This window comes from Malaya genurostris, chromosome 2 (genome assembly GCF_030247185.1).
Source record: "Malaya genurostris strain Urasoe2022 chromosome 2, Malgen_1.1, whole genome shotgun sequence".
In the NCBI taxonomy this organism is placed as follows: Eukaryota; Metazoa; Arthropoda; class Insecta; order Diptera; family Culicidae; genus Malaya; species Malaya genurostris.
The window spans coordinates 234,173,304-234,293,912 of NC_080571.1; the positions used below are offsets into that span (position 1 = coordinate 234,173,304).

The 120,609-nt window shown below is 38.0% G+C and overlaps 1 protein-coding gene across 3 annotated transcripts; it reads right to left on the reverse strand.

The window, feature by feature from the left end:
- Positions 1–17,527: 17,527 nt before the first annotated feature.
- On the reverse strand, positions 17,528–114,597 carry LOC131428179 (solute carrier family 66 member 2). 3 transcript variants are annotated; one of them, XM_058591899.1, is made up of 7 exons: positions 113,910–114,597; positions 113,258–113,825; positions 73,255–73,391; positions 63,978–64,259; positions 42,408–42,572; positions 42,182–42,336; positions 17,528–20,388 (listed from the first exon to the last, which is right to left on the reverse strand). In XM_058591899.1, exons 2-7 carry the CDS (start codon positions 113,458–113,460, stop codon positions 20,308–20,310), a joined length of 1,023 nt encoding a protein of 340 aa, XP_058447882.1. In that variant the 5' UTR covers positions 113,461–113,825; positions 113,910–114,597; the 3' UTR covers positions 17,528–20,307. The 3 variants fall into 3 exon arrangements, with proteins under 3 accessions (XP_058447882.1, XP_058447880.1, XP_058447883.1); XM_058591897.1 differs by having other exon boundaries at positions 113,258–114,597; XM_058591900.1 differs by lacking the exon at positions 63,978–64,259 and having other exon boundaries at positions 113,258–114,597.
- Positions 114,598–120,609: the final 6,012 nt, after the last annotated feature.

The window sequence follows — 120,609 nt, forward strand, 5'->3', positions numbered from 1 at the left end:
GCATGTCATCCTGCCGATTTTCGATCAAAATATGTCTCGTGCGAAGCGAACGGCGCATAAAACAAATCCATAAACAGTCCAGTCGCTGATGTGCGTAACACAGTGCTCAACAAGTCCCAAGACTGACCCAAATGTCAAACTTACCTCATATTTCGAAAGAACCAACCTTCAGATGTCAAATTGTCACCTTGATCTCACCGTGGCGTTACTTGTTCACTTATGAAAAAACGGAAATAACGAGTTCTGTACGCTGATAAAGCAACGGCTTGAGTGGTGTTACTCGCACTCGGATCCATTGAAAATAAAGATTTGTTTGTATTCTGATTTCAAACGGGACCAAATGATGCAATCGTCAGAAAATTCAAGCAAGTTTTAATAATCGCGATGAATGAACGCAAAATTGAAGTTCGTAAAATAAAATATGCTGAAATGGTTAGGACATTAACTGGAAGCGCATTTATGATTTTACGCGAAAATCTGGGCATATAAAAGATTGTTTTTTTCAATCGAACAAAAGCAACAACGCATTAACGATCCAGAGAGCTGTTTGGCACTGTTAAGTCGCAATAAAAAGGATTTCTTTCGTTTGTATGAAACAGTGAACGAAACTTGGATCCACCATTTTTATCCGGAGTTACATTAGCATTCATACGGAGAAAGTCGTCCGAAAATGTAACAGGTAGCTGGAACAATCATGGCGTCAGTTTTCAGACACTCGAGGTATAATAAACATTGACTATATTGAAAAAGAAAGCACCATCTAAAGTGATTATTACATTGAATTATTGATGCGTTTGTAATGCGACATCGAAAAAACCATTTTTAACCAAGACAATGCTCCGTGCCTCAAGTCAATGAAAATAATGGCCAAATTGAACGGATTGGTCTTCGTTCTGTTTCCTCACTCACTATATTCTCAATAACCTAGCCCCAGCGACTACTTGTCCTACGAAGGCCCGGCGGGTGTCCCGCATGCTGGTCATCGACTGGAGCGGTCTTCCGTGGGCAATGATGGTGATGTTACGGAAGAGGAACGCACTCATTGAAGAGCAGATATCATATGAAAACCAGGAAATCCTGATAAAATATTTTGGGAAACAAGAAAAATTAGACATGGTTCGTTACATAGTTTGAATCACCAAATCACCCTCTTTTTTTATCCGTCTTCCACCATCTTTTCGACTACTAATTAGATCTACATGCCGAACCTAACCCCGTTTCGTTCGCCAACTCTCATTCACCACTCCCTCCTTCTACCTCCCATTTTAAAGCATATTTCTTTTTTTCTTTAGTTTTAATGCAAAATCACCAACGTTTACCCGATGGGTTTAGTGTCGGAGTTAGTTAGCTAGGATTAGTTTTAATTGATAGTATTAAGTACATACATGTATCTGTTGGATTGTTGTAATCTGTTGATATAAACGATGAGGAGGTTTTATGCCTGCTGGAGTGAGAGATTATTATTTCAGCTCCAGTGGGCTTTTTCCTGCTCCAAATAAATAAATAAATAAATAAATCTAAAATATATAAATTTATCTACTCGAATCGTTGCGTAAAAATATATCCAAGCAGTATGTGAAATGATATCGAAAATCAGTTGAAAAATAGTTGAGATGTAAATGTTCAAACCACTGTTTGCACAGTTTTATTTCCTGTATTTTGAACTTGCACCTCGGTATACAGGGTCCGTCACTCGAAGTGTAACCAATTAAAAAGGCCATAAATTCAGTTTGGAAAATTACTTTTACTTAATTCAAAGTGCAAAATGTGTAAAATTAATACAAAATTCAGAATCAATTCACTTTTGCTCGATATGACCACCTTTCGCCTTGACTTGATGACTTTAGAGAGCGAAGGAGTTGCTTCATTTGGCCGAATGTGACTTGCAGGTATTTTGGCCCACTCGCGGACAATAACTTTTTTCAGCGCCTCGAGACTGGTGTATCTTTTAGTTCGGACTTTGCTTTCCAAAATGGCCCAAAGAGAATAATCCATTGGATTCGCATCTGATGAATTCGAGAGCCATTGTGTGGACGTGATGAAGTTCGGAACGTTGTTTTTCAGCCATTCTTGGTTCACTCGAGCTTTGTGAGACGGTGCCGAGTCCTGCTGAAACGTCCATGGTCTGCCACCGAAATGTTTGTCTGCCCACGGCTTCAAAGCAACCTACAGAATACTTTTCCGATAATATGTCGCATTTACCTTGACGGCAGGCTCGATGAAAACGATTGGAGAGCGCCCATCTGCGGTTACAGTGGCCCAAACCATTATCTGTTGCGGGTGCTGCCTCCTGGTGGCCAATCGATGACTCAAATTCTCGTATGAACGGTCGGTCAAGTAAACCCTATCGTTTTTAGAGTTTACGAATTGCTCAATTGGAAAAATTTTCTCGTCAGAAAATACAATGTTCGGAAATTGACCGCTTTCGGCCAAACGAAGCTACTCCTTCGCTCTCTCAAGTCATCAAGTCAAGGCAAAAGATGGTCATATTGAGCAAAAATGAAATGATTCTGAATTTTGTATTATTTTTACACATTTTGTACTTTGAATTAAGTAAAAGTAATTTTCCAAACTGAATTTATGGCCTTTTTAATTGGTTACACTTCGAGTGCCGGACCCTGTAGCAAAGGAGGACGTAGCCCTACGTTAAAAGTTTTTGAGTAAATTTATTTTTGACCGGTACTTTCCAATACACGAGAGATTCATTGATCAGATGCTTAAGCTCGTCTCCTCTGTTTGGAAAAAAGTAAAAGTTAAGTTACTAAAAGATTTCTGCTCACTCAAATGATCCTTGTCACATCTTACCTTTCTTATTCCGAGTTACATTAAAAATATTCTTATTGTTATAAATAATACTTATTCTTAAACCTTCGATATTCATGAATAATACTTGTATTACCATTGTTTTTCGTTAGAAATTTCAGGTGGTTAATTACCTACCTTTGGAATTTTCAGGTGGGTAGTATTACCCACCGTATCCACCTCTTTCACCGGCGCTGCTCGATTCTAGTGCAAATATAGTGAGATTTCTATAAAAATTATTCTGTTCAAGCACATTTTTTCTATTTCTTCGCGTTTCGCCTTCGGATAATCAGTGCTAAGCTAGCGGTTTATATTCAACTGCTAGGTGCGAGATGGCAGCTCAATTTGAACTGCTTTAAGCACTGATGAGTCGAAGGCGGAACGCAAAGAAATAGAAACAATTTCTGAAGCTATTACGATGGGACCGGGACGGACGGAACGGCAGCACCAGGCTCGCGCGTGTATTGGTATGATGTGGACTACCCGTCGTTGATATTCGTTCTCGACAATCTCGCGTCGTCCCACAGGCGCACTGAGAGAAAGTGCTACGAGTGTGAAAAATGATATTATTGAATCGTCTGAGAGTACGGCCTTAATGTGCGTAATTTGTTGATACTTTGCTCTCATTGAACTCTGGTTCAGTGCATTAGTGGTATATGTGGTATCGACTATACCTTTCACACAGGTATAGTCGATACTTTTCACGCAGTCCACCTGAGTTCGATTCCCAACCCTGTACACAGGCTTATGAAATTTTTCTGATTTATACCTCTATAATTGAAACAAACAAAAAATATTCTCTCTTAATGGGAATTGAATTTAATCTGTTGCGGTACTGTAAGTATCGAGACCAAAAGTATCGATACTAACAGTGTCGCTCTGATGTGATATCGATACCAAAAATACCCGATTCTTGATAGAAAGATACCTTAAAGTATCGACTCGGTATCGGACATATCTAGACTAGAGTTCTGTTCAGCAGACTGCGTCCATTGGCAGAATACTTTATCGGCGAATACCAATGCTGTTTTCGAGAAGGACGTTCAACGACGGACCAGATAAATTTCGGGATGTACTCATCTGTTTGTAGATTTCAAAGGGGGATTCATCACCTGTTTGTAGATTTTAAAGGAGCGTACGACTCAGTGAAACGTAACGAATTGTGGCAGATCATGTTAGAACATGGCTTTCCTACAAAGCTAATCAATTTACGAGAATTTAATTTACTCGACTTTTTTTACGTGTTTTATTTGAAATTCTTTATTTAATTTACTTGATGATCGCGTAAAAAAAAGGTATTTGCATAATGTAGGAAATCTCAATTTATTTTTTTTCCATAAATACGTTCATTTCTTAAGGCAGTTTACATACGTTTTTCTTCGCCGTAGCATCACTTTTACATAAAGTTCTTATCCTAATATAATTCTTAATTAGTCACAACGATTTAAATTTATTAAAACATATTCCTCTTATTACTTAAATATCATCTTCGGTAATTCGCCATTAATTATGAAATCTACTCGGAAATATTATTTGAACCAAACGATTAACTTCTATAAATATTTCATAAAGTATTTCGAGTTTGTTTGTATCATTACATAATTTCTATTCTAATTTAGCTATTGGTTGAACTCATGGTCGCAGCTGGAATCAGAACTACGTCTTAAAAGGGTCCTTTATTAAATTGAAACTCCAATTATCTTAAATAAAGAGATGGCTTTTTGGTCAATTGGTTTTTCGTCAAAACATTTATTTTTCGTTAAAGGCCAACGTTTCGAAGGTTACGACATGCACATGCTCAATCGAAGTCGATGTGCGTGGGAAGTGCTTGTTGTAGAGTAGCCGTTTTTCAACCAACTATTATAAATGTTACACCATACTTGACGAAAAATATTTGCAGTCGTTTTGCCCTGAAGATGAAGGTATAACCTTCGAAACGTTGGCCTTTAACGAAAAATAAATGTTTTGACGAGAAACCAATTGACCAAAAAGCCATCTCTTTATTTAAAACAACATTAACTGGTCGCACCCGCATCAAATAAACTCCAATTATCTTTATGAAATGATAAAGAAGTTTCATGTATGGAAGGTTACGACAAGCAAGAATGTCTCGAACTGGGACATTGGATAGTCTACCTTGAATACACGAAGAATTTATTAGTTGAGATCTGACATCACGATACTCCACGCGTGTCCAAACGACATGATCAATATCCCGATAACCTTCGCCACAAGCACAATGATTAGTCTCGGAGAGCCCAATTCGAAGGAGATGTGCGTCTAACGTGTAGTGATTGGACATGAGTCTGGACATTATACGAATGAAATCCCTACTCACATCCAGTCCCCTGAACCATACTTTTGCCGATATTTTAGGAATAATTGAGTGCATCCACCGACCCAGATCATCTTTATCCCAAGAAGATTGCCAGCTGGCAAGTGTTCTTTGGCGAGTCGCGCTATAGAATTCGTTGAAAGCAATCGGTCGCTCATAAATTTCTCCCTCAATAGCACCACGTTTGGCTAAACTATCGGCTTTTTCATTGCCTGGAATGGAGCAATGAGCCGGGACCCAGACTATAGTGATTAGATAATTATTGTTCAAGGGAATGGCTTTGATTGCACTCAGACTCAGACTTTGTTGAGGGAATGGCTTCAATTGCACTCAGACTATCTGTAAAGAGGGAATAATGGTTTGGAGATAGTGTGACGATTACACTCAAACTATAATGAACTGCTGCTAACTCTGCTATACAAACAGATGCAGGTTCTTGAAGCCTAAATGAGGCCGAAACATTATTGCTGAACATACCAAACCCTGTCGCTTCTTCAATTTGCGATCCGTCCGTGTAAAACATTTTCTCAGAGTCAATATGCCTGAACTTACTTGAAAATATTTTTGGGATTTCCACCGAGCGTAGATGATCCGGGATTCCACGCACTTCGCGCTGCATGGATGTATCGAAAAACAAAGTTAAGTCAGAGGCACTTAGGATGCTGACACGGATAGGAATATATCTTGATGGGTTGATTTCCTGTGACATGTGATTAAAATAGACTGTCATGAATTTTGTTTGAGATCGAAGCTCGACTAGTCGTTCGAAATTATTAATTACCATGGGATTCAGCACCTCACATCTTATTAGCAGGCGTGATGAAAGCTCCCAAAAACGATCTTTTAATGGAAGAACTCCCGCCAGAACTTCAAGACTCATTGTATGTGTCGAATGCATGCAGCCTAAGGCAATTCGCAAACAACGGTATTGAATTCGCTCAAGTTTGATAATATGAGAGTTTGCAGCGGAACGAAAACAAACGCATCCATATTCCATCACTGAAAGTATCGTTGTCTGATACAATTTTATTAGATCTTACGGATGAGCACTCCACTAAGACCCTGTTATTGTTCGAAGAAAATTTACTCTTTGTTGGCATTTTGTTATCAGAAACCTAATGTGTCCTCCCCACGTGCATTCGGAATCAAATCACACCCCATGATATTTGAAAGTCAAAACCTGTTGGATCATTCTTCCCATCATATGAAGCTGAAGCTGCGCGGGATCATGCTTTCTTGAAAAGACGACCAGCTCTGCTTTCTCCGCAGAAAATTCGATACCCAGATGAACAGTCCAGTAACTGAAACCACGTCATCATCTGCCAATTGACTTAGTGTGCATGGAGATACTAGACAGCTGTCAATGTCATTCACGTAAAAATTATGGAGAAGCGGACTGAGGCATGAGCCTTGCGGGAGACCCATGTCGCTAATTCTGAATGTTGCCAAATCGTCATGGGAAAAATACATGCTTTTCTCTGACAAAAAGTTGTGCAAATTATTATTTTATTTTATGGAAGTCCATGTTGGTGGAGCATGTCTGAAAGAACATAAATGGAAACTAAAGCAAATGCTTCTCTAATGTCTAAAAATACAGATGCCATTTGTTGCTTTTGAGCGAAGGCAATTTGGATGTCATACGAAAGTAATCCAAGGCAATCATTCGTCCCTTTATTTCTACGGAAGCCAAACTGAGTATCTGACAACAAACCGTTCGTCTCGACCCAAGTGTCGAGACGTCGTAGAATAATTTTTTCGAACAATTTTCTGATGCAGGACAACATCGCAATGGGTCTATATGAGTTGTGATTGGAAGCTGGTTTCCCCGGTTTTTGAATGGCGATAACTTTCACTTGTCTCCAGTCAGGTGGAACAATATTTTGCTCAAGAAACTTGTTGAACAATTCCAACAAATGTCTTTTTGCGAGGTCGGACAGATTCTTCACCAAGTTGAATTTAATTCTGTCCAACCCAGGAGCGTGATTGTTACAAGACAAAAGTGCTATAGAAAATTCCATAATTGAAAAGGGGCTATCAATAAAACCAGTATTTGGAGGAGATTCCCGAGTAATGCTCTGCGTAGGAACAGAATCTGGCAACTTTCCTAACAAAGTCAAATATTCATCGGTTCAAGTATTCTTCACTCTCATTGCTCACGTTACGATTCCTCATTCGTCTGGCCGTGCTCCAAAGAGTGCTCATTGATGTTTCTCTTGACAAACCTTCGACAAAATGTCTCCAATAGCTACATTTTTTGGCTCGAAGTATGCTCTTGTACTTGGTATCTAACACCATAAGTTTTTGAAAATTCTGAGGAGTTCCTCCTCCCCGTTTTAGAAACGTATAGCAAGCATTTTGTTTTGCGAGTTTAGCCTCTGAGCACTCTTTGTCCCACCAGGGGTTTGGAGGCCTTCTGTTAGTCGTTGGCCCAGGAAAACGTTTAGTTTGGGATTGTTCTGCTGCCTCCAGAATCGAACAAACGAGGAAGTCATATTCTTCAAGTGGAGGGAGCTCTTTCATTGAATTCAAAATACTAGAGATACTACTTTGGTATTTAATCCAGTCGATATTTTTGTCAAATCATAAGGAATACTAACTGAGGTAGCAATGCAATCGCTACTGCTAATTGAGATGATGATTGGTAAATGATCGCTACCGTGTAAATTAGGAAATACTTTCCAGGTGCAATCTAGTCGAATTGGTGTTGAGCAAAGAGATAAATCTAATGCACTTGGACGTGCAGGAGGTCTTGGAAAATCTCAATTTATATACATATACAAAACAACATCTAACATGCTTCAGGGAATTGAAAATTGTGAAATGTACATTAATGAATTTTTTAATTTCAAAGAATCTAAATAAGATCGTGGGCATCCAAGAATTAACTGAAAAACAAATTTTGTATACAATCCCTGATCACATGACTATTGAGTGCGGTATGCACTCGTAGTACTATTTACAGAAAATTGATATACTGTGATAAGATTGTAGAAGAATTTGCTGATCCAAAACCTCCACGGAAAAAGTCTTAAGGTCTGAGGACAGAGGGTCTCGTATATGAGCAAACTGTACCGGGTTGGACGGTTTTATTATTTTGATGAGTTTTATTACTCGTGATGCCACAGGCGATCAATATGACAGTTCTGATTGCTCTAGGCCATCCAAAAACTACCTGGAGTTGTAGCACTACGACTATGAGCAGCATTGAAAAACTATACATAGACTGCTGAATGCTCGAGTAGATCTTAAAACCTGTTTTCACCGAAGTTCTTGAACGACTGGGAACCTACCTGGAACAGCTTTAAATACACAAGTAAGCAATGTGTAGCTCCAAGAGTATGAGCCACAAACTAAAAAAGTATTACCCGTGGTAGTTCTTGGATCTTGGAACATCTCTTCAGCATTTTCATAGTCTCAGAACATACTTAGAGGGTCCTCAGGTGCTAAAGCATTGGTCGTGGTAGGATTGTTCACGTTTAAAAAACCTTTTTTTACGCGAAAAGTTAGAAATATCACGATGTTTTATGTAATTCACGAGAAATTTAATTTACGCACCAGTGTATATGGTATTTAGAAAAAGTACTCTTACTGACGTGACATTTTTTCCGTAGCTTTAATAAATTACGTAAACTGGTCATATCAGCATTAGATGGAAAAATTACCTCTTCCAAGATTATCGACTCAGCTTTCGAACGGCATTTGAAGCCAACTAACGATTTCTAATTTATTCGTAATCGATCTCCAGTTTCATTTTCTGAAACCCGAAATACAAACAGCCTTCGCTAGTGCCGAGCACTGATTTGTTACTTATTTCAACAAATACCAACTTTCCCAGCAAATTTCGATGAACTCGTGTCGTGAGTAACCTGCAAACGAGGCAGCGAAGTGAGTGCAGCCAAAGAATGTCAAAACTTCAAATAAAAAACCATGGTCCCACAGTTTTAGAAAAACCGACACGAACGGCGTGCTGCAACTCACTTTTGATCATACGGTGTGTGTCAGTTGTTGATATTTGCTCAAGTTAATTTCTCCGAATATTTGCATTTTCGAGTTGAAAATTTCACACGATCACCCACCGATCCATTAATCGAATGGATCGCTGTGCTTCGAGATGAGCACCCCAAAGCAATTGAAAGACTAACATTTGCATATCGCGCATACATTGAGCGCCTTTTGCACTGCTGGGGAAATCGTCAACTTGGGTCTGATAAGCACTATTAGCTCCGTGAAGTTGCTAAGAGCTGATGCCGATAGGAAAATGGTTCGCACTGCTTTTTGTTGTAAGTGAATCACATCATGCGCCATTTGCTTACAAATACTCAGTCTGGTAAAGACAGCTTCAGTTCCATTCACCGACTGGGCGTAGTTAATCGTTTAGCAATCTGCTTTTTCATATCTTTCTAAAGACTTTCCCCATTTCAAGTGGTCCCCTCCTCAGTCTAAAAGTCATAGAAAGCTTATTTCAGCATCCATTAATTCTGTCGTGGATGGATGATGCACTTGTTAACTCGCACTTCTTCAACGGTCCTAAAGTGTATCATCGGGGATCGGTGCTCGTTGGGCTGACGGGAAAAAGGCTTCCATACATGCGAGCTAAGATGAATTGGCTGTTTAACAATGGTTACCGGTGCTCACATATTTTTTTCACTGTTTTCAATTAACTGTGAACAATTTCTTGCGAAAACGTTTGACACGATTTTTCCTCTCAGCTTGGTTGCAACGGCAGAAGCTTCGCCCACGAGGTGCATCGACCAGCGAGGTGAGATATCGGGAGAAATCTATGGAGCGCGTTGGGCTCGAACCGAACGGCGACCGACAGCAGTGTGAAAAAAAAACAACGTGGAAAGGAAATGTAAATGCCATTAGTGTTCTGCAAAACGGCAACGATCCAAAAGCCTATATTAGTTTTCGCTTTTTTTGATCAGTCTAAATGGTAAAATTGGTCATAAATATTTGGCGAGAAACGAGTGTGAGCTTGATACGCGGGTGTCATTCACAAGAGGGCGCTATTTGAGTCCCGGGTTGGCAGCTTAATTCACAGGGCACTAGTCTTACTTACACACCAGTTGTCGTATGTTCGAGTCCCATCCTGGAAGGATTCTTTTTAGCATCAGTAGGATCGTAGTACTAGCCATGCAAGGAATCGGCTGCGAAGTCTGTTGAAACAAAAAAGGCCAAATTGCTCAAAAAGAATGTAATATTTTTGGTGGGAACAAGCCTCTAGATGGCTCAATACCAAATTTCATGACAATCTATCCACTAGTAGTTGAAGAACAGCTGATCGTGTCAGACGAGTTCTAGTTTTCATCAAGCTATGGAAAAGACGCATCAGTGCAGTCATGCATTAAACCAACATTGACTTATTTTCGGTGCGGATTGGTTCAACATCCCCCGCATTCTCCAGACCTGGTCCCCAAAGATTATTACTTATTTCCAAAACTACGGGGAAAGAATTTTTTTTGTCGAATGCTGAGATCATTGCCGAAACAGAAGCCAATTTTGGAGACCTTGACAAATCTTCTTTTTTTTAAAGGGCATCAAAACGTTGGAAGACCGATGGGTCAAGTGTGTCGCTCTAGATGGAACTGAAGAATGAAAATGTTAGACCCTACGGGCTCCCTGGAGTAATTAATTGTTTCCACTGATTTTATAGACGAAAACTTTTAAACGCGTTTTCCTCGAAAGCAGGTTTTGAAAGTCCGTGTCCATCGTCATTCAAAAACTACTGAACCATTTTTTTCAAATTTTGCACACACTTTATACATAGAAAAAACCAGACCCCAACGTTTTCCTTTTCGTTGTTTGTTACTTTGGGGAGGTTTTACAGCTACAAAATGGTGGATTTTTTTCGTGAAAAATAGTAATTTTCACTTTGAACAGCCACCAAAAATTAAAAAAAAATATTTAAAAAAATCATACAGAAACGTTGGGGTCTAGAAAAACTTCTACTCCAACTATGCAGTTTTGATTAGTTCACTTCTGATTAGTCTGCGCTGAGATACAGTGGACACCGCAAATCATGATTTTTTAGAAGCGTCGTCAAAAATACCTCTTCACCGACTTATTTCTCAATATTTTTCCACGAAAAAATTACAAAATGTTGTTCGAATGGTGCTTTTTATCATGCAAAACATTTGAATTTATTTTGCTGAACGATAATTCTGGAAAAAAATGATGATTTTTTCCTCGTTTAGACCCTACACTACCCCTCCCCCCCCCCTTCCAAACGCTCTATCGGGAATACATTTTCACTGTGTTTTCCCGAGTAAATTCATAGAACAGTATCTCTAAAAATACTCACAGTACGACTTTGAAACTTTGAAATTTTGTTCTCTGACAACGTATTTATCGATTAAAACAATAAATGAAAAATCGATTTTTCATAGAGTGTCCCCCTTAACACACCAGCTTGCTTTGAAAAGACAAAAGCATGTTTTTCTAAAAATAATTTCCTGAAACGTAGTTGACGGCTAGGTATATAAAAATTTAATTGCGATAATAATGGAGCTGATTGAATGCGTTGAGAAATAATGTCGTTGATAAAATAAAGAATTGCAAAGTCGCGGCGTTCTTTAAGCGTTTGTATGTTGATGATCATCCAGCGTGCTTCATATGATGGTAGAGGAAATGCTGTCCAGTTTATTTTACGAAGTGCATATAAAAGAAATTATTTCTGTATCGATTCAATGCGTTCTTCGTGAATAATGTTATATGGATTCCATACTAGGCTGCAAAATGGGTCTGACATATGTACTATATAGAAATTTTATAGTATATGGGTCTTGGAAATTATGACTGAAGCGTTTGATAAAGTCCAGCATACTGTTTGCTTTATTATTGTGTTATAATGTTCCACAAATATTAGTTTGGAGTCCAAGATTACACCTAAATCTCGTACAATTTTACTTTTTTCTACTATTTGATTTCCTAAAAATATGTCTACAGAATGAATTTCGTTTTTCCTACTGAAAGTTATTGAGTTGCATTTTTTTACATTGAGTTGAAGTAGACTTTTGCATCACCAAATGTGGAATAGATTGATTTCGTTCTGAAATATTACAGCGTCGTTGATATTTTTAATTTCCATGAAGAGTTTCATGTCGTCTGCATATAAGCACTTTCAGATTTTTGAGTATGAAGGAAATGTCGTTTATATTTAAAATGAAAAGAAGAGGCCCTAGGTGAGAGCCCTGATGTTACTTACATTAATTGGTCCAGAGTTTATGTTTAGAAGGCGAACTACTTGTACATGATTCGTGTTATACGCCTTATTTTTGTAGTTTGTATAGAAGTAATGGTGTGTCAGTACGGTCGAAAGCTTTACTAAAGGCGGTCTGAAGAGTTTCTACGTGGTTGCTAGCATCCATTGCGTTCAAAGTGAATGTCACAAATTCAAGGAGATTTGTTTTAGTTGAGCGAACTTTGAAAAAGCCATGCTGTAAGTTATTACGTTATTACGTTCTTCAGTGGTTGAAAAAGTTTTTCGTTTACAATTATTTCAAATAATTTTGGAATGCAAGAGATAATAGCTATTCCACGGTAGTTCCGAATGTTAGATTTTGAGCCAGATTTAAATATTGGTACAAGAAAAGAGGATTTCCATGCTTTAGGCAAAGTACATTTATTAAGTGATAAATTAAAAAGTAGTTGTAGTGGTAGTGTGAGTTCTTCAGCAAGATTTTTTAATAATATTCGTGGTATACTGTCAGGTCCAGGCCAGGCCTTTCGAGGCGTCTAAGTTTTTCAGTGCTGTCGAAATGTCATGTTGTGATAGATAGTTTACAGAGATGGAGTTGGAAAATGCAGGTATGAAAGAAAAGTATTCACGGTCACGATCAGTTTCTGAATACGATGTATATACTTCCTGGAAAAAGTTTGCAAAACGTTTGCAGATTTCTGTACTATTTTTTCCTACATGTCCGTCGAGATGCATTTGAGATGGAAAATTGTTGCTTTTTAGTTTAGTTTTCGGGTAGTTAAAAAAAATCTTAGGATAAGTCTCAATTTCGTTTCAATATATTTATTTATTTATATTATTCATGTGCTGCATTTATGGCTATTTTGAGTTGATTGCAGAGGTCTATGTATTTTGAAGATGAGTGTCACTTTTTTCTTGTTTGTAAATTTGGGGTGCTTTTGATCTCTCTATTTTTTAGATGTTTCAGTTGTGAATTGAACCATACAGGTAATTTGCTATTATAATTTTTTCTTCTTCTTTTCGTCGGTGAAGTTTCTGCTAATATATTGTTTATAATTTGATAAAATTTGTCTACTTCGTAGTCGACATTTCCTTCTATATTCAATACATTTCGCCATTTAATTATACTTAGTCTACGCTTGACTTCTTTAAAGTCAATTCTATTGTATTCCGGCACTTCCTCATATTCCAAGTCGTAGGGAAGGGATGCATTGTGTGTAAATAATGAATATTCAATTGCGGTGTGAAATGCTTCATTTTTCCATAATGAAAGGTTTGATGCATTTACACAAAAGTCTTCTGTGCAATTTGTGAAAAGAAGATCTAAATATGCATTTCGTCGATTTTTTACGGAGTTTACTTGATGCAGGCTAAAATTAGATATTTTGTCGAAAAAGTAATGCAATGTTGCGTTTTCTCCTACGACTGGAAGTAAGATGGATTCATTTTCAATGTCAGAAATGAAGTCGTCTTACAGGAAACTATTTGTGCACGATATGTTTTGTACGTGTGCATGGCATTCTTCCGAACGTTAGCGATAAGTATTCTAGAAGACTCATGACGTGATATGGTACAATCCTTTCGGTAGATTTGTTTATTGCGCATGCACTTCAAGAATCCTGTCCCTTTTCACGTGTTCTTCCGTCAAGACTCATGCCTCTCATGCAAATCACTGGTCACCTACGACAATCATCTTGCCAATGTCAGTATTGTATACCATTTGCTCACTTTGTTTTGTCTCGCGAGAAATCGGGTATTATTCTATGCCAGAAACAAGCAATTCGAGTACTTTTAGGACAGAAATAGAATAGAGCATCATCACCTGTAAGTGATGGACAACAAGAAAGGCTTACTAAAACTAAGAACTAACTATTTATTGATTTTTAGTTGATTTGACGTAAAGTCGCCATAACTAAGTTCAGTTTTGCATTGGCTGAGTGGAAACATATATTGAAGAAGTCAAATGAATGAGAAACTCACAGAAAAGATGATTTTTTAGGAAAAAGATACGCTCATAGACAGGACTCGAACCTGCGTTCTTATGTAATCGGTGCATATGCGTTTTACCATTTCCGCCACTTTGAGCTGTGGTGGATAGCAGAGCTAATAAAAGTCATTTTCATTGACTCAAAATAGACGAAAATGATGAGAAATTAATGTCGCTCTCAGCTTCGCTTGAAAACTATGAAAACGAAATCCATGTCCAGTCAATGACATAACCGGAAGAGTAGTTTAAAAATTGTGTTCTTTCATTTATTTGCCCTTTCAGTCATTTGCGGTTTTCCGTGAAAATCCCATACATGGCAGTGTCGGTATACAACCGAAGCTTTGAGAATCGAAAATGACAGAAAAAGATTTCACAATGACTTTTACCTGTTGGTGCTCGAGTTTGTGGTAGGTTTGGTTTCCAAAGAGGTTCTGGGATGTAATTATTTATTTTATTTATTTGTTTATTTATTTATTTGTCGTCAATCAAAAGTAGACCATAAGGATAATTACAATAATCGTCTTAAATTAGTAAACTATTCTAAATAGATCACTAAATAATGTATAATTTTTTGTGAGTTAAATAATAATAATTGGCTTACCGAATAGAACTGAAATATTGCTTTAGTTTGTTTTTTGACATAGTGAAATCGACTGCTTCTGAATGCTTGTTGTATACAGCCATCAATTGATTTATTGGCCCATTTTTTGCATAGTTTGTTCGCTGGTGGTTTGTAATAAAAATATTTCGATTTCTTAAACGCCGAGCTGGTATGTAAAAATTTAGTTTGGACAGGAGTTGACTGGAATCTATGCGATTTGAGACAATGTCATTTACAAATGAGACCTTTGATAATTTTCTGCGTTCTTTTAATGTTTGAATACTTATCAGCATACAGCGGGCTTTATATGACGGAAGAGGAAGTCTTGTCCAATCTAACTTACGAAGTGCAATTAACAAAAATTGTTTTTGAACTGATTCAATTCGATCTTCCCATGTGATTAAGTAAGGTGACCAAACTAAGCTACAATATTCTAGTACTGACCGAACATAGGCAATGTATAATGTTTTAATTGTATACGGATCGTGAAAACAGTAACAAAATCGTTTTATGAATCCTAGCATTACTTCACTCTTTATAGCCAAGCGTCACAGATTTTCAATACATCGATGAAAAAATGAGAATTGAAATTCTGCTGATGCTCCCTGCAGACGTTAGTTTGGTTTCGTCTTGTCATAGAGGAAAGAGTGACGTTGGTAATAATACTTTTTCTTTTTTCAATGAGAAACGAAAATACGTGCTCGTGTCGGTCATTTACGAATGAGACAGTAAAATATTGAAAATGAGGTTGTTGGATTGGTTTCTTTGATTGAGAATGCATGACAATTTTAAGCTCTGGTGGATACATGTCTACAACAGCACCGAGTTTGTAAGCGTACTTCGAGCAATAGTCCAAATCATAGCCGCCTCACGACCAGTACCATATATTCCAACATCTTTCCTGTTCATCAGATAATATACAATAGTCTTCTCGCTCTATTTTTTTGGCATCTTCTATTTATGTCATTACAAAACTACAAATTACAGCTGGATGAAAATGAGACACAAATCATGCACACTATTCAAAAACATCGGGAAAAATTTCTTACCTATATCGCTCCATCTCAATCTACAAAAAAAAAATTATGTCGTTTTTCATTGAATAACAGTGGTGATTTGGATTGCTCTGATCTGATATTTTTCAATGCTGCCGATAATCCAGTTCCACCGACATCAGGGAACGAATTCATCCAGAAGCTTTTGAAGACGGACGCAGTCGTCAATAAAGCGTACCTCAAGGTATAGTTCCAAATCGTCGGCGTAAACTAATTTGCAGCTACCACTTAGTAGTGAAGAAGCGTCATTAAAAAACAGCGAGAACAGAAGTGGATCCATGTTGCTGCCTTGAGGTACACCTGATATGTTCGAGAACGAAGAGGACACACAGGAATTGAAAACACATTGAAAGAATTTGGTAATCGAAAGTAGTAAAAGAGAAAATTGTGCCCTTTTACGACATGGAAGCAGGAAATAGCTGGATCTATTTTTGATTATTTTTTCCGTCAGATTTCACACGGCCTCCAGGCTGGTCCTGTCTGGAGCAAGATAATAATTACTATCAATATCCTAGTGAAATCTCAGCCTCTCACAAAATGAATTATAGAATTTCTTATTATAACTATTTAGTTTTAACACTCCTTAATATTGTCTACTAGGTACTGTGTAGAGCTCAATTCAACGGACTGGGTCTTTCGGCAGAACCCTTTTTTCGGTGAAGGTATGTGAATAGCAATACCAGATGCAACGAATTCTTGAAAAGTTCCAGGAGTACAACTTGCGGAGTCTTTATCAGTTTGTAGATCTTAGAGCAGCGTTCGATTCAATCATACTAGAGTAATTCATATTAGAGTAATTCCGATGTGAACAGAATTGAATGTGCAAACGCCCAAAGTAAACATAAAGGGAACAGTCATCTAGACCAAGTCATAGAACTTCTTAAACGCGATCTCCATTTTCCATTGTGTTTTATATTCTAGTCAATGTACACAGCTTTCCTGTTAGCCTAGTGGTAATTTTCACATAACATTTCGTCGCATTCATCGTTTTTTTTTTTATTGTAATAAATTCCTCCCTAAAATATATTTGTTTAACTTTACTATAAGTCAGCTCTGTTGATTCTATAGTAACTCGCTTTGCTGAAGCTTGAAAGAATCAAACGAAAACAATTTAGTAAATAGATAATTTTAAAAAAATCGCACTATCTCATCATTCACGCGGGACAACTCAGTGTTTCACAATACAATCATCCTCCGATAGTTGGTGTGAAACTAGTGGTTTTTTTCGGTATACGGTAGCTAAACACGCAAATTATAAAGCAGCTAACTGGCGGCTTTCACAAAGCCCCCCTAACAGAATGGGACAGTCGAATCGATTAATAATATTCTCACCAGATGGCACTTTTGCAGATTGTTTTGTCTTTGCTCGTTTCAAACTTGCTGAGTATGTATGTTTTGTTTTGTTTTGTTCTGTTTACATGTGCTTGGGGGCACTACAATTCGCCCAAGGAAAATGCTTGTGCTCACACACTTGTTTTTGTTTTAGCTGATATAATTGTTTACTTGATTCATTTTCTACGATTCTATTAATTCTGTTTGCTTGATTTGCGTGTTTTTTGTTTTCTAGATATATGTTTTTTTGTTTGTTTGTTTTATTTTCGTGCAACGGTAGATCTAATAACTAACTTACTTTTCACCAGTGGTAATAAATAGTGCATTCGGAGTCTCATCGGGCTTGGAAGCTTTTTCAATTGCTAATTAGTACGTGCAGTCCGTGCTTAATTGAAAGTAACGGTGTTCGGTTGAAAGTAAGTTCGCCTAAAACGACGAAACCGAAGAAAAGGATTATTCGATGGAAGCAGTAGTAGTCAAATCGTCCAGAAGCACTTGCTATATTTTTTTTGTCTATTTCTTATTCCTAATTTTTTTTAGCTAAATTTCAAATTATCCAAACAAATGTTGTATAAATGCTTTTTGTTAGCCAAGGCTCTCGCATATATGACATGTAATACATGGAATTTTTAACAGCATTCTCAGCCCATTCAGTTGTAAAGTAGTGTTAGTATTTGGTCATTTTTTTTCATTTCTGAAACTCGGAACTATCAATCTACAGTTGAATATTCTTCTTTTTTTTCTCGTCAAAAATACACATAATTTGACAGTGAAACGTTTTTTCTCGGCATATATTGCATGTTAGATTTTGGTTTAAGAACTTAAGTTTGCTGAACTTATTACAGACTAGATTGAACAAAAAGAAACTCAGTTAAATGTAGTGGTTTCCCTGTCTTTAGTTTAATAGAAATTCATTTTCTCAGTTTAGCTAGTTAGTGTCGAAAAGCGTAGTTGAAGGCAAAAAGTCTTACTTAAATCAAAGTTGTTGGACTTTTCTCATTAACCTAGTCGATGAAAGTCGGGTTGATTGTTACAACCCCCCAAAATATTGCTAATGGCATCATTTTTTTTTGTTTCAATGGAACAGTTGATTGCTTAGTGTATAAAGGATTCACGAGGATGAGAAGATGATTGGGTGCATTTTGGGACTCATAAAGATGAAGCTAAAATTATCACGAAAGGGGAACAAACGTCATCGTTTTTTTGATTTTCTTGTACATCCAATTGGGTTGCCATTAAATAGATCTAATAGATTCTGTAAATGTTTGTTACTTTTTTGGTACAAAAATAGATCACTTCTGTCTGTGCCAGTACATCCGAATCACTGGCGGACTCTGGTTCACTACTGCAGGGAGAAAGGGTTCAAGGTTACTAACAATCATATTTCTCTTTCTACATTATCTACAAATAAATAACGATTTCAAAATGAAAAGAGAAATGCCACTGCTATAATATCACTTCCGGACTCTCCTGGATGAAGATGACCGAGTTCGAGCTAGCGGCATCTTCCAAAGTCCGTTTTCCCTCTCCTGCTGTCACACCCGTCACGACGACGGTTGGATGTCCAGCAGCTTTCAGATCCTCATCGATTGCCACGTGCAGTTCGTGTTCGCACAGATTCCGGCTGCTATCAGTGATTTGTTTCCCAACTGTGACCACAGAGCAGCGCTCATTTAAGAGCTCGAGTTTGTTGAAATTAAACAAATTGCTACAGTTAAGTCTTTTGATGTTTTTTAGCTTCGTGTCCTCCCCAAGAATATCTTCGTACTCATCGTCTTCGTCATCTTTGCCGTCCCGTTCATCTTGGCATCCAACATCGTCAGCTCCCGTGGTACCATGTTCTCCCAGCTCATCGTCGGTAACACTGACGGCGTCTTCGCTACTGGCTCCCTCGTCACCGCTGCATTCGAGCAGTTCGGTTTGCGTCTCCACTGAGCGCATCGTGCGAGATTCATTGTTTGATATGGTCGACGTTGCCGACTGTTGCTGTCGTTTCGATTGCTCACCCTGCAGCTCCACAATCTGTTCCTGTCCCAGCACTGGCCAAAGGACCAGTGCTGCGTGTCGTCATAAGATATCCTCCAGAGATTTAGAATTAGTTGCATAGTGGTGTGGTTCCGGTTCGACAGCTGCGGATTCATTGTCATCTGTTAGTTTGTTATGTGTTATAATGTAATCTCTGGTGTCACCACCTTCATTGGAGGGACCACTTTTGCGCCGTAACGACACCGGTATCAACATCGAATCATAGTGTTCCCGACTGTGTCGGTTAATGTTATTGTTATAGTTACTACCTAGAATGTACTGTTCCTTGTAACTATTGCTGTTCAAGGTACAATTGGAATCTCGACGATTGCTGAAAGCATTTCCGGTGATTGTAACGAACGAACAGTTGTCTGCAGCGCTGCTCAAATTGAACATATCCTCATTCAGTACATGCCCGCGGGTCTTTGGCCTAACGATCGCTGTACCGGTGCCGCCCTCATGCTTGGAATCGTTTCCGGAATTGGCACTCATCAAACTCAACTGTCTGCGTTTGGGCAATGGCAGCGATGCAGTTTTTTGACGGTCAAACTTTTCCGAATTGGCCCTTCGCTGGCAAGCGCCATCGATGATCCGCACCGGTGTGGTCTCTCGGGAACCGGATATCGAATGTGATTTAGAGTGTTGGAAGCGTGAAGTCAGCTGATGCCGGTGTGGCGTCACGGTCGATCGGAGGGATAGTGAACAGTCGGTTTGAACGGGACCGGCGCTAATGGCGGAACTGTAGAATGAGGAAGCAGCGGGAGACGACGAGTAGGCAACTTTTACTCGGGATCCACCGAGGATGGAGCCGGAACGATGGGTGTGCTGGTCGCAACGTGTAACCAAAGACGGTGGTACGGTTTGTGTGCAGCTGTTGGTTTTGATTATGTTAGTGCTGTTGAAATGATTGCCGGAGTTGTTGATAATGTTGTGGGTACCGTTGCCATTTTGAATATTTTGGGGGGCAAACTGCTAGTCACCGCGGTGGCTACTACGCGGTGGATTTTTCCGATAGATGTACACCTGCAGCAGGATGGCAAGATCGAGGCTGACCTGGAAGAGAAAATGATCGGTCAGTTTGTTGTCGATGCATAGTTTTGTATTTCGAATATTATTTCAACTATTTTCCATAGGAAGCGCTATCTGAATCGTATGAATGCAATGACAGCTTCAAGAATCGGAACAAATTGGCTCGAATGGCACTTTCCCCTTGATATTTGGAAATTTGTGCCATCAATTTGTTTTTAGCATCATTTTCCCGATATATAAGAGGGAGGGATTGAAGGGAAATGGTATGGTTTGGACTAGGATGAAGAAAATTGACGACACAAAAACACAAAAAAGCAGAAGTAAATTCTTCACTCCTACGGGACGCTGAACAGTCTGCTGGGGATCACATTTAGTGGAAGCAGAAGTAAATTCTGAACCTCTACGAGATTCCGAACAGTCTACTGTAAAACCTATTTAGGTTTGTTACTATGTGCGTTCTTTCTGATGAACGATGCACAGTTTATAAAACTTCCAACCCCCGAGAGGATTTAGAGATTTTACAAAAGCGACACCATTCTGCACTTCCGGAAGAATGCAGAACGAATCGCAGTATGTACGAGCAAAAGTTAATTCGGTACCCCCGAAAGGATGCCAAACAATCTGCTAAACCCTATTCAAGGTGAATACAGAAAAGATTAATTCACTCGTGGAAGAACGATGAACCCTTCTGACTATAGCTCCTTATCACATTGCACACTTAAAACCATTTTTTGAGCTCGGCATAATAAAATGCCGAAACTGATCAGCAACACCTAAATTTGCTGATTGCTCAGTAATCAATACGCATGTTTCTGAACTTCGTTAAATGCATTCACTGATATTTCGGTAAAATGCTTCACTTTGCCGAAATTTGGCATAATTGCTTGCTGAATTTATCAGTAAACAACAGATATGCCGACATCAGCAGAGACGTTTGCCGAGATTTCGTAATATGCGCTAGCTGTTGCCGAGATTCAGCACGACAGCTGTCATTTATTGCCACGTTACATTTTAGCTACGCATTGCGCGATTATTTTCTGATGAAATTCTCGAGTGAAAAAATGGATAATCTTCGAAGAAACGTAGAACCACTTGCAAGTAAAAATATTGAATAAATATAGTGACATGTTTCGCTTTATAAAAAGCGACTTTATCAGATCACATTATAAGGGAAAAACACCCAACACGGGGCTCAAAGAGTCCTCGAGACAAAACTTTGGGGGATATGCGAGAAAATAACCCAATGCATGGACAAATTCAATAGATCAAAGTAAGTTTATTTTTTGAACAATACCGTATATGCATCATTAAATATTGAAAATTTTTGTGTATTTATTTTTATTTTCATATTTCCAGCTCGACTCAAGGTGGCCGCATCCGGAAACTCCGCTTTTTATTATGCTACATGTTTTAAGGTAGAGGCTTTAAGCACTACTGGCAACAAATTTGTAAGCCTCCTTTAAGTGTTGATAAAATGAATTTTTGATCCTGAATGGTGTGTTTATAATGTTTAGAAGTTACAAACAAAATTAATTGACTAGATTTTTAATTACTGATGATTTGGTAATTTGTTTTTTTCATTTTTTCTTTTTTTTTTGGATTGCCGAATATTCAGCGAACGTTTCACTGAGCAAACAGTAAATCTTATGCTGGCGATTTCGGCAATATTTGACGTTTGTCAAATTTGAGGGTGCCGAGACACTCAGTTATTTTATTTTTGCCGAGATGATTGCTGATTACTCGGCTGTGCGAATCTCGGCATTTTTTTTGCCGAGACTCAGCTAAAAAATTTAAGTGTGTGGGTGATAAACGAGAGAATATCCTTTTGCTGGCATGTTTGTATGCAACCCAAGATCGAATCTTGTGCTTTATCCAACTGGTTGAAAGTGGTAAAGCTGGTTCCGGACCAATGAAATCATTCGTTGCACCAGCCAACTCATCAGCCCATTCATTTCCAGTAATACCAGAATGGTCGGGTACCCATAAGAAGTAAACAGTATTTGAGATGCTAAGTAGAGATGGTCGGGTATACAAATTCTTATACCCGAACCCGACCCGTACCCGAGAGATCAGCAAAAAAAATTTACCCGTACCCGACCCGTAACCGATTAAAAATTTAAAAAATTACCCGTACCCGACCCGTACCCGATCAATAATAAAAAAAAATTACCCGTACCTGACCCGTACCCGATTAAAAATTACCTGTACCCGTACCCGACCCGAGTGAGTAGTAAAAATTTTACCAAATTCAGGATGGAAAAAATAAGTGGTTTAGATAGCGAGCCGTATCAGGCTCTTGTTGGTAAGTAAAATACATTAAAATGCTTGTTTACATTTATACATATAAATACACTGTGAAGCATGAATAGATTTCCAATGTCTTTGGTACTTTATACTCCCTGGGCTTTGGATGATGAGCTACAGGGTGCGTACCCCCGCTTGGTGGATGGGGGTGGGAGTCAATTTACACTTCGCGTATTTACAAAGTCTGACCATACCGAGATCGATCGTTAGCTTATAAATTTAAAAGATGAAAATTATTGTGTTGTCTGAATCGATCACGGAGTGGACAGGACTAATAATGCTTGAAATTGACAATAGGTCATTAGGTGGTTTCGAGCATTCTTATGCCTGGAATTGGTCACCAATTTGAATTATTTTGATCCAGTTGGGATGAATATTAATATATCATATTCGTCCTGAGCTTGGTGAATTTAATTCTAAAAGGAGGACTATTGTTATCAGGAATAGGAGTAAATTGATATCCTATGAACCGTTTAAGAACTTTCAAACCTTTCCGATCCGGCTCGGTATCGGTAATGTTTACAAATTGCAATGATGACGAAACTGATTAATCAAGTGTGAATACACTCTCATATCGGGAAAGGTTTGAATGTACTTAGATTTCTCAAACTTGGACACAGATGTCACCTTCTAACTAAGAGTGTGAGATGTGTGTTTCTGGAAGAGAGCGGTTCACGTGGACCATTTCATCCAATCACACCTAGTATTTCTTCACGAAATACATGTAGTTCTTGTTTCCTGGATGCGTGCTCAACACTAGAAGGCCCAACACTTAGTTTAGACCTAGACTGCTCAAAGGCAGTCAGAATGATGGAAAGAGAGAAAGTCAATAATATAAACTGTGACAGAATAAATAAAAGCTAGTGCAGTATTCCTAAGTGCATATATCGGTAAATAAAGAATTAAAAAAGTTCACAGAATTTCACGCGGTCCTTCCAGTGTTTACATATTGTGACTTTCCTGGGCAATCTAGTGTTAAATGCGCATCCTTACATTATATAATTTAACAAGCTTACTAACACCTAATTTTCTTTTATTTTTATCACGAGAAAATATCAAAATAAAAGATTATAGACAAAAACGATATGGATATACTAGGATGCTACAGGAATACCAAAAGGAAATTGAAAACAAATCAAGAGCCCCAGTGAAACGACGAAACATTGGTATGTTATTGTAATAAATCTTTTGATGACATATTAACTTTTGGTAAGTCACAATATTTCTATTTTTATTATTACTTTTATTATTATCATTATTATTATTGTTGTTGTTATTGTAATATTATAAATATTTATTTCTTTATTCTTGATAAATTATCACATTGAGATATTAACAGGTTTCTCCGGCATAATAAAAAAGCGATGCAAAAGGAAATGTAACGTAACTTCGACAAAGATAGAATTAATCAGAGCAGATTAGAATGGATAGTGTTAGTAGACCAAACATATCTACATCTATTTAGGAACTTTAAAGTAATAATCGTTTGTACCGCTTCAGACATATAAGACTATTTAGGAAAGCAGGGACAAGACCGAAGCGGATACAATGCGAAATTTGCAAAGTTTCATCGACGAGGACATTTAAGACACAGAAGCAGCTGGTAGGATGACAAAATACGAATACGACAGAGACGCACGACTCAATGATTGACTGGTTACAGGGTGAAGCACACACTTCCTGCTCAAGTGACAAATTCTCTGGCGAACTTGCAATAGAAGATACTCGTATCTTTCGTTGCAAATTGATAGCCGCAAAGGAATCTGTCGCTTGGGTTACATGCTGGAGGATTTCCTCCTTCGTTACTAGTGTTCATTTGGGCACCATAGCCTAGTTCGTCTGGTATGGAAAGTGTGGATCGTTGTAACCACCCCCCTCGGCCAGAGCAGCCCATAAAGGGGAAAAAAAAAATGTCTTTGGTACTTTATACTCATTTACAAATGTCAACAACTCGCATGAAAAAGACTTTAGTGTACGTGTATTCCCGGTGTGAAAAATTTAATTTTGAAAATGGTAAACAGTGAGTCCTTCAAGTGTAAGTAGTTTGAGCATTCGTTAGAAATTTTTTTCGGTTAGAATTTTTTACTACAAAGCAAAATGGATTATGATTTTGATTTAAAATAATCTATCTAATATGCCCGTTTTGTAAGCCTCACAAACCCACACCCACGATGTTAACGGTAGCTGGTGGTTTTCGCAGCCATTGAACTTCTGTAATTTGTAGATCTTGATGGCAAATGTCAAAAAAATCTTACTTCAGTATACCGGTCCTCAGTTTACTGAAGTATTATGCTATTTAATCCCCGATTAAACGTTCTTGGTTTTATTCAAGGTTCAATGAAACGTTTTTTAAAGAACTCCTTGGAAATATTTATGATAATAAGAGTAATATGCGAAAGGCTAGGCCAATAGGGGGATTAATAAAGGTTTTTGTTACTTGTTATAGAAACCTACATCTATCTATCTATCTATATATATAAAAATGCAGAGATCATTCTTTGTAATCGCATCACGTAAGAACGGATGAACGGATTAAGATGATTTTTTTTTGTTTGATCAGTTTTTACCCCCACCGGGTTCGTACATCAAAAAAATTAGGAAAACTTACCGGAAAAGTGGGAAAAACCAATAAAGTTATTTTGTATGGACAATGGAATTTTCCACTGAAAAAGTCGCCAATGATTGCTAGATCATTGATAGGTGTTTGGCGCATAACGAGTTGCATAAGTGTTTGGCCGTCGAAGAAAGGAATACTAGATCGTTGAAAGAATCTTTTGGCGCGCAACGAGTTGATTTGTGTGAAGTGCATGCTTGATTCATGTGGTTCGTCATTCCGAGCCACGTGCTTAATTGGGTATCAACATTGTTGCCCATTGCCGTTTCAACCTTCCGAGCGAACGGACGTGATTTGGATTTACTGCGAAAGCATTGAAAACCAGTTGTGTGTGTGATAAAGTGGTCGGACGATATTGTGTGATAGACAATAGTGCTTTTTCCTCTGAGAGGTTTTTTTTTTCGCATTATATAATAGAACAGTGCCTTATTGCGAGCGGTCGATCGAAACGGTACCGTTAGCCGATTATTGTTTCGCCGATCAAGGCCAAGTGTGAGGATTATAAACAAGCGGCCATTGTGTGAGGATTATAAATAAGTGTGCCTTTTCCTCTCGGAGGTTTTTTGCACACCATCAAAGCGGCGATACGCCGATCGACGAAGTCCAGCTTGGTGTCCAGCGTTGGATCTTAGTTAAGTATCTTTACGTCGTTTATTTTTATTTCTTTATTTGACCATTATATTTCCCCCCGAATCATTTGTTTTTGCGCGGAAGTAGTTCCGCTATGCCTATTTTAAATCCTGCCCCCCCGCTCCCGATGTTCAAATGGAGACTTCCCTTGTCAGTAAAAAGTCCCGCATAAAGAGCTATCCTGATGGGCTCGCACTACCGGCCGGGCCTTACGCGGTCTATTTCCGGACCAAATCAAAGGAAAAAAAACTGAATATTTTAAAAATATCGCGGGACCTGAATTCGCGATATAATACCATAAAAAGTATAGATAGAATACGGCCAGACAAGCTCAGGGTCCTGTTTACCAGCTCAAAACAGGCTAAAGAGCTTGTTCAAAAGGATCCTTTTACGCTGGAGTACCGCGTCTACGTGCCAGCTCGTGAAGTCGAAATCGACGGTGTGGTCACCGATTCGAGTTTGACTTGCGAGGATATTCTTAAGTACGGGGCGGGTTGTTTTAAAGACCCCTCACTTAAGAATGTCAAGATACTGGATTGCAAGCGATTGCATTCAGTATCGATCGCCGGGGATGGAACAAAGTCTTATCCCCAATCAGACTCTTATCGTGTGACCTTCGCCGGCTCGGCATTGCCCAACTACATCCTCTTGGACCGGGTTCGTTTGCCTGTTCGTTTATTTGTACCCCGGATAATGAATTGTACCAATTGCAAACAACTGGGGCATACAGCTACTCATTGCAGCAATAAGCCACGTTGTGCTAACTGTGGGGAAGCTCATGCGGACGGCTCTTGCGGTAAGGATGCTGAAAAGTGCCTCTACTGTAAGGAGGGTCCGCATGACCTCACTGACTGTCCCGCTTACAAACTGCGAGGAGATCGGATGAAGCGTTCCCTGAAGGAACACTCCAAGCGTTCCTTTGCCGAGATGGTTAAGAGTGCCACCCCTCCTAAACAGGCAACGAATCCATATGCCTGCTTGTCAACTGACGAGAGCGATTCTGACGACCCTTTGGAAGGTCCATCTTCAGCGGTCCCTCATAGCTGTAGGAAAAGAATAAATAAATCTTCTCATAAGCTACCTAGTAAGGGTTCGAAGGTGTCTTCCGAAGGGCTTCGAAAAGTTACAGCTAACGGGAATCGGGAAAAATCACCGAAGCAAAAAGCTCCTGGTCTCGGAAAACTCAATTCCGAGATGGAATTCCCACCGCTTCCAGGGACTAAAAAATCCCCAAGCGTCCCTGAAAATCCACCAGAGAACCAACTAGGTGCTGGACTTATAAAGTTCTCTGATGTTGTGGACTGGATTTTTACAACTTTCAATATTTCAGACCCTCTTAGAAGCATTTTAATTGCTTTCATGCCAACAGTAAAAACATATTTGAAGCAGTTGACTGCAAATTGGCCCCTTCTTTCAGCGATTGTATCTCTCGATGGCTAAATCATCCACCGAGGTCACGGATCTAATCACTGTTTTACAGTGGAATTGCAGAAGTATTATCCCAAAAATAGATTCATTTAAATTTCTAGTAAACAATCTGAAATGTGACGCATTTGCATTGTGCGAAACTTGGCTAACTTCTGAAATACCCTTAAACTTTCACGATTTTAACATTATTCGTCTGGATCGAGATAATCCCTATGGAGGAGTACTTTTGGGGATCAAAAAGTGCTATTCTTTCTATCGCATTAACCTCCCTTCGATACCAGGTATTGAAGTTGTCGCATGTCATGTTACAATCAAAGGTAAGGACCTTTGCATTGCTTCCATCTACATTCCCCCAAGAGCCTCGGTTGGGCATCGGTGGCTCAGTGATATCGTAGAACTCCTTCCTGCACCGACGTTGGTTTTTGGAGACTTTAACTCACACGGTACGGGATGGGGCTGTCTTCACGATGATAACAGATCAACTATGATCCATTATATCTGCGACAACTTCAATATGACAATCTTGAATACGGGAGAAATGACACGGATTCCTGCACCACCAGCAAGACCAAGTGCGCTGGATTTATCCCTTTGCTCGACATCGCTACGGTTGGATTGCACGTGGGAGGTAATTCCTGATCCCCATGGTAGCGATCATCTACCGATCGTAATATCAATCACCAGCGGCTCAAAACCATCGAAGACAATCAATGTTTCGTATGACCTCACACGAAATATTGATTGGAATAGCTATGCGACCTCGATATCTGAGAAACTTGAAAGAACTCAACAACTTCCTCCGGAGGAAGAGTACACGTTTTTGGCTGGCTTGATTCTCGACACCGCGACTCACGCTCAGACGAAACGTGTACCCGGCGCGAAAACTAACATCCGTCCTCCCAACCCGTGGTGGGACAACGAGTGCACAAATTTAAACGCGGAGAGAGCCTCCGCGTATAAAATATTCAGAAAAAATGGAACACCTGATAATTACCGGAATTACGCGGCGTTAGACGTTAAAACTAAGAACTTGATTAGAGCCAAGAAACGCGGTTACTGGCGTCGGTTTATAGACGGCTTAACGAAAGAAACATCTATGAGCACTCTTTGGAACACAGCCCGACGAATGCGCAATCATAACACCACGAATGAAAGCGAGGAATATTCCAACCACTGGATATTCGATTTCGCTAAAAAAGTCTGCCCAGACTCTGTTCCGGAACAGAAGATCACCCGCGCCGCGACACCAAATACAAACGAAACACCGTTTTCGATGGTAGAGCTATCACTTGCACTCTTGTCATGTAACAATAAAGCCCCGGGATTAGACAGAATAAAATTCAACTTGTTGAAAAATCTGCCAGACCCCGCCAAAAGGCGCTTGTTGAGTTTATTCAATAAGTTCCTTGAGGACAACATTGTTCCACATGACTGGAGACAAGTGAAAGTGATCGCCATTCAAAAACCAGGAAAATCAGCCTCCGATCACAATTCGTATCGGCCGATTGCTATGCTTTCCTGTATCCGGAAATTGTTCGAGAAAATGATTCTCTTCCGTCTAGACAATTGGGTTGAAACTAATGGCTTACTTTCAGATACACAATTTGGTTTCCGCAGGGGTAAAGGAACGAACGATTGTCTTGCGTTGCTCTCAACAGAAATTCAAATGGCATTTGCTCGTAAAGAACAAATGGCGTCAGTTTTCCTTGACATTAAGGGGGCTTTTGACTCAGTTTCTATAAATATCCTATCTGAGAAGCTGCATCACCATGGTCTTTCGCCAGTTTTGAACAACTTTTTACATAATCTATTGTCTGAGAAACACATGTATTTCGCGCATGGTGATTTGTCGACAATACGATTCAGTTACATGGGTCTTCCTCAGGGCTCATGCTTAAGCCCCCTTCTATACAATTTTTACGTAAACGACATCGATAAATGTATCAATACATCTTGCACGCTAAGACAACTTGCCGACGACAGCGTTGTGTCTATTATAGGACCCAAAGCTGGCGATCTGCAAGGGCCGTTACAAGATACTCTTGCCAACTTATCCACATGGGCTCTTCAAATGGGTATCGAGTTCTCTACGGAGAAAACTGAGCTGGTTGTATTTTCAAGGAAGCGAGAACCAGCACAACTACAGCTTCAACTAGGGGGTGAAAACATAGCTCAGGTCTTCACATTTAAATATCTCGGGGTCTGGTTCGACTCCAAAGGCACCTGGGGATGTCACATTAGGTATCTGAAAAGAAAATGCCAACAAAGAATCAACTTTCTTCGTACAATAACCGGGTCGTGGTGGGGTGCCCATCCAGGAGACCTGATCAGGCTGTACCAAACAACGATATTGTCCGTGATGGAATACGGATGCTTTTGCTTCCGATCCGCGGCGAACACTCATTTCATCATGCTGGAAAGAATTCAGTATCGTTGTTTGCGTATTGCCTTGGGTTGCATGCAATCGACTCATACGATGAGCCTCGAAGTGCTGGCGGGTGTTCTCCCATTGAAAAACCGGTTCTGGGATCTCTCATATCGTTTGCTCATTCGATGCGACATTTTGAATCCTCTGGTGATTGAAAATTTCGAAAGGTTAGTTGAGCTTAATTCTCAAACCCGTTTTATGTCCTTGTATTTTGATTACATGGCTCAGAATATTAATCCTTCTTTGTTTGTTTCCAACCGTGCTCATTTCTTGGATACTTCTGATTCTACTGTGTTTTTCGACACATCCATGAGAGAAGAAATTCGTGGAATTCCGGCTCACGTGCGCCCTCAAGTGGCCCCAAATATTTTTTATAATAAATTTAGAACAGTCAACTGTGAAAAGGTGTTTTACACTGACGGATCAAACATCAACGAGTCCACAGGCTTCGGCATCTTCAATCAAAACATCACCGCTTCTTACAAACTCAGTGATCCGGCTTCAGTTTACGTCGCAGAATTAGCTGCTATTCAGTACACCCTCGAGATCATTGAAACGTTGCCCAAAGACCATTACTTCATTGTCACGGACAGTCTAAGCTCAATAGAAGCTCTCCGGGCAATGAAGCCAGGAAAGTATCCCCCATATTTCCTGGGGAAAATACGGGAACATTTGAGTACTTTATCTGAACGGTCTTATTTAATATCGTTAGTCTGGGTCCCTTCGCATTGTTCCATTCCGGGCAATGAAAAGGCAGACTCATTGGCTAAAGTGGGCGCATTAGAAGGTGATATTTATGAAAGACCAATCTGCTTCAATGAATTTTTCAGTATCTCTCGTCAGAAAACTCTCGAAAGTTGGCAAACTTCATGGAGCAATGACGAACTGGGACGATGGCTACACTCCATTATCCCTAAGGTATCGACGAAACCTTGGTTCAAGGGGATGAACGTGAGTCGTGATTTCATTCGCGTTATGTCACGACTCATGTCAAATCACTATACATTCAACGCACATCTCCGGCGTATCGGGATCGTGGAGAACGGGCTCTGCACCTGTGGCGACGGTTATCAGGACATCGAGCATGTCGTGTGGTCGTACGTAGAGTATCGCGACGCCAGGTCGAAGCTACTGGAATCCCTCAGGGCCCGAGGTAGACCGCCTGAGGTTCCGGTTCGGGATGTGTTGACGAGTCGGGATAGTTCATATATGCTTCTCATATACCAGTTTCTCAAACACATTAATATACAAGTGTAATCTGTTACATCTGGCTTAGAAAGTTCCTCCTATTTATCGACGTTGTTTCAACTGTGGCTAAGAATTATTTCTCAACTGCAGGTTCGACACTAACTTCCGCCGATTATCCCGATTCCTCATCTGTCCACCATCTTCATCGGAACTAACAAGATCTTTTTGCTGTCACTAACCTTCGCTTCCCCCCTCCCCGTCTCTTCACCATCTCGATGTCAACTAATTAGATCTCTGTCGTTTTAGTCATTTCATTCCCATATCCCCTTTTTACTCCGTTTTCCGCAATATTTACTTCGCTATATATTTTTTTTCATTTTCTTCTGTAACAACAGCATCATCGCCCACGGAAACTTATCAACAGCATGCGGGCCACCCGCCGGGTATTCGTAACCTGGGGGTGTTTCCCGCGGACCCACACGGACCGAAGAATGCGGCCAACATGAATATTCACCAACGCCATATGGAAGACTCATGAAATATTCAATTCACCGGCCGATCACATGAAGGCTGGATCTGCCAAAGTCAACCACTGCGACCCAAATATGACATTACTTAATGATACAACCCTAGTTTTAAGTTAGTCGTAAATTTTAAATTAGTAAAAGCCCTTGGCATCTTAGAGCTTAAGCAGTGTGCCTTAAACATTATATTCTTGAATAAAAAAAAAACATTGTTGCCTACTACATGACTGGTGGAATTCCAGAATGTGTGTAATGGAGTCAGATGAATACTATTGGTCATTGGGAATCAACAAAAAGTTTGTGCTCTAGAAGCGCTGAAATCAAACTAAGAGATTTTTCTTGCATTTTGCTTTCGAATGATTTAGATTACACAAAGCGCACATAATAAGTGGCAATTAGATATCAATATTCAAATGGATTGATACTATTTCTCTAAATTGTATACAACATCGTCAATCTGGTAGATGATGCTACAAGAACTCACTGCCTCTCAATGCATGAACCGTGAAAGATTTTTTCTCCATTTTTTCGCTCCATCTCATACGTTGAGTATTTCACGGCTAGATACAGTTTTGCAATAATCGGCGCTGTGTGGAATTTAATAAGGGATAATCGCAATTTGACAATTATCCCAGAAAATCGAACCGATGAATCAACTTGATCATTCTCATACTAGGTTACAATATTACGAAACCTTTGTGTTGAGCATTCACAGATATTTTCATAGACACATCTTATGCCGAAGTTATATGTACATAGTTAGAATAGGCGACAATAGTAAAATGATTCTATCACAATTATCCACTGCCCGTATAGAATCGGATCGCAAAACGAGAATTGCTTCAGAGCGAATTCCTACCCCAACGTGCTAACCCGTGATGTTCAGAAGGGTTGTCGAGAGAAAATCGTTTTCGCACTGGTGTCCATTCTGTGTTAAATGGACCATGTAGGTGTTTTGTTACTGAGATGATATTCGTCTCTCTTTGATGGCACTGATTGAATCGTGTGAAGAGTTGCTAGAGAGCGTTCTTTGATACGATAAAAGCCATTCTTGCTGAGAAGAATGCTTAAATTGGTAAGTTCAATATCAACTTAAAATGTAAGCGTCGTCTCTCCAAGGCACCAGAAATCCTTCGTATCTAAAAATATCCACTTTATTAGAACGTGTGCATTTACTTCAATGCAATAAGACGAATGATGTTGTTTACATCCAGTTTTATAAAGAGTTGGATGCAATTCAATTCGCAAAAGACAATAATAATGTGCATTATGTGGAACACGAGAACATTAACTACAACATTCCAGTATATATGGATGATAGTGCTATAGAAGTGCGTGTGCATGATCTTCACTCAAGCGTCACCGATTCTTATATTCGCAAAACTATGTCCCAATACGGAGAGATTCTCTCTATCGAAAAAGAAAAGTGGAAAATTTTTTCCCCGGTATTCTAAATGGTGTACGTTTATTACGCATACACTTGAAGAAGCCTATACCTTCTTATGTGATTTTCGGTCAAGATACAAGAATTCCGTGCAAATCACTTGTTACCTATGACAATCAGATGGCCACATGTCAATATTGCCAAAAAGCTGTTCACTACGGTAAGCCATGTAATAAACTGGACAAGGAGACAACTATTAGTTCGTGCTCGCATCTCACACGACGCAATCGAAAATCATTTACGGTCGCAAGTCATTTACGGTCGAAACAACAGAAGACAATACAGTACAGTGAACAATAGAGTGCACGAAAGGACAAATACGATTTAACAAAGCCTGAAACTTGGCCTACAAGACCAAATTCAATTTGTATAGATTTCAAGCGTTGCAAAGTTAGACCAGTAGCAAATGAAATTGAAATTTTACTTAAAGACCGAATGCATCTAGACGCTAATGATGTAACTGAGATTCAATTCAACAAAGCGTCTAACTGTGTGTACATTATGTTTAAACGTGAAAGCGATGCAATTGCATTCGCTTCGGTTAACAACGAGGTGCACAGTGTTGAGTGTGATAACATTAAATACAAAATCCCTGTGCACATGGTGGACAATGCCATAAAAGTACGCGTGCATGACCTCCCCCCGCAGGCCACCGATCAGTACGTTCGGGAGAATATGCCGCAGTACGGTGAAATCCTTTCCATCGAAAGGGAAGTATGGCGGAATTTTTTCCCCGGTATCCGGAATGGCGAGTGGTACGTATGCATCTACGTAAGGCAATTCCATCTTACATCATTTGTGGTCAAGGTGGGACACGTCCGTGTAAAACGCTATTTACCTATGAAAATCTGCTGGTTACATGCCAGTTGTGTGAACAACCTGCACACCACGGTAAACCTTGCACTGAAACTGCGAAAAGGACATCTTCAACCAAAGACAAGGTCAACCGTTCAACAATGGAAACTAGTGAGCGCAGTACTCCTGTTTCACCATCAAACCAACCAGCAACTGCAACCAATGTACAACAAGGCGCATTTACAGCAACTAGCAACGAGCTCAAGACTGCGAACATCAAGAAAAACGAAAAGAAGACGGAAATCAACAACAAAACCACCGATGCGGTAATGAATGACGAGACAAGTCACGAACAAAGTGCCCCTCAACCCTCGCAGGAGGGAAATGGAAGCTCCTCTCCTCCTAGAAAAAGAGTGACAACGAGATCCACTTCAAAAAATGCATTATTTAAAAAATCGGCTAATTCGGCCACGTAAAGCTTGTACGCAAATAGGCCTGAATAAAAATACATTTTAAATAAAAAACCTGTTTTAATCCACCTAGTGGTGTAATGATGCCTTTCTCATATCAATCAAACTATCATATATAATACTGTGGTATTCTTCAAAATTATTTTTCTTCGATTCTTAAAAGAATAATCGAAATAGATTTGTTTGACCATGTACTGATAAAAACTATCAATTGGAAAAGATTTGAGGTCGATTTAGAAAACTTTTTACGGTTTTTCGCTCTTTTCAGTAATGGTATAAATTTTTAACACACTTTACCCTATATTTCCGGATCCGGAAGTCGGATCCGGATGAAATTCAGGAATTACGTATGGGACCACAGGGCCTTTCATTTGAACCTAAGTTTGTGAAAATCGGTCGCGCCATCTATGAGAAAAGTTATAACACATATTTTCTTATTTTTGCACATTTTACCCCATAAAGTTAGTGCATAAAACGTTACATACACACATACGCACATACACACACACACACAAACACACACACAGACATTTTGCGTACTCGACGAACTGAGTCGAATGGTATATGACACTCGGCCCTCCGGGCCTCGGTTCAAACGTCGGTTTTTACAGTGATTGCATAACCTTTCTATATGAGAAAGGCAAAAAAAAAAATTCTTCGATTCTTAAAAGAATAACCGAAATCGGTTTGTTTGACCGTCTACTGATAAAAACCATCAAATTGGAAAAGATTTGAGGTCGATTTAGAAATTTTTTTAGGGTTTTTACCCATTTTCAGTGATGGTGTACAATTTTTAACACACTTTACCCTATATTTCCTGATCCGGAAGTCGGATCCGCATGAAATTCAGGAATAACGCATGGGACCACAGGACTTTTCATTTGAACCTAAGTTTGTGAAAATCGGTCGCGCCATCTATGAGAAAAGTTCAAACACATATTTTCTTTTTTTTGCACATTTTACCCCATAACTCTCGAATCGGAAGTCGGATCCAAATAATATTCAGGAATTTTGTATGGGACCTCAAGACCTTTCATTTGAATCTTAGTTTGTGAAAATCGATTCAGCCATCTCAGAGAAAAGTTAGTGCACTTATTTTCACAATTTTTTGCACATTTTACCCCATAATTCCGGAACCGGAAGTCGGATCCAAATAATATTCAGGAATTTTGTATGGGACCACAAGACCTTTCATTTGAATCTAAGTTTGTGAAAATCGGTTCAACCATCTCCGAGAAAAGTTAGTGCAAAAAAAACGTTACATACACACATACGCACATACACACACACACACACACATACACACACAGACATTTTGCGTACTCGACGAACTGAGTCGAATGGTATATGACACTCGGCCCTCCGGGCCTCGGTTCAAACGTCGGTTTTCACAGTGATTGCATAACCTTTCTATATGAGAAAGGCAAAAAGGCGAAAAAAAATTTTTTCTTCGATTCTTAAAAGAATAACCGAAATCGGTTTGTTTGACCGTCTACTGATAAAAACCATCAAATTGGAAAAGATTTGAGGTCGATTTAAAAAAATTTTTAAGGTTTTTCCCAATTTTCAGTGATGGTGTACAATTTTTAACACACTTTACCCTATATTTCCGGATCCGGAAGTCGGATCCGCATGAAATTCAGGAATAACGTATCGGACCACAGGACCTTTCATTTGAATCTAAGTTTGTGAAAATCGGTCGCGCCATCTATGAGAAAAGTTCAAACACATATTTTATTTTTTTTGCACATTTTACCCCATAACTCTCGAACCGGAAGTCGGATCCAAATAATATTCAGGAATTTTGTATGGGACCTCAAGACCTTTCATTTGAATCTAAGTTTGTGAAAATCGGTTCAGCCATCTCTGAAAAAAAGTTAGTGCACTTATTTTCACAATTTTTTGCACATTTTACCCCATAATTCCGGAACCGGAAGTCGGATCCAAATAATATTCAGGAATTTTGTATGGGACCTCAAGACCTTTCATTTGAATCTAAGTTTGTGAAAATCGGTTCAGCCATCTCTGAGAAAAATTAGTGCACTTATTTTCACAATTTTTTGCATATTTTACCCCATAATTCCGGAACCGGAAGTCGGATCCAAATAATATTCAGGAATTTTGTATGGGACCTCAAGACCTTTCATTTGAATCTAAGTTTGTGAAAATCGGTTCAGCCATCTCTGAGATAAATTAGTGCACTTATTTTCACAATTTTTTGCACATTTTACCCCATAATTCCGGAACCGGAAGTCGGATCCAAATAATATTCAGGAATTTTGTATGGGACCTCAAGACCTTTCATTTGAATTTAAGTTTGTGAAAATCGGTTCAGCCATCTCTGAGATAAGTTAGTGCACTTATTTTCACAATTTTTTGCACATTTTACCCCATAATTCCGGAACCGGAAGTCGGATCCAAATAATATTCAGGAATTTTGTATGGGACCACAAGACCTTTCATTTGAATCTAAGTTTGTGAAAATCGGTTCAGCCATCTCCGAGAAAAGTTAGTGCAAAAAAAACGTTACATACACACATACGCACATACACACACACACACACACACATACACACACAGACATTTTGCGTACTCGACGAACTGAGTCGAATGGTATATGACACTCGGCCCTCCGGGCCTCGGTTCAAACGTCGGTTTTTACAGTGATTGCATAACCTTTCTATATGAGAAAGGCAAAAAAAAAAATTCTTCGATTCTTAAAAGAATAACCGAAATCGGTTTGTTTGACCGTCTACTGATAAAAACCATCAAATTGGAAAAGATTTGAGGTCGATTTAGAAATTTTTTTAGGGTTTTTACCCATTTTCAGTGATGGTGTACAATTTTTAACACACTTTACCCTATATTTCCTGATCCGGAAGTCGGATCCGCATGAAATTCAGGAATAACGCATGGGACCACAGGACTTTTCATTTGAACCTAAGTTTGTGAAAATCGGTCGCGCCATCTATGAGAAAAGTTCAAACACATATTTTCTTTTTTTTGCACATTTTACCCCATAACTCTCGAATCGGAAGTCGGATCCAAATAATATTCAGGAATTTTGTATGGGACCTCAAGACCTTTCATTTGAATCTTAGTTTGTGAAAATCGATTCAGCCATCTCAGAGAAAAGTTAGTGCACTTATTTTCACAATTTTTTGCACATTTTACCCCATAATTCCGGAACCGGAAGTCGGATCCAAATAATATTCAGGAATTTTGTATGGGACCACAAGACCTTTCATTTGAATCTAAGTTTGTGAAAATCGGTTCAACCATCTCCGAGAAAAGTTAGTGCAAAAAAAACGTTACATACACACATACGCACATACACACACACACACACACATACACACACAGACATTTTGCGTACTCGACGAACTGAGTCGAATGGTATATGACACTCGGCCCTCCGGGCCTCGGTTCAAACGTCGGTTTTCACAGTGATTGCATAACCTTTCTATATGAGAAAGGCAAAAAGGCGAAAAAAAATTTTTTCTTCGATTCTTAAAAGAATAACCGAAATCGGTTTGTTTGACCGTCTACTGATAAAAACCATCAAATTGGAAAAGATTTGAGGTCGATTTAAAAAAATTTTTAAGGTTTTTCCCAATTTTCAGTGATGGTGTACAATTTTTAACACACTTTACCCTATATTTCCGGATCCGGAAGTCGGATCCGCATGAAATTCAGGAATAACGTATCGGACCACAGGACCTTTCATTTGAATCTAAGTTTGTGAAAATCGGTCGCGCCATCTATGAGAAAAGTTAAAACACATATTTTATTTTTTTTGCACATTTTACCCCATAACTCTCGAACCGGAAGTCGGATCCAAATAATATTCAGGAATTTTGTATGGGACCTCAAGACCTTTCATTTGAATCTAAGTTTGTGAAAATCGGTTCAGCCATCTCTGAAAAAAAGTTAGTGCACTTATTTTCACAATTTTTTGCACATTTTACCCCATAATTCCGGAACCGGAAGTCGGATCCAAATAATATTCAGGAATTTTGTATGGGACCTCAAGACCTTTCATTTGAATCTAAGTTTGTGAAAATCGGTTCAGCCATCTCTGAGAAAAATTAGTGCACTTATTTTCACAATTTTTTGCATATTTTACCCCATAATTCCGGAACCGGAAGTCGGATCCAAATAATATTCAGGAATTTTGTATGGGACCTCAAGACCTTTCATTTGAATCTAAGTTTGTGAAAATCGGTTCAGCCATCTCTGAGATAAATTAGTGCACTTATTTTCACAATTTTTTGCACATTTTACCCCATAATTCCGGAACCGGAAGTCGGATCCAAATAATATTCAGGAATTTTGTATGGGACCTCAAGACCTTTCATTTGAATTTAAGTTTGTGAAAATCGGTTCAGCCATCTCTGAGATAAGTTAGTGCACTTATTTTCACAATTTTTTGCACATTTTACCCCATAATTCCGGAACCGGAAGTCGGATCCAAATAATATTCAGGAATTTTGTATGGGACCACAAGACCTTTCATTTGAATCTAAGTTTGTGAAAATCGGTTCAGCCATCTCCGAGAAAAGTTAGTGCAAAAAAACGTTACATACACACATACGCACATACACACACACATACACACACACACAGACATTTTGCGTACTCGACGAACTGAGTCGAATGGTATATGAAACTCGGCCCTCCGGGCCTCGGTTCAAAAGTCGGTTTTCACAGTGATTGCATAACCTTTCTATATGAGAAAGGCAAAAAAGGAGACAACTACACCAAAGGACAACGGTGCTTCCTTCACACCAACCCCAAGCAATCCAAGTACACCTGTGACAGCCACCAACAACAATGAAGCATCCCCTTCAACGAATCCATCATCATCCCCTATAGAACAAAGAACACCAGCCGCAGTTAACAACTTACCCTCCAACCAACCAGCAATTGCAACCAATTTACAACAAGGTGCATCTACAGCAACTAGCAACGAAAAGAAGACGGAAATCGACAACAATACCATCGATGCGGCAATGGATGACGAGACGAACCACTAACGAAGTGCCCCTCAATCCTCGCAGGAGGGTGACAACGAGATCCTACTCAAAAAAAAAATTATTTACAAAATCGGCTCAATCGGTCACGTAAAGCTTGTACGCAAATAGGACTGAATAAAAAATAGCTTTTAAATAAAAAAAACCCTAGCAATGTGGGTATTTTTGGAACGGGATTGATGAGTAGAAGTCGGAAACGGCGTTTGATTTTGATTCTGAATTTCAAGACTTCGGGTTTCTTGATATTCTTTGAAAACCCTTACAACATGAGTATTTCCGGAACGGGATTGATAAGTAGCGGAAAATGATGTTTAAGGTGGTTTTGAAATTCAAGATAACAATTTCCGGTTTCTTGATATTCCTTGAAATCCTTTACAATATGGGTATTTTCTAAAAGAATTGATGAAAAGGTGTCGGGAAACAATGTTCAGGGTCGTTCCAAAATCCAAGATGGTGACTTCCGTATCATCTATATTCCTTGAAATCCCTCACAGTATGGGTATTTTGAGAAAGGATTTAATGTGGTGCCATAAAAGCGATGTTTATGGTCGTTCTGAATCCAAAATGACCACTTCCGATCTATTGATGTTCCTTGAAAATACTCGCAATATGGATATTTTCAGAACAGATTTTGTGTGAAGGTGTCGGAAAAAAAGATATTTGTGGTTGTTTTGAAATCCAATTCTTTCCGAAAATCCCACATTGTAAGAGTTTTCAAAGAATATCAAGAAACCGGAAGTCGCCATCTTGAATTTCAGAACCACCTCGAACATCATTTTTCGGAATCTACTCTTTAAACCAGTTCCAAAAATACCCATATTGTAGTAGTTTCCATGGAATATATATGAGCCGGAAATCGCTTTCGATGTATGCCAAAACCTCTTTTTACGAAGTAGGATCGTGAAAAAAGTTTACGTTATTTGGGATTTGGTTCGTAAAAAGAGGTAACGTATACAAAGTGTTCGTAAACGGAGGTTTGGGTGTATAGCTAAAACAATTTAAAAGCGTATATCAAACATCAGGTTCTTGATAAACATCAAACACCAGAATATGGTTTTGTAAGTTCAAAGCAATTATTTTCCTCTCCTAGATGAGACTGTTCTTGAGATATTTAGTCAGAAAACTCCAATTTTCATTAAATTGTGCCATTTACACCAAATTGCAGTATAAAACTATAAACTCCGCAAAAATCTTGTCCAAAAACAAATTGTAGGAAATTAATAGCACATTGCAAGAAAAATATGCACGGAGATAAAAAGTTCAATGTTTTTTCCAGCATTTGATCAAAATTTGATCAGTGCCTTCTTCGTTTTCAAAAAGACACTAAAGACTGTCCCAGAAAGTATGGACGCACTTTGATTTCGCTGTAAATAATTCACAAATTTTATTCGATATACTGATAATATTAGACCACAACAACAGAATATTATTCTCAACATTTGCTACTTAGCCATTGTAGACAAGCTGGCACACCTTCTTGCGAACGTTCCTCATTAAATTCCGTACAGACTTCTTGGCGACAAGTTTTGACACTTTTTTCCAATCTTTTTCGAACTCTTGAATGGTTTCGGCTGCCGAGACATGTTTCCTAAGATGTGCCTTCGTTAATGCCCAAAATTCTTCAACTGGTCGAAGTTGTGGGCAATTTGGTGGATTCGTGTCTTTTGGGACGAAAGTGACATTTTTGGTAGTATACCATTCTACCGTTGATTTCGAGTAGTGGCAAGAAGCAAGATCTGGCCAGAAGACAACAGGATCCTTGTGGCTTCGAATCGTGGGTAGAAGTCGTTATTGTAAACATTCCTTGATGTATATTTCGCTGTTCATTGAAGCAGTGGTGATGAAGGGAATCTTACCGCAGCCACAAATTGCATGCCAGACCATAGCTTTCTTACCAAATTTTTCGACTTCAATCGATGTCTCGGACTGGTTTAACACTTGCCCTTCTCGCAACGTATAATATTGTGATCCCGGCAAGGATTTGTAATCGAGTTTCACGTAGGTTTCGTCGTTCATGATTATGCAGTTCAAATTTCCAGCAAGAATCGTATTGTACAGCTTTGGAACCCTCGGCCTGATCGATGCTTTTTGTTTCGGACTACGTTTAAGTTCTTTCTGCTTCTCATAGGTTCGTAGATTTAATCGTTCTTTAGCACGAAGAACATTTGAATTCGAGGTGCCCAATTTTTTTCTCCACATCCCGAACTGAAACTTCCTTCTTTTTCTCGAACGCCTTCAGTATACGTTTATCCAACTGAGGGTTAGCAGGACCTCCTCACCGAACTTCCTGATTCGCACGGCTTTTTCACTTACCCCTTCCATTATCTTTCTCAGTGACAGTCCGCGTTCTGTGCACCATTTGTACACAATTTTTCGACGTTGTTCTGCTGAAAGTCCAAGCATGTCGAAAAAAACAAATGAAAACAAATAAACAACTGCACAAGTGGTTAGAGAAGAGTGTAAACAACAGGACGCCGCCATACAAATTGACAGATTCTGAACCATTGCGAAACGGCAGCGGTTTTTGGTTGCGTCCATACTTTCTGGGACAGTCTTTAATCAAGTGTTGGTTCTTAAAATTACATTTTCTGCAACTACTTTTTCCACCCTTCTGAAAAGTCAGCCTTGACACCAAATTGGTCTGTTCGACCGTGCAAAACAAATGGTTTGCTATGCTGAAAACGTGTGCCAAATTCTATCCAAAGCGCAGTATATGATGTCTGATGACTTGTTGCCCATTTCGAGGATTGCTCTTAAACTTTATGAGGTCAATTTCAATTCGAGCACTTTTGGCAAGACTAACAAAAGAAATTAACCATACCCATTGATAACGTTTATCATTCGAAGCCTTCACTGTATATTCATGCAATCGCCTTAGTGCACGCTATTAACTTTATGATTCATTTTATGTGCGTAGAATAAAAATAGAATTTGAAGAACGTAAACTGTTTCAACTCACCTGTAGTGTACCGCAGATCCAGAACTGCGTCGGCGCGTGCCTAAAGATAAAGTAACCAGTCTTGAACATATCACCGGCAGTCCACATGATTACCATGCAGATGCTCATACCGTGCGTGGACTTATTTTTGTAGTTCCTGAGGAACTGGGGTGCACCTAAAAGCGAAGTAGTTTCAGTTAATGTTTCGTTAGCACCGATACTGCTCCGATTGATACTGTTTACTTACCCAGCATAGCCTCGGTGAAAACAGCGAAAAATCCGATGGTTTCCATGAACCAGGTCACGGACAGCATCAAATAGGTGATGGCCGCTCCGACTACCCACACCACTAGCATAAAGTCCAAGTATGACTGGAAGTCCGTCCAACTCCAGAAGTATCGTGAGTCGAAATCTGTGAAATGAAAGAATGAGCAATGAAATAATTAGAGCTGGCTGATGATTGTCAAGAGACATGCTAACAAGTCACCCTTGAATGAGTGAATGGTGATGGATAATTGACTGCATGAATAGAAAATGACCGAATCGCTCCATGGACATGACACCAGCATAGTGTAATTATTAGTAATGCGTTGAACATCGCAGAACAAATGGACGATCATGAGTGTGTTGAAACGGCACAACATCTGAATATCTTAGGTTAGGTAGAAAGGATGTGACGAAACTGATGGGTTATAATTCATTGCATGATGAAGCGAAACACCGATGAAACTTGTGACAGCACATTTTATCTAGCCCTAATACCGGCCCATATCCCGGAATTGTTATGGGAGTGGCCCCGAAGACATTAACAATGCCAGGATGAGGGGCTTTTTCCCATTCCGACTAAGGTAATTTAATATACACTAGTGAAAGAAATACTCCGTCATTGTGTTTACCAAGGCATTTCTGCTATGTTGATAGAATTTCGCTGTCAAATCCAACGACTGGTACTGGTTGCGTGTTTGGCTGGGAATAAAAAAAGTCCTTCCATCCATTCCTTGAAATCCACCAAGCTCGATATGGTAATTGATTAACCCGGAATGGGCAAGAAAAGATCTAGGCTGTTACACAAATCGCAAGGGACGCATGTTTAGGTTTATGAAAATGGATTAACAAAAACAAGGTTTACCCATGAGGGAAACAGGATTGCTACAGTAAAACTTGCAGACCGATAAGAATTCATGGACTGATCAACCTTGCACTTACTTCAACGGCGAAAAGGCAGCTGGGCTCTTACGAAACACGCGAGACTGCATTCATTACTTGGTCAAGTGCTTGGATTGAGTAAAAATTCGATAACTTTGATTAAATTTTCGATTATTGAACTATTTTTATTTTCCTGATTTACCCTGCCTTCCATCTATTCTCTATTGTTCAAAGCGAACTGAAAAATTCAGCGTTTAGAAGTTATTTTAAACTAAATCCATGAAATTGTCATGGTATCTTAACATATCTCAATATTGCGAATACAATTATTCGCATTAAGGGACATTTTTTCAAAACCATAGATTTCGGATTGTCATTCGACAATTCAGAATTTTATCGCCAATTTAAACGGGGTGACTTATAATTGACCCTATTTTATTCCTGAGAAATAAAATTTACTTAAAAATCAATTTTTAATATTTAACGAGCATTTAATAGGAACTTGCTTATAACTAATTTTGACAAATTTCGCGCTAAATCGTATTTGGAGTTGGCAACACCGTCTCAGATTTTGATGAAACTTTTTGGACATCTAACTAGACTTTGTAAAACTTTGCATACCTGGAATCTGATCTAGACTGTCTTTTAAAATGAGCAAAACTTTGTCTACGAACTATTTTCAAACGGTTATTGTCGAAAAATATCAAATCGAACAAAAAAGTTTTGTATTAGAGATTTTCCAAATATACTATACACTGAGCACGAATTTACGTACCGCATAACTCTGTAAATTCGCATAAAAAACCGCATAACTCTGAAACTTCGCATAAAAAACCGCATAGAAAAGACCGCATAAAAAAGACCCTATCAATATGGATCACTCTTGCGATTCACGAGGGACATCACAGTAAAGTGCGGTGGCAAAAAAGGTTACTAATACACAACATATTTCTTATGGGGACGGGTATAGCGTGATGGGTAAGTCGATGCCCTTTCACGCAGCCCACCTGGGTTCGATTCCCAACCCCGCACATAGGGTCAGAAAATTGTTCTGGCCCGAAGAGGCGAATGACCTTAAGGTTAAAACCTCTATAATCGAAACAAAAAAAAACATATTTCTTAATGCACATATGACAACTTTCCCAATCAGTACACTGAACCAAACAACTCCAAATATATGGAATATTTAGCGAAATACACTGCACGAAAAAATAAGCTGTGAATGAAATGAAAATCACTATTTATATAAATGTGTGTGAAGTGTGCACGCAGAACTAAACAAATTAATCTTAATGCTAATTCCAGAATTTTACCGGCATTTCCGAATTAAGTATTACAATTTCTTGATTTGAAAAACAATTCCATTTGTATTCATGTTTGCTGTGAAGTGATAAAAATATACAATATCTGGTTGTTTAATAAATAAATAAATGCTTCAAAACAAGATAATTTAGTATAAAATAACGTAACTTGTAATTCGCCTCAACGAGAGCTATCAATTTTAGTAAAAGTAATAATTATAACTTTTTCTAATGCTTGCTGTATTGCACTTATCATATTATTTAATAACATTTTTTCAGTACTAAGCAAACTTTCTATTTGTCGAATTTTGGAATGATTCGTCTATTGAATGAAATTTAACTACTTATTAGAAAATAAATATCAAAATTCAAATTTTAAACTATTCGCAAAAAAGTTCACAGCAATGGTCAGATCGCTTAGTATATGAAGTTTTAATTCATAGACAATATCGTCTTTTCAGCACTATTCATAACATTCACGAGCAAAGTTGACTACTGCTTTAACACTCTTGATAGTGAAGACGGTAGGTCTAAAAAAGCGTAATTCTACATAATTTATATAAAAATATAAAAATATAAACAAGTTCACACCTCTATGTGTGCATCATGCTCAATTATTTTTGACATTTCACTTCTAGGTGCACGCTAAACGCAAACTGCTTAACATGACAGAACTAATAGCCTGTTTCGTCACTAGATGGTGTTACTGTGATATCTTTTCCGATTTGTATTAGTTTCGTTAAAGTGATCCATATTGATATATCATATTTTGAATTTTCGCAAAATCAGTCAAACTTTCGGAAAAGTATTCAGAAAATTTTTATCGAGTAAAATACTGCAAAATTCGGTTTTAAAAAGTTTAGGTCGATTTACAAAAATAACACCTTTTGATGAATTTTGTCCCAAGATACGTGTTCCCTACCAATCGTTCATACATTTCAAGATGGGTATTTCTAAGGAAAAAAAATCTTTTCATGACCAAACTGGATTTTTCTCCATTGTCTTTTCATGACAAACTAAACTAATCTGCAAATCGTAATCATCCAAGAATCCTAATATTTGAGGAGAACACTTTTTCGCTAGTTGTCCGATATTGCTAAAACTATTAGTTAGAAAGAGAAGTTTTACTTGAAAGTGTTCATCTTTCAGTGTATGAGCGATTGTCAAAGAACATAATTATCTTGGGAAAAATCAAAAATGTTCTTGATTTTGTTTGGTAAATCAAGTTAAAAATTTTAGAATATTTTTTTTAGTGTATTTCTTTTTATTCTTAAAATTATTTTTTACGTTTATCATTGGAAAACCTTGTTTAATCCACCTTGTGGTGTAAGGATACCTTTCTTATATTACTTATATTTTCAAATACATAACTAGAAGTTTCTGCCAAGATTATTTTTTAAACTTCAATCAAATCGAAAACTTTCTTTGATATAAACTACCGTCAACTTTTTTAATTAGTAAACAGTTATGTCTAGTTATTATAGATTTAAATTGCACGCTATACCAAATTGAACAAAGCACGCTGTGTGCTAGGTGGTGGCGTTTTCTTCTTCTTTCGTATCAGCACGTAACGATGCGTGCCGATTTTGCATCATTTTGTATGACAGTTTGAAAGCTTTGACACTCATCGCCCTATAATTTCGGAATCAGAAGTCGTATCTGGCTGAAACTGTACAGTATTCTTTAAGAAAATGAGAGCTTTAATTTGAATTATGATTTGTGAAAATCGGTTTGACCGTTGCTGAGTAATCGAAGTGAATTCCAGTTTTGGAGCTTTTCTTCACTATCACCGATGCGTTCGGAAACGGAAACCGGGAGCAAGTAGTCCCAAAGTAGATTTAGAAACCCACCAACTGACAAGGTCTGTTATATATGAATTTACCAGTAAATTATTTAAAAATTTGCACTTCGTTCGCCATCACTTTTGAAAAAATGTTTATGAAATTGAAAATTTTTCACCAAGCGCGCTGTAATACCGGATATTTTCGAGGATTTTTGAAAGAATTTCAAAACATTGCATTTTATTTGCATTTTAATTTGTAAAAACCGGTTAAGAAATTTCCGCGAATAATGTGTGCGCATTTTCTCATAGATTTGCACATATTGCTTATAATTCCGGAGCCAGATGTCGGATCAGAATAAAATTCAGTAGCGATCTATGGAACCATGAGACCTTTAATTTGAATTTCAGTTTGTGAAAATCGATTCAGCCATCTCTGAGAAAATAATATTATTTCTCATTTATTTATTGCTGAATCTTCTTCCTTGGAGGGGAGGCGTTATCATTGCTATCCAGCAAATGAATGGGGAGCAGTGGTTCGCTATTCACACTCCCGTCCATGGGTTCGTTATCACTGTTGTTGGTGGAATCATCGATATTGCTTATACCTTATGATCAAAAAAGAAGCGGAATTTTCATTTTACAATTTCCGTGCTTGTCCAATCGGTAAACTTTTATTCTCTCAACGTTGGCAACACTTTTATACACATTCTGTCAAATTTTGACGCATTTAGAACAACGGTTCGCCTTCGAAGCGCCATTCGGTCGATTGTTGTGCGGTTTCGACGTCATATTCATAGATCAACACCTCATCACCAGTTATGATGCATTCGATGAATGTGAGGTCACTATCTGCGTTGGAAATCATCTCTTTGGCCACATCAACACAACGCTGTTTTTGAATGAAATTAAGCTTTTTTGGCACCAGCCGAGAAGCAACGCGTTTCAAACCCAAAACATCAGTTAAAATGTGTTCGGCTGATCCATAAGAGATGCCCAACAACACAGCAATCTCTCTAATCGGTACAGAATGATTTTGCAACACGATTTGCTTCGCCGATTCAATGTTTTTTTCAGTAACAGATGTTGTTGGACGGCCAGAGATCTCATAATGATCCAAGCTTGTACGACCACCTTTGAAGCGTTTATACCACCCTAGACACGATTCATCAAAGGCCTTTTCTAACATTTTCAACGTTTCGGAACACTTAAATCCATTTGCAAAACAAAATTTGATGCGCGCATGTTGTTCTAAATTTTCATCCATAATAAAAACCGCCACACGAAAATTTTTCAACTTCTTTGTATAGACGCCAAACAAAAACTAATCGTACGATATGCGTCAAAATTGGACAGAATGTGTATAAAAGTGTTGCCAACGTTGAGAGAATAAAAGTTTACCGATTGGACAAGCGCGGGAATTTTAAAATGAAAATTTTTATCATAAGGTATTTGTCTAGGCGTTCGATGGTTTACTCAAGAGTGTATTTATTCTTGTTCTACATGAGATATAACTGATGGTTTCGATGAGGAGAATGCTTCATTGTTGTTGATGGATGCTTACTGGGGTGCTTTGGGGTTGATGTGGAGGAAGTACCGTTATTCTTTGGTGTAGATGTCCAGTTTATCACATGGCTTAGCATAGTGAACAGTGGAAACATTGGCATGTACTTTTCTTTACATTTCGTCTTAGACTTGTCAGTGCAGAGCAGTTCAAATTGAACTGCCTAATTCAAAATTAAACAGTTCAACTTGAACCGATAAGCAGACGTAAAGTTAATGCTATTTGCAAGACACTTTACGTTTACTTAGCGGTTCAAGTTGAACTGTTTAAGTTAGCATTAAGCAGTTCAGTTTGAATTGCTCTGCACTGACGACTCTAAGATGAAACACAAAGAAAAGTAAAAACGATTATGTGCCCTAAGTACAAACTTAGGTTAACCCCTAAATGATTGGCCTGTAGCCATCTGATTGTCATAGGTAACAATCCTAATCCTAATCTAATCCTAAGAAAATAACACACATATTTATATCAGAAAACTTTTTCTCATTCTTTACGAACACTGGGAATCAAATTTTCTGATTCCTTTCTCATATATTTTATACAATCTAAAAGCTATATCATAGAATGAATACAAGGTTTTGTTCTACAATTTGTTTACTGTTTCAAAATAATTTGCTTTTATGTTAACGGGTTGTTAATGAACGGATACCATAAACCAACTTTACCAGATATTGTCGAATGTTAAGGAGTATGGTTTGGATGGTACGTGGAATAGGTTTGATGGTAGTTTTACATGGGGTAAAATTCAAAGATCATCCAAAATCGGTACAAAAAATAAAAAAAAATCCGATTTTTTCTTTCAAACCGCTGTATCTCGAGAGCGGTAGTATATACAAAAATTTTGATTTACATTGTTTTAATTGGAAATTTAGCGTTCTTTCACAAAATTTAGTAGAAAAATTAATGAATTTTTTTTCTTATATTCAAAATTTTCCATTATTTTGCAAATATTTGCCTTTCAAACATTATTTCGCCATTCTAAAAATTTGACAGTATTTTACTTTGAATTCAGCTACAACTTATAAAAAAATCAATAATACGTGGTTTGAGATATACTAAGGTCTTCTTATATGCGGTCTTTTTCATGCGAATTTTCAGAGTTATGCGGTTTTTTATGCGAAGGTTCATAGTTATGCGGTTTTTTATGTGATTTTCAGAGTTATGCGGTTTTTTATGTGAATTTTCAGAGTTATGCGGGGTATTTTATGCGGTACGTAAACTAGCATAAAAAAGACTTCAGTGTATTTGAATTTGAAGTGTTCTTTTTAAAATAAAAATCAAAAAAAATTCTTGAACAGTACTAAATTTTTTTACTTACAGGGTCCGGCACTCGAAGTGTAACCAATTAAAAAGGCCATAAATTCAGTTTGGAAAATTACTTTTACTTAATTCAAAGTATAAAATGTGTAAAAATAATACAAAATTCAGAATCAATTCACTTTTGCTCGATATGACCACCTTTTGCCTTGACTTGATGACTTGAGAGAGCGAAGGAGTTGCTTCGTTTGGCCGAAAGCGGTCAATTTCCGAACATTGTTTTTTCTGACGAGAAAATTTTTCCAATTGAGCAATTCGTAAACTCTCAAAACGATAGGGTTTACTTGACCGACCGTTCATACGAGAATTTGAGTCATCGATTGGCCACCAGGAGGCAGCACCCGCAACAGATAATGGTTTGGGCCGCTGTAACCGCAGATGGGCGCTCTCCAATCGTTTTCATCGAGGCTGGCGTCAAGGTAAATGCGACATATTATCGGGAAAGTATTCTGGAGGTTGCTTTGAAGCCGTGGGCAAACAAACATCTCGGTGGCAGACCATGGACGTTTCAGCAGGACTCGGCACCGTCTCACAAAGCTCGAGTGAACCAAGAATGGCTGAAAAACAACGTTCCGAACTTCATCACGTCCACACAATGGCTCTCGAATTCACCAGATGCGAATCCAATGGATTATTCTCTTTGGGCCATTTTGGAGAGCAAAGTCCGAACTGAAAGATACACCAGTCTCGAGGCGCTGAAAAAAGTTATTGTCCGCGAGTGGGCCAAAATACCTGCAAGTCACATTCGGCCAAACGAAGCAACTCCTTCGCTCTCTCAAGTCATCAAGTCAAGGCAAAAGGTGGTCATATCGAGCAAAAGTGAATTGACTATGAATTTTGTATTATTTGTACACATTTTGTACTTTGAATTAAGTAAAAGTAATTTTCCAAACTGAATTTATGGCCTTTTTAATTGGTTACACTTCGAGTGCCGGACCCTGTAGTCCTTATAATTACCTAAAACGCCGAAAGTCGTTTCACCGAATTGATCATTTCGCCGAAAGTCGTTTCGCCGAAAGGGTCATTTTACCGAAAGGGTCATTTCGCCGAAAGAGTCATGTCTCCTGTGGAAGCGGGTCATATCGCCGAAAGCCATTTCGCCGAAAGTCGTTTCGCCGAAAGGATCATTTCGCCGAAAGGGTCATTTCGCCGAAAGGGTCATTTCGCCGAAAGTGTCATATCTCATGCATGTTATGTCTTCTGTATAACTGATGTGGCGCAGTCACATAACCGAAGCCAAGATGGCTCGGTGGCACAAAGCCGCCGAGCCGACGCCAGCTGAGTCGGCCGCCTACCCGCCGTCGGAAGCGGCGGCCTCTTGCATACAAACCTGTAACCGCCTCGTTTGCCCGGTCTACTCAAAGCTAGGTTTCTTTACTTTAGTTAGGTCCGAACGAGCGGAAGCGAGGTCGGACAGCACATGAACCAAAACGATTTGGCGTAGCCACATTAGATATTTTCTTAATATCACTTAATATCACTTAATTTCTTAATATCACTTAACCTATGCAATTGCTTTGATGCTTAGTAATGATGCTTAACCTATGCAATTGCTTTGATGCTAATAGTCAACAAGTTTTTTTGGGAACTACAATGGTAGGTCAACAAAACGGGCGTTAACGCTATCATCTTTCGTTTGTCTTTAATTTAAATCAATTCTAATTACGATTTCAAGACGTTTTCAGGATTCGGCGAAATGACCCTTTCGGCGAAATGGCTTTCGGCGAAACGGCTTTCGGCGAAATGGCTTTCGGCGAAATGACCCTGATCCGTCTCCTGTATACCTGATGTGGGGCAGCCACATAACCGAAGCTAAGATGGCTCGGCGACACAAAGTAAAAATGGCAGATTTATGATGCAAATTGTCTATTTTGATCACAAAGAATGCATATGCAAAGTTTGAGCCGAATTAAAAAATACAATAGATCTTCGATTTCGTATGGAATTGCTCCTGAAATATAATTCTATAAAGCAGGTGCTATAAATTTGCTCGTAGTGATTTTTTTTTCTAGAATTAGCGTTAACTTTACGTCTGCTTAGCGGTTCAAATTGAACTGTTTAAGTTTTGCAGTAATCAGTTCAACTTGAACTGCTCTGTACTAACGAGTCGAAGACGAAATGTAAATAATAGTCTTGAGATTTTTGAACAATTTTATAAAAACTGATATTTGTTTTGAATCGCGCAGTTACGGAAAATCTCCGGATCGTAAAAAAAACACGGCTTTGAGTCCCTTTTGCATGGTAATTTCTTCGAATGTTTTCAATTTTACTATTTTATTTATCAACTTTTTCCTGTCTGCTTTCTCATGAGGTATTTTTTCTTAAATTTAATTTTTATATTTTTCGATGAAGGCTCAAATTTTGCATACCCATTCTTCATGACCAAAACGGACGATTTGCATAATCACAGTTCACAAAATTCGAAGTTTCAGTTAGAAATGAAATACTTACAAATCCAATCGTGAAACGTAATATTATGAATGCAAGTATCCTGAAATAATTCGACTTCATCCCACCAAACAAAGGCTTTGTTTTCGAATCATACAAACCGACGGTCGTTCAACAAAACCGCCGGGAAGCATCTATCCGTTCGTGTCAAAAATAATGTTCTGACTTTATGATGGCCTAAAGCTTCCCAAAGCCATTCTGAAATCTTTTGCTTCTTTTATTGGCAATGTGATCTCCCTTTTCACCGATAGCATAACCGGAACTGGTACAATAGAATGCTTTCAGGAAAACTGATTTCCTATACGGAGAAGTTGACACTGCTTTTCACAATATTGCCGTATGTGTTCTCATTGGGAACTTATATAAGTTGATTGCGGTAGTATTGTGCAAGTGTTTCGCTCTAGGCAGAACAAACCTTCATCGTAAACAAAATCGGTTAAGGTGGTTTATATTGTTTATAAGCATATCATATAAATAATGTTCATTTAGATGGAATGGAAAAGTGATAGCTAGGAACTTACTATATCAGTGATTCGATAGGCGTCTCACAACGATGAAACTGTTGGGTTTTCTCTTTTTAGCATTTCCGTGGAATCATTAATAACAACAGGGTTCATTGGATTGAATTGAACCAATTTCACTTCGACTTATTCCGTGCCAAAGTTACACAGCGGTTTGTGTTTTTGCTGTAAAAACTAAACTAAAGGGTGATTTTTTAAGAGCTTGAGAACTTTTTTAAACAATAAAACGCATAAAATTTGCAAAATCTCATCGGTTCTTTATTTTAAACGTTAGATTGGTACATGACATTTACTTTTTGAAGATAATTTCATTTAAATGTTGACCGCGGCTGCGTCTTAGGTGGTCCATTCGGAAAATCCGCTTTTTTATCGACAAATTTTGTTCAGCGATGAGGCTCATTTCTGGTTGAATGGCTACGTAAATAAGCAAAATTGCCGCATTTGGAGTGAAGAGCAACCAGAAGCCGTTCAAGAACTGCCCATGCATCCCGAAAAATGCACTGTTTGGTGTGGTTTGTACGCTGGTGGAATCATTGGACCGTATTTTTTCAAAGATGCTGTTGGACGCAACGTTACAGTAAATGGCGATCGCTATCGTTCGATGCTAACAAACTTTTTGTTGCCAAAAATGGAAGAACTGAACTTGGTTAACATGTGGTTTCAACAAGATGGCGCTACATGCCACACAGCTCGCGATTCTATGGCCATTTTGAGGGAAAACTTCGGAGAACAATTCATCTCAAGAAATGGACCGGTAAGTTGGCCACCAAGATCATGCGATTTGACGCCTTTAGACTATTTTTTGTGGGGCTACGTCAAGTCTAAAGTCTACAGAAATAAGCCAGTAACTATTCCAGCTTTGGAAGACAACATTTCCGAAGAAATTCGGGCTATTCCGGCCGAAATGCTCGAAAAAGTTGCCCAAAATTGGACTTTCCGAATGGACCACCTAAGACGCAGCCGCGGTCAACATTTAAATGAAATTATCTTCAAAAAGTAAATGTCATGTACCAATCTAACGTTTAAAATAAAGAACCGATGAGATTTTGCAAATTTTATGCGTTTTATTGTTTAAAAAAGTTCTCAAGTTCTTAAAAAATCACCCTTTAGTACAAATTTGTTTATTCAGTATATTGTCGATTGAGCTAGTAATAGTTGTGGAGTAACTCAAATTTGATAACAAATGGATAAGTATCATTTCTAGCTGTTTTCACGAGCTGTTTATAGAGGGCGCTATATGTTTAAATTTATTTTTGGAAGTTCAGACTTTTTAACGTAACGTATGAAACACTTAGCAAAACGAAAATTTATGTTTTTAAGTAATAATCTTTTGAAATTTTTTGGTCCAGATTTGGTCGATAATCGCAAGACTTGAAATTTTCACTAAATTGTGACTAAAAAATTTTAAAAAAATATTAAAAAATTACGCCCACTATCTACAAACCACGAAAACCGCAAAAAACTTACACTATTATCATTTTCAACCCCAGAACTCAAACTTTATCACATCTAAAGATATTTTTTTTAAATTATTCACATTTCTAGATACAATATCCAAAAATTGAAAAAATCCGCCGACTTTTAAATTCAAAGGAATAATTTTGTGGTTTCATACAATTTTTCTTTTCGGTCCGACTTGTAGTGATTTAAATTTCAAACTGTCATTTAAACGGTCAATAACATAACATATTGGAAACTAAAAACACCAAAGGTTATTTTTTCAAAAAAACATATGCAAACTGATAGAAAAGATATCATTTCACTGCTAGGTGGATTAAGTACGGTTGTGTTAATCAAAAGTGCATAGCAAAGTTATTGAGTTTTCGTAGAGACTTACGACAATCTTTCTCGAACCGTTAAAACTTGTAAACACTGGTTTCAACGTTTCTTAACAGGCGATTTTAGTGTTATTGACAAATAAATTACCAACATTATTTGACGAAAATGACACACAAACTCAACAAATGATGACGAAGCAGCTGAATGTCACTCGGCAAGCCATTTTCAATCATTTGAGAGCCACGGGGAAAATTTAAAAGGTTGGTCAATGGGCTCCACACAAGCTGAACGAACGATAGATGAAAAACTACAAGGATCAGTCCCATAGGGTTGTTCGAGCCATTGATGTGGAACAAGGCAACCAAAATTTCTAATGATCTACAATCAAACAGTTCAATCAATCGTCACACTTTCGAATCCACAATTGCACGAGAGTCTGCTTAGATTGATCTTGATTAGGAACCAACGCCGAACATTGTTTGTCTTGATTTGTATTTGTTTTATAGCCGACGGAATTACACCAATATCCCAAATGTATGCAATTATGCCTTTGTACATACTTGCGATACGGATTTTGATATTTAAGCTTCTCTTCGCCAGACTTCTGTTTAAGTTTTGTATTCAAGCAGTTATTTTTATAGCGGTAAGTTTCTACGTACCATTGTACGATTTTGGTTGAAGCGATAAACTTTTTCTAATTATCAATCGAGTTCATCTTATATAAATTATAAATTAAACTTAAACATTCGAAATTTACCCTGGGGTAGTTGTCAATTTCTTATGCGAAACGACATAATATAGAATTTCATCCGAGTTTGCATTACACAAGATCAGAGCATACCAATCTTCAAATCGTTTTATGGCCATTTTTGTCTTACTGTCTAGCAACAACCTAGCATGCAACCTCTAGCATGCTACGCGTAGGACTGAAACGTTAGCTATAATTTCCTTTCTATTTATAGATTCGCGTGCTGCCAACAGCTTAGCTTTTGCATCAATTGACCAATCAGAGCGATGCTTTCCCTTTGAGATATTGCTTACTTCTTCATAACCGTCGTCTATAGCAGTAGGGAGATGTTTAGCAGACTGAGCTGTAAGTGTTTAAAACCTAACCACATTTTTACGTGTATTTTTCCTTGAGTTTCTGATTTGCACCCCTATATAGAAAATAAAGATGTGTTCCGCATCAAAAGTGAAATGCTCGTTTTACGCTACGAAAGAATTTTTCGTATTGAATGGCAACTGACGACGAAAAATTGATTTACTTCTTTTGAAAATCCGAAATGCAAAAAATTATGGCTCTTTTCTAGGACAACCATCAAAAAGTGCAAAACCGAATCATTTCTGAGAAAGAAAAAAAAAACAATTCTATGTGTGCGGTGAGATCAGAAGGATGAAGTGTACAGCGGGCTATTCAAACCCGGCGAAACAGTTAAAATCGCCCGCTACAGTAAAAAAATAATCAATTTGAGCTACACAATAATTGAAAAAGTGGTCAGAATGGACTCGCAGACACGACAGAGTCATTCTGTAGTATGAAAACGCTCTTCTACATTCAGCCAAAATAATTTAAGAAAACTGTTTCTTCGCATCATTGGGAGTTTCTACCGAACTCGCTGTATTAACTAGAACTGTCACCTTCTAATTATCATCTCTTTTCGTCGATGGTATACGCACTGGTGATACAACGCTTCCAAATTTTAGTAATACATTTAAATACGATGTTATTTTGTAAATTGGATTCAACTGCTATTACTAGTGAGTTCTGATGCAGGTACATTTTACCAAGAATCGGTTGGATTATTCATGTTGTTCTGTGAATATTTCATTCACCCATAAATTGAAAGCTTTGGTGTTACATTCCTATAGTGGAATTTGACCTTCTGTTTCAACAGACTTCGCAGCCGATTCAGAGTGTACAGAATCATTACATGGCTGGTGCTACGATTCTACTGACACTACGAATCCTTCCAGGTCGGGGCTCGAACATACGACAACTGGTTTGTAAACCAGTGCCTTATGCATTGAACCGCCAACGCGGGACTAGCCCATAGAAATAGTAATACAACTGTGACATACATAATGTTTACAATTTCTACGATTTTTCTGCTTTGACGAATAAGTTTTGGAATTCAATACATTCTAGTAGCAGTAAATTTTATGCATAAAACTACATCTCGCTTAAACCAGCTCTTTCTATGCATCCTCGGAAGGACACATAATGTATTAAAGTTTTCTTTTTTAAGGGGTAAAAGTTGCTACCCTTTGCTTGACATTTCGCGCACATTATTCCGCTGGACTAATCGCAGCTCTGAATAATTTATGATAATTTTTCCATCCAGCTGTGGGTTCATGATTTTCAATGTGGCAGGTATGTTGAATTTTCGGATCTTGAATCAACACTCCGTGCATGCGAATGATTTCCATTGGGCAGTTTCTGCACCTGCCAACAATAAACCAGAAAGTCGATTGTATCGATAAACATGTGAACAAAGCAAGGGTTTCCCTTTTTCCAAAGCCAAACAGAATAAAGCGTGAAATTTTCCACCGAACGAAGCAAGACACTATCGGGATGACATTTAACTTTAATTTACACTCCATAAATTCCTAGCGATTTGCTCGAATTACTGGCTGTTTTTCGTGGTACTGCTCCTGATTCCAAGTTCACGAAGTATAAATAATAAAATATGTTTGCAAAGAGCAGCTGCTGTTTTCTCTGTTACGGGAAATATGATCAATTTGCTATTGAATTATTCCACAGTACATTTCGAATGTGGTATGAAATGGAGCCCTCATTTCGTTAGCTCAAAAGAACATGTAGAATGTAGTTTACTGTATGCTATTGCCACGACATACTGACATTTGCAAATTTTGAACAGTTACCTTAAATTATATATTATTAGCTAGCTATGGAGAAGACTGGCAATACTTCGTGTACCATAAAAGGTTAGGACATTTAACGTAGTGATTCGTCAGCAATGCTATCTATAACAATGTTCAACGAAAGTGACGTGTGTAGATTTGTTTATTTCACTACAAATTGCGTATTTTATGTTGTAAATAGTGACATATACAGCGTATCGTACAAAACAGCGTTTCTTTTACGTTTTTATGGGCTCGGGGGAGACCTTTAAGATCCCAATGCCCCTCTGTGAAAGTGGTCCTGATACAGAGTGACTTTTGCTTATCATATCTATGGAAATCATGCTCGATAGTAAGTACAATATACAGGAGAACAATTCCAGAACAATGGATCAAGAACAATCGCTCCATCAGAAACAACAATAAAACGTTGGTTTGCTGACTTCAAACCTGGTCGAATAGACACCGATGATGCAGAACGCAGTAGACGTCCAAATGAGCCGGTAACACCAGAAAACACAAGAAAGTACACAAAATCGTTTTGAATCATCGAAAAGTGAAATATCGTGAGTTAGCTGACATAGTAAAGATTTCAAAAGCACGTGTTGGCTTCAGTCGGTGTTGAACAGCCGTTCGCACCGCACGCGTTTAGCTCTTGGCTCCTGGAAATTTTTTCTGGCTACCTAGAGTTTCATCGATTCAAGGCTTCAGTGTTTTTCAAGGATACCTGAATCACTAACAGTCTTTTTAAAGACTAACAATTTAAAGACTAACAATTGGGGACGGGTATAGCGTGATGGGATAGTCGATGCCTATCACGCAGGCCGCCTGGGTTCGATTCCCAATCCCGCACATAGGGCCAGAAAGATTTTCTGGTCCGAAGAGACGAATGACCTTAAGATTGAAACAGAAAAAAAAGACTAACAATTAGTCAGCCTTTCTCAAGGCTATACAAAGAGTGATATTCTAATATAAGAATAAGTCTTTTTCATGACTATGAAATTATTCAGCCTTTTTTAAGGCTTGCTATTCAGAGATCTATTCTTCGAACTAATCAGTCTTTATTAAGACTACTACAAAATCAGTCTTTATCAAGACTTTTCCAAACTAGGAGTCTAATCGAAGACTAATTTAGCCTAGTTAATTTAATTTCAAATTTCAATCTTTCAACAAATCCCTGCGTACAACCGGAAAGGCAACAAGCCTAAGGCTGAAAATAATTCAATACAGAATAAATCACAATCCGTTATTCAACATTCTTCTAATAACATTCACGATCTTATGGAATCTGAATGTCAAAATAAAAGACAACGGACGGATTTCCCTTCCGTTGATCCTATGCCGTCTAACAATATTTACGAGATTCTTCCTGAATCCGATTGTAGCGACATAGAAGAAAATTCTTCAAAAATTCTCAAAATGGACGCTTGTCGTTCTGGGAAGAAACAATAATCTGTGCCACCAGTGACGGTGATGATTTCCGACTCCAAAGCATTCCGTACTGAGCTTTCTACTTTTCTCACGGAAGTAAAAGTCACATTTCAAATCGGACGAAGAGGAGAATATCGAGTCTCGGTTGATGGATTGGAAGATTACGAACGTCTTATCCGATATTTGTCCGAGAAACTTCATAAATTTTATTAATATGATATAAAATAAGACAGACCCTTCAAGGCTGCCTTGAAGGCTTATCAAATGATCAAAGAACTTATGAAATTAAAAATGAACTAAAAGAATTGCTTAGTTTTGTCCCTTCCCAAGTAATACTTATGAAAAAAAGAGCGAATGGTACTTCTAAACCACACCCTGGAATTTCCTATGAACTTTACCTAACACACTTCAATCGAAGTGACGTAAACAATTTGAAAACTCAAGAAAAAGTACTTTTATTTCCCACATTTAAATTCATTGGGAACATTATAAACGGCATAATCGTATTGCAAACTTAACGCAATGTCGTCGTTGCCAAGGCTTCAGCCATGGAACCAAAAATTGTCCTATGGATATACGGTGCTTGAATTGTGGTAAATCGCATTTGAAAGACGTTTGTCCAATGAATGAACCACGGATAAATTGTCATGTTCAAATTGCGGTGGAAATCATAAATCCAATTATTTGAAATGTCCTGTCAGGGAAAAAATTTAAATGCTCTTTCCCTTAGACAACAAGTCAAATCAACGTCCTTAAATTTACAGAACATACCTGAAAATTAAAAAAAAACGTTACATATGTCACGCCTAATTCTTCTAAGGCACTTATTTCTTCGAATTTTAAACAAAAACAATTCGTCTTTTAACGAAAACAGTTTATTGACAGGTAGATCGACCTCGTCATCATCTTCTTCTAATGTCAGTTACGCTAGTTTAACAGGTAGAAATCTACCACTTAATTCTTCTAATGTAAATAATCAAAACACATTTATTAATAGGTAGATCAGCCAAATCATCTTCTTTTAATGGCAGTTCTAATTACAGTCTACCTACCAATATTCCATTTGCCATTCGCTTCTTTAAATGAAGTCGATTTAGGCGATATAACTGAAAATAAAATTATCTACCTATAAGATCAACTTTTTCAAATGATCATCCGAATGAATTCGACTTCTTCACTTTTTGAAACATTTCGAATCGGATGACAATTTGCAATCAATATTATAATTAATTTAAAATTTAACAGTGATGTTAAATAATCATTTAAATTGGAATGCTCGATCTTTAAAATCGAGCTAAGATGAATTTTATAATTTTCTCAAAGTTCACAAAATTCATATTGCCATTGTGACAGAAACTTTTCTTAAACCAAATGTCAAATTGAAAAGTAATCCACATTATGTGGTTCATCGATTTGACAGGTTTACTGGAATGGGTGGTGGAGTTGCCATTTTTGTCCAACGGCAAGTTAAACATCGAATTTTACCTTCGGCGAACAATTAAATTTCTTTAAAGGCGATTTGCAAAAACTCACAAGATATCGACCGAATTTTTTCGTAATAGGGGACTTTAATGCTAAGCATGTCCAGTAGAATTGTAGGCAAAATAACAGTAATGGTAAAATACTTCATAATCAACTCTCAGCTGGGTACTTCACAGTTCTTCATCCCAGTAATCCGACTTGTTTCTCTTCCGTGAAAAACCCGTCTACAATTGATCTGGTTCTAACGGATCAAAGTCACATTTGTAGTGAACCGATTACACATGCTGACTTTGACTAAGATCATCTTTCTGTAACAATCAGACTTTCCAACGAAGCTATAATTAATCCACTTAGTTTTATATTCAACTATCATAGAGCTAATTGGTTGGATTACAGATCTCACATTGAAAATCATGTGGATCATAAAACTATTTTAGAAAATTCTGCGGACATCGACACAGCAATTGATAATTTGAATCATTATATTATCGAAGCTAGAAATCTTTCAGTTCCCAAAGCTCAAACTAAATTAAATTCTCCTATCATCGATGACAATCTTCAACTGCTCACTCGGTTGAAGAATGTTCGTCAACGTTTTCGTGATCCTGCTATGAAAAACATAGTTAAGGATTTACAAAAATAAATTGAACATAGATTTAACATAGATTTTTTCTTTTGCGAAATGAAAATTTCGCTAAAGAAGTTGAACAAATCAAACCATATTCTAAACCTTTCTGGAAACTTTCTAAGGTTCTTAAGAAACCTCAGAAACCAATTCCTGCTCTCAAGGAAGGAAATCAAATACTTCTTACAAATGGCGAAAAAGCTCAAAAACTTGCTCAGCAGTTCGAAAGTGTCCACAATTTTAATTTGAACGTTGTGAGTCCTATTGAAAATGAAGTCTCACTGAAATATGATCATATTTCAACCCAAGTATTATCACAAGATGACATTATTGAGACGAATTTTGATGAAATTAAATCAATTATTAGGAAACTTAAAAACATGAAGGCTCCTGGTAATGATGGAATTTTTAATATTCTTATTAAAAGTCTTCCCGATGTTGCCTTGAGACTCCTGGTTAAAATGTTCAACAAGTGTTTTTCATTAGCTTACTTGGTTATCAGTAAACTTGTTGAAAAAAATATCTTGTTGAGAATGATGACTCATATAAATGAAAATTCAATTTATTTACCAGAGCAGTTTGGATTTCGTCATGAACATTCAACTACTCATCAACTTGTTAGAGTAACGAACTTATAAAATCAATAAAATCAAATAAATCTTCTGGGTTATCCACTGGAGTTGTTCTTCTAGACATAGAAAAGGCTTTCGACAGTGTTTGGCACAAAGGTTTAATAGCAAAAATGTCTGATTTCTAGTTTCCTATTTATTTGATCAAAATGATTCAAAATTATTTAATTGATCGTACTCTTCAGGTTAGCTATTAGAATTGTAAATCTGAATTGCTACCCGTACGAGCAGGTGTTCCGAAGGGTTTGAGCGTAGTTCCAATCTTGTATAATATTTTCACTTCTGATCTTCCAAATCTACCCGAAGCAAATGATGTTCTCATGGTAACAACCAAATCATATATATAATAGAGCTGAAAAGTCACCACTTGTGGCTGAACATCCAATTTAAATCTTAATAATTTGACTTTAACTCATATTCCAATAAATATTAAAAAAAAAACCTGTTTTAATCCACCTAGTGGTGTAATTATGCCTTTCTCATGTATATATTATATTGTGGTATTCTATTTGTACTTCCGGAACCGGGTACCGGGAACCAGCATAACCGGAATCGGTTTGTTTAGTTGCCTACTGATAATGACTATCGATTTGTGTAGTTTTGAGACCAGTTTAGGAAATTTTTTACGTGTTTTGTTTCGCCGGTTTAAGTGACGGTGTACAATATTGAACACACTTTACCCTATAACTCCGGAACTGGAAGTCGGATCCGGATGAAATTCAGGAATTCCGTATGGGACCACGAGACCTTTCATTTGAATCTAAGTTTGTTAAAATCGGTTCAGCCATCTCCGAGAAAACCTAGTGAGATTATTTGACATACACACACACGCACACACACACACATACACACGTTTTTTGCACTAACTTTTCCCGGAGATGGCTCGACCGATTTTCACAGAGATTCAAATGAAAAGTCTTGTGGTCCCGTACAAAATTGGTCCCATACAAAACATATGATAATATGTTTTCTAGCAAACTAAGGTTCAAATGAAAGGCCCTGTAGTCCCATACGGAGTTCTTGAATTTCATCCAAATCCGACTTCCGGATTCGGAAATATAGGGTAAAGTGTGTTAAAAATTTAAACCATCACAGAAAAGGGCGAAAAACCGTGAAAAAGATTCTGAATCGCCATCTTGGATTTCCAAACCACTTCAAACATCGTTTTCCGTCAACTACTCATCAGTCCTGTTCCGAAAATACCCACATTGTAAGGATGTTTAAGGAATATCGATAAACCGGAAGTCGCCATCTTGGATTTTGAGCCAACCCCAAACATCATTTTCATGCACCCATTTATCACATCATTTCCGAAAATGGTCATGTGATTGGGGGTTTCCACATTCATTACACAAAACATTTTTTACGAAAAGGTTGCAATATTTCAAAACGCTTGTATGGAGCATTCACATACATTTTCATAGACACAACTTATACAAAGGTTATATGCACATAGTTAGAATAAGTGGCAATAGTAAATATGATTCTAATGCAATTATCAACTGACCATATAGAATCGGATCGCGAAACGAGAATAAGCGACCGTTTGTTGCTTCAGAGAGAATCTTCACAGCAGCGTGCTAACTCGTGATGCTCAGACAGGTCGTCGAGAGAAATTCGCTCTCGCACTGGTGTCCATTCTATGTTAAATGAACCATGCCGGTTTTTTGTTGCTGAGATGATATCCGCCTTTCTTTGACGGCACTGATTGAATCGTGTGAAGAGTTGGTAGAGAGCGTTCTTTGATACGATAAAAGCCATCCTTAGTGGAAAGTATTTTTCTGTCATATAAGTGAATCATTTCAGCAATCCATGAAATAATTCATAGTTTACACTGAATTAAAACTGTCCGCAATTTAACGTGGACGTGAAAATATAAGTCCTTCCTTTGAGTGACTGAGTGAAGAATTAACATGTTCTGTTTGCCTTTCTACTATAGAAAGGCTATGCAATCACTGTAACAATCGACATTCCAGCCGAGGCCCGGGAGGTCGAGTTTCATACACAATTCTAATCAGTTCGTCGAGATCGCAAAATGTCTGTGTTTTACATATGTGTGGACGTGTGTGTGTGCAAAACTAATGCATATTATATTTCTCGGATAAGACTGAACCCATTTTTTCTCGTAAAAATTTATATTTCGTTCGGCTTGAAAATGTTACGATACATACCTGCAGCTCGAATGAATGAGTAACGGTCAGTTTGTTTGTTAATAATTGTTATTTAATCATAATTTTAGAACTGCTTACCAACGTAAGCTCTGATTCGTCTCCCTCAGTACAAACAAAAAACGAAAATATCCTAATATGTTTCGTAAAAAATACACAAAATGAAATAATCTTATTTGCGCTACTATCATAAATAATGCTCTATCATCGTCACAGCTTTGAAAGAAATGGCTGAATACACCAATGAGATGGAGGTTTTCAATGCAGACCACGTTCATGATGATAATGGAACTAGCAGTTGCATCCGATGAAGAAACTGTGTCACAAAATGAGTGCTCTTTCCGAAAACAATAAATGCTTGAATGGAGTGTTTCTGGAACCGTATTACAGATAAGTACATCCGTTCAAAGAAAAAAACGAAAACTCTGTGTTCTGTGACGCACTAGTGTTTCTTGTTAGTATCACAATGGCAGTTAGTACTCGAGTAAGGATGATACTACTGATAAGTCCCTCGTGTGTCGTGTATGCACTATGGAATGAAGAGGATTGCTGTGCACTAGCCTGCGCTCCCTCAATGCACAAGTTGAGCAATATGCAATCGAAGATTCGCCGCACCAGCACCAAACGGCACAAGCGGCAAAATCTTGCGAAGGATGGTTCGTGTAGGCAGTACTTGAAAAGCTAATGAAGGTAGATAATTTGCAATGGATGTCAGCTCTTGGCGGGGCCTGGTTTGGTGGTGTGAACAGGGAAGTGAAACGTACCGATAATGTAGTGCCGGGATCGAGATTTCTTTAGTCCCGGGCCGCTGCCGCCACCGCCACCACCACTCGCTGCCGGTACTAGGGTGGGTAAGACGGATCCAATCCCGATAGTGGTGCTGTTGGTCAGTTTACTGACTCCTTCGGTTGACGATCCGGAACCACAGGCAGCCAGTGCTGCTGAGTACGGGACTCCGGCACGATTGCTAATTACGCCATCGCTCTTAGCGTGCTCGTCGATGGCTCTATTAATAGATTCTCGGGTCCCCAGCAGTGTTTCATCTCCTGCGAGATAATGGAAATCAGTGTTTGGTGGGATGTTTATTGATTAGTCATGTTTTTGTGTGGTTGCAAATTTCGCTATTCTAGGATCGACTATCAGATTTCAAATTAACTTGCAAGAAGAGTTTCGTGACAGCAGCAATTAATTTGATACAATAGTACTAGCCACTTACTGCAAGCAGCACCGATGAAGAGCTGTTTCGAACTGATAAGAAGTAACTTACTTTTTGAAAGTTATGGAATAAATATAGCCAAATGACAAATCGTTCGACAATTTTTTTTCAATTACATAGTGAAATGCAATTAATCGAGGATCAGGACCTGAGTGGATACAATTTGTTATTTAATAAAATTTTTGCCCTTAACCCCAATAATAACGCTTTACTATACCTCAGAATCGATAGCTTTTAACATATTATTAACCCATACTTTCTTGATTTCTTCTACATTCTTCACTAGTCTAGGTTGTTTTAGAAGGTGTTCCTTCATAATGGTCTAGTATTTTTCTATTGACTTCAAACAAAAGCAATTACATTAGCACTCAGCTGCTGGTCGTTTGCATTACAGCAAAATACACCGAAAGGTGAGCAATGACGGAGAATACTCTAACTCTTTAGTATAAACCTTTCTAAGGGCTTTAGTATAAACCATTTCTATGGTTCTGGAGAGTTTGTGGTGGTCAGATCTTTCGGCACGAAATCGACACCATTCGCTTTATACCATTCTAGCATTCCTTCGTGTAGTGGCATAATGCTAAGTCCATCCGAAAGAGGAAAGGGAGAAGCGTACTCTTTCGAATACACATGTCCTTTCAAAGTGCTGTAGTATGCTTTCCGCAAATATAAATCACGAAATTGAGACCTTCGATATCTTCTATTGTCCGGAGGTTCTGAGGAACATCATACTTATCCTTGGCGGTCATATACAGATTTCCTGGATATTGTTTGAAACCCAGCTCTAGAAGCCTCGAAATAAATCACAAGAGAAATAAATGAAGGAATCTCATGAACTTGGAATTGTTTGTATGTAACTTGAAATAGTCAAAAAGTGGGGATGATTTGGCCGAGTCCGGTTTCGTCGAAATTCAGTCGGCCAAGTTGATTATTTCACTAACAATTCCAAACGAGAAGGCCCTAGTATGTCAATAATGACGATAACTTGCCGCCGAAAGCGATGACTACTGCTTGGTATAGATCCTCGTTCTGTCTAAAGTTACTCGTTTGCCTGGTTCAAACGAATCTAGATTTAATGCATCAGCCAAATCCGATTGAACGGCACCAAGATCGAATAGCGAAAATTTTGACGATTGATACACATATTCAGGGCCGGTGAGAAAGAAAGGGGAACGGGAGGAATCTTCCCGGGCTCGAACTTTTTGAGGATTTAAAATTATTTTTCATTTTTCATAATAAAAAATTTTAAACATGAAAACACTTTTGGCATGTGAACTATTCTGTTGAGTTAACGTTTTTAAAAATCTTTTGATTCGATGATATTTGCATGTCCACAATTTTTTTCGAAACTTATCATATATGGTCTATCATATTGCAAATCTTCCGACGGCCCTGCACATGTGAGTTTTAGGATTAATGGTTTATTGAGGAAAATCCAGCAAAACCGGTGTTTGGCAAAGTGATCCTGATCTCCGAGATAGTTAAGATGCCACACCATGTTTCTTGGATTTTTTAAAATTCATTCGTGGTTTATATTAACCCATGAAAGGGTAACAACAAAGCCGAAACACCCGGTATAACTAATGCATACTACATGAAATACAATGTCCCGAGCTTCTCGCGGAAAATACGTGAATAGTTATGAACCGTGTATATTTTTGTTGGGAACAAGCCTCTAGATGGCCCAATACCAAATTACATGACAATTAATACACTAGTGCTTGAATAAGAGCTGATCGTGTCCGACGAGGTCCAGTTTTCATGAAGCTATGGAAAAAGACGTATCAGAGAATTCATGCACAAATCAACGGTGAAATTTAAAGATCTCCCGTATTCTCCAGATCTGGCCCTCAGCGACTATTGTCTATTTCCGAACCTGAAAAGATTTCTCCAGGGAAAGAATTTTTTTGTCGAATGTTGACGTCATTGCAGAAACGGAAGCCAATTTTGAAGGCCTTCACGAATATTTTTTTCCAAAGGGCATAAAAATGTTCGAGAACCGATGGGTCAAGTGTATTGCTCTAGATGGATATTATACTGAATAATAGAATAAGTTTTCACGGTAAAAAAACGACTTTTTCTTTGTTATGTTCGGGACTTCTAATTCCATGTAGCATGCCATACAAAAATGCATGTAATTTTTTTTTATTTATTTGGCATTGAAAAATAACAGTCCTTCAGTTTTCCCATATATTGTACGCAAACGTATGATCATTCAAATTCAATCAAATGCAATTATTTTCGTCTGCCCCATACCAAGATATCGTTTAGAAAAAAAACTTCCATATGAAAAGTTTCCATAAATTTTGAACTAGACAGCATAAAATTAAAGTTTCTGCAGTAAAAATTGTGTATTGTTTGGATCTGAAATTTCGTGGAATAATGCGTCATCAAAAAGAATCTCATAAAAAAGTTATACTAAAAACCGTTACTAAAAACCGTTACTAAAAACCTAAGTCATTGGAACCGTTCTAAAATAGTATTTTCCAAACTCCCCCTGCCACTGCGCTGGAAAACGTCTAAGGCCTTACCATGTGTTGTCGCGCTCGTGGCCCGGAGAGACCAGTTTGGGAATCACTGTACTAAAATAATAAAGACTTGCGGTACAGGTGCAGCGACAAGAATTATGTCCTGCTAATTTTGTTTTCTGGACCACTGTGAAATGACTGTTTTCATGCGATTGTAAAATGGCCCTTAAACACATTCTTAGCATCTCACTTTGATATACCGTCAGCGTGATAATGTTTACACCATTGAGCAATGTGAAAACTGACATTACCCGATTGACGTAAATACGAATTCTTCTAATTTACTGCGGATGTAATGAACAATAAAATATCTGATTCCACTTCCATATCCTGAAGTCAGCAAAATGCATTCAAACTAACACGAAAAACTTTTTTTTATTTAGCAAAAAAAATTGAAAAATCAGAAATATTTTAGGAATTATTGAAAACCTTTCTGATTTTTTTTTAGAATTTTTCAGAATATATTTCATGTGATCAAAAATACTCAAAATTTTCGAATTTTTTTTAATCGCATTTTCAAATGGTGCCAAATTTGAAAGTGCGATTAAAAAAAATTCGAAAATTTTGAATATTTTTTATCACATGAAATATATTCTGAAAAATTCAAAGTTAGATTTTACATAAAAAATAAATCATTTCTGAGTACATTATGCTGCATTTTTTCAGATTTTTCAAAAATGTGGTATAATATCAAATTTCAAAAAAAAATCATTCTAACAACCATGCGTCTCCATCAAATTGTCATCATCCGATGGAGACGCATGGTATTTAGTTATGAAATCATATATCACATGCCTTTAGAACTGAATACCATGCGTTTCCACCTACAACTTGAGCTAAGGGCTTGAGTATTGACGTAATTAATAATGATAAAAGAATTGTATTCCTTATGTTATTTACACGCACCCGCACACCTGGGTCGATTCACCAAACAATGATGTAGAGAGTGCATTAGTGAACATGTGTTTCAGCGGAAGGTTGTAATTCGTTCTAACTTCAACATCTTGCGGGATAGAATGGACGTTTCGAGGTTAGCTATTAGCAGTCCTAAGAAATACTATAAACCAGATAGAAATCATGTCGAAGCGCCTGCAGCAAGTCCCGAAGACCCAAAAAGAACGTATTAACTCGCATCGTCGATTTTCTATACAAACAACAAATGCTTTTAAGCTTAATATTTTCAGTTTTTTGCTATTTCCTGAAGAGCACCTCTTTATTAATCAGTTTTGGAAAATCGTATTATTTTATTGCTTTAATCGAAAAATGTACAAATGTATACAAATTAAATTTCAAACGCTTTTACAAATATAGTTCTTTAAGTTTATGTGCACTTAGTGGTTTTTTTCTGGTGTTTCGTGGAGTACTTTTCTTACGTATCAGCTCAAGCCCATTTATTATGTATCTAGAAGTCGTCTCCATACAGCTCAGACAACGGCCACCATTTGATCGATCAACCTTGCTCGCTATGGTTCTCTTTTTCTTGAGCCTTCCGAATTACATTCAAAAACCATTTTCAAATGGTTGCGTCTGTTATCCTGATGACATGCCCTGCCGATCGCAGCTGTCCAATTTCAGCTGTACGTATTATAGGTGGATCTCCAAGCAGCTGTTGAAAACCGTTGTTTATACGCCGTTGATTAATTTCTTATATTGACGTATTACTTTTCTTGTATCCTTATCCGCGGTCATAAATGAATGAATACACGAATTCATGAACTACCACGATATCGTCGCCACGCACCATTATTCGAATGGGAAGGTGTTATATTTTAAAGCCTTTCCCTCTCATACATTTTGTTTCGATGGATTTACTGTCAGTCCGATCCCAGTTTCATTAATCCGTCTTTATGAGCTTGATTTAAGCTGTCTTGTTGAGCAATTTCAGGCAACTTGACTTTTCACACCATGTGATACAGAACGTCGACGAATATTTTACCCTAAAACGGATAGTTTTTTAGATTTCGCTTTATTTCGTATTTCCTTAGATTTTGCGTTGGTATCTAGGAACACTTTTTTTGCAAAAGAACTATAATTTAATTGTCCTTCGGAATTTTTCTAAATATAGTTATTATTTGATTTAAATGCAAAAATTTTTTTATAAATGTAAAATGACTTATCAGTTCATAAAAAAAAACTTTAAATCGTATATAAAAAACCTAAATATTTGTCAATTCATTAGTTCTGATTCATGTTTCTCGCACTGGTCCTTCCTTATGGAAATTCTTTCTTAAGCCCTGAACTCAAGTTGTAGATGGAAACGCATGGTATTTAGTTCTATGGACATGTGAAATATGATTTTAGAACTAAATACCATGCGTCTCCATCGGATGATAACAATTTGATGGAGACGCATTTTTTTTAAAACGTCCACATTTTCTAAAAATCTGAAAAAAATACAGCGTAATGTACTCATAAATGATTTATTTTTGATGTAAAATCTAGAGTGGTATCAAATTTGTAAGTGCGATTAAGTTCCTAAATCCTGGTCCTGAATTTACTTTCTGATGTAGATGAATAAATGATAAAAAGTTAACATCAGATAAATTCCACCAATCGTTTCCTTTTGGATCCATTGAAATATTTTTAAAGAGCTATGAGGAGTTTTACTGTAAGTCTACATTGTCTTATATTTTTAATCATTTTTCCGCGTAGATTTGGCAGTAAAATATGTTAGTCGCCAACAAGTAAAACTTTAGTGTAGAAACTACTCGTTACAATTCGAAGTAGTGAATTTGGCAAAATTTGAATTAGTAAATGGGGAAAAGTTCACAGAAACAAACAGCTTATACCAACGATCATCGTCTATTTTTAGCAATTGATGCGTTTGAGCCGTGCATTACGAGAAGATCGACTAGAATACAAGTAAAGATACGATAAAGTTATTTTCCTGCATGACCACCCTCGGCTTCATGTCGCCAAAGTCTTGAAAAAATATTTGGAAATGCTCAAATGGGACATATTGCCCCACCAGACGTGTTTGCCTAACATTGATCCTTCTGATTACTGGTTGTGCAATCAATGTCTTTTTTATGCCGTGTTTCATTGAAAATCACTGGTGGCGTGGATTGCTCTGGTTTTGCACTTTCGAGCAGAAATGCAACATTCTGACGGTGTTTCATTGCGATTTCTGCTCGAAAGTGCAAAACCAGAGTAATCCACGACACCAGTGTGTTTCAATGAAAAACGCCATTAGTCTGGATGGCGTATAGAACATGCTTTGACTTTAAAGACGCACCATACTGAGTAATCCAGCAGATTAAATCCAGGCAAGATTGCGGTAACATATCCTTCGCTCAGAATGGCCTATGATCCTGTAACCACTTCCGAGTTCTAATTAAGATATGGCGAGGAGCCCCAACTTGTTGAAGTACAACATTTGACTTCGGACTGTACTGTTCTTTGATACACGGAATTACATATTTACTTGAAATCCCCATCCGTATTTACCAAATGAGCAATGGGTCCATTTTTTGCTATTAATGCTTCAGTATCAGGATCAAAACAAAATGGCTCAGATGGCACGTTCCCCACATAATTCGAAGATTTAGTGCCTTGGCGGGTTTCTCATCATTTCCAGATGATAAAGGATAGTGAATGAGAGGAACTATGGGTAAGGTGGGGGAGGTGAGCGGGTCATTTTTCCGAAAGCCATTTCGTCGAGAGTCGTTTCGCCGAATGCCATTTCGCCGAAAGTCGTTTCGCCGAAAGGGTCATTTCGCCGAATTGAACATTTCACTGAAAGGGTAATTTCGAATATATCATATTATTGTTTTTTTGTGTTATCATGTCTTCTGAATAATTGATGTGACGCACCAACATAACCGAAGTCAAGGTGGTTGCCGACCCGCCGTCGGAAGTGGCGGCCTCTTGCATACAAACTTGTGACCGCCTCGTTTGCCCGGTCTGCTCAAAGCAAGGTTTCTTTGCTTTAGTTAGGTCCGAACGAGCGGTAACGAGGGCGGACAGCACACGAACCAGAACGTTGTGGCGAAGCCGCGTTAGATATTCTTCATTTTCACTCAGTAAACGGAAAATACCACACACACACACACACACACACACACACACACACACACACACACACACACACTTGTTTGGTAGATATACCTGGTGTTAACGCTATCATCTTTCATTTGTCTTTATTTTAAATCAATTCCAATTACGATATCAGAACAATTGCGGGATTCGGCAAAATGGCTTTTGGTGAAATGGCTTTCGGCGAAATGGCTTTCGGCGAAACGGCTTTCGGCGAAATGACCCTGATCCGGTGGGGTATTACAGCAACCGCTCAATTAGATCACTAGGCCGACTCGAGATTTCCAAAGAAATCAAGAATCTCTCCGTCAAGATGTTGGACAAGGCATAGTTAAATTGGCGGGTTGGCGGTTCAATGCATAGGACGCTGGTCTTACAAGCCAGTTGTCGTATGTTCGAGCCCCGACCTGGAAGGATTCTTAGTGTCAGTAGGATCCATAGTACTAGCCATGCAATGATTCTGTACACTAAGAATCGGCTGCGAAGTCTGTTGAAACAGAAAGGCCAAATTCCACAAAAGGAATGTAATGCCAGGACTTTGCTTTTCCGTCACGATATTGGACAAAGCATAGTAAAATATCCTAAAACTTCGAATTCCTGAAAATATATTCATAAATATGTACAGGAAGCCAAAAATACGCATACGCAATTTCGTTAATGCTGGGCAGCTGCATATCGAACGGCATACAATTCCGTAATCGGATTTACAAAGGTCACACGAATAATATTCAGCACGGTAAATAGTAGCCATGTGATAGTTACGTTTACAATGTCCAATCAGTGCTCTGACTAGAATACTGCAATTTTGCTTAGAGAAATGTAATAGGTTCTTAGATGTTTTCAAATTTAGATCTTTTGAAAATGTCTTTGTGTGAACACAACTTTCAAGATTTCGCCAATAACTGACATGCTTTGACGCTGCCCAAGAACGAATTTTGTGTTTTATCCAACTAGTTGGTTATGGTAAGGCTAGTTCAGAACCGACAAAACTGGTCTCTGCTCCAGTTCTAGCCAATTCGTCAGCCAATTCATTTCCAGTAATACCAGAATGGCCGGGTACCCATAAGAGGTTTAATATGCTGAGTTCTTCGATTTGAGTTCGACAAGCGATTACAAGACTAGATGTGGTTTCATTTGCACCAACTGCTTTAAGAGCTGCCACAGACACCTCGTTGAAGAGCTGCCCGTACTTCACAGAGAATCGTAAAAAGTTCTGCTTGAAACACGATACAGAAACCACCCAGTGAATGAGATTGTTCTAATCTCATTTCGCGGCAATAGACATCAGCACCGGTTTGACCTTCCAGCAAGGAACTGTCAGTGCAACAAGTTATATATTCATCAAGTTGTCGCTCCAACCATCCAGACAACCATTCTCCACGGTGAGGAAATGTAACGTTAAAAGTTTTAGAAGGGAAGCTGCATGGAAGCGTAAGATCACTATCACCGTCACATTTGGCTGCGGACTGTACTGTTCTTTGATCCACGGAAAAAACATATTTCCTTGAAATCCCGATATATATCTCCGTGTTTACCTTCAAATGAACAATGGGTCCATGTTTTTTTTTTTATACTCGTCCGGCACGCCTTTAACCAAGTTAGAACTAATATAGCGGTTGTTTCTTGAATTTGATACGGAATCTACGGTAAACATGTTCTCGTCGGTGAACAGATTTACCGGATGTTTATGTTTTAGGTTATTCAAGATTTTCTTACATCACTCGACTCGTAGCTCCCGATTGCTTTTGGTAATCATGGCATAAGCTATAGCTCACATGCATGCAAAGAAACCCAAAACATTATATGTATAAGTGAAACGGGAACCTTATTTGCACGATGGTGCAAACAAAATCACGCATACGGTAATTTGAAGACTTACTGACTCGGTCTGCAATCAATGGATCGCGCTTGAAATTGAAATAAACAATATAGTAGTTGAATTCGCGTGAAAATAAAAAACACTTATCGCGAAATAAAATTGAAGATCTCCGATTTGCATCACTTCTAGCAAGGAAAAAAACATGAATAATAATTATCTTAATAGACAGTATTTTTTGCCTATTATTCAATCTTGTGGGAGCACAATTCAGCAAAAAAAAGCATCTAAATTCTACAGAAACATTATTTATCCGGTCAAGGTTGACAAAGTTGGCCTGGTCATGTTTCACGGGCTGACAGGATATGTTTTACGGCCAACCTTAACAAGGCCACTTCGGTCATATGATCAACAAAAACCACAGAATAAACCAGTGTGGCACCTACCTGAAAACACTCGCTCCCTGGTTCGCATGATGGCATTGTTACGCCGCACCGTCACACACAGGTGAATCATTATAAACATGGTTATATTCATTACGACACTCTGCACCAGCAGAGGGATTTCGAACCGGCTGGAAAACCTGGAATGGAAGACAGAGTCGGTTAGTGTAATTCAATGCAATGTTGATAAATGGAATAAAATAGTTTTAAAATAACTTGCCAAGCCGCACACAACCTATTTAAAGAATGGCGGGTTGTCGCGAAATTTGCACAAACCACGAATAAAGTTATTTAAAGTAAGCAATCTCTCGAGAGCGTAAAATATTATTGTGATCATTCTTTCAAAACAATTTATGGGGTGCCAAGACACGCTTCTGTGAACTGTGATGGATTTTGGCGGTAATATGCTCCCTCGAAGATTGAGTATGTGACATGGTAATTTGTTTATCATTTCTAGTCTGTCATTTCTATCGTTTCAGTTGAGTTACTGATCTTATACGGGAGTAGCTAATGCATGTCAGTCGATGTTTTCATAGGAAGAAAAAAACCGTGTTTGCTTCTACCTCTTTCGTTATGTAGATTAGTTCTGTTTGCTTACAGAGGCTCTCGTGAGCTGATGTGTTACTAAACAGAACAGATTTTACTGCAGGAGAATGTGGATATGAGATGGCCTTTGTACATCTACAAGTTGCAGAATTTGTTGTTAAAAACAAAACAGTTTATTTTGAGAAAAATTAATTGTGTTTAAGCAAGCCACGTAACATCAGAATATGGCAACAAAAGCAACAAAAGAGTATTTAGTTAGAGCGAGAAAACTGGTGGGTCTGATGACCACAGAAGATACTTAGATAGAAGGTACCGGTCGTGAGAAGGATAGGAATAGAACGTGTTCGATGTACAGTGTACCAATTCGGTGCTGTTTCAGAAGCAGGTTTGAGTTCTGCTTCTGAGTGTATCTTTTTCGTAAAAAAATCATTTTTTCTTAGAGTTTTTTTATTATTTTGACTTTATCAATCTATCGCAAAATTGCAAATCTATTTATGGTGATTTTATGTGAAACCAACTAAAAATTAATAATGACAAATTCGCGCCAAATCGTATTTGCAGTTGACAACACACTCTCACATTTGAATGAAACAAACTTATATTCAAAAGAAAGGTCTATTGGTCGCATAGGTTGCGATTTAATTTGAATTTAATTTTAATTTTTGTTCGACCCATTGATGTAAAAACAAGGCAACCAAAATTTCTAATGATCTACAATCAAACAGTTCAATCAATCGTCACATTTTTGAATCCGCAATTGCATGAGAGTCTGCTTAGATTGATCTTGATTAGGAACCAACACCGAACATTGTTTGTCTTGATTTGTATTTGTTTTATAGGCGACGAAATTACACCAATGTCCAAAATGTATGCAATTATATCTTTGTACATACTTGCGATACGGATTTCGATAGTAAAGCTTCGCTTCGCCAAGCTTGTGTTCAAGTTTTGTATGCAAGCAGTTATTTTTATAGCGTTAAGTTTCTCCACCATTCTGCGATTTCGGTTGAAGTGGTTTTCTCATTATCAATCGAGTTCAGGGTAGTTGTCAATTTCTCAGGCGAAACGACATAACATGGAATTTTATCCGAGCTTGCATGACACAAGATCAGAGCATACCAAATCGATTTATGGCTTTTTTGTCTTGCTGTCTAGCAACAACCTACCTCTAGAACGCTACGCGTAGGATTGAAGTAGTGATACATTCAAATCGAAACTTAGAAATATTTCCAATTAAATGATGAAATAATATTAATAACTGGTACAAAATGGACTGAGCTGTAAGTGTTTAAAACCTGACCACATTTCTACGAGTATTTTTTCTTGAGTTTCTGATTTGCACCCCTATATAAAAAATAAAGATGTTCAAAAAATCGATTTTTGAACCGAGGCCCGGAGGGCCGAGTGTCATATACCATTTGAGTATGTGTATGTGCATGTGTCCCAAGTAGCAATCCGCAACTAGTTCTGATGCGACTAAGTCCAAACTATGTTGCAACAAGAGCACGAATATGTTTTTTATGTTATACTGGCTAAAACAAGGTGACAGCAATGTTTCTTCATAACCTAACCAGTTACGAAATAGTTATTTAGGTTTCAAATCACCACATCTTTTTGTCATATTGAATTAATAATAAATTATAAGCTATCGTAACTTAATCCAAACATATCTTTAATCGCAACTTTATTACTAGCTACTAGTTGAAAATAAGTTTATTAGACTCTAATATTGGCAACCCGTAACTAGTTCTGATACCACTTAGCCCAACTATGTTGCAACAAGAACACGAACATGTTTTTTTATGTTATGGTTAAAACAAGGTGACGGCAGTGTTTCTTTATAACATAAACATTGAACTAGCTATCATTAGTAAGTTATCGTTACTTGATTCTAACATATCTTTAATCACAGTTTTAGTTTTAGCTACAAGTTGAAAAAAGGTTGCGAAACCATTATAAATACGTAAGCGTATATGTAAATCGTTACTATGTGAATTGATGTAGTAATAACTTAGATATTATGAGATTATAACATAAAATTCTTCATTGATTCAGATAGTTATCGGTAGGTTTTCCCAACGTTATGATAACGAAAATGCAAACAAAACAACCTTTGTTGGCTTGAATATGGCGAATACAATATGGAGTCTCAAGAAGTGTATGAAACGTAAATAAAACCAGGAGATTACTTTTTTCCAAACTACTTTTTGCCGAAAATAGTGAAAGGCAGAATAATCATTTTTGTTCTATGCACTGTCATAAATACGAAGAAAATAATATAGGGATTGAGCATCGATTGTGATAATATTATAACTCTCATGATATATGAATTTAAAATGATAAGAAATCACTCTAATTTGAGCATTCTGAACATAGCGTTATTTTGTTGTTTATTTTTCATATCTTTATAAACAGATTCTGATTGAAGGCGCATGAAAAACAGTTAAGTAAAATTGAATTCCGCTCGACAGTTTTAAAATCGTTGTGAAATTTGTACCTTGTATCAAGTTTGTGATTTAAAGCACTCTCCTGCTTTTTTATTGAAGATAGAAAAGTATTCTGGATTCATTCAATGTTTATAATGTCGATGGTGACTAAGTTTCAACTAGTTTACTTGGAAACAAGTTATTTTCAAGTTATGAAAAGATAAGTTATTCTAGTATGGCATTACAACGTAACGACAACTTATTTTTAGCTGAATTAACAACTAGTAGAAACTGCGCTTTTTGAGTCATGCAAGTGGTTAGATGTTAGTAACAATCACTCAAATATCTGGTTGCAAACTAGTCACAAACAAGCTAGCGTAACAAAAATTGTTACTTGGGGTGTATGTGCGTGTGTATGTGCGTGTGTATGTATGTAACATTATTTTGCACTCACTTCTCTCGAAGATGGCTGAGCCGATTTTCATAAACTTAGATTCAAATGAAAGGTCTTTTAGTCCCATACAAAGTTCCTGAATTTTATTTGAATCTTTCTTCCGATTTTGGATTTACAGGGTGATATGCGCGAAAAGAATTAAAGAAAGTGCACTAATTTTCCTCAGAGACGGCTGAACCGATTTCCACAAACTTAAATTCAATTAAAAGGTATAATTGTCTTATACAAATTTCCTGAATTTTATTTCGATCTGACTTTCGGTTCCGGACTTACAGGATGATTAGTGTAAAAACACCAATTTCAAATTATTTCCTTACTTTTCTCAGAGTTGGCCCAAGCGTTTTCAACAAACTTAAGTTCAAATAAAAGGGATTATGATCCAACACAAAACTTACAAATTTCAACGGATCCGACTTTCGGTTCCGGCATTATAGGTTAAAGTGTGTTTGATACCCTCACTCAAAACAAAAAAAAAACATAACAAAATTCTGAAGTGGCCTATGCACTACTGATGCCATTATCAGTAGGCAGTCATATAAGCCGATTCTGGCTATCCTGGTTTCCAATTTTCGAGTAACGACGGGAGATAATAGTCATATACTGAAAAAAATATCTCACTTTCTTTCCTTAGAGATGGCAGAACCAATATTCCCAATCTTAGGTTCAAATGAAAGATCTTATGCTCCTAACAAAAATTAATCATATTCTTGGGATTCAACAAAAATTAACACCGTCGTTTAAAATACAATGTCAAAATCGTATGAAATCATCCAAATTTGAATAACAACTAGTAGAGTTTGTACGTCATGATGATGGTCATACGAACCGACTTCGATTATATCGCTTATCGGGCTTCAGTGCGGGAAGTACCTACCAATAGTGGCATTCTCTTCATTTAATCATGGATGGCCTAACCGATCAGAGGGGGCTACCACGTTTGGCATAACGCCGTTTGGCATAACAGTCATTTGGCATAACAGATGAACATGCGGCTTAATAGGAATTGTTCTAATTTAGTGCAATTTTGAAAGGTCTAATGCGGCTACGCCGCATCGTTTTTAATGACCTGGTGTCCGACCTCGCTTCCGCTCGTTCGGACTTAACTGAGGGATAGCTTCTAGCTTTGGGTAATCCGGTCAAACGCCCGCAACTAGACAGAGGTGATTTCTGCGGGGGCGCTGCCCCCCCGCAGTGGCCGGCGCTTCCGACGGCGGGTCGCCGGCGCACTCGCGGCCTTCGGCCGTCTCGACCTGAATCAGTTTCTTATATAAAAAGGTTTCACATATTTCGTTCGAGTTTTCCTTGCAGAACATCAATCGATCGAAACAGATACGAAAATTTTCATTAGATTAAAATATTGCAAATCCAATTATTATTATGCCAAATGGCATTATGCCAAATGACCATTATGCCAAAAGACCATTATGCCAAACAGCGTTATGGCAAACGGTATTATGCCAAATGACCTTATGCCAAACGGGCCGCCCCCGATCAGAGAACTGTTTCATTCGGTAGGTTATACTAGTTAATGAATAAAGAATCTCTTCATCTCTTCTTTCAAGAATCGTAGAGAAACATTTTGAATAGAATATGATTGATATGAGAAAGGCATCATTACACCACTAGGTGGATTAAAACAGGATTATCAAATACTTATTGTTGAAAAATGACAAACCCTACAAAAAATACTGTGTTGATTATTTTCCCAAAACCAGTCAATTTTTTTAATTAAAATTCTGAAAACAAAGTCCATATCGAGTCTTACACTGAAAAAAATGTACTTTAAAAATTAAAAATCGATTTACAAAATAAGCCTAAGATAGGTGATTATGGTGATCATACATTGCTAGATTGGCACTTTTAAGAAAAAATATGTTCTTTGAACAAAAACTATTTCTTGTCCAAAATGATTCTTTCGTCCAGTGTCTTTTGACCGGGGGATAGAGTCTAAATGATGAAAAAAATTCTTTTCGGGAATTTGTCAGAATTATCGTTCAACGAAATACATTAAAATGTTTTGCATGTTAAAAAGCATCATTTGAACAACATTTTGTGATCTTTTTGAAGAAAAATATTGAGAAATAAGTAGGTGAAGAGGTATTTTTGAGGACGCTTCTTAAAAATCATGATTTGCGGTGTCCACTGTATCTCAGCGCAGACTAATCAGAAGTGAACAAATCAAAGCAAGAGTAGAAGTTTTCCTAGACCCCAACGTTCCTGTTTGATTTTTTTTAATTTTTTCAAGTTTTGGTGGTTGTTCAAAGTCAAAGCTACGATTTTTCTCGAAAACATCCACCATTTTGTAGCTGCTAAATCTCGTCAAAGTAACAGACGACAAAAAAGAAAACGTTGGGGTCTGGTTTTTAAATCTAGAAAGTGTGCAAAATTTGAACAAAATTGTTGCAGTAGTTTTTGAATGACGATGGACATGGACTTTCAAAATCTGCTTTCGAGAAAAACGCGTTTAAAGTTTTTTGTCTATAAAATCAATGGAAACAATTTACAACTCAAGGGAGCCGGTAGGGTCTAATATTTCCAAAAAATCATATTTTTTATAATTTGTTATACTGAAACATTTCAAGAATATTTTGTGAAGTTTTTAAGTCAATTACACCTGGGTCTATGCGCCGAGCTCTTATTTCTTCGCAGTATGAAATAAACAAAGATAAAGGCCCATAACTTCGAGCGTTTTGTTCTGATATCCTTGAAAATTTGACAATATATTCTTGAAATGTTTTACTATAGGGAAATAAAAAAACCAGCAAGGATAAATTTTTTCAAACACTCAAATGAAAAGTTAATAAAAAAAAACCTGGATTAAAAATCCACCTAGTGGTGTAATGATGCCTTTCTCATATCAATCATACTATCTTCTATAGTACTGTGGTATTCTTCAAAACAATTCTTGATTTTTGAAAGAATAAGCGAAATCGGTTTGTTTGACCGTCTACTGATTGAAACTATCAATTGGAGAAGATTTGAGGACGATTTAAAATTTTTTTTACGGTTTTCGCCCTTTTCAGTGATGGTATAAAATTTTTAACACTTTTTACCCTATATTTCCGGATTCGGCATTCGGATCCGGATGAAATTCAGTAAATTCGTATGGGATCGGTTTAACCATCTCCGAAAAAAGTTGGTGCACTTATTTTCACAATTTTTTGCACATTTTACCCCATAATTCCGGAACCGGAAGTCGGATCCAAATAATATTCAGGAATTTTGTATGGGACCACAAGACGTTCATTTGAATCTAAGTTTGTGAAAATCGGTTCAGCCATCTCCGAGAAAAGTTTGTGCAAAAAACGTTACACACACATACACGCACACATGCACACACACAGACATTTTGCGTACTCGACGAACTGCATAACCTTTTTATATGAGAAAGGCAAAAATAAATGATTTTTCAAAAGTGTTAGACCCTACCCGCCCCTTAACTAAATGCCACTGTCGAATATTAGAAGAAAGTATCAGTGCTGCATAAGAGAAAGTTTTTTGTTAGATAAACTTTATTACCTTAAAAATACCTCTCTTGCTACATATGGAAGATTGGTATGGAAAAAAATTACCTACCTTGACTTTGATTCAGTCCCATGAAACCCCTTTTCGCATTTTTATTCGAATAATTTCTGACAGGAATTTGGATTCATTTGAAGAATTGATATTGGGTGCTGTTTACACATCAGGAAAATTCATAGTTTTTAGGGTTGGGCTTAGAGATTAATTGGTAAGTTATGGTCAAAATTGAACAATAATAATGTTGTAAGTATATTTAGTGAGTAATCGTTTGTACTCAAGTAAATTGTGAAAGTAAATTACAAATTTAGTACCACATTGTTAGGATCGCGATCAAGTGATCGAAATCAGTTCGTGCTCGCATCTCACCCGACGCAGTCGAAAATCGTTTACGGTCGAAACAACAGAAACAAAGACAATACGCCAGTGAACAATAGAGTGTACGGAATGGTCAAATACGACTTAACAAAGCCTGAAACTTGGCCTGCAAGACCGAATTCAATTTGTATAGATTTCAAGCGTTGCAAAGTTAGACCAGCAGCAAATGAAATTGAAATCTTACTTAAAGAACGAATGCATCTAGACGCTAATAATGTAAGTGAGATTCAATTCAACAAGGCGTCTAAATGTGTGTACATTATGTTTAAACGTAAAAGCGATGCACTTGCATTCGCTTCGGTTAACAACGAGGTGCACAGCGTTGAGTGTGACAACATTAAATACAAAATCCCTGTGCACATGGTGGACAATGCCATACAAGTACGCGTGCATGACCTTCCCCCGCAGACCAGCGATCAGTTCGTTCGGGAAATCATGTCGCAGTACGGTGAAGTTCTTTCCATCGAAAGAGAAGTATGGCGGAATTTTTTCCCCGGCATCCGGAATGGCGTGCGAGTTGTGCGTATGCAACTACGTAAGGCAATTTCATCTTACATCATTTGTGATCAAGGTGGGACACGTCCGTGTAAAACGTTGATTACCTATGAAAATCAGCTGGTTACATGCCAGTTTTGTGAACAACCTGCACACTACGGTAAACCTTGCACTGAAACTACGAAAAAGACATCTTCAACCAAAGACAGGTCAACCGTTTAACAACGTGAACTAGTGAGCGTAGTACTTCTGTTTTACCATCAAACCAACCAACAACTGCAACCAATGTACAACAAGGCGCTTCCACAGCAACTAGAAACGAGACCAAGACTGCGAATAACAAGGAAAACGAAAAGAAGACGGAAATCAACAACAAAACCACCGATGCGGCAATGGAGGACGAGACGAGCCACGAACAAAATGCCCCTCAACCCTCGCTCTTCTCCTCCTAGAAAAAGAGTGACAACGAGATCCACTTCAAACAATTTTTTATTTAAAAAATCAATAATTCGGCCACGTAAAGCTTGTACGCAAATAGGCCTGAATAAAAATATCTTTAAAAAAAGAGGTCGAAATCGATACGTCATGCCACAGGTCAGTCGAATCGACTTCATAAGTAGCCGTTTCGAGAGATTCGGTTCGAGATGCGTAATATCAGCCCAGTACCTATCTCCGGTAGTTAAATCGTGTTTTAATAATGACAATTTGGTTTTCTTGCAGCATTAGTATGATTTCTTATTTATTACCAATTACCAAGTGGCAAAATCTCAATTGTTCTTATCGAGCGAATGATAGAAAAGAAAATAAATCGATTTGGGGTTGCTGTTTTGAACCAAAATAACAAGTTGAATAGAATGTCGACTATGAACTATAACTTCTCCTCTTTTCAATGTCCGTGTTCTAAATATCAACCCAGAAGTTTTTCAACTTGAACATAGAGAAAAAAATGCATATTATGTGTCATAGTGAAACAAACTGCAACGCTCTGCTTTCGGTTTGTTGTTCATCAAGTACACCTGTAGCATTCTCGAATTTTCAATCTCCGGCTTTTCACTTACCACCAGGAAACATTGTTGTGAATGCGCCGGCTGCGGATTGGAATTCTTCCAATCATACTAAAATCAGTCAGTCAATGCCCCCATAAAATAAAAACCTCCTGCGGGACCAGCGACTGAACGTAACCTTGCCAGTTCCATCGGTTTTCCCAACCCATATGGCCTTCGGTAAACCATTCCAGTATTGATTTCCCTCGCTAATGTTGCACATAAAAGAAAATTGCATCGTCTGCTCTGCTGGCTTCGGTCTGATTCCGCCGCATGCCGACGCGAATATCGCAGCAAATATCGACCGCGACGACATTTCGGGATCGGTGCCAAAATCTTTGTTGCACCTGACACATGCAGATTCTGCTTGGCTATCGTCGTCGTCGTCGTAGTCGTCGCCATCGTCGATGGGAGCAACTCGCACAAACTGTCATATTATTATGCATGTACTGCCGGGATCTGGGATCTGCTATCGGTCATTTGCATAATGAGATGCATCTCGATGGGTAGTGCGAGACGAGATTCTAGGAAAGCATTGGCCATTGTACCGCCCTATCTCAACGTGCGTAAACTGTCCATTGCGAGTAATTTAATAACGTTGAACCTGGGCCAACAAAATCATACCTGTTGCATCTTATTTTCGGAGTCCGGCGTTTCCCGTTTACATCGTTATGTTTACATCGGTCCTGAAACTACATTTTAATTTATAGGACAACGTCTCGTCAATATAATAACGGCAGTAATCGTAATGTTGCTGGCGAGTACCGGTCGTAGCTTCGCTCTGGTTGATGAGCTGCTGTCAGCAGCTGGAACCAGTAAATGAGATTTATGGTGGGACGAAGTGCGGTAGTCAACGCTGCCATCCCAATATTAGTAGACCTTGGACACATCGTACAATGGAAACATTCCAAGTACAGAACAAATAATGTGATAATAATTACGGTTTGCCCAAGACTATTATCTCCCAAGGATTTACGATGTGGCGTAGATAGAGTGCATCCGTTTTTCGTAGTAACGAGTTTCTAGTGGCATTCGCATTGGTTTGCAAGATGTTTTGATAAGAGTGTGAACTTTTAAACTTGATTTATAATCTGTTATCTGCTGTTTAACCTGACATGATAAATAGTCTGAAAACATCATTGTAATGTTCCAAAGCCAAAGCTTCGAATACTTTCGGAGATGCAGTTCTTTGAATTTTTTCGCAATCCTCCATACTTTCTACGCACTCAAACTTTAAAACAACGCCTTTGGATTCCGTTCATAAAATGAAAAATCTATTTTCAGCCATCTAATGATGCCTTTCTCATATTACTTATATTTTCATAAAAAAATCATTTTTTTCGCTAGAGGATTTTTCTAGGAATATTTATTTGAAAATTGAATCAAAACTATAGAGTTCAACTGGAAATTAACTAACATAACCTCTTCAATTTGTAAACAGTTATTGAGCTAAATTAAAAAAAAATCAGTCTTTTTTCATCGTCGATCTAAATGACGGTTTGTAATTTTAAACACATTTGACCCTGTAACTCTGGAACCGAAAGCCGGATCCGGATGAAATTCAATAGTGACCTATGGGACCGTAAGAGTTTCTGATCACTATTTTCGGTACTTCCGGAGCCGGGAACTTGAAACTGGTATAGTAGAAGTCGGTTCGTGTGACCAGCAACTAACATATTCAAAAAATTAGCTTTGAGCCATGTTTATAAGAATTTTTCCGTTGTTCGTATCTAGGGTTACCACCTGAGTTGCTCACTTGCCCGACAGTAATTTTATTTAGAAAACAAAAGATCCTGCGATTGAAAAGAACTGCTTTATTCAACTTTTCTTGTTATGTCGCCAATATGATACAATCGTTGTGGAGTAAAATCTGTTGCTGGAGACGTACGTGAGTAGTCTTTACACCATATTATTCGCATTTTGTTAGGGGTGTACGTTTTTTACTAGGGATTTAATAACCGGAAGATCTATAATGCGTCAGAGATGCGCATGATTTTGTCTGAGTTGGCTAATTATGATCTTGGCAGAAGTTTTTCATCCGATGGGTAATCTGTTAGCAGACCCTGTCAGCTTTAAGAAATCTGTCTTCAGTTCAGTAACGCCATCACAGAGTAACACATTTATCATACCATATTAAATGCATGATTGAGCAAAGCTGCTACTTTCGCGCCCACGAGTTTGACATTCCTTTCACTATACTTATCTGTACGAGCTTCGATGTGGACTTGAATAGGGACGCAATGATCGTAAAAAAATATGTGGCTTATGATTCCTTCTTAAAGGGCGGATAGGGTTTAACGCTTTTGAAAAATCATTAATTTTTTCGTTGTATTTTCTAATAATAAAACATTTCAAGAATATTTTGTCAAATTTTCAAGCCTATCAGAACAAAACGCTCGAAGTTATGGGCCTTTTTTACATAAATACGTTTATTTCTTAAGGCAGATTACATAAGTTTTTCTTCGCCGTAGCATCACTTTTACATAAAATTCTTATCCTAATTTAATTCTAACATAGTCACAACGATTTGAATTTATTAAAACATATTCCTCTTATTACTTAAATATCATCTTAGGTAACTCGTCATTAATTATGAAATCTACTCGGAAATATTATTTGAACCAAACGATTAATTTCTATAAATTATAAAATAAGCTGTTATTTTCAGACATTTTGTTGATAATTTCATAAACTGTTTCGAGTTTGTTTGTATCATTACATAATTTCTATTCTAATTTAGCTATTGGTTAAACTCATGGACGCAGCTAAGTTATGGGCCTTTATCTTTCCTGATCTCATACTGCGAGCCGGCAAGAGCTCGGCGCACAGGCCCAAGAGTTCTGTTTCGATTTACTTGAAAATTTGACAATTCTTGAAATGTTTTCTATAACAAAAAGCAAAGAAAAAATATGATTTTAGGAGTGTTAGACCCTGCGCGCCCCTTAGAAAAATAAATTGTTTCCTTCGATTTTCTAGGCAATAAATTTTGGACGTGTTTTTCTACATGGAGCAATTCCATATGGATTCGGTTGACTGCTGGCTCGACCCTCTTCGATTGGCCTGAAACTTTGCATGTATGTTCGTTATAGCAAATGAAGTATTTTTCATTGGTCTAGAGATTTTTTCACTCAAGACTAATTTTTGAAATGCCGTATGTGATTTAGCCACATTATTTTTAAACAATCATAACTAGAAATCTATTGCTTCTACAAAAAATATGTCTAAGAAGAAGTTGTAGGTAATCTATTGAACTTGATTTTTTGTGAAATTGACAAAACATTTTTTTTTTCAAAATTCTCAGTTATTTTACCGTACGATTTTATCTAATTTTATATCACAAAAAACGTCAGATGGTAAATAAAAATGTTTTCCGAGGAGAAACTTTTTAACAATTTTCAAAAAACAATGTTTTTGTAAGAATAAATGTATCTGACTAATGAAATATTATTCTCCAAGCTACGTTCAATGAAAAAGATCATAGAAAGCAACTTCCTAAATGCAGTCATTTTTTGAGATATATGAGGAACTAAATCGAGAAATTTGACATTTCATGAGAATACGCCCTTTTTTAAAATCAGTTTGTATTATTTTGTGGAAAAGTTCTTCTTAGGGAAACTGCTTTGTTTATCATCTCTCCAACTTTGTAAATCATTCATTAGTTTTCTTGTAACTTGACGTTTTTTGTGATATAAAATTTATAAAAATTGTAAGATTTTTTTTCAGCGTATATTTTTTTAGAAAGTTCAATTGATTACCTTCTTCTTAGCCATATTTTTCGTAGAAGCTATAAATTTCTATTTATAATTGTTCGAAAATAATGCGGCTTAAAACACATACGCTCTTTGACAAAATTAGACTTGATTAAAAAAATCTCTAGACCAGTGAAAAATACTTCATTTACTATAATCACAATTGTAAAGTTTCATGTATATCCAAGCGGGTCGTTTCAGAATTGTGCCATTGCTCATTGTTGACTTCTGATAAGTCTGCACTCAGATACAGTGGACGTCGCAAATCATGATATTTAAGAAGCGTCCTCAAAAATACTTCTTCACCAACTTATTTCTCAATATTTTTTTTTGAAAAATTTACAACATGTTGTTCAAATTTGCATTATGCAAAACCACTAGAATTTATTTTGTTGAAGAATTGTTCTGAAAAATTTGCAAAAATGATGTTTTTTTTATTATTTTAATATTGGACTGTGGTTGTCATATTTGTCACTGGAGATTACAAAAAAATGACAAATGAAACTAGTTTTTTGCGCTATTTTTTATCTTTATCGGGCGAACGATAGGAACGCAAATATATCAAATACTAGCTGAATTACTCGGCGTTGTTTGGAAATGTTTTGGGAAGGTAAGGCCGCATAAAAAATCTCGAAATTGTCCTACCCAGTGAAACACAACTTAGACGTCAACCCAATTGAACAATCGGGTCAGTTTTAAATTATTACGTTTTTCGTAAAATCTGATCAATTTTACCTAACACTTCCCATTGGGGGCACTTGCTACATTCCCTTTTCCCTAAAAATAACCTGTTTGTCTAGAAGTGTCGTTTCTCGTCGAATAAATTTTATATTAAACTCCTCTTTTTTAGTGAACTAACTACAGCTCTCTTCTCTTATGGCCACCTCTGAATAGAGTAGAAAGCATTTGTGCTCTTCAAAAAATATCGATTTCCACATTTGGTACATATGCCAAACTTGGTGGGGATTCGTTCAGTTGTTTGGTAGTTATGCTGATATTTACATACACTCGCGTTCATAGGCAGATAAAGATTATTTTCTTTTAGTTCTTTGAATTCCCTGGCAAAATGGAACCAAATCTTTTGAAATTATTCCAAGAAAATTGGGTTGCAATTAAATTAACAACAGCAATACTGTCTATTACGACCTTGAAGTTCTTGCCATTCTATTGTTTTATAAAAAATAGGAGAAGAAAATTTATTTTCAAAAACTCCTTCCATAAATTTCATGATTAACCCCGTCCCTCCATGTTAAGGACACTTGCTACACACTCTTCCCCTGAAATTGTCCTAATGATCATCTTTGAAAAGCAAGAAGCATCTGTGCCAAATTTGATAGCAATCCGTTCAGTAGTTCCGGAGTTATGCCGTTACATCCCCCTTTTTAAAGGCACTTGCTATATCCACCCACCATATATGTCATATCTTAGGTATGGAAAATGTTAGCATGGTATTCAAAAATTATCGATTCGTTTCGAATTTTATGAATTTTTCCATGACCCCCTGTTAATGATACTTGCTACGCTTTCGCACCAATAAAAATACCTTTATGACTATTTCTGATGAGTAAGAAATACCTGTGCCAAGTTTTATAGCAATTCGTGCCGTAGTTCTGGAGTTGTGCCATTACAAACATTACACTTCCTTTTTAGAGGCATTTACTAAACCCTTCCCCATCGAATATCCTTATAATCACATCTAAGTTGTGCCAAAAGTATCTATGGTCTTCAAAAAGTACCGATTCTCGTCAAATTAGATAATGTTTTTAATGACCCCCTTTGTTAAGGACACTTGCTACGCTCCCTCCTCCCATAAAATCTCTGGAGAGCAAGAAGTACATGTACCAAGTTTGATAGCAATCCGTTAAGTAGTTTCCATTTCAAACCATACACCCCCTTTATTAACAACACTTGCTACATCTATCCCCCATATAATCATACTTAAGGTATGCAAATTGTTTCTAAAGGCCTCAAGAAATATCGATTTTCGTCAAGTTATATGAATTTTTTCATGACCCCTCCTTGTTAATGACACTTGCTATGCTCCCTCTTCTATTAAAATACGACTATGGCTATCTTTGAAGAGCTACAATGTGCCAAGTTCGATAGCAATCCATTCAGTACTTTCAGAGTTATGTCGTTACAAACATTACACTCCCCTATTTAAAGGTACTTGCTGCATCCATCCCCCATATAATCATATCTAATATATGCAGAATGTTTCCATGGTCCTAAAAAAGTATCGATTCTCGTCAAATTAGACAAATTTTTTCATGACCCCCCTTGTTAAGGACACTTACTACGCTCCCTCCCCCATGAAAATACCCTTAGGACCATCTCAGAAAACATGAAGTATATAGTTTGGTGGCAATCTGTTCAGTAGTTTCGGAGTTATGCCGTGTCGAACATTGCCCCCTCTTTTTAAAGGCACTTGCCACATCCACCCCCTGTATAGTCATATCTCAGATATGCAAAATGTTTCTATGGTCTTCAAAACGTATCGATTCTTGTCAAGTTATATGAATTTTTCCACGACCCCTCCTTGTTTATGACACTTGCTACGACACAGGGAACCGTTATAGTATCGGTTCGTGTGGAGAGAAACTAGGATTTGTGCCAAATTTGATGGTTTGCATTGTGATACACACTTAACTCTGTATCTTCGCTACGGAAAGACGCATCCGAATGAATTCAATTGCAGACCATGTGATACCATAAGACTTTTAATTGGAGTCTAAGTTTGTGAAAATCGGTTCAGGTATTTCTGAGAAAATCGAGTGCATATTTTTGTGAGATAGTTTGCTATCTCGATGATTTGAAAGGTTTATGACACTCGGCCAACCAGGCCTTTGTTCGAAAATCGGTTTTCAAAGTAATTGCATATCCTTTCTATACGAGACAAGCAAAAAGCTACTGAACAATTCGACATGAATCATTTTAAATTTTGTAAGAAGTGCAATAACTCCACGTAGTTTTTAGTTTATATGTTTATATGCTACATATTGTAATCTCTTCTAGTTTTTGAGGTTCACACTCTTGAGTAAGTCGCCAGTTCAATTCGATATACCATTTATAAGGGTCGAAGCTCAATTACGGAGTATATCGGGTGAACAGTAAGAAGACTTTTTTCAAACGGCCTCTGGAAATGCTCAATATATTAACCATTTTGAATACACCGAAACCTCCAATTACGAACTAAACGGGGGTTCGTAAAAAGAGGTAGTTCGTAAAAAAAGTTTATGTTATTTGGAATTTGGTTCGTACAAAAAGTTTACGTCTTTAGGATTTGGTTCGTAAAAAAAGTTTACGTTATTTGGAATTTACTTCGTAAAAAAAGTTTTGTGTGATTATTGTGGAAACCGCGCATCATATGTTTATTTTCGGAACGGATGTGAAGAGTAAGTGCAAGAAAATGATGTTTGGGCTCGTTTCAAAATACAAGATGGCGGCTTCCGGTTTATTGAGATTGCCTAAAACCCCTAACAATATGGGTATCTTCGGAACGGAATTGAGTAGATGTCGGAAAACGATGTTTGAAGTGGTTCTGAAATCCAGAATGGCGACTTCCGGTTTGTTGATATTCTTGAAAAACCCTTACAATATGGGTATTTTCGGAACGGGATTGATGAGTAGATGTCAGAAAACGATGTTTGAGGTGATTCTAAAATTTAAGATGGTAACTTCCGACTTGTTGATATTCCTTGAAACCCCTTACAATATGGGTACTTTCGGAAAGAGATTTAAAAGTAGACGTTGGAAAATTATATTTGAGGTGGTTTTGAAATGCAAAACAGTGACTTCCGGTTTATTAGTATCTTTTGAAAGTTTTTGCCATTTTCTTTTAACTTGGTATTCCTTTAAAACACTATACCGTTCCGAAAATATCCATATTGTAAGGGTTTTCAAGGAATATCAACAAACCGGAAGTCGCCATCTTGAATTTCAAAACTACCAAACATCGTTTTCTGACATCTACTCATCAATTCCGTTCCGAAAATACCCATATTGTATGGGTTTTCAAGGAATATCAACAAACCGGAAGTCGTCATCTTGGATTTCAGAACCACTTCACACATCATTTTCCGACATCTTCTCATCAATTCCGTTCCGAAAATACCCACATTGCATGGGTTTTCAAGGAACATCAATCAACCGGAAGTCGCCATCTTGGATTTAAGAACCACCTCAAATATCGTTTTCCGACATCTACTCATTAACCCCGTTCCGAAAATACCCATTTTGTAAGGGTTTTCGAGGAATATCAATCAACCGGAAGTCGCCATCTTGGATTTCCAAAATACCTCAAACATCATTTTCCGGAATCTACTCTTTAAACCCGTTCCAAAAATACCCATATTGTAGTAATTTCCATGAAGTCGGAAATCGCTTTCGATGAATGACAAAACCTCTTTTTACGAAGTAGGTTCGTAAAAAAAATTTACTTTATTTGGGATTTGGTTCGTAAAAAGAGGTACGTAAAAAGAGGTAACGTATAAAAAGTGTTCGTAAACGGAGGTTTGGGTGTATTTCTATTTGTTTTTGTACAGAAGTAAATTGTTCATTTTTACTTGCGTTTCATAGAGTGCCCTTCATCGACTGCTGTGCACCGTTTGTTTGAAGACGGGTTTGAACTTAGTTTCAATGCCATTAAACTAAATTTTTTCAACTGATGCTTATATCGAGTTCGCTCACAACCCCACTGTTGAGAGCGAACCCAACTCTGTTTCATGCTAATTGTTTGTTTTTAAAAAACTACTCTGAGTCAGTTCCAAGTTTCTCAAGCGAAAACGGCACTGTAAATGATTTATTATCACCAACGGTCATCAGCAAAATAAAAGACCTCGCTAACATAAATTGTTGCTAATTAACGGGAGTAATCCCGGGAATTAAAATAAACAAATTGGCTTATAGTCTGATGCGGAGAGTTGTTTAAAATGCGCGAGGTTAATCGAAAAGCAATTCAATTGGTTTTCAATGGAATATGGCCTCTTTTTGTTTATTAGAACAACGTCCGAATGCGAATCGTTTCCAGCTTGCGAGAGCTACATATTTGTTTGTATTGCAGCAGTCAAAAAAAAAAACTTCGAACGTTTTGGTGGGAGGTCCACCACCTGTTCTAATGGCGCATTTAGGCAACGCTGAGATCATCGATGTCGAACATCTCATCCATAACTGCGGTCAGTGGGACACTGCAACGGGGCACACCCACCCACGGGTGGCAGTGTGCTCCATTAATTTCGTGCAAGTGTCGTGTATGACGATTGCAACCGATGCGATGGGATGATGTGGTAGTTGCAACTATATCTACCAAACGACGATTGAGCGGAAGAAGTCAGAAAATTAGAAATACTCAAGCAGTACATGATGTTCACAAATTGTAACACGGCGTTCTGGCTTGTTTTCCGCAACGGAAGACGAAGGTTACTTCGTTCCAACAAAAAGCGCTTGCTATGATGAGTTAATTTTATTGCTGGCAATTAAATCCAAAGGATGTAAACATTACTGTTCCAAAACGTTTTTCAGTTAACCGGCACAGAAACGGGCATACTTCGAAACATCTTGTATAAAGTGTACAGAACGCGAGTGCAATTTAGCTATCCGTTTGTTGGTCGATGAGTACTGCTGATAGACAGCCGGGTGAGAAGAAAATAACGAATAATTTGTTTACGATCGTTATCGTGACACTGAGTGAGTGACAAGAGACAGTACATCTAATAGGAAAAACAGTCGATAGTGCATGCTTGAAACGTTGCAACGTCTCTAGTTGCGTCCTACACTGCATTCGATTCGGATGACTGACGTGTTTAGAATTTTGAAAAAACATTCTAATGTTACGGGCCTGATGACGTATTGATGAAGTAAGCGCTCGATTTGAGACTAGTTGATTTGTTTCTATATTTTCGATGCTCAATTTCGACGATAAAGCGAATTTGGTAATGTCAGTGATATGCGAATACGAATAAAACTGACACGATTTCCACTTCCGATGAATCTCTCAAAGGGTGAGCACATTGTATCGTGTTAGTGCGGTGAAAATTCGAGTATTCCGCGAGAATTTTTATCCGTACTTTGGCGACTCAACGTAGCCACACAGCGAGACGTCATTTTAAGTGAGGTTACGCCAACCAGAATGAATAAGACACGCTTTCGCCGAACTTCTGAATTGCTTCGTTTTCAGTATTTGAAACGATGTAGCCATACTTCAGACCTATTCAATTTGAAAATATTCTAAAATACTACTAAATACGATGCATGTTCGAAAGTAACGTTCGTTGACTAATGATAGTCGGAAGCGACCGAGTCTGGGGAGTATGGCGAGGCGGACTAAATTTTCCATCTGAGTTCAGAGAAGATGTTTTTGACCACATCCGCTGTATGTACGAGCAGTTTTTGATTCAATTTCATCATTTGATAAAGTTTGAAGTAATTATTATTGATTGTACATCCTGGTTTGAGCAGCGTATAGTGCAAGGCACCTGTATGATTCTTCCAAATGCTCAACATCGTTTGCTTCCGGCAGCGAATAGGTTTTGAACTTGATGTCGATGGTTGGTCAGGATCGGGCTACTATATGATTTTCTACGTTTGGGATTCTAAAAATGAATTCATCATCTCCCGTCATGATCCGCGACCGAACACTCTTCGTTTCATGTCCAGAAAAAAGAGTTTCGCTCACTGTTTTCCGTTTTTCCTGCTGTCTATCATTCAGCTCATGAGGAACCCATGCTCCCACTTTCTGGAGCTTTCCCACGTCATTTGTGTTTTGGAACTGAGTATTGTCTTCGTTCGCAACTATGCATCTTCAGCATTTTTTGGATTACTCGGTGCGCTATAAATCATAGAATTCATATAAATGACCGATCGAACATTTTTCCATAAGTGTTTCGCCTGTAGTACACTGGAACCTCAATTTACGCGCCAAGCCGGGGGTGCGTAAATTAAATAAAACATCGTGTTATTTCAAGTTTTTCGCGTAAAAAAGGTTTTTCAAATTTCATTTGATTTCAGTGTAAATAACATGAACAATTCTACTACATCCGATGCTTTAGCACTTGAGGATCTTCTGAGTATGTTCTGAGACTATGGAAATGCTTAAGAGATGTTCCACAATCCAAGAACTACTTGGAGTATTGTCCTTAGGGACTACACTGTGTCACAGCAAGAACTACAACGGCTAATGCTTTTTTTGCTTGTCGTTCATACTTTTAGAGCTACACATTGCTTAATTGTCTATTTATAGCTGTTACAGGTAGGTTCCCAGTCGTCCAAGAACTTCAGTGAATAGAGGTCTTAAGATCTATACGAGCATTCAGCAGTTTATGTACAATTCTTCGATTCTGTTCATAATCGTAGAGGTATATACTGCTTACTTGGGTATTTTGATCTTTTCTCGCATGTGGTAACACGAATATGGACAGAGAACGATAAGTTCGCTACTGCCCTTATTCTTAAAGCCTGAACTCCAGGTAGTTTTTGGATGGCCTAGAGCAATCACAATTATTCTATTGATCCCATGTGGTATCACCAATGTGGACCGAGAACGATAGGTTCGTTACTGCACTGTGTTACACAGGTAGATCTTAAGGCCTGAACTCCAAGTAATATTTGAATGAACCAGCACTTTCTAATAATTTGTCGCAATGATTCAAAAAATTGATTGAAACAGAAAAAATATACATCACAATCAATAAATTCGCTAAAGTCATCGGTTACATTGGTAAACATTAAGGCTTGTTCCGAGGAGGTTTTGGATGAGCGAGTTCTTCTACAGATCTTATCACAGTATGTCAATTTTCTGGGATTAGTCCTACGAGTACATACCACACTCAATAGTCATACAAAAGTCACCCGTTAAAAGATTATATAAAATATCTGTTTTCAAGAGAATTCTTGGATGCCCAAGATCTTATTTAGATTCTTCGGAACTAACCAATCTAGTACTATACTATTCATATACTATTCACAACATTATTTCCCTGAAGGCAGATTGTTTTGCATATGTATATAAATTGTAATTTCCACCATTATCCAATTTTTTTTACGCAATCATCGCGTAAATTAAATAAAAAATCGCGTTATTTCAAATAAAGCGCGTAAAAAAGTTGCGTAAATTAAATTCGCATACAAAAAATTCACGTAAATTGAGGTTTTAATGTAAATTAGAATTATATTAGGATAAAAATTCTATGTAAAAGTGATGCTACGGCGAAGGGAAACTTTTGTCAATTGCCTTAAGAAATAAACGTATTTATGGTAAAATAAACGCGTTATTTTAATTTTTTTGCGAAAAAACAGTTTTTTTTCCATTCCAATCGAGTTTTATGTAAATAACATGAAAAATCTAACTACGTTCATACGCAAACCATCTGAGTATATTCTGAGACAACGAAAATTCCTAAGAGATATTCCAAGATCCAAGAACCACTTGGAATATTGTCCTTAGGGACACTGTGCCACAGCAAGAGCTACAATGGCTAATATCGAATTTTTTGTTTGCTGTTCATATTTTTAGAGTAACGTATTGATTACTTGTCTATTTATAGCTTTTCCAGATTTGTTCTCAATAGTCCAAGAACTGGAAACAGGTTTTAAGATCCTTACGAGTAATCAGTAGTTGATGAATAACTTTCCAATGCTGTTCATAGTCGTGGAGCTACATATTGCCTTCTTGTCTACTTTGATCTGTTTTAGAAATATATTTAGTCATTTAAGGACTTCAATGAATCGCGAGTTATTCTGGTACATCTTACAGTCTGAACTGCAGGTCGTTTTTGGATGGCGTAGTTCATTCACAATAAGCCTATTAATTGCATGTATCATGAGTATGGGTTGAAGACAAAAATTTCACTGAAGCAGTTACTTGTACTGATAGATCTGAAATCCGGAGCTCCAGAGCATCTGCAATAAACCTTTTAATGGTAAGTGGAATCACGAGTACAGACTGTGATCAATAAGTTGGTTTTTGCAGTTTGTCATGCTGGTAGATCTTAAGGCCTATAATCCAAGTAGATTTTTGGATGAACAAACACTACCTCATAGCTCGTCACAATGATCCAATTTATTAAATGTGATACCACAAGTATGGACCACAGCAAAGAATCATCAAGTCCTCTCTGTTGGCGATATATTTTCGTAAATGTAGCAGTTTATCATTGGCAGTGATGGGAAGTAGAAAACTGAGTTCAATACAGCTCTGATGCCTCAACACAAATCCAAAATAGATCGCAAAAATTATGTTTTCAAGGGACACGAAAATGCTGAAGGAAGTATTTTTGAATCTTTTTTTGCAATTGTCTTTTTGGTAGAAGTGTTTTTTTTCAACATTACGATCGCTTCTAGAATAAGAAAACCTTTTTAACTTATGTACAGAGTTGTGAATCGAACCCAGGTAGGCGGCATTAAATGTCTTACTTATCATGCCAAACCCGTCAATATAAAAGAGCAATTTAAAAAATCAGAATCGATTTTCTCCGATTTGGATGAAACTTTGTCATTTTGTTTTCGCGTATAGAAGGACCCATTCGACTCAAGGAATAGTTTCAAAAAAGGAAAATTCATTTTTGCATGCACTTTCCTTAAATCGTCGTAGCTCGGAGACTCAAGCTCGTAGACGCCGAGGGCATCATAACTGCTATTTATACAAATATATTCATATTCAAAATATTAAAAAAAAATTGTTTTAGGAATGTTAAGTTCGTATCTTTGTAACATTCATTCAATTTTCTCGGAGATGGCTGGACCGATTTTCATAAACCTAGATTCAATAGAAAGTTCTCGTGATCCCACAGCCAGCTATTGAATTTTATCTGGACCGAACTTCCGGTTCGGGAGTGATGGGATCAAATGTCCAAATAGGTATTAAAAAGTGCACTCGATTTTCTCAGAGTCAGCTCGACAAATTTTCACAAACTTAGGCACAGATCAAAGGTCTGACTGTTCCATAGAACACCATCCAATGTTATCTGGATACGATTTACGTTTCCCGAATTACAGGTTGAGAGGTATAAAAAATTCAATTTCAAGAGCATGTTCCTATACATGACAATTGAAAATCAAGCTAAATTTTTCTAACTTTCCGTAAAGTTTTGCAATTGGTTCCGGAAGTACCGGAGTTTTTATTTTTTTCATAATATAAAATCTGGCTCCAAAATCTTTGTTATTGTATTTTTGAAAATGCATTTTAAAATAAATGTATGTATTATTTTTACGTTTCGCCTTTGACTCATCAGTGCAGAGCAGTTCAAACTTTACGTCTGCTTAGCGGTTCAAATTGAACTGCCGAGTTTAGCACTAAGCAGTTCAACTTGCTTTTGGAAAGGCATATGCAGTTGTGGAAGGAAAACAAAGAGTTGTCGGTAGAGCGACTTCATACGGGCAAATTGATGACAATTTGGTAGAACTTGCAGCAATACTTACGCTACGAGAATCATAAATAAATGGCAATCACATAAATAGAAACTATAATTGAAAACCACCATCGATGAAAGTTTGAATGTATTAATGTTGCAATTAAAGATAATTGTTTTCGAAATAAATTTAAATTAAATTTCGTGACTCGAATATGCGCGAACATATATTTTCAAAACATCTTTTTTCTGTGCATATTTTCAAGAAATTTTCAAATATGATATAACATATAAAGATCGTCACATATGTTCTGAGAATCGGTAACATACAGGGTTGCGCAAAGGAACCTGACACATTTTGTTCTCCGGTTACACTGAAACCGGACACGGCATCGGAAAGTAGAGGAACGTAGGTTTATTTTAGTCTACTAATAAAAAATTTTTCAGTCTAGTAATAAATTAGTATTTTATTTATAACTCGTTTTTGAAAAATCAGTTGTAAACTGTAAACAAATAAGACTTAGTACGAAAAATTACTTTATTAGATTTTAGAACTTAAAAATTTATCCAACTTGATGGAGTTCCAGATTCAAGCTTTCTCACTGTTATCAGCTACCGATACCTTTAAGTTCTTGAAACACTACCAGTTCTCAGTTTTTCAAGCTAGCATCAGTCAGAACTAATATGAAGAGTTCTGCAATGACTGAGTGGAAACATATATTGGAGAAGCCAAACGAATGAAAAACTTAACAGAAAAGATGATTTTCTGGAAAAAGATACGCTCAAAGACAGGATCCGAAACTGCGTTCTTATGCATTCCGTGTATACGCGCTACCATTTTGCCACTCTGAATCTTGTAATAGAGACAGCTCTAAAACACGGTTAGACATGATCGAACATGGTAGGATGTAGGCCGTCTCCGACCAATACCATACATCCAAACATCTTCTCTGTTTATCAAACACTAGGTATCTCGCTCTATACCTATTTTCCGCTCAAGCACTGAGTAGGAGAGTGTATTTATAATCGCTTGTCACCCCCTCTACTGGGTCTGTTGCTGACGATATGGCGTCAAACCAACTAAAACTAATAAATCGGTAATATGAATAGTTTTTACTGAGCACACAATGGATGGTTTGGTAAGATAGCATGATTTAGGCTTAAAATAAAGCTTGTCGATAAGGAGAACACAAAATAACACACAGTCGATAAGGCAGAACAGTTTCACGGGTAGGAAAAAGTTTGCAAGTTCGAGTCTAGTTTCTGGGGGATACATTTTGTGAGTTTTTTCTCCACCAGTCTTCCAGTGTGCATTGAAAAATATTTTCATGACTTAACAAATAGAAAGAAAAAATTATCGATGTCTGATCGATTGAGATTCTGACTAGAATTTCTTTCAAAATGATAAAAAAGATACAAAATTCTGATGACTATGGACTAAACATAAAAACTGAAAAAAACTTGTGTTAGATTCGATGTTTTCATCACATAAATTATCTCCTCAAATTGACCTTCACTGTTAAGCAGGTCTTGCAAATTGAAGCAACGAATATGAAAAAAAGGGTTTCACCATCTGTGCTATTCACACACATTCGTATGTCAGGTAGCTTCATGAGGTTAGCATTTGATGAATGGTTCTCATATTGTAGATGCCTATGAGGAAACTAGATTCATAACTTTTAGTTCCGATGAATATTAATTTAAAGAACATTGTTTTTAGTGTTTCTAGGATATATAAACAGTGTAAACTGCCTAGAAACAAATTGATCGTTTTGAAAATGGGCTCAAATGCAAAATTTCTGCTATACTATGTTTAAAGTATGTTTGAAATGTGATCAAATTTGGTCTTGGAATGCGAACATTATGTTAAAAATGATTTCTGTAAACCTACACTTCAAAAATAAACCGTAAACATTGCCTATATGACTTTGCTTCGCGTCTTGTAGCACGCCGTGAAGCAAGGTCTTCTTTCTCGTACAATACTAACGAGAGTGAACCCTTCATTTCATTACATTGTCATGGATTGCTTAGTTCATGTGTTAACTGAGACTGAGAGCACAGACAAATTACTTGGCAAGGGGTATTGGTCTGCTCAGTAGCATATACTCTCACGCATCCAGTTTCTCTCTAATATAGGTCTCTCATTCAGCTATGTCAAGCAAAGTGTTCACAGCAGATGTTTTTTGTTGCTTCGTTCGTTTGAGGATTCACAATACAAGCCCTGCTGTTAAGTCTCATTTGGCGAAATGGTATTCATTGACGGGCATTAGGTTAAACAATATACAATGAATCGAGATTCCGTTTAGTGCCAGTAACAAAAAAACAGTAATATATTTTTTCAACATTAAAATTGCCTTGAATGATCAGAATTGCCTCATTTGTGTGCTTTTTAACTACCTATTTTGTGCTCAATTAATTTATGAAATCGATTTTGTTGAATCAATTTATGTTCAATCCGGAAGTAATTTGATCCCCCCAAGAAAGATGAAATCATTGAGTAATCTGACGTGTCTCCTTACAAGGATGTGGGAATGATTCAAAACAAGTTGTCAGCTCTCATTTTGTGTCACATCTCGGCAATGAACAAAACGACGACCAAACGTGAACAGTATTCTAGTATGGATTCTCTTGTTGTTTGACTTGAAGCTTCGCCTGATCAACACGTGTCGCGTGAGTTGGAGTGTGAGGTCGGCCAATTTGCTCAGACTCTATCTGAGAATCTGACTGGAAAAACAGCAAGACAGCTTTTAAATTGTTTGAAGGGCAATTGCTGAGCGGATTGAGGAATATTTTTGATCGTTACATCATTCGTGACGTTTCGGATCAAATCAACGAAGGTTTTGTAATCTCACGCTTGACAGAGTCACATATTTGCACGTTTGTCGTTGATACCATGAAGACTGTTGTGACAGCGGCTAGTCATTTCACCTAAGCTAGCGCGACAAACACAATAATTTAATATCGAAACGTGATAGAAATTTCAACGCAATCTATCTATCACCCTTCACAACCACCAGAGCCACGTGCCGTGACGGAATTTGAATTTTACATGAGTTTCCAACAGCTTCCATACGGCAGACGGGGCGCTAAACCAAACATCCGATGATCCAATCCTCCGTTGCTGTCCGTAATCTCCGCGTGGCGGTTGCGTGTCATACATCAAATGTCTAACCAGCCGAAGCTGATCTGCGGCAAATGTGTCGACAAACACGCGAAATTCCGGACGTGAGCAGTTACGAATCGATTTTCGGCTCGTTCATTGGCCGCTCGTCCACGGACATTACGTGAGGAGTGGGAAGGTGAAAGCGAGGTAATAAACGAATACGTCGACCGTTCGTCAAGGTTAGTCAAATGGTAGTCGGAAACCGGATGATAGTAAGTTTTTGGGTTTTGTTTGATTGCACTATCTGCCCCTGGACCGATCGGAAATGGATGAAACACATGTGTTAGTTCTAGCACCGGCCTTTGTTTGAACACGAGTACAATATTAGTTCCGCGAATGAGGCAAATGACTCACGATGTGATTCGGTGCACTTTCTTTTTGTTGCAGGTTTTCGGCTAATTTGACATAATTTCAGTCATGTGTTCTCTTGTTTCTTGATTCTTATATTGTTTTCGTTTTTTGAACCTACGCGTGGGCACAAAACTTGATTTATGACGCAAACAACTCTGACACTGAGTAAAGCAAACATGTGGTACATTCTTGGGTTGCTAATTCATTAGTATGAGTTGTTTATATTGATTAATTGAATATTCATAGTTACTGTTGTTGTCGCAACATCTTCGCTCGAGTAATCGACAAAATAATTTATTTCTACCCGTATAATTATTTCAGATAGTGACGTATGATCACACTCAAATGTTTTATTGCTGATGCGCTTGGTCAGAGAAATGTTGCCGAATATGTGACATAAACGCTAAAGTATGCTTTTGCGAACTATCCGAATCAAACTGAATAAATTGGTATAAAAAAATAAGCCCAAATTAGTTCTAGAAATTATCTCAATTAAGAGTCAAAAAATGTTTTTTCGAGACTGTGTTGATAGAAAGAGAAAAGCATTATCATACCTCTCGGTGGATAAGGAAAAGAATTTTTAATAAAAAATAAACAGACATTGCCTTGATAAGTATTACCCGGGCTCTGCTTCAAGCAAATCAAACTTTACTAACTGGTGAGCTGAATTCAAATGTGGAAATCATCTCATAAGTTCATGGAAAACGCAAAATGTGAACTAACAGGAGATGACTAGTATGGTGAAAATATCAGTAAGAAGTGTATTCTCAATTTTCCATTAGCACTTCAATATAGAATTATTTTTTGCTAAGTGAGTTCCACTATTACGTTAAGCCGATTTAAAACAAGTCGATTTGATATCGTTCCCAGCATATTCACCAGATTAAGCCCCCAGCGATTTTTTCTGTTCTCAGATTTGAAAAAAAAATTTGTTGGAGAGCACAAAAACGGCTTTTAGCCAAACCCCCAAATAACCCAGATATGTGGTCGGCCAGTCAGTCGCCTATTCGTTTCGCACGGGACGTCAGAAAAGACTTCGCGCTTTGGTTCAATAGGTAAAACAGTGTTTCGCAAATAGTGTTAACTTTACGTCTGCTTAGCGGTTCAAATTTAACTGTTTAAGTTTTTGCAGTAAGCAGTTCAATTTGAACTGCTCAGCAGAGATGTCCATATCCTCTGAGTAACGAAGAGCAAGAAAAATATCTCCCCTCGCACTGACAACTTCAACGAGAGCTCTTCTCTTTCACATATATACACCACTGTAGTATAAAGTGTGCACGCATCATGAGTGCGTTTGTTTATTTCCTTTTACCTCCTCCACTGAAAAGCTAGAGCAGAGCTAATAAATTCTCTGAGGTGGATGCAAATACTTTCATAGAGGTGTACACGCTGGTGAGCACTCTGGTGTATGGTTTGCGTATAAGTAACGTAGGGCAAGCAAAATCAGCAAAATAAAACAATTTATCGTTGAATTTTCGTTTAATTAATTAATTATTTAAATATAGGCCAGAGCACGTGAGAACGGTTCGTGCGAAGAGAATCTGATTCTCTCGCACCAGCTTCTTTCAACACAACCACGCACTCAAACTCTGTCTAATGGAAACTGAGAAGAAGTGTAAATGAAATCTATCAGCAGTGTACAATTGAAACTTACGCCCTTGGGTATCACTCTAGTGAAATGCCATCTCTGCTGTTCAGCAAAAACAACAATTCCTATTGAATTTGAGCAGCGTTTAAATCGATTCTTGATTCAAAAACATGAAGGTTTACCTAAAAAACGTCTAGTTTCAAAGCATTTGTATCTCGTTTTAAAGCATCTTGTATCTTATTTTAAAGCATGTGCATTTGCTTCAACTAAACAAAACCAATAATGTAGTTTACATACAATTCTTTAAGGGGTGCAGAGCAATTCAATTCGCTAAAGGCAACAACAATGTGAACTTTGAGGACTATGACACCATACAGTACAACATACGAATGTGATCTCGCTGAGATAAGCTTTAAGCAATACACTAACTACTGACAGATGTGATCTACAGCAGCTTGTCGAATCAATAGGAGAGTTTGTATGATATTTTCAGGAAAATTCTCTCTGCATCAAATACTTGTACTTTTGCAAATTTTGGTAGAACGATTTATTTAATTTGAGTGATAACTTTGAGCTAAGGTTTAATATAAAATTATTTAAAATAGATTTTTATGTGTTTTTTTGGATAATTTTATTATTCATGAAAAACTTTCTACTTTTTATTATTTTTAGAGTGCCCAATTGATTTCCTACAGCTTTTTATTTGACACAATTTTCGTATAATTTACAGTTTCTGAGTTACCACGATTTGAAGAAAATGCATGCGAAAGAACATCAGCCTTTTTGAAAAAGCTTGAATCTTGAGTCGAATGGGTCTCACCAATCAAATGGTTCGTCATTCTGAAAACGGGTGCAAAGTTTTTTCCGAATCGAAGTATGTGATGTCGGATAATTTGCTAATCATCTCTGGATTCGCTTTTATGTTACTTGCTACCAGGACACAAGAGTTCCATGAAAAACGCTGATCACCTACGTGAATCAGCTTTCTGTCAATATCGTCAGAAAGTTGTTCACTACGGTAAACCTTGCAAAAAACAAACATCTACACCCAAGTACAATATATCTTCTGTTACATCAGAATTAAATGAAAAATGCCGATGGGGTGAGCGTGACATCTCGAAAGCTTTCCGACCGATTTTCATATAATTGTTATTGATTGCTCGTATTCACTTGGCCGTGTATTTGAAGGGTTTCTTTTTCATCTGAAAGTTCTCGATTGCTTGCAATAAAATAATCATTTTTTTTTGTAATCACTTTTCTTACTTCATTACTCTGAGAATATTTAATATATTTTTTTCCATTCAACTTGTTTTTTTTTTCTTCGGGAGTACTAACAACAAATTTCCATTCGCTTATTCAAATAAAATTAGCATGTAACCCTTGAAAAAAGGCGGGTGGGTAATGTCAGAGACACTTCCAAATATCAATTAGTTGATCAATTGTATGAATTGTGCAAGCATTTCCCTTTTTAACACTTTTCGCAAAAACAAAGAAGGCTTCACTTGATCTCGATTACTGTGAATTTCACACAGCAAAAAGTGCACAAATCTTATCAAACAGTTCTAGATTTGCACTAAGCTGTTGCTTGTTTCATTTCGGATTTGCATAATTCATTGAAAGAAACTATCAAAATGCTGTAGGGATTCGTTTCTATTACTGTGAATTTCACACAGCGAAAGGTGCACAAATCTAATCAAACTGTTCTAGATTTGCACTAAACTGAAGATTTTTACCTTCGATTTGCGAGCAAGAAATCCTAATAGTTCTCTAGAAAACTTTTAGAGCCATTAGAACGGTTGATTTTATGTGATGCTCTCCACCGTTGTCCTCTTTCCGTTGATTTTTCACCAATGCAATGTGACGTAATCGCTCTTGTCGGCATTATTTAAAAATAGAAATAGCTTTGCAAATGACACAATACATCTGCTCGCATTGGCGATAGAATCCAAACTGATCCGATTTTTGTTAGCAGGTTTCTTTTTACGTTTTACGCAGGTTAGCTTGACATGATTCAAATGAGACAAGTTTTTCAATAGTGTACTATTGAAATACTTCAATGCTTTTGCTATACACGTTTAAGTTCAAAAATTTCGATTCTATTGGTAGTTAGATTATATAAATACTTTCTCAGATCACTGAGCTATGAGCTTTCAAAATACGAGAAAAGCCAACGCGCCTTATGAATTATCCTCTTTGATACTCGTTTATACCAAACATTTCAGAAAAGTTTAATTTTGAATTATTTGAGATTATGTCAAACAACTGAAAATTTTATTATAAAATTGTGATCATATTTCCGATGGCATATAGCAAAAATTATGTTGATTCGTTATATACAGCAAGAGATATTCACGATAAAAAACTTATCACTCTCTCAGAGGGTAAATTTTGAAAAGGCGCCCCATAGTAAAGTAAGTCGTATTCACGACAAAATCCCCAGCTTAGGTCAGTTTTTCCTCTTAACTTTGTATATAACCCCTTAACATACGCATGCTTTCTCAGTTTCGCTCGAACAACACAGAAAAAATTAATGAAATTTACACGACATGTGAATCAGTTAAGTATATGAAACAGAATCGATTGTGATAAATCAAGAGTTTGAGTGAAAACATTGATTTCTCATGGAATAAGACTGCATTTTTAAACCTCCGTTTACGTAAATTTTTACGTAACTCTTTTTTCGAACCATATCCCAAATAACGTAAACTTCTTATACGAACCTGCTTCGTAAAAAGAGGGTTTTGCATAAAACGAAAATGATTTCCGGGTAATTGATAATCCATGGAAACCACTACCCGGTTACGGAAAACGATGTTTGGGGTCGTTTCGAAATATAAGAAGGCGCCTTCCGGTTTATAGATATTCTTTGAAAAGTCTTATAATTGAGATACCTTTGAAAAAAAAAATCATGATTAGATGGAAGAAAACAATGTTTGAGGTTGTTCCGAAATCCTGCATGGCGACTACCGGTTTATCGATATTCCAGACATGATCCTACTAATCAAATCTGTTCCGATAATACCCGTATTATGCCCATATTGTAAGGGTTTCTACGGAATATCAATAAACCGGAAGTCGTCAACCTGGATTTTGGATCAACTTCAAATATCGTTTTTCGGTTAATTTGGTTGAATAAAATAAACAATACTCTATGTTTAAAAACGCATAAGTTTGCTTTGAAAGTATATTGAAAAATTAAGAACTGTAAAGTAACTTTCCATTCAATTGTCCGCACCAAATATGTGATTGGAAAATTTATGTAAATTCACAAAGTATTTTTATCCGTGTAGGACTATATGTAATGTCCATTTAAACAGTGTTACTGAACTGTCTAAGATGAGCCTGAGTTTATTTGCTCCATCACGATAAACAATTTAATCGCAAATGAACTTGAGTTCATGCTTGATAGCTCTGTAGCACTGTTTACATGGACTTTGCCTCATGTTTGTCTTATGTTGAACCAGTTTGACTTACGAGCATGTAAACAGACCTACTGTTAGCTTAGACTATAAAAAAGCTAATAGCAACATGTTTACAGCACACGTTTGAATTTAAACTTCAACACAATCGGACAGTTTGAGAGTTGAATATCACAACTTCTACCGACTATAAACTTAGACTGAATAATGCATAGCGACATTGTTCAATGTTTCGGCCTAACTGAGTCTGACAGTGACAATGAAAACAAGAGAGGCTACTTACACTGCTTTCAACAGCCCGAGGTCGTTTTCATTTTTGTTACGTAACCACCAAAGGGTGGTTAGCAAAAACGTGATTTCTTCGTAGACAGAAAAAAACAAGGAAATTGTTTCAACTGACACAACAGAAAACGTGAAAAAATATGCCAGAAATAAGCTAAATTGAAGCATCCACATTCCGGCCGTTAGCTACCACACAACTAGCAAACAAAATATTGTTACTATGGATTTATGGTTCAAGAATGGGTACCAGAGGAAAGCGAAAAAAGAAAGGGAAAAGGCTGGCCAGCGAGTAAAATTAGCTCACAGCAACCAAAGAGTTTTCCGCCTGCTAAGGTGTGAATGATTATTCAGCTCACAACTGTCCATCCTACTTTGATATTCCTCTGACAGATCGAAACTAAAACTGTTAAGAAAAACTGTTGACTGAAAGACTGACAGACAAGTGCCAGTAACAATCTACAACAATCAAAGTCGGCTGAAGGGATTACACCAACAACTCACAATCCGATTTATGTCACTAAGCTGCGATTACGATAATCCCCTAGGTCTTCCACGTCCGTATCACTGAATCGAATGCTCTTCGAATAAAGCCACGAAAAGTATTTTTGTTTCGCCACTTATCGTGTAACCAATTTTATCAGCGATGTGCAATTGCAGTCGTTTACCACCAAATGTCTTAGGGTCAGAAAATTGAGTAGTTTTTCAATTCGCTTGAATCGCAAATTTAAAATCTCGTAACACTTGGTTACGTGAGCAAAAGGTAATTTTATCTACGACTCTGTATAGAGTTTGAACTGCGGTAACTGTGGAAATTACCTGCTGATTTGAGTTTTATTTTTTTCGCATTTTGACGTTTGGTTTTTTTTTGTCCGAAACACTTCCGACAGCTGGAACGTGCTCAAACCGAAGGTTTGCTGATTGGAAGCTACATTGAAGTCCAAAATAGAAACTCACGCAGGCCATACCGATGATTTGATTGACTTGGAACAACAAGAGATAAGATAGTGGCAGAAGAAAAAAAGTCGAATCATTCCGATTGGAACCAGACGAAAGTGTTTTTGTTTGCTTGAAACGCAGGTATTGCTGTTTTGAAGGAGAGATGAAAAAAAAAAACAACTGCTAAAATCTACGATAATTGCCTTTTGTTGTATGATGTGAAATCATTGGTTTCTGATTCTCATTCTTACAGTCTAAATTTCTCTGTTCAAAACATTGGTATTAGTGATGTAGTTGTTGTTGTTGCCCTCTTTTTGTAAATGTTGCTTGCTGTTTCATATTCGTCGCACGATATTCGAAACGAATAGTGTTCTAATAGCACATTAGCGCTGATTTCTAGTGATATGTGGATATATATATGATATTGAATGATATCACGTGCCATATCATTTAATATCCCTATCAATTAAATGTCAACGCATATCATAAAAAGCATCATATCGAATTGTCAAAAGTCGCATCTGGCTACACAGATAACGGCATTTAACACACTAATTTGTGAGTATTAACAAACAATAATAATAATTTTGATGCGTTCAGTGAAACGCCTGTTCGGAGACTAATAAAGTCGAAACATCAATCATTGATTGAAATCGATTGGAAAAAGGATATCATTGCATTGCAACATTGGTGTGATATGCATATCATCTCGGTATATCAAGTGATATCGATGCTAACTCATTAGTAGAGTCACCATGTTATTTAGCGGTTACTCGACTTTCAATAAACAAATTGTGATAATCGAATTGAATATTATAGGAATTCACAGGTGGTGCACCAAATCTAGTTTGTGTCGTGTAGGTCTCGCAATAGATTCGATCACAGAAGCTGGTATATGCCGCCCGATATATTTGAATTGCATTTCTGGTGTTTTTAATCCATTGAAAATGACTGCGTTTTTGTATAGCGTCAAACCGGTGTGCTTATGCTTATATTGCGGTGAGTCGATATCGATTATTTTTGTCACAAAAATAGCTTGTTAAATTTTCCGAGCGCCGTTCCAGCCTATCAGATGACAGCGATCGGGGTACGGTGGAAGGTCAAGCGGGTTTTGCCAGGGAAGAATTCTTAGAGCCAGTCGAACAACACGTTTTCTGCACACGTTTAATCCGTAAGTTCCAAACAATCTGATACGGGCTCCAGACTAAAATAGCATTCTCAAGTAGCGGTCGAAGCAATGAACAGTGCAATGGGGATCTTAAAAGTCACGTCCGATTTTGGCTATAAAACCCAATTGCCGTGATGCTTTTGAAATCAACGTTGAGCGATGTAGATTGAAGGTAAGTTTGGCATCCAACAAAACACCAAAGCCATTTACATGATCAACTTTTTGGAGCGTTTGTCCATCAATTTGATAATCAACATGCAATGTATTCTGTATTCGGTGGAACATAATGACCTGCCATTTCGCAGTACTGATAATCAGCCAGTTTCTTTTGCACCCAGCAACAAATGCAACAATTAGATCGAATAACATGGTACAATTTCAAATCATCAGCATAAACTAGTCTGCAACCGTTACTGAGCAGCAAAATAGCATCATTGATAAACAAAGAGAACAGAAGCGGGCCCATATTGCTGCCTTGAGGTACTCCTGACACATTCGTGAACTGAGATGAAACGCTCGAGTCCAATTTTAATCTTAAAACTTTACTTTTGAGTTTCGAAGGAGTATTCGATGCACAAATTTTCAGACCTGACATTTCAGCATCTTACGATTTGTTGAAAAATAATGGGGGTGTCGCTAATCGAGTTCTGTAGACATTTTGAAAGGGATGAAAAAAAAACTTTGATTGCGAATATTTTGATAGCGACTGTTGCATAACGAAAAATATTGACTTCACATTATAAATATTTAAGTGAAAAAGCTCAGATATATTCACACCATTAAAAAACCGTTTTGATGGCAGCAAAAAGTAGACGCGTCTGGTTGCTTTGGTATTCTGCACAAAAATAACGGGTTACTTTTACACACATATGACATTTGTCTGAATGACGCTATCTGCTTTTTGTCAAAAGTTATGGTGGGGTGCCGGTAACCGAACACTCTCCCCTACAGAAAAACTCAGAATAAGTTTTTGGGGAATGGGTTTGCCTTTCGCATATAGAAAGATTATGCAATTACTGTGAAACCCGACTTTTGAATCGAAGCCCGGGGGACCGAGTGACATATACCATTCGACGCAGTTCGTCGAATAGGAAAAATGTCTTTTTTTTTACAAGCTGAAATGCATTTACGCACAGAATGTGGGACTCTCCACAGGACTACCACTGTATAATTGGAACTACCCACTAAAACACTTTGGATCTCCAACCTTACCTCCCCGGAACTATCGTTAGGTATTACTTCGGGGTGAAAGGCTATCGGTCCTCAAAGCACCCTTTCCGGACTTATGCATCGTCATGGACGTCTGCGTCACTCTCTCCTACTTTTGGGGCATTTTTCTCGATTTTGAGCTACTCATTTCGCTACAGGAGATCGACCAGGAGGATGTCGATGTCGGTTCGGCGATTTCGGTCGGAGCTTAGCTTCCGGTTCGCTGGCGCCTCGACGACCCAGGGCTGGTCTACGTTACGATCTACTCGGCTAATCCCCGACGATGGATCTAGCCTACACCGACGGAAAAGTTCCCCGACGATTGAAGTTTCCGCGGGACCGACACTTCCGAAATCCGTGAACGGTTCGAACGGCAGGATGCCTGGGTCCAGTGATTCCGGTTGGAGGATAACTTCCGGTTGGAGAATAACTTCCGGTTGGAGGATAACTTCCGGCCCCGACGATCCATACCGGAGTTACGTCTACTCATCTAATCCCCGTCGAAGGATCTAGACTACGTCGACGGAGAGCTCCCCGACGAAATAGTTTCTCCTGACACCGAATCTCGATACTACTCGATACTCGAATGAGTGCCGAGGTTGATCCTGTGATTCCGGTTGGGGCGTGGCTTCCGGTTCACTGGCGCCCCGACGACTCAACTCCGATGCTGTGGCTTCTACTCGGCTAGTTCCCGGAGAAGGATCTAGCCTACAACGACAGAGAGTTCCCCGACGAAGGAAGTTCTCCCGACACCGACCATTCATGTTATGCCACCGGGGCACACGAAGCCGACATGAATGGTCGATACGGTGATTCCGGTTGGAGCATAGCTATCGGTTCACTGGCGCCCCGACGACTCGATTTTGGTGCTGTGGCTTCTACTAGGCTAGTCCCCGACGAAGGATCTAGCCTACACCGGCGAAGAATTACCCGGCGATGGAAGTGCTCCCGTAGCCGTCGCTTCCGATACCCGTGAGCGGATCGATCGGCAGGATGCCTGGGTCGCTCCAATGATTCCGTTTGGAGGATAGCTTCCAGCTCACTGGCGCCCCGACGATCCATACTGGAGGTACGTTGCAATCTACTCGTCTAATCCCCGGAAGGATTTAGACTACACCGACGGAGAGTTCCTCGACAACTCTTTAGCTGTCGGCGGCCGCGACTGCCTGTTGTTCTGCGCTCCAATTCCGCTCCAAGATGCCCGCGATCTGGGAGGTCGCGGTCGAAACTGCGTTCCAGTTCTCCTCGCTGTGGCACATCCTCTGGACTAGGTTCTCTGGTGTAGTTTCTCTGCCACATACATCCAGTAGACCTTTCCTTTGTGTCGCAAAGCGGGGACAGGCAAACAGGACGTGTATCACCTAAAACAAACGTGACCTGTGAGGAACTGCGTCAGGCCAAAGTTTACTTCACCGTGAGGTCTGTCTCATTTCCTTTGCCACTCGCGTAGGGAGGCTGTGTTGGCAGTCCTGCGGGCGTTCCTGTCCCTCCGCATAGCGTAGCACTTCGCGTTCTCCTTGATGAGCAGTCCAATAGGCATCATGCACGCCACCAGATACCGTACGATACGCACTGATCACGCGAAGACACATCAGTTTGTTCGTGCTCTCCCGCAATTTTGCGTTGCGTTCCACCCGGAATGCCGATGCCCATACCGGGCTACCGTACCTGAGGAGTCTGCCAGTAACCTGCGTTTGCTGGAACGCACCGGCGAGCTATTGCCCATCATTCGCGAGAGTGCCGCAATCGCCATTGAAGCACGTTTACAGACATATTCCACGTGCTTGCCGAAACTGAGCTTGTCGTCAAGCTTCACTCCCAATTGCTTCAGTAAACTCTTGGAGTTTACCACCATCATATCTGTTTTATGATGCGCTAGTTGCAGTTACCTGCTACGCAACCAGTCTTCCACCATGTTGATTGAGTGTGATGCGCTCAGTTCGACCTCTTCGATGGATTCTCCGTAGACTGCTAGCGTGATGTCGTCCGCGAACCCGACTATCTTGACGCCCGTGGGGAGCCTCAACCTCAGTACTCCATCGTACATTATATTCCATAGGAGCGGAACCAGGATGGATCCATGTGGTACTCCGGCTGTGATAGAAGTGCTGCGTAGGCCTTCCTCGGTCTCGTAGAGCAATACCCGGCATCTTGTACAGCCCTTCTGGTACTCCCAGTCGAAAGAGGGAGTCAGCGATATCCGCCCAACAAGCACTATTGAACGCGTTTTTGACATCGAGCGTTACTACCTCGCAGTAACGAATTCCTTGCCGCTTAGGTTGAATAGCGACTTCCGCGGTGGCTACCACCGATTTCATGGCATCCGCCGTAGCCCTGCCTTTGCGGAACCCGTACTGTTCGTTAAACAGTCAACCCGCCTCCTCAATGAACGGGGCTAGCCTGTTCAGAATAATTCTCTCCATGAGCTTCCCTGTGGTGTCGATCAGACAGATTGGTCTATATGCCGACGGGTCCCCAGGAGGTTTCCCAGGCTTCGGGAACGTGCGTTCGTCCAGACATCTCTGCATTACCTCCCTGAACATGTCCGGTTTGGAGGTTATAGCAACCTTTAGAGCCGCGTTATGGATACCATCTGGCCCGGGGACTTTCTTAGTGTCGAGCGATCTTGTCGCTGACAACAATTCTTCATTTGAAAAATGTCTGGATGTGTGTATGTGTGTGTGCATGTATGTAATTAATTAGGCTTTCCTTGTTCCCGGTTTTCTATTAACGGCCGGAGATTGTAGCCAGACTCAAAAATAAATACTAGTCACTTTTCTCGTACCAACTTCGATTATTTCGGTTTCGGGAATACCTGCAAAAATGGACTGACATCCTTTCCTCAGAGATGGCCTAACCGACCTGAGTACTGTTTCACTCTGTAGGTTATACTAGTTTATAGACAATCCGTTTTGTTTTTCAAGAATCAAAGAAAATTATTTTGAAGAGTACCACACATTTATATATGAGAATATGAGAGATATGAGAAAGGCATTATTACACCACTAGGTGGATAAAAATATGTACAACGCAATCGAATGTCATAGAAAGTACAACGCAATCTAAGAGAGAGCTTTTAACATGCAATTAAACTACTAGGTGTGCAGACTTTGGACGATGTTGTCCACGCTGTTTGCGGCTCCCAGAGGTAATAAAGAGAACATGATTCCATTCCCCAAAGTACAAGGTGAACAGTAAGATTGATTTGATACACATAGCAATCTATGCACACTTACATACATACATACCACCAATTTTGTGAGATTCGATTAGCATATTTCATTTCTTCCACATATCAGTGGGCAGTGTCCGTTCTGTCATAATTATTGGAATGTGCTGAGGGCTAGGAGCAGTTTTATAGTCATTTGAGAAATATATTGAGTATTTTATTACTCGTTGTTCCGTGCTGAGAGTGATGAAGTTAGAGTAAGCAAATAAGGTATTGTGGAAAGGAAACTACAAAGTATTCTACAATCGACAACATTGCCGTTCTGTAACAAGAATGACATGTGTTTCACATAGAAATACTAGGTGTTATTGTATGAAATGGTCCACGTGAACCGTATTCCTATTCCAGAAACACACATATCACACTTTCTGTTAAAAGGTGACATATGTGTCAAAGTTGGAGAAATTCAAACCTTCCTCGATCTGAGAGTGTATATACACCTGACCGAATCAGTTTCGTCATCATAGCAATGTGTCATAACATCAGTGCCGCCACCGAACCGGATCGGAAAGGTTTGAAAGTTCCTTCACGGTTCATAAGATGTCAATTTTTATGTTTTCTAGATCGAATCTAGGTAGTTTCATCAAACAAACACTTTCCACGAAACCGTGTTAGTTTCGCATTTAGCAATAGGGATTTGAGCAAACCTGATATCAAAACCAGGTTCGAAATTGACTCTATTTTTAGTTCAACAACGTAAAAACTAGATTCGAAACTAGCTTCTAATAAACGGTTTGACAGCGGTTAGGGTGGAAACTGGGTTAGATTTAGCATCAAGCGAAAACGACATAAGGAAATTACTAAGGGAACATGACTCTACAATGTTAAAAACAGTATTTAGTGTTGTGACGATTGTAACAATAAAGAACTTGAGAATCTTTCTAACGAGCACCCAAGAACACTACAAAAAATGAACAAATCTACCTCATCCACTGTACAGACTACAATTGACGCCATCTGACTTCCATTTGTTTACACTTCACTTCGGTTGAGAAAATCTAAAATTTGCTCGGTTACCGTTTGAGCTCAAACTTAAGAAGTAGTTTAGGTCGGAAATTTATAAACTGGCAAAAAGATTATGAAAAATAACATTTCTAACGGGAAATAATTTGGAGAGAAATTTTTTTTTGAGAAAAAATATGAAAACTTTTTTTTATACACAGATTCGAATGATTCGGAATATCATATCTAGTTTATATTACAGAAAGGGAACAAATTTCAATATTTAAAATGACTCAAATGACTATTTTCGTTGAGTTCGAAGGGACTTGTACAACTTTCTTTCGGTCACGATGCAGACACATAAATATGCAATACAACCAATTTCGTATGCAATTCGTTTTTCCTTTTATGTGCTGATGCTAATCAAATCAAGCTACGTGAAAAGAGAGACCGCTTGGAAAAATCATTGTTGGTGTAGATCTGTTGCTCTCGAATTTAACAGCTATCGCTTGTTGTTGATTGTGGTTCGACATCTTCGAACGTGTAAATATATTGGAATCTGAACAACACTGAACACCATATTCATTTTCCTGTAAGTTCGAAAAAGTTTGCTTCAAAAGGCTATACAATCAAAATCTACTAAGCCCCTGATAACGTCGTTATCACGGTCAATACTCTATCCCCTTTTGACCTACTACCCCTATCTGTCACGCTGACAGTACATACAATCATTCATCGATAAATAAAAGCATAGACGTTTACTCACCAGAACAAAATCCTCAAACTGTTGGCTATGAGTAGCGCCAGGCATACGTGCAGCGAGAAGCCCTCGGCATCCTGGGTCTGCTTGATCTGTTTGTACTGCGGAATGTACGGTAGCACACCGCCAACGACCATGAATGAGGCCGACACGTAGCCCACAACGTGGCCAACGGTCAGCCCCAGTTCGTCGTTGATGATCCAATCCATGCTTGGAATCTACTATTTCGACAAATTCTTCTATTTGTTTCGATTGCTACGAACACGAACCGTCGTTTGCCGTCCTCTTGCTCTATCCCATCAGACTGATGATGTTGTTTTGATGAGGATGATGCGGGTGAGCGAAGTTACTTTGTGTTATTGATATCTCACAGCTGCCTGCTGACCTCGAGACCAAACAAGGGACTACAGTCGGAAGCAACTTTGTATACTCGGTCTCGGTCGACATTGGCGGCCGGACTGCGAACAACGTACGTACGTCAGCGTCCGTATTTCTACTAGAACCTCCCAGAGCAAAAGCTACACATGCACTGCCAATTGGATGTACTGTGCTTTGTGATCTCCGGACGATCAAACTGAACACAAGAAAAAAAAACAGGCTTAACTCAAAAATAAGATAAGAAAGAAATTACTCCAATAAAAGCAAATTGTAGACGTACGTATACGACTCGGAACGCCTTCTTCGCCTCATCTAGGACAACACATTCATATCAGTACATCAGACACTCGGTTCGAAGCTAATCTGATCTATATACAATCTCTGTGCCAGTGAAAAACTGATTCACCAGCCAGGGGAATCGCCCCTATTCCACGTCGCACCACTGTTTTCACAAAACTTAAGTTTGAATTGCTTTATTTTTTCGACGAAAAAAGTGCGTTTTCACTGAAACAATCAATTTTCTCCACCATCACCACTGCGGTTTGGCTTGCTGTGGTTGGTTGAAAATCGGGAAAAACACCCATCGAATTTGATGTTTATTTACACACTGAATTTTTCCATCGTCACCAGATTACTTGGCAGCCACGATTCTTCGATCATTCACTAACTAACTGAGGGGCAAAATCCACCCACTCCGTTCACTGGCACTGCAGTAACGCAGCTATTTTTACTAAAGAGGACATCATACTCTACTTCTGTTGTGATTTGGTGCAAAATTTTTCACTCGATTCCACCGAGACGGAGTTTTTTTTTTGGTTCCGTCTGTTTTTGCTTACTCTGTAGCACTACTACTGCATAATCACTGCTGCTTCCAACAAACGGGATTCAACGATGCACGACGACGGGCAGCGACTGTCAGACAGAGTCGGTCCGTGGCGTTCGACAGTTCTCTCCGATTTGTGTTTGCCTGCCATCATACCAGCACTAGGCGAGCGTGGTTGATCCGTAGGTGTGTGTATGTGTGTGTGTGTGAGACGCCACCACACGGCTGTTGATTCTCTCGCCGTGCTCTGACAGTACCGGAGAAGCATTATTTTGTTTTGCCTTGAATTTGGTACTAGCCTAGCTGTGGTACTAGATTGCATTGTTTTTGTTTTGGGAGAAATATATCAGCATTACGTTTGACTGTTGATGTATGGTACTACTCGGTTTGGTACTGTGATGTTCGGATGTTTTTCCGTGAACCAACTTTCCGTGCAAGACGATGTTGGATTCAAGTTTGTTGAATATGTTATTCGTTATGAGTTCGTTTGATTCCCGTTTTTATCAGCATTTAAAAGCTAATTAAATTCGTATTTAAGTTAACAGCCAGCGTTTCCCAAGAACGTCACCAATAGCAGACGATCGAGATTCCCACGGAATGAAGACCGCAGCATCAACAACAATCGTCGCCCCAGCATCAGTCACGTACACGGTAAACAAATCTTGTATCGCGTTACCGGCGCTAGGGAATAGTAAATCGACAGGGTTCTCACGATCGGCAGCTAGCTAGGTTAGGCTTAGAGTAAAGTTAGAACAAAAATAAAGTTTAGTTTCAGTTTAACCTTAGAAGTGAAAAGTGTTCTCTCTTTTTAAAAACCCCTTTGCGAGGGTAGATATTTTAAATGGCGCAGTCGGTAGGATTGTAGTGCGGTTTTTTTTTTCAAGTGATTTCTTTCGGCACGAAGAGCCATCCCCGAATGTACATCGGTGATTAGTGAAGAGATCCAGAAGAAGCTGCACCGGACCCATCATCTAGTTAACAGCGAGAGAATATCGCAACCTAACCGTAAGTAATTTTAATCTTTTAATTAACTATTATCACATAAGTTTAACGCATTTAACATTTCTTAGCTATTGCCTAAAAGTGAGCTATTGACATTGTAGTGAAGTGAAATTAATTTTAGTTAAACAAATCAGTGAAAATGGAACAGCACATCGCTGCTCTCAATCAACAGATCGCCTCACAGGAGGACGAAATTCAACAATTAAGAATGGAGCTTCTAGGTGCGTCAGAAGCTGCCCAAGCGGCTCAAGTAGCAGCTGCCGAGGCTAGAACAAATATGCTACCTCGAGCTGCAGGAGATCCCGAGAGTATTTTAAAATCTCTCCAGACTCCCCAGATCATTCGAGACCTTCCCAGTTTCGATGGAAACCCAATAAAATTGCATTCTTTTATTAGAGCCATTGATAGTTTAATGCCAACTATCAATAGAGCTGTTGGAACAGATTGCCACCAAGTTTGGATTCAAGCAATTCGAACCAAAATAGTGGGAGAAGCAGACAATATTCTAGAATTGTACGGTACAAATTTGAATTGGACCGACATAAAGCAAAATTTAATCACACATTATAGCGACCGACGGGATGAGGTGTCTTTGACACGCGACCTCTTCGCTATTCACCAAGTGAACACTGTAGAAGAATTCTACAGCAAAATCTCGCATGTGGTGTCTCTGTTAGTGAATTTGCTAAACATCAGTGAAGAGCACACAGCTGTGAAAGCAGCGAAGAACAATTTTTATCAGCAGCTAGGACTAAAAGTATTTTTGGGAGGATTAAAGGATCCGTTAGGACCAATAATCCGGGCTCAGGCCCCAACAAATTTAAAGGATGCTCTTCGATTATGCATCGAAGAAGGCAATTACTCTCACACACGAAATAAACCATTTGGCACACCTCCACCAATTCCACAAAAGCCAAATTCATCTCCACAATGGCCCATTAAACCGTTTAACAATAGATTACAATTTCCACCATTTTCACAAAAACCCATTCAATTTCCACCACAACGACCAATTCAATTCACACAACAAAGACCTTTTCCCTTCCAACAACCACGATTCCAATTCCCGCAACAACGACCATTTTCCTTCTCACCGCAAGGACAATTTCAAAATCCCCAACAACGACCATTTCCGTTTCCTCAAAGAGTGACTCAAAACCCACAACCAAAGCCAACTCCAATGGAAGTGGATAGCTCCATTAGAAGTAGGCAGATAAATTATATGAACCGTCCACATTTTCAAATAGAGGAATTTCCAACAAATTGTGATGATTCCTATTTCTATGATCCCAATGAATATTATTATTACGATAATTATAACCAACAATATCAAACTGCGTATGAAAACACTAACGAACCTCCACCAGTCGAAACAAACCCCCAACATTTAGAATCCAATCAAGAAACCGATAGCAAGGAAGCCGAAATTGATGATCTAAATTTTCATCAAGTGGCGGCAGACTTTCATCCGACGTAAATAATTTCATCCCTTACATCGAAATAAACACTTCCAAAGGCTTACTAAAATTTCTCATAGACACAGGTGCAAACAAGAATTACATTAGTACCAAGCACGTAAACCTTCAAAAATGCAGATTTACCGAGCCAACCTCTGTTCAAAATATCAATGGTTGTCATAAAATAAATCAATTTGTTGAATTTAACCCCTTTATTCAGATTCCTGGCACACAAAAATTGAAATTTTATATCTTTGATTTTCATCCTTATTTCGATGGATTAATTGGATACGAGGCGTTACAATTGCTGAAAGCCAATATTCTTACTGCTAGTAACGAACTTCAATTTGCTTCTGGAAAAATTCAAATGCAACGAAAATATCCTCATTCTCAACGAATACAATTAAACTCTAACGAGATGAAATTCGTAAGCTTTCCTGTTAATATCAATAACGGCGATTTCCTAGTATCAGAAGATACTTTTATTTGCAACAATATACTCCTGCACTCAGGCTTGTATAGCGCAGTGAATAGTCGAGCTTGTTTAGCCATAACTAATAGTTCGAACGAGTTATCGCGAATCGATATTAGTCAACCCATGGAATTTGAATTAAATAATTTTGAAACCCAACCTTCACCAAAATTTGCCAAGCCGATAAACCAGCGTTTATTCGATCAATTGCGATTGAATCACCTTAACTCGGACGAAAAATCGAAATTGTTGAACGTCATCAGTAGAAATCAGGGTGTATTTTTGTTAGAAGGAGAACACCTTACCTTTACTAACGCAATAAAACATAGCATCAAAACAAAAGATGATTTGCCTATTTACTCCAAATCGTATCGGTACCCCTTTTGTCATAAGGAGGAAGTACAAAAACAAATTCTCAAAATGCTTGAACAGGGTATTATAAGACACTCTGTCAGCCCTTGGACTTCTCCGGTTTGGATCGTCCCGAAAAAGATGGACGCTTCCGGTCAAAAGAAATGGCGATTGGTAATCGACTATCGGAAGTTAAATGAAAAGACTATCGATGATCGATACCCAATCCCGAACATAACCGACATCCTCGATAAACTCGGGAGATGCAATTATTTTTCTACGCTAGACTTAGCATCCGGTTTCCACCAGATCGAAGTTGAAGCATCAGACATTCCCAAAACGGCTTTTAATGTCGAGAATGGACACTATGAGTTTTTGAGAATGCCCTTTGGACTAAAGAATGCCCCCTCTACGTTTCAGAGAGTAATGGACAACGTTCTAAGAGAACACATTGGCCTAAGATGTTTCATCTATATGGATGATATCATCGTTTTTTCAAGTAGTCTTCAAGAACATCTGGATAATTTGGGAAAAATTTTCGATACACTATCTAGATGCAATATGAAAGTACAATTAGATAAGTGCGAGTTTCTATGTAAAGAAGTTGCATTTTTAGGACACATCGTTACTACTGAAGGAGTTAAGCCAAACCCAGACAAAATTAATATTATCAAAAATTGGCCATTGCCAAAGAGCGAAAAAGAACTTAGAAGCTTTCTTGGAATTTTGGGTTACTATCGAAAATTTATAAAAGATTTTGCGAAAATAGCGAAACCTTTAACAAATTCACTTAGGAAAGGCGAAACCATCATTCATTCTGAAGAGTTCATTAAATCATTTCAAAAATGTAAAGCAATCCTCACTAGTAATGACATACTCCAATACCCAGATTTTGATAAACCCTTCATTTTAACTACAGACGCCTCTAATCATGCAATTGGCGCTGTTCTTTCACAAGGACCTTTGGGTAAAGACAAACCCATCGCGTTTGCTTCACGCACATTGAATAAATCTGAAGAGAATTATTCAACGATCGAAAAAGAACTCTTGGCGATCGTTTGGAGTTGTAAACATTTTCGACCGTACCTCTATGGAAGAAAATTTACGCTCTACACCGATCATAAACCGTTAACTTACAGTTTGAATTTAAAAGAACCGAATCAAAGATTGATCCACTGGCGTTTAAGCTTAGCAGAATTCGATTACGATGTTCAATACAAACCTGGAAAACAAAACGTCGTAGCAGACGGATTGTCTAGAGTTGTTCAAGAAATTAACGTTAACGAAAATGAACTATCATCAGATAACGCAACAGTACATTCCGCAGACACGGATGATTCCGAATACATTCCGTGTACAGAAAAACCTTTAAATTATTTCAGTAATCAAATAATCCTTCAAGTTGGCCCCGAAGAAGATAATATTCACGAAGAGGTTTTTCCGAGAGTTCATAGAAGAACCATTACAAAATTAATATTTGGTATCCCCCAATTGATAACAATATTTAAAGATTTTATGGACTTGAAACGCAATAATTGCATATTGTGTCCCGAAAGTTTGATAAATACGATTCAAATAGTATACAAAAATTACTTTAGTCGATGTAAGACTTTCAAAATTTTCATCACGCAGAAACTTTTGGTTGACTTAAAAACCCTCGAGGAACAAAGTGCCACCATTGAACAAACTCATGAATCAGCCCACCGAGGAGTTTGGGAAAACGAAAAACAAATATCCAATCGGTTCTACTTTCCAAAAATGAAGCATAAAATTCAACAGTTCATCAAAATTTGCGAAATATGTAATCGAAACAAATATGACCGACACCCATACAAAATTAAACTTGGCTCAACACCGAACACGAAAAAACCATTAGAAATAATTCATATTGACATATTTTTAACTCAACCGTACATCTTTTTATCTGCAGTAGATAAGTTCTCTAGATTCGGAGTATTGATCCCAATAAAATCCAGGAATATAGTCGATGTTAGAAGAGGCCTGCTGAAACTTTTCTCAACCTATGGTACACCGGAGCTTATCGTAAGTGATAACGAACCTGCATTTCGATCAGCCGGCATAAGAGGTATGGTAAATAATTTGAATGTACAGATGCATTTCGTGCCTGCTAATCACAGTGAAAGTAATGGTTTGGTCGAAAGATTTCATTCAACAGTTGCAGAAATCTTTCGATGTATAAAGCCCCAGTACAATGACCTTACGCACAAAGAAATTTTCTTAATTGCTTGTACTTTGTACAACAACACGATTCATTCAGCCACCGGTTTCAAACCGAGAGAGATTTTCTTTGGGCTAAAGGACGAACACGAACGGCCTCTTGACATTCAGAAAATGATAGAAGAAAGAGACAACTTCTATGATGAGGTAATTTTGGCAAACGATAAGACACGATCAAAAAATTTATCCTTCCACAATAAAGGAAGAGAAGAAGCACCTCACATAGCAGACGAAGAAATAGTTTTCAAAAGGATTCAAGGAATCAAAAAGAAAACTAAAGAAAGATTTTCACCGACTGAAGCTATGGAGGACAAACAAAGAACGATCCTCGATAGGTCCGGCCGGGAAATTCACAAAGAAAACATAAAAAGACTTTGAAATTAATATTTGTCTTTCTTTCAGGATGGACTTTCGGATCATCGCACTCATTTCTCTCATTCCCTTTTCCTATCCTCAATTCATTCAAATACATGACATTTCGAATAATCCGGGTGCGTTAATTATGAAAGTTGGAGAAGGTAGAATTAGTTCAGGCTATGATAAGGTTTTGCACATTATAGAATTAAACCAGTTCCAGAATTCAATTACTACAATTAAAAATGTGTTGAATCGAATCAACAATAAAACAGGAGATTTT

What these genes read in the sequence shown, in the direction of transcription:
- LOC131428179 (XM_058591899.1), bottom strand. Translation starts at nt 113,460, where the DNA reads ATGGATTGGATCATCAACGACGAACTGGGGCTGACCGTTGGCCACGTT. An exon ending in ATCCCGGCACTACATTATCG is followed by an intron (nt 42,573 to 63,977) that starts GTACGTTTCACT and finishes TTCATTTCACAG; the next exon opens with ATTTCGACTCACGATACTTC. An exon ending in GGATCTGCGGTACACTACAG is followed by an intron (nt 20,389 to 42,181) that starts GTGAGTTGAAAC and finishes TTTCTCTTCCAG; the next exon opens with GTCAGCCTCGATCTTGCCAT.